The 144,179-nt window shown below is 34.5% G+C and overlaps 5 protein-coding genes and 2 long non-coding RNA genes across 18 annotated transcripts in view; 4 read left to right on the forward strand and 3 right to left on the reverse strand.

Annotated features, from left to right (window-relative positions):
• Window positions 1–3,003: 3,003 nt before the first annotated feature.
• LOC6030973 lies at window positions 3,004–25,910 on the forward strand. Its single transcript, XM_038265881.1, has 3 exons — window positions 3,004–3,728; window positions 24,549–25,163; window positions 25,226–25,910. Exons 1-3 carry the CDS (start codon window positions 3,724–3,726, stop codon window positions 25,575–25,577), a joined length of 972 nt encoding a protein of 323 aa, XP_038121809.1. The 5' UTR covers window positions 3,004–3,723; the 3' UTR covers window positions 25,578–25,910.
• A 1,350-nt stretch (window positions 25,911–27,260) lies between these two features.
• Window positions 27,261–28,407, forward strand: LOC119770842. The gene is made up of 4 exons (XR_005279021.1): window positions 27,261–27,386; window positions 27,456–27,979; window positions 28,059–28,081; window positions 28,142–28,407. It is a non-coding gene; the product is annotated as an uncharacterized LOC119770842 (long non-coding RNA).
• A 4,499-nt stretch (window positions 28,408–32,906) lies between these two features.
• LOC6030969 (probable protein BRICK1-B) lies at window positions 32,907–33,565 on the reverse strand. The gene is made up of 2 exons (XM_001841768.2): window positions 33,325–33,565; window positions 32,907–33,260 (listed from the first exon to the last, which is right to left on the reverse strand). Exons 1-2 carry the CDS (start codon window positions 33,440–33,442, stop codon window positions 33,151–33,153), a joined length of 228 nt encoding a protein of 75 aa, XP_001841820.1. The 5' UTR covers window positions 33,443–33,565; the 3' UTR covers window positions 32,907–33,150.
• A 2,252-nt stretch (window positions 33,566–35,817) lies between these two features.
• Window positions 35,818–37,175, reverse strand: LOC6030968 (protein YIPF1). The gene is made up of 4 exons (XM_038265702.1): window positions 36,920–37,175; window positions 36,665–36,858; window positions 36,243–36,521; window positions 35,818–36,186 (listed from the first exon to the last, which is right to left on the reverse strand). Exons 1-4 carry the CDS (start codon window positions 37,056–37,058, stop codon window positions 35,908–35,910), a joined length of 891 nt encoding a protein of 296 aa, XP_038121630.1. The 5' UTR covers window positions 37,059–37,175; the 3' UTR covers window positions 35,818–35,907.
• A 7,901-nt stretch (window positions 37,176–45,076) lies between these two features.
• Window positions 45,077–109,220, forward strand: LOC6031064. Of its 8 annotated transcripts, none has more exons than XR_005278598.1 (14): window positions 45,077–45,803; window positions 51,681–51,963; window positions 72,081–72,507; window positions 76,298–76,433; window positions 76,511–76,736; window positions 77,004–77,343; window positions 77,414–77,597; window positions 81,826–81,945; window positions 88,581–88,681; window positions 88,984–89,087; window positions 97,920–98,112; window positions 98,280–98,380; window positions 103,478–103,726; window positions 103,791–109,220. XR_005278598.1 is itself a non-coding variant. In XM_038263872.1 (14 exons), exons 4-14 carry the CDS (start codon window positions 72,183–72,185, stop codon window positions 103,634–103,636), a joined length of 1,989 nt encoding a protein of 662 aa, XP_038119800.1. In that variant the 5' UTR covers window positions 45,077–45,415; window positions 45,639–45,803; window positions 51,681–51,963; window positions 72,081–72,182; the 3' UTR covers window positions 103,637–109,220. The 8 variants fall into 8 exon arrangements, 7 of the variants coding, with proteins under 7 accessions (XP_038119800.1, XP_038119803.1, XP_038119804.1 ...); XM_038263872.1 differs by having other exon boundaries at window positions 45,077–45,415; window positions 45,639–45,803; window positions 103,478–109,220; XM_038263874.1 differs by having other exon boundaries at window positions 45,091–45,208; window positions 45,277–45,803; window positions 103,478–109,220.
• On the reverse strand, window positions 83,720–83,990 carry LOC119769960. Its single transcript, XR_005278599.1, has 3 exons — window positions 83,949–83,990; window positions 83,868–83,890; window positions 83,720–83,800 (listed from the first exon to the last, which is right to left on the reverse strand). It is a non-coding gene; the product is annotated as an uncharacterized LOC119769960 (long non-coding RNA).
• Window positions 109,221–131,070: 21,850 nt separating the features above from the next.
• Window positions 131,071–144,179, forward strand: part of LOC6050946 (protein piccolo) — a 55,161-nt gene continuing 42,052 nt past the window's right edge. For all 5 annotated transcript variants that reach the window (XM_038263565.1, XM_038263568.1, XM_038263567.1 and 2 more), the window contains exon 1: window positions 131,071–131,905. The gene's annotated coding sequence lies outside the window, so the exon portion shown is untranslated. The remainder of the gene's footprint in view (window positions 131,906–144,179) is intronic.

Raw genomic sequence — 144,179 nt, forward strand, 5'->3', positions numbered from 1 at the left:
TAGGCTTAAAATGGGCATATTTCCCCTGCTTCGATGCACTTTTTTCCTCGATATTTTCTCTTGCTTGAGGAATCCCTTACAAGGGGCTATGTATTTCATGTACATCAAAAATCTATTTCAGTATATTGTTGCTTTTCAATGGACATTATAACTATCGAAATGAAGCTCTCATAGCTGAGTACCAGGAAATAAACCAAACAAAATCGGAATCGGGTCGAAAAAATACATTAAAATTTGATGTTTTGTAACAATTCTTTCCCCACCTAAACAAAAAATCATCCTTCATGTTATTTAAACCTGTAAATCGAAATCTTTTTATGAACTCACAAATAAAATAGATGATTTCAGTTTTTATTTTTCAATGAAAAAATAAGAGTAGGATTAAGCAATTGTGAAAATTTAGCTTCTAGTAGGAATTATTTGCCAATTTTGTGCCCAGTGAGCCTGTTGTGAAATTGACATTAAAATTGGCTCGCCATGTTAATTTTAAGAGTTTGAATAGCTATTTTTTTATATTTGATTATTTTGAATGTTGAATTATGTTTTTATTAGTTTAATTAAATAACATCAAAATGTCTTACATAGTAATTTTTTTAAATCTCTAGTAAATTTTTGGAAATTAGAAAACATATGTTTTTGCAGTTTGAGTCACCTACAATACAAACAACAGAAGTAATGCCAAAGCTTTGATATGAACTTTTTCTTTACTGCTGTTGTTTTTTATGTTTTACGAGTAATCACCAACATTTTTAGCCAATTTGGTTGTGATATCGTGGCATCCGTTTTTTGAAACTGTTAACTTCAAATAGCATTATCTTTACAATGATGCAACCAATGTTATCAATTTTATTTTGTTAATAGTTTAAACCCTTGACAATTATGCCAGTTACATGTATGTAAGCCCATAATAAAATAACTAAATATAATAAAACTAGTGTAACTTAAAAAATGAGCTGGAAAGTTTACAATAAAAACATTTCATTCTTAAGAAATTTCATTTAAAATATTAAAATATTTCAAAAATTTAAGGCTTGCGCCGCCTTAATTAGTCTATTACAAAAAAAAAATGCAACTCTTTCCTTCAAAAACGCCTCCAACTCTGAAATTTTTTGATTGAAGCAAAATTTAACATTTCCATTGATAATTTTATTTTCTTGCTTTGTTTTAAGTGATTTTTTCAATTTTTGCTTTGATGGATCGAATGTTTTTTTATTGCTTTTCTCACAAAAATGGTTTTCTTCAAAATTTAGATTGTATCTATTTTATAACACTTCTTGATTTGTCTTGCTTTTTGATTTCAATTAAAGTTGAGGGACGTAAACTTGAAAAATATAACAGTAGTTTATGCAACAAGTTGCAAAAAGAGAAATTTTTCAGCACGAGTCGTACATTTATCCAACGAGGTTCACCGAGTTGGATAAATACGAAGAGTGTTGAAAAAATCAAGTTTTGCAACGAGTTCCATACAACATTTTTTGCAATTCCAAAAAACACCCATTAAGTGAAATTTTAAGTTAAATTTTCATGTATTTTGTCAATAAATCGTTTTAATCAAAAATTTTTTGAAAAGTGTTACTTTTCGAAACAAGTGCTGAAAAGTTCAACTTTTCAGCACCCATTTGAGTGCTGAAAAGTAGAACTTTTCAGCATTTATTTTGAAAAGTGTTGCTATTCGATTTTGTTATTTTTGGTACAGAAAAGTAGGCTATTTCGTCGTTCAAGAATGACAGGAAAAGTAAGTAGTTTCACGACGGAATTGCAAAAAATGATATTATTTTAATTCTGATGCATTGAAAATGTATTAAGCTAACAAAAAAGCGATACTTTTATTTAAAATTATTTACAGAAATTTGGCCCGCAAGCTTCATCAAAATTCAAATTGGTCTACCAGTCAAAAACTTTATGTGATATGAAGGTAAGATTTTTATCAAGTATTAATTCTCTTGGATTTAGAGACAAAACGTCTTTTGTTATGATCTGGGCATCCTTTCTTAGAATTCAGGAATGTATGTGTAGTTTGTGTGCCAGATTTTTTAAATATAAAATAATAAAGTATATTTACGAATCCACATTGAAACCCATTATTTGATAGGGAGTTGATATATCTTTCCAAAGATTTATCTGGTTTAAAAAAAAGCGTGATCTTAAAAGAACTCAGATTTTGTTATTCATTCTCTTTCACAATTTGCTAGCTAAATATGTATGGCTAAGTAGAAGCGTGGAAATAAAACAGGTTTAGGGGGGAAAATAATCAAAAATTATTACTCACAAGCAATCCATCGTAATGATTCGTCTCATTCTCATTTATCTCATTCAAACTCAAACTCCACCACGTGACCATCAAAGTAGCTATCTTTTTTCACACCCAATTGCGCTCCCACTCAAAATTCATCACAATCCATTCACGGGAGGTGACAGATTTCAACGTCGGTTCAGCTTCCCATCCAAAAAAAAAAACGCATCAACAATGGCGAATGTTGGCGCGCGCGCATTCGAGTGATGCTTTACGCGCAAATGACCAATTTGATACTTACTTAGCGTACAGAGCGACTACTAATTTAGCTGCGTTTAGTACCGGCGGCGGCTACAGATGAGAATGGTGTTTAAATGCGTTTGAACGGAGGGGGCTTGAGGGTAGGTCGCCCAACGACCTACACCACTGGCGGATGGTTTGAAAAGGGTTTGAGGTTTGTAGTTTTAGCGTTGATTTGTGTTTGTGAAACAGTTGAAATTGTTTATTTATTGAACTTGAACAGGGTTTGAGGACATTTTCAAAACGATTTCCAGATTTTCAAAGAACACAAATAGATGACAAATTTAGGTTCGCTTCATGCCCAATAGTAGCACTTCGGGATGGGGTCTCCTACACACTTGGTATAAAACTAAAAACTACTTAGTCGGGCAGAACATTTGCCTGCTACGATCTGGAGGTTGAAGGGCGTCTTCCCGCGTTTTTTTTTCAGTAGCTTAGTAATTCCGACTTTAGCATCTCCAGCATGCGAGAGTGAATGTCGATTTCAACTTCTTTCTTCTTTTTTGCGAACATTTACTCCAAGATGCAAGTGCCGTGGAAAAGTAGTAGCAGTTGGTGAGGAAAAAACGAGCATGCTTTCGTTTTAATATTATAACGATAATAAAGCATAATTAACGTGCGAGAAACATCATCACGAGGTGGTGTGTGGGGTGTTTGGTTTGGTTTGGTGGGCAAAAGTGGGAAAACCGCGGGCGCGCGCAAAGCCTTAATTTCATGCATCTGCAAAAGTCTCTTTCTCTGTGTGTTTTGTTGTTGGTGCTGCAGCGGCAGCAAAAGTGAACTGAGTTGGGGGGTTGGTTGGCTTGGTTGGCCGGAGCAGAGGCCCAATCCGTCAGTCGGCACCAGACCGTCGTCTCAGCAGTTTGTGGTAACCACAGCGTGGTAAAGACCCCGTAGTCCCCGAGCTGGAAAGTGAACGTGATCGAAAGTGTTTGGATTCGGTTTGAATTGTTGTTCCGGAGAGGAAAAAAAGTGAATTTAATCAGATCAGCTCGCGCGCAAGTGGGATTAGCCTAATCGAATCGAGTGCGGTAATCGAAGGCAGAAGAAAGTGATTTTTATTAGCCTAGAGGAACTGGTGGTGAATTGATAAGCAGCAGCTGGTTCAGGAGGATATCGGAGGAGAAAAAAAAAGTTTGAATTTGCATTTAAGCCGGATCCAGTGCAACAGGACAGCAAACATACTCATCATGCGGTTAGTACTCGTTCATTTATGGCTTTTTGTTAGATTTAATTTGATTGAAATGCAACATGTGAGTGTATCTACTTAATATTCCGTTTAAACGAAGTGACTCATGCACAGCTTCATAGCTACTGGTTTTCTTTTTAACATTTAAAACCCTTCAAAGAATTCAACCTTCGAAAAGTATCAGTAAATGTTTCCATCGTAAATTTCATAATGTAAATAATATTGATATTTTAAATTAACAAAACTTATATTATTTAAATAACATTTTTTTCAAGACTTTGTAAAATTTAAAAAAAATATAGATAATAATTAGAAAGAAATGCCAATGACACTACAAAAGCACTAATATTTCAAAAAATTCTTATTCTGAAATATTTCTTTAATCTTACTGAAAGTTGGGTGGAGAGCCAATTAAATGTATTGCAATGAATAGGCGAATGAAACTAAACTTTAGAGTAAAGCTTGTTGTTTGTGTTCAATGGATACAATGGACACATTTTTGGGTTTTATTGTTTGCAGATCGCGTACTTAGAATATCAAATTAAAAAAATGTCGAGGAGTTAGAAAATAAAATATAAATGCTAAGAAATAACAGCATTGAAAAAAAATCACTAGTTTATGGAATATTAACGGTTTGAAGTTGAACGTCATTTATTTGACACTTAGGTACTTATTTTTACAGTATTTCTTCCATTTTAACAAAGTGAGGAAAATATTTAATTTACTGGAACAATTGATGAGAAATGAAAAAAATATATGATCAAGTTGAATTTTAACTGTTTTCAATTTTATCCATTTAGACTTATTTTCATTTAGAGTTATTTATTTCGAAATTGTTTTTAAAAGTGTAATTTTTCAATGAACAATAAATTTTTCACGAATTTTAAAAGTGACACTTAAAGAATAGCTTTTCTAAATTCCTTTTTTAAACCTTGTTTAGTGGTAATATTTTTTGACATAAAGCCCAATAAAAAATATGTTGAAAAGTTTCATAACTCTCTTCAATATCCACGAGCATCATCACCAAATCATTGAATTTCGTTTAAATTACCCAAAACTCAGAATAAATCTAAAATATTATAGAAAGGACTAATTTCTAAAATCAAAAGCATTATTATGACAAAAAATCAAAGTCAAAGTGTGATTGCAGGGAATTAAAATACACACGGAGAAAAAAGAGTTCCCAAAATCGTGAACAAGCGTTCATGAAAATGGGAACCTCGAACAAAGTGTGCGCCCAATTTTTCCGGGAAAATTATTCTTCAAATCCCGTGAATTCCCGGGATTAAAAGCATTTTTTTTTGTGATTTGGATTTTCAATCATACAAAACAATTAATCAAATTTGTTCAAGATTAAATAAGCAAAAGTAATTAGAAGCTTTAGACTAGAAATGATTAAAAATATTTATTGTGTTTACTAATAACGTTCGAAAAAAAAAGAATGATATTTTTAAATTTTAGATGACTTTAGAATTGGGATTTTTGTTCATAAAATAATTTTCGAATCTGAATAGAGACGATAGCAGCATTAAATTTGGAAATCGATGTACTATTTTTTGTTCTGTTTCTGTTTTAACCTAAATCAACCAAAAATTTGAAAAGACTGTGCATAGAATATAGCTTCAACAGCTGTCCCAATTCGCTGCATTTGTCTTGCTATATGAAATTAACCTTCTTATTTTAAAAAAATATATTGAAGAACATATTGAATTTATTCAATTATAGAATAGAAAATCTTAAAAGAGCTAGGCATGGTATAGGCTAGTATTCATGTGATCAAATTTTCCCCCACCAAATCTGAAATTCAAGACGAAAAGCTGTGGCATTTTTTTTCATTTCGTGAAATCCGAGACAAAATGAAATAAAATCTTGGAATTGGGGAATTCTCAGTTACAAAATATTTCCGGGAATTCTGCCCCGGGAAATTCTGGGTTGGATGCACTGAGAAAATCACATTAAAAATTGCAAAAAGTTACCAGAGAAAATGAAGTCGAAGGGATCATCAAGAAGAGAAGGCGTTGAGCTATAGAGATTTTCGAGAGTAAAAAGAAAGTATCCAAATGTGCACTACCTTCAAGATGTGAAACCTTTAATCAATGGAGGAATATTGAGTTTGAGAAGATCGACAACTAGAGAGTCGATTGTATAATTTTTAAGTTCATTTTTAGAATTCAAAGAGTTGCCAAATCTTTAAACTGCTTAAGGGAAATCCTCGTAAACCAAAACGAAAACATTTAAAATTATTCGGAACTTTTTAACTCTAAATGTTCTGCAAAAGAATCATTTCACTTTACTGCGGAAAACAATGTAATGATACAATACAAGAAAATGCTGATAACTCATCTAACCTCAAATCCAACGTGAGAAACACACCCAAATTATGTCTATTTTTAACCGAATGCATCACTCTTTCCGCGGATAATTTCCACCATTTTTCCCAACCGTCAAAGTGTGCCAAATGCATTTCCGAACGGGGGGCCACACTTTTGTGCAACGCGTAACACATGCGTCGTGGTTGTGTTATGCAGGCGAGCTCAACAATTTCGTCAAATTACCGATCTTATCGCACTCAATTTTTTTTCCTCTGTATTTTCCGGCTACTGCGCGGAAAACCCCCCAAGCAGGCCGTGTGCTTTCAGGAGAGTGCTTTGAACTCGACATCTTCCTCGAGCTTGCTTTGATCCGACACACGACCTCTTCGGTCGGAGTGGCTTGGCGTCGGCTGCTTGCGCAATTTGCAATGCTGTGAAGCTACAACAATATTTTCATTGGCTTTTTGTTGTTGTTGTTCAAGAGTGTGTAAAAACTTGATGTGCAACGTGTGGGGTCGAACGTTGATGCATGGTCTGTTTTACCTCAAATTTTTTGAATATCTATGTTATAAATTAAAGTAGTAAAAAAAAATCACCTCAAAAAAGTCAGTTTTCAAAAAGTCAAGTAACAAGGTACTATAGTAAGTGATTCTCAAACCTAATACACACTTAAATCACGCTGCCAGAGAGTGCTAATTGCCTACCGACGAGCCACGACGTTCGCTGCTTCACCTTCCTCATTCGAGGCCAAATCACTGCAAATCACTTCACCCTTCCCATTATTTGCTGAGGAAAAAAATAAATAAAATAAATAAAAATAAGAGTCGAATTGCAACTGGGCCGTAAACATAATGCTGCCCGCCAACACCGCTTTGGAAAGGGTGTGCTGGGTGGGAAAATGAGCAACCTCTTCTGCAGTAGCAGTAGCTGCAGACTGCAGGCAGGTCGAAGAATCGCTGTTTTGTTTCGTTGAACCGAGAAATGTGTCTGGGAAGGTCATTGCGAATTGGCTCCCAGAGGGCGCCACTACTTCTTAGTACTTGCTTGGCTGGGCGATTAGTGCTGGCTTCGTGTTTTTTTCTACTGCTGCTTCTGATGTACTACCAATGAGGAAGATACACCAAGCTGCTTTTGTGGTGAACAGAGGTAGACGAGCAATTTGCATGAACTGTTCAGCTGTGAGTGTTCGCAAATACTTGAGCGGATTAGGTCCATCTTTTTATTTTTTCAAATATTATAAATACATCATTTACAGACAAAATTGAACAGATGCGGGTAAACTGAGGTTGTTTTATCGTTTTTTGTATCAAAAATATCGTTTTCATAGCATATCGTTTGAATAACTTCACTGAGATTAATATTTCTCAATACACGGATAGAAATCCTGTTAGCAAATCCGGCAATTCTGTGTTTTTGAATTTGACAGCATGGAAATGTTTTCAAAATCGTCAACATTTTTCTCGATTTTGAACAACAATGTTATCGATTTTGGAAACATTTTCATTGAAATCGAAAAAAAATAATGACGATTATGGAAACATTTTTCCATGCTGTCGAATACAAAAACACAAAGTTACCAGATTTGCTTATAGGATTTCTATTCATGTAGAGGAATTTCAGCCGATACCGAGAAATTAACACAATTTTCATTTCTACAAACCGGCATTGCTTAGAATTTGATTATTAGTCGAATGTATACTAGAAGATGTAATCTAGGACACCAAACTGCGACTCGCTGGCCAATTCTGAACTTATTATAGAATCCGGGTAACATTTTTTCTAGAGCACTTAACATGAGGACTTCAATCTTGTAAAGTTCTCCAGAAAAATTGAGAACTTTTGTAAAGGAAAATGATAAAAAATATTAAATTTTATCAAAAGTTTGAAAAACTTACATTGACTTAAAAATTGACCCATCAACCACGTGGACACCTGGATGGGAGGGGAGTTGCGGGGGAGCGAATTCAATAGTTACCAATTAAATAACAAAATGCATTTTGCAATATTTCTTCACCGCCATATTAGATTTAAAAATTCTAAACCGTTCTAGCGTAGCTTAGAGGTCATACTTAAGCTTGACAATCAAAAATAAGATAACGAAAAAAAATCTTTTTCGTTATTCGATTATCCAAAGTGAAATTTATCCGAGGCTTTCGGATAAACGCGTCTGGACTGTACACCAAAGAAACGGTAGAGATACTAAAATTAAATCTGGCAAATGAGAGAAAAAAAAACAATATTATCAATCTAGAATCAATACTATCTATCAAATAGCAGATAGACGGATAAACATTATGTTTGTTATAAACAAATTTGTTAAACAAAAATTAACTAAAATTAACCAAAAATAACGAAATTTCAAATTTCAAGCCAACTTTAAAATGGTCTTTACATTATGACAGGTATGTTACCATCAAAAATGTGCGAAACTTCAATTGAATTTATGAAAATATTTTTTCCCTAAGGTTTCCTATCTTTTTCCGATCTGTGGTCCAAAAATTCAAAACCAGCAAAAAGTCTAAAAGTGCTGTATTTGATTAAAAATACAAAAATAATTGCTATATAATGTATTTTTTGATTCCTCAGATTTTTTGAAGTTATGCAAACGAAAGTTTTGAAAATTCCACTTTCATGCTACTGTCCAGACTCGATTATCCGAAGGCCTCGGGAAAATTTCACTTCGGATAATCGAATCTTCAGATAATCGATTCACGAAAAAAATTGGTCGTTGTCTTGTTTTTGAATGTTAAGCTTGAATATGACCCCAAACATGCTCTGAAGCAATTTAAAGTTCTTAAATCCAAAATAGCGACCAAAATGGCGCGGTTGAAATACTGAAAAAATTATTTGGTATGCTAAAATGCAATCAAAAATTCGAAATGTTTAAAACTAGAAAATAAAAAAAAATTCGATTATTTGAAGTCCCATAAACCTTCGGATAATCGAAACTTCAGATTATCCCTCTGGACTGTAATATTTTTTATTGCTGTTTTAAATCAGGCTCGCGATACTACGGCCAATTGAGTCTTAAAATCACAGCAATAATCCCGTATTTATTGAACAGATTTTTTTTTTCCAAGCTGATCGCAAATATGCTAAAATTTTGTTTTTAAAACATAACAGTTTTCTATAAAATTGAAAAATAAAAACAAATAACTTCATGACATAACGAAATAGAATCCTAAAGCCTCATGTCATTTTTTATAAAAACGATTAAAACCATTACAGATACCTTTTAAATGCAAAAAAATGTGTGTTCCTCTTGGAAAAAGCCTTTTTTGTGATGAAAGGAAGCGAAGTATTTTTTTTTTAAATTGATTTAAAAATCCATTTTAACTAAGGGTCATATTAGTCAAAAAAATAGCTTTATCAATGTGAACAATAATATCAGCAGTTAAATCTTAATTTTAAGACCCAATTGGGTCCTAAAATGAAGCTTAGATTGCTGATATTATTGTTTACAGCGATAAAGCTTTTTTTTCTGAGTGCAATGACCCTTTTACGACCACAAAGAGTTTAAAATGGATTTTTAAATCAATTTTGAAAAATTAACCTCGCGGTCCTTCTTGACAGAAAAGCTCCTACTTGACAGCTCGTTCCAAGGGGACCATAGTTGATCCATCGAAAAAATGTTGTCTTGTCAAAAAAAAATTGCATTAAAATGAAAAAAAGTGATTAGAAATGGTTTTTAATCGTGTTTTTTACCGTTGTATATAAAAATTTACATAGGGCTTTAGTACCCAATTCTCACATTTGAATGCCCTGTTAAAAATAGTGACCAAAACGCGTCGGTTCCGTTTTAGTACAGGACATCTGCCAGCATCTGTCAGCTGCATGTAAAGGTAGTTTGTCTAGTAAAACAAGTTGTCGTGGTTGTTCAAAAAAAGGTTTTCTGTGTAATGTTTGCCTCTGGGTGCAGAATAGTTGTCCGCAAAGCGGCCTCAATTTAGAACTGTCAAAGTGGAACCAATTTACTGTTCGCAAAATAATACCAAAAAGTGGCAAGTATTGTGATCGATCTATAATTTATTTTGTCAGGAATAAAAAAAAGTCGATGGCGTCGAGCTATTAAGGTTTTCGAAGTCAAAACATCTTAAGAACAGGGTTGAAATCGAGATTGGCATGATTCGTTGCTCACATTTCAAAATCGCTATGTCTCATGCAAAACCTATGTTATGACGCTTTTTGAAATGTTAGCGACGAATTATCAATAACTATGAATTTTACCTGCCAAATAATATTGGATAATCTTACTCCGATGTTATTACTGCACATCAAAGATGCATAATCTCGAAACTTCCATTCAGTTGCTCTTCTGATTGACGAAATTCCACCCAATTTTGACATAATTTTTCATCACGTGGAAAACAAAAAAGGCCTCTTTTGGCCGCCCATCGTTTAGTATACGAAGAAAAAAGTGGGACGCACTAAATTTTTCATCGAAAACATCAACATCAACAGATCCAAAATGTTTCAAAACAATTCACTTCAGCAGCAAAAAATGTGTCACGCTTGAGCTTGAACATAGCCTTCTACTTTGTTTATGTTTACAGCTGTAGTGCTGTTGTATTAGTGGGGAGCAGTGGGGATCTTTCGAAAATCACGTGACGCATTCTGTCTTTTCAGCACCCAGGTTTGCCTCTTAGCGCATTTCCTTTCGAAAAAAAAAGTTTAAAAGTAAAAATAACGAGATATATTGAAAAATAAAAATTGATTAGTTGTTTTAAAACTGGAAAGCAACGGACTCCAGAATATAATATTGTAAGGCTTTAGGACCCAAGTTCCAAGACTACTGTTCCGAGAGGAATATTTGAATAGTTCGTTTTTCGAGTGATTTCAAAGTTTTTTTTTCAATAAGAATGGCCAAACGCTTATCAGAGTGAGCTCAAATTTGGAATTTAGCCTAGCGTAGAAATCTCTGCAATCGGGGCCCTCAATTTTGACAATTATTTCGAGGCACTTAACTACAACTACACTTTTTTGAAAATGTTTCTAACAGATCCTGGGGAATTAGATATCTACCGAGAAGATGCTGAATAGTTATAAGTTTGCAACTTTTACCAATCAAACAGTAGATTAGAGGTGTTTGTGTCGCTTCTCTGTTGGATTTCTCCCCTAGCCGAGCGATCTTTGAGGTAGTATAGAAGAATACTCTGAAATGAACCACACTAATGCTTGTAGGTAGTACATTATACTTTCCAATCTGTTTACCTTAAATCAAAGGACAGTCAATTTTGTTTCAAACCAAATCAGTTTATCTCCAGCATTCGCGTAAGAAAGTAGTAAAGAAATGTCTCATACCGCCAAGGAAAACGTCGAGTTGTGTGGAATTTGCCATCAACCGGCCAACGCCGCGAGGGATAAAACCGTCACGTGCAGTGGTTCGCCAGGATGTGGACGGTGCTTCCATACGTTGTGTGCCGATCTGAACCTAACCATGTGGGCCGCGTTGGCTTCGGACGACGGTTTGAAGTGGTTCTGTGCCGAGTGTCGTAGCGATAAGTCTCCCAAACAGGAGTCGGCCGAAGTTACGCTGAAGGACATTATGGCGCGAATTGATCGGCTGGAGGCGAAGGTAGATTCGGGGTTCGCCAAGTGTCACGATCAGTTGAAGGCTAAGATGGACAGACAAAGTGGTGTGGCTGGAAGGATTGAGAGTACACGTCCAGCGGTTGAACCTCGACTACAAAAACACTGCTCCACGATTACACCTCCATCGACAGCGAAAAATGAAAAAAGATCACGTAAAAAGACGACGACACTACCAGATGATCTTTGGGAAAAGGTCTTCCAGAACTTGAGCGTGCATCAACTGTTTCAGGTTCGTTTGACGTGTCGTCTTTGGAATCGGATCGTTGGGACTAGTTCCGTAATGGACAGGATGGAAATTTGTTTTCCTTCTCACACCATCTTACGCAGTGACAGTGGAGAAGTTGGTGCTCTGAAATCAACTCATTATAAACGAATGGTTCTTGATCAAGTGACGATAGTTAAGCCTAGTATTTGGTGGCCGAAAGTTTGTGCAAATCTTCACACCCTAACTGTAACTCAGTGTAGGGTACTATTAGATGAGCTGCTTCAAATGTTGGAGCAAGCGACGAAATTAAAAGAATTAACAGTTTGTATTTATAATCCTTCAGTTTTACCCAATGTAAACTTTCAGCTTAAATCGTTGGAAAAACTAGACCTATGTGGCTTCGCTCATCTAGAAACTTTGGAGTTGTTTAAAAATGTGTGTACAAGATTAAACACACTTAAACTACCTTTTTTTGATAGTTACAACAAAATAAACAACAATGACAAATTGTATGAATCAGCATTGGAATTTATTATGTCTCTCAAAAAAACATTGCAAAATTTGACCGTCCGATGTGGATCGGATGATTTCTGTAAAAAAATAATTTTGTCTACTAATAATACCATTGCACTAAAGCACCTAACTTGTAAATTGCAAAATAACTCACTTGGTGAACAATACTATCTGAAGCAACCATGCATCGAATCCCTACATCTGACTAGCGGTCACAACATTGTAAGTTTTATTTTTTTTAATTGTTTGTATTTCCAGTAAAATATTTTATTTACTTTCAGGCTATGTTGAAAATACTGGGGAAAAAACATCCTTTGTTACAGGAACTTGAATTTAATACGCATTTAAAGTATGAGTCAATTTACACTTCAGATTTTTTTGAGGACTTGCAAGAGCTGCAATATTTAAAAGTCAATGCTTTTGGCAATGATAGAAACGCAGAATTCATGTATTCAAGGCAAGTGCTTTGCAGTTTAGTAAGTCTTGATGTTCAAAAGCATACACTGCATAACAATTGGCTAAAGACCTTTCCAAATCTCAAATTCCTTAGGCTTGAATCTTGCGTAATAGATAGTTGGAACGAGTTTTTTATGCAATGTTCTAATTTGACACATCTTCGCCATTTAGAATTGTCGTATGTCTCAACACGAAAAATTTGCAACGATGACTATTTCCTAAAAATAAATCTAAGTTTAAGAGTGTTGAAACTAATTGACTGCCCCATGTCAAAACATTCTATCATTACGGTGTTTCGCGAATGTTCAAAATTGGAAGAAATTTTCATGAAGAACATGGAGTCAGTCGACGACACTGTTATTATAAAACTTGTGAAACAGTCTGGACGCTGCTTGAGAAAAATCACAATAATTTCGTGCAAAATGACGGAGGCTTCTGTTCAAACCATCATCAAGTTTTGTGATCAGATAGAAAAAATCACAATTCAGGAATGTGGTCAAATAGCGGATACAGTGGTTCAACAGCTAAAGTGTCACAGAAGTGTTCGAGTTGAATACAGGGATTTATTAAATTATTATTACTAACAATAATCAATTCTCAAATTCAATAATTTCAATTCGAAAGAATAGATTAATCTGTTTTGAAATGATTATAAAACAAATATATTTTCATATTATGAGAAATATTGAGAATCCATAAATCAAACAAAATCCGAAAAAACATCCTTATCTTTAAAACTTAAATTAAAGTTAACTTAGGTTACTTGGGATCTTCGATAGCAATTTTACACTCTGTGGCAACACTTAAAACATCGGAGAAATAAATAAAAAAAAACGTTACTTAATCCACCCTTTGGTGGTTGGTGCCTTCCTCACATTTAGAGGGTAATGCTATCCAAAATAGGTACAAAAGGGCGGACCTTTCAGTGTTCTATAAACTCGATTCATTATTCATACTATCAGATTGGGTAGTCAGATAATTCAGGGCACTTAAGTGCTTATAACTTTTGATAGGGTCGTCAGCCCGAGCAGGGGTAAATAACACGGGAATACCAAATTTTGGTATTACTTGGGCAAATAACAGCGACCAAAATGTGCCCTTGGTTGCCCAGTAATAGATGGTAAAATACCATAAAATCATACCAAAATCTTGTAAGTGGAAGGGCACAACAATACCAGACCATGTTATTCCAAGGGTAAAATAATACCACAAAATAAAACCATTTCAATACCAAGTTGAGGTCTTCTGGATTTTTGAACATTGCTTGAGTACCAAAACATGGTATTGCCATGGTTTAATTTTTAGGTATTCCCGCGCCCTTGGAAAATCAGATTTTGGTATTCCTGTGGTCTTCCAAATACATGATTTTAGTATGATTTCATGATATTTTACCATCTATTACTGGGCAACCAAGAGCACATTATGGTCGCTGGTATTTGAACAAGTAATACCAAAATTTGGTATTTTCATACAATTTTTAGTGCAGCAGTTGCAGTTAGTGAGAAAACGGAAATGATCCATATGCAACAGCCAAATCTACTCACCTGATGATTCCATGTTGTTCTTAGTGATATTTTTCACCACATCGAATTCATTTGTCATTGATGAACGGCCTGTGCTTGAAGTTCTTGAAGCTTCTGAAAAATAACAAGATTGAAAAATAACTATTATTAAAAAAAAAATCTGTCGATTGACTCGTTTTTCAAAGTATTTGGTCATCGCGACTTAGAGAAATTTCAAAGATTTAAAAAAAATCTTGGGTATATAAAAAAATGAGAATCAGCTTTAACATTTTTGGGTTTCAAGTCATTTTAGCGCAACATTAATTATCTCGTCAAAATTTATAAAAAAAATTCCCGTAGTTTCAGAGGAATTTGATGAAACACTTCAATACCAAAAGAATACCAAAATGTGCCATCCTGACTTAGAAAATTTTCCACAACTCCAAGTCATTTCTTTAGTAGGTATATCAAAAATATTTAAAATCAAGTTTGAAATTTCCGGTTTTCAATGAAAGCATTCGCTTTGAGACATTATTTTAGCGCAAAATCAATTATTTTGTCAAAATTGTTCAAACTTTTCCCATAGTTTCAGAGGAATTTGATAATATACTGTAATACCAAAAGAATACCAAAATGTGGTGTTCGATCATTGACAAATTCTGCAATTTTGCAATACCAAAACAATACCTTAAATTGGTATGATACCACATTTTTCTCTTGCATAATCCTTAAGACAAATTTTAAAAAGTCCATGAATACCAAAATTTGGTATTGATACCAGAGAAAGGTATTATTACGCATTTCCCTTGTTATTTACCCACGCTCGGGAGATCTTCAATCTTTTAAACTCGTTGAAAAGGTCTTTTAAATACCTTACTAAAAATGACGGGGGTTCTTACAAAAATCACCCTTTTTACAATATTCCGTACTTTTGTAAAATCGTTTTTTAGCATAACTTTTGAAGTACTTAACTTAACTTTATAATTTTCAAATGCGACTTATGGGACCCCAAGACGGATCGAATGTGGGTCTCGGAGTTAAGAATTTCCTTTTTTCGAGTGATTATATAGCCTTTCCTCAGTATGGTGAGGTAGGCAAAACACGAATGAGATTTATAGAATTACTGCAATATTTCTGGTTATGAGCTTAATTGCTCAAAATTTCTCAAAACTTTGTTTTTACAAAACCTTGACAGAATTATTAATATCAACGTCCAAATCAATGAGTAATGATTGCGAAGATTGCTCCCCTGCAAAGCATGGTGCCAGTAATTCTATTAACTGCTTCATTTCCAAATCAAGCAGACAAGCGCAATCTCGTCTCTTGATGCTCATCACTCAGGCCAAAATCAGGTGAGCAAAGTCACGAATCGGTGTCTGGTGCCCGTGAACGAAAGGGTTCGTCGCTTGGGGTCTCGGAGATGAGACAACAACCTGTCCGGGTTTCATGGCTCTCAAATTTGTTCCTATTTTCTTGTTTCTTTTTGACGAGACTATACTTTCCGGTGCGCTTCTTCGTGGGAGATCTGAGCGATCGTCCAAAAGAAGTGACTGTGAAGGTTGATAAATCGGTGTCGTGCGATCTGGAGCAAATTTAGCAGAATTTCAAGTGGTTGCATTCTTAAATATTGCGACATTGAGGTGATAACGTGAGTTTCAATTGTCTCGACGGCTAGCTTACTTGACTTTTCACCTTAAAATCTTCACCAAAAGTGCCCATCATTCTGGCGTGAGTGTGTGGGAAGAGTCGGCAGGTTAGCTTCTCCACCACGTGCAGACCACACTTATCGTAAATCGTAATTATGCTCACCGCAAAACCCCCACAAGCATGAGGGAAGCCAACATTAACGACTTATTTGTTTTTTCTGCACTTGTTCAATTGCCATCAGAAAGTCAAAAAGTTCAAAAGGGTCTCGTAATCGCAGTTTACAACATCTGCTTGCAAGCCATCTCGAAACAGGTTCGGAGCGCTTGGGAGCGCGATCGCAGTTGAAATCTCCTGATGATCGTCAGGAGCAGCAGGCTCTGTAAGTCACTCAGTCAGTGGGCCAACCACCGTTGTAAACGAGCAACCTGTTCGATTTGCTGGCGCGCGGGTAATGAATTGCTTTTGGAGAAAAGTATGGAGCGATGGCGGTGAAAAAGTGGTTTAAGTTGCGTAACTTTTAATGTGCGCGTAAGATCGCGAGAAAAAAAGGAGAAAGATCAGTTGGTGATGACCTGGATTCGTCAGTATTCACTTTTTATCGATAAGATACTAAACTATTAGCAGAAAGGTGTTTGATCTTGCAAAATCTAACACAATCGATTTTTGCATAATTTTCGCAATCTCAATTGACATCGTTTCCTCTCGAAGCCGAGCCTTAAGTTAACCCAACCCAAACTAAATTGCCTTCATTATACACCTTCCTCGCACACACACACACAAGAGCTCAAGAATTCCAACGATTAAGGGCAGTTCCACAATGAATACATTGTTTATTCATACGCAACAACAACAACCACGTGGTTGCGCAATCCTGAACCGTACCAAGCTCACACGACGAGGCCCAATATGCTCCGAAATCCTGAACGTTCTTCGTGCGACGACCGCGTGTGCGACTTTCGATCAGGTGGGAAAGAGGGTTGTTTTAAGTTCACATCTAGAGTAAAGACTTATGTTGATGTTATTGGACTTGCGTCCTCAAAATATTTGATTTAAAAACCAATTTTATAAAAAAAAACTAGTTTCAAACCGGACTCTCAGCTAAACAAATAAACAATTAGCTTCAAAATAGAAAAGTTAAGCCAATAATGAAGCATACAAAATTCCACGAAAAGCTGCATTTAATGCGTGCAAGCTTTAATTATGTATCATTGTAATGCTCCGTTAGTGCACCACCGAAACGACACATTCACTTTCTTTGCGTATACCTTAAAGTCGTCGCCGCCGGCGGCGGTTGGGTTGGCCTGACGGAGGAGCATAAATCTGGAAAAATTTAATCCCGTAATAAACTCTGCCAATTATTATTGACGGGTTGGCTCCACCTCCAACGCGGCGAGAGAAGCATGAAGGATGGTGTGACGGACGCGGCGTAACTGATCTAATTTGAACGTTGAATCGTTTTTTGCATGCTTTTTTGAAGCACTTGCACTTTTTTTTTGATGGGGTAATTTGCTTAATTGCTACATGTTTTCTAAATTTCACACATAAATTGTAATCATTTTTGATTTTGAAATTTTATAAACATTAAATATAATGAAAAAAATCTAAAAATATGTATAATTTAACAGGCTTAATTTTGATTTTTTTGGTCCAACCTCAGAATTTCCCAAACAATCAGGGAAAGTAAAAAATACTGACTGCATTTAAAATTTGCATTTAACATTTTTGTAAAATCGTTTGTAAACTATTCAGAACACACTGTTTGTTGTTTTTTTTTTCCAAGATCATAAAGATAAAAAAAATCTAATATTTGGCACCACGAAAGAAGAGCGGGGAGCATCGAAATATATCGTCAAGAAGTGTAGATCAATATTTTAATTTTATTTTGATTTTATAGGATTTTTATCAATAAAATCGATGGGTTCACGTACATATCTGTCATATTTCTTATAAATATGAGAAAATTGAGAGAATCAAATTAACATTTTGACCTCCAATAAAAAGTGTCCGATCATAGTTTACAAGATTTTTTGCTTTCTCTGAAATTACCCAAAAATCAAATTTCTTATCTTATAGCTTTTTGTAAAAAAGGTATTTATTACCCAATAAGTTTCCGCTATTTTTTCTCAAAGCCGAGCAACAAAAACTTTAAATAAAATGTGTATCAACCTAAACCTAATTTATTTCTGTAAAAAAACGCATAAAATCGAATCCTATGTAGTGCCGAAATATTTTTTTCGAAGTTTTTTATTTTTCCCTTGTTTAGGAGGTTATTTTGAAAAACTTCACTTCTCTTGTTTTATGTTTTTCATGTTTTACTTTTAGTATTTATGATTGCATTTATCTTGTTTAGTTTATGTTTTTTATCTGAAAGTATATCAATGCCTCTGTGCTTTATTGTACTAAGCTTGCTGGTTTTCCTATCTAGTTAGCATATGAGAGCACAGAGGCATCGATATGGCCAATACTACCACCAATACTCCAACCTTTTGTCTATTTAGTTTTTCATAATTTTACAACGACTTATTTTAATATTTTGCATGTTTTTCACATTTTTACTCTAGAATGAAACCATTATCATTTACCTTAAAACGGGGTGAGTTTGATATTTTTGCGATTTTCCGCAAAATGAAGAGTACAATTAAAATACGTACGCAATTGTTTTATAATCATACTGACCGTAATAGAGAAGTGTTCAAAGTATCTCAAAAAGAACCTTTCATAAAATGTTTAAAAGTTTAAAAAGTCACCTAACTATAGTTTAGAAAAAGTCGATGGAAGTCATTATTTTAAACTTCTCAAAGTGTCATGATTTTCTCAATGAACATGATTTTGAATCGGAAACGGAATGCATTTTCGGATTCTTTGGACAATTTTCCACTAGGAGAAGATTACATAAGTTTGTAAATAATAAATAATATGTGTTTTTGAAACACAATTAATAAAAATCTCAAAATTTATAGGCAATTTCAGTTGAACAAATTTCATGTAAAATGTGAAAACTTGTGATTCGTGCTTCGAATTCAGTATAAAATGCAATATAAATCGATAATTTTATAAACAAGACTAGTTTTAAAAAATTTCAGGCAAAATTCCGACTTTTTAACAATTTTACCTAATAATTAACTAAATATAAACATAATTTTTTTTCTTAAAAAATATATCAGGTACTTAAGTGATGGTACATTTAACGTACAAATAAAGTTTGAACATCTTAAATATGATTTTAACAAGTGACCCCGGAATTAAAACTAAGAATTTTCAACGTAACTAAATAAAAAAAAAGTTTTTTTCCAAAATAGTGTATGGACTGTGTAACTTACCCCAGTACAGTAATTGGTTGAAAATTGATTTTTGGTGAATTTTTAGATCGACACCTGTCTAGGGGCTGGGTTGGGTTTTAAGAAAATTGTACGTTTTTTTTTGGAAAACACAAAAAAAACTTTTTTTCAAATAAAAAGCTTAATTTTTAGAAAATCTTTGGTTTAATGGTTTTTCGTTTTTTTTTTTTTGCAAAGTTTCATTTGCAAATGTTTTGAAAAAAAAATATTTTTATTAGGTCAATGATTGCCGTATAACCTTCCTTTAATTTTGAAATTGGTATACATTATTTTTTGTTATTTTTTGACACAATTTATTACTACTGACACATAATGGATCAAGTTTATTTTTTTTTGATAATTTGAATAATGAACATTAGAACACGAAAAAGTTACTTAAATATGGAATTATGGAAACAGCAAATAAAAAAGATACTCATTGGAGTCTGTAGAAAAAAACTAAAACAGATTAAAGATGAATTATGAAAAAAAAAAACAAAAAAATAATGTTATTGAAAGAACAAAAAAATCTCAATATTTTCGAAAAAAAATGGCCCGTAGAGCAATAATCCGACTGTCAACAAACTTACTCAAACCATCGGGATTCAAATTATCGAATTATCAATTAGCGGAATTCAAATTAACGAATCGACTCCTGAAATAGAATGAGAATACGAAACCAGAAGAGTACCTGAAAAAATGCGATGTCGTGGAAAACTTCAGGTTCTTGTTCCAAGTTTGTTTTTGTTTATTTAAAAACTCCAAAGAAATTTTAGAGCTCGCGAATTGCAATTCACTTATGGCAGTGGTATTTCAGAGAAAATATATAATTCTATTCTAAAATATTGAAAAAAAAAACTTGTCTTGCCAAACAATATTTTTATTTATATTAATTCAGTATGTGATAATTTTTTATTGCCACCATGTTGAAATTAAAAAAAAATCGAGGTTCAAACTAAAAGTTATGAAACATTTCCAAAAATGATCCAATTTACCAAATCACCCCAATAAAATCACCCTCACTGCCCACTTGAAAGGAGAAAAATTGCACGAGAAGAAAAAACTTTCACTCGCTAGTTTTTTTTTATTTTGCACACTCTCATTTGCCTCCCCCATCACAGCCTACTTCGATGGGCGCTCGCAGGGCAGCCATGCTGTCGATTGTTTATACCGCGCAATGTGTGGGTGGGTAGGGGTGGAAAAAGGAAGTTAAGCTAACTAGTTTAAAAGATGAAAAAAAAAATACAAAACTAGATCTTGCGGGTTATGTGAACGCTAACTCCGTCTGATGTCCACAGGTTCAATAAAAATCGTACGATCGTTAAAGCTAGATGATGGCCGTAAAAGATGTAAATTCGAAGCACAATGCGGGAGCAGCCGAAAAAAAACCATCGGTGGTGAATGGGCACGGGCCTCATTAGGGTGGTAATGAGGGAGGGATTATCTGATTGATCAGAAACTGGGGTCCATTGTCTGACTGAGTTGATTATGCGTTTATGAAGACGTTGTTAGTAGCACGATGTGGTTCCGGATTCGAGATTCCGGAGGAAGTTTTCGGGGATTGTTCGTGAACGCAACATTTCCGATAATCTTGATGATTGTTTGATCTTGTATGATCAATGACTTCAGTAGACAAAAACAACATTTTTATTTGATTTATTCTGCTGTGATCTTTGAACATTATTAACAGTAGAATAAAATGTCGGATATAATACCTGAAACCAAGGAAACAAATTTCCTTCAAAACACCTATAAATCAAACGTGGATTAAAATATTTGCTTCCGTGCCAATGCTTTTACCAAGGCGATTTATTGATGGCGATGACAGGACACTTCCTTCTACAACCTGCATTTTTCCTTTCAGGAATCAATATATCAATACTTTCAATATCTGAACTGCATTCACTATCACCGACAACAACAACAACAACATAATAAAACTGCAACCGAAACAAGAGAAAAAATAACTCACCACCATTCACGCTAAAATCATTTGATTTTTCCTCTTTCAATCTTCAATGTGCCATAATAAGGCGGAAAACATTTATCATTTCAGGCCCCAACTCGGCTGGCCCCGGTGGTTTCGTTTTGCCCGGCTTTTCCCACTTTATTATTTAATAGCTTTTCCTGCGCTGCAACTCTTGTTTTTCCCCCCTCATTTTGCTGCTGCCGTAATCGAGGTTTCGAATTTCGGTTTTAGTGTCACTGTTCGGACTTGTCGGAAATTTACAACTTGTTGTTTTCCTCCTACTCACACTACTTACGCTGTCATTTTCAAACGAAAAAAAATCGTGTAATTCAGCTGTCCAAACATGTCCGTTTCGTTGATTGAAGTGCGTGCTCGAGAAGTCCAACCCAACCCAGCCCACACTTCACTCATTAGTGAGAGTAGTCGAAACGAAAGTGAAATTAATCCGCGGCTCAAGTTGGCATTCCGCAGGTCTTAGTCCGGTGCGTTTAGGGGGAAAATGATGTTTGAAAAGTGCGCGATTTTTCGCGTAAATTTAATTACCCAGAAGCATGTGTGCGATCGCGTTTGTGTGAATCTTTCTTTCACTCTCGTGGCGGGTTTGGGAAAAATATTTTGCAAATATGCCAGCGAAAGTGAAGGTGTTGAAAGATGAGCTGTCTTCACGGAGTGTTGATGTTAATTGAAATTTTCCCATGTTTAGAGGCAAGCCTCTTCGGTTTTTTTTTGTCATGAAACTTGAGATAATAACTTCCATTAAGATAACTGTCTCAATGGTTCGCACTTTTGTACGGAAGTTGCAAATTAAGTTAATAAGTTAATTAGGATTTGCTCTGATTTTCATCCTCATCAACAAAAACTAGCAAATAAATAAATCAGTATCAAACATTGGTTAAATTCACACTAACTAAATAATAAGGTTAGAATATCTGAGCAATTCTCTACGAAATCAGTCGATTACGACTGATTTCCTATTTTGTGTCATCTCCATACAATTTCGGCAGCTGTCCATACAAAAATGGTACGTAAACATTAAAAAATCTGTAACATTTGTCTTGGTCAAAGTTGTAGGTATGGTTGAGGACTATTCAGAAAATTAGATACAAAGGACAAAAATGCCGTTCTTTTACTTATATTTTTAACAAAACCTCATTTTCCCAATATCTGAATTTTTTCGAGATTTTTTGATATGATTTAAGGGTTAAAAACCCGCAACTTTTGAGCCATAGAGAAGTATGGTCGAAAATGCTGCCGCCAAGCTATGATTTTTTTGAAAAAATAGTGATTTTCTGTAAAAAGGGAAATTTCATTTATAAAATTAGTTTCACCTCATTCTTTTTCATTTAAAATTCAATTTACAATTAAAAAATACTTTACAGTTTAAAGGGTCCCGTTTTCAAGGTTGCAATTTTCGATTTTTTTAAAATATATTTTTAAATAATGATCATGAGTGACCATCTCCGAAAATTTTTATTTTTTAAAGTTAGGAAAATTCAGTTTAGAAAATCTCACCCAAACAACCCTTCATTTTCTAATGTCGATATCTCAGCAGCAAAAAATTGAATATTCGTGATATTTGCCTATCTTTTCAAAAACAATATTTAGAATTTTTTTAAATGAAGACTAACGTTTCAAATGGGCGTAATATAGAATGCTTGACCCCTTTTTCTATTTAATCCTGATTTTTTGTCAATAATGGACCGATTTAAAACAGTTTTCAATTAACAGTCCTACAATCTGATTGTAAAAAACTATGTTGTAAGTTATTTTGTAGTTTTGAAGATACAAAAATGCCTGTAGCAAAAATTTTTGCATCAAGCTGTGGTTAATGTGCTCCGTTAATGTTTAAACTATATGCATAGAAATCCCAAAACAGGATCAAGTATTTTATTTCATTATTATATTTTCAAATATTAGACGTGGAAGTTAATTTTATACTCATTCAGGCTGTAAAAAAACCAAAACGATATTTTTTTCATTCTGTTGCATGAAATAATATAATATTTGAAGATCAAACTTGAAATATTGAAAAGGTTTAAAAGTTATCATTGCAATCTTTCAGAAAGCAAATTTTAAGTTGCACGAAATGTTCAATAACAATAATAGTGTGCAAATATTTGTTACAATTAATGTACCTTGACCCTCACATAAGGAAAAAAAAATAAAGTTTATATAGCCAGCCAAGGTTCCAACATTGCAAAGATTTTAATATAATATAATATACTATACTCTAGTGCAGTTAATTTTGAATCATCAGTCAAATCTTTTTATCGACGCAAAAAACATGATTAAAAACACATTGACGGCATTTTATATTGAAAATTTACAAAAACTCAAATGATTATCAACCCAAGAAAATGCATTTAAAACTACTTTGAGTTCTACTTCTATTGATTTTTTTTTAAATTAAATAAATTTTTGCCCCTTGATTTTCCGAGACAATATTGGAGGATATTGAATATTCAACGGTCTTAGATAACACTGAATTTTTTTTCAGATGCTTTAATTTTCAAGCTTTGTTTTTCTTGAAGCTGTTTCTCAGTAAGATGTTTCTCAGTAAGTAGTTCTCCTGCAACGAATTTTCAAATAAAAAAAATGAAGCTGAAAAATAGCCAGAGTTGCTTTCAATCATAAAATCGATATTTCTTTCAAAATAAAAAAAAATGAAAAAAAAAAAAAAAAACAAACATGTAGCAAAACAACGTGACAACATGTTTGATTAAGATAATTCCATAGCATTTAAACCCATATTGGCAGGGAATGCACTAAAATTCAATTCCGAATAAAAAAATGGTTGCCACTTAATATCTTAAAGTCCCTCAAGATTGTTCCCTTTTAACCCTGACCCCAAACAGGTTCTTGCGACATTAATAAAAAAAAACTGTCTAATTAGTTCCAGTACTTATCATCACAAAAAAAAACCAATTATGAATCTCAAGAAATTTTTAAAGAAACATTTAAAAAACAGATATATTCATCCTCAGAATTTGATGAAATAATATAATGACTTTTTTTAATGTATCTAAATTTCAATTTATTAGTAAAATAATGGAAATAAACCATAATTCTCTAAATTTTCAAAAGTTTCTGAAATTTATGATTTTTTCTAAGATAATTTTCATCGATTAAAAATTAAAACGAATTTTATATTTTTTCTCCTTTTCCTTTTGATTTAAATTTATAATCTTTAAAATCTTTGTTGAATACTACATTTTTTTAAAATAACCATGTCAAAGAAAATTATATTAGACTAACCAGAAAAGTTGCCTCAAACATATAACTAATGTTCTCAATCCCTTCTCCCTTTTCACAGACTCTTCCTGTGCGGTGCCGTGCTCCTGTGTGCGGTCATCGTGTCCGCCCAGCAGCAGCAAAAAGCCCAACAGCCCCAGCAGTTCAGCAATGGCCACACCTCGTCGGAGGAATCTAACCTGAAGGACTCTGCGCCGGCCGCCGCCGGTAATGTCCAGTACCGCGCCCGCCCTTCGTACTCGGCCCAGTACAGCTCCGAGGAGGAGGAGGAAGATCCCCAGCCGCAGGTTTACACCCGCCGCCAGCACCATCCCCAACAGCAGGACAAGAAGAGCAAAAAGGTCGCCTACTCCAGTGAGGAGTTGGAAGTTGAGGAGGAACCCGATCGGCTGTCCCAGCTGTTGGAGAAGTCGGACTTCCACTGCAGTGGCCGAACCACCGGATACTACGCTGATGAGAGCCTCGGATGTGAGGTGTTCCACTACTGCCAGGAGAACCAGAAGCACTCGTGGATCTGCCCGGAGGGTTTCACGTTCCACCAGGTGCACCTGATCTGTATGCCCCCGTCCAGCGATAACATCTGCGATCAGTCGTCTAAGTATCACTTCGTGAACGACTACCTGTACAAGCCGATCAACATGGAAGAGCACATGTCGAAGCCGAACGTGACGCTGAGGTAAGATGTGGTTGACCCTTTGTATGATTTAAGGATATCTTTACGGTTACTTTTACTCGCAGATACTCCGAGCGTTACTACCCGGAGAATTTCTACGTGGACGAGCGTAACTACGACTACGAGCGCCAGCAGCGTGTCCACGAGGACCGCCGTACCCCGGTCCAGCAGACCAAGCAGCAACAGCCCTCGTACCACGTACCCCAGCAGCAGACGATCCGCAAGCAGCCCGTCTACCAGGGACCGACGACGCCCTCCTCGTACCGGATAGTGTCCCCGGCCAGCCCGACCCACCAGAGCGTGTACCGCAGCCCGGAAGAGATCAACATCTCGCTGCAGCAGAGAAGGCCCACCTACACGCCTACTACGCAGCGCTACGAGGAGGAAGACGAGTACGGAAGCTACGAGCGGAAGTAGGCCATGACGATAGGAGCGGTCATGTAATGTGCCGAGAAGGACAGTTTTAGGGTTAGAATTTAATGATTAATGATTCTAGTAGACGTAAGCCACCCCAGGAGCAGCGCAGTTTGAGTTCTTTTGCCATGACACCGAAACTGTCACCTGCTGCTCCATCTGTCAACCTACGATTTTCCCCCCATTTTTCCTCGAGCCTCAACGCACAATTTTCACTACTTTTGCAGTGACTATTTGTTGTAATGTTTTTGTTTATTGTACTCTATCGAACCATCTACTAATACCGTTTTAAATAAAGAACCGTAGTTTATTATTTATTCTTACAAAAAAAAATAACATCCAATTGTTTCATTTGACCTAACAGTTGTGAAAGTCCCTACCGCAATTCAAACACAATGCTGGGAAAAGGCAGCGTTGATCTAGTTGGCGTGACAGAGGCAAGGTCATCGCAGTAGGGTTTGACACGATGCACTTGGTCGGTACAGTGATATTGTTTTGCAAACCTCCCACACCGATTGCGGAACGCTTTGGCAAAGTGAAAGTAAAAGTTGGTGCAGCATTAATGGGGGTGTTTTGCCAAAGGGGGTGACATTGAACGGAGATTTGGTGCAGTTTGAACTAGGTTTTGATCAAGTGACGAATGTGGCTTAATATAAGGTACCTGCTGATTTTTTTAATTCTTGATCGATGTTGTTGGTTAGAAAAAATATTTAGAAATGAAACATTTTGCTAACATCATGTTGTATTACATTCACTTTACATCTTAAATGTTAAAGGTTATCATTTCTAATTTATATTTTGTAAAATAAATTTATCCGTTAAATGTGAATTCATTTCATTTATGTCGAATAACTTTGTCCCAGCACCCTCCAACCTTTTTGCAGTCATTCTGTAAGAAATGAAATAGAAAAAATAGTTAAGAAAATCCGCAATTATTTAATATTTTTAAATAAACAACAACATACACCAATAACAGCAAAGGCACCACCAAACAGAGTCAACAGAGCCAGTGCAGAGTAAACTATATTTTATAGGTATCAACCAAATTATCTCCAAATCGAATTTGCTTTAATCAATTAATTTGCTTTGCTTTACATTTAATTTGAAACGAAATCTACAAAACGAATCGTAATCTGAGTCGAATTTTTGCGATTAAATTAAAATTTGAACCACCACCACAACTTTTCGCTAACGATGGGTGAAGGCGATTGTCCACGCTCCATACAAAAATGTTTTTATTGTGTATGGACAATTGTCCACGAGGGGGTTGAGATTTCCGAAAAAGTGTCCACGTGGTTTGCGAATGTGTGAGAAAATTTTTAAAAATATGTTAAAAGAGTGAATTTTTTTTTTTTCATTGTCCTACAACTTTGGCCAATTTGGTTGATACTGCTCGTTTAGTATAGGAAAAATACACGATTTGAGAGTATTTATTTAGTATTAAAAAGCCACTTTAATTTTAAAAGCTTAAGGTTCCGAAACTAAAATTTGCCTTAAAAAAATCAAAGCCGGATAAAAACTCTTTTTTTGATTTGATAACCGAAATTTGTATCGACTGTATTTAAAAATAAGGCATCAAAAATGAAATGCAAACAGTTAGACTAACCCCATTTCATAATATACAGTAAAGAGATTACTGCTTCATAAATAGCGCTGCATCTCATATCATTTCAGTTTACATTGAGTAGCATACTGATTGCATGATAAAACTTTTCTGTCTCTCTTTCTTGTCGAAAAAAATAGCCTGCAATGTTTAAAATTACCTTTCTAATTATTTCTCTTGTAACTCTAGCCAAATGTTACCCACAGGAAGTAAGTGCAAGTTTCCGTTGCAAATCAAACAAAACATCTAAATTTTACATTATTTTTTTCCAAATCCAGCCCCCACCCGACGAGCAGTACGATTCGTCATCGGACGAGCAACGTGACCTGTTGTTCGTGTCAATCATACGGAAAATTGCTGCAGAAATGCAACAGCAGCAAACGTCGACAGCGATGACGCCGGCAGTGGAGTCGACTTCCCACCACCAGCGGCTGGACTGTGGCCGGGTGCCCACGTGTGGCTCGATTTGCTGCAAAGGGGGTGTATTTCCGTGAAGTGAAACAAAATTCAGCAGGGGAAATTTGAAAATGTGAGAAATAAACGTTTAGTTAAGCTTTTGTAGTAAACAAAACTCAAATGTGTAAATAGGGCAGTGCATGCAATCATGCATTTTAAAATTTTAATCAATTATTATAAGATTGTTTAAATAGACGATGGTGAGATTCCAAACAATCATTCGGAAACTTGTAGTTTTAACCTACAGATTTAAAAAATCTTTAACAAAATGAGCAAACTTGTTTTTCTAGTTTACTGTGCAGCAGTTTTACTAGCAATGATTGGTGCAGCTCACGCTTATTCCGAGGTATGTACTGAAACCACCCAATTCTAGCATTCTAGAAATGATCTCTTTTCAATGATATTTTTTTGCAATCAAATTTTAGATGGTTTGTGATGTTGCACCATGGTAAGTTTAACCCCAAGGCAAACGGATAACAATTCAAGTGTTAATTTTTCCCCGTTTCAGTCCTAGGCCAAATCCGTGCTGTTGAAATTTATATAATCCATCAAGGTGAAATTGAATAAATATTTTAAAAATGAACAGATTCAAATAAGAATTCTTATTGTTAAATTGGCTAATCGAATGCAACTAAAAATAAGTAAATTCAAGGAGTTTTTGTCAAATTTTTAATAAATTAGGCACAGTGTAAAGCGGAAGTTTGTATGCAAATATTGATCATTTATTTATTTTAATAAATACGAATAAAAACTGGATGATTTCACATAAACAAACTCCTTCTCGTTTTTTGTCAAACAAAATTTTGCAGTATCAAATTACCTCCAAAAAAGCATTTTTTTGAAAAATAATTGATTACAATTAGCATAAGATACAGATAGCATTATTATCTCAAAAGAAATACAAATTCATATGAGACTTCGGGAAAGTATACAAATTTTCATCAAATTTCTTCTGTGTCTTGTATCAAGGCTTAGGGTTATTTGCTGTAGTTTAATACAGATCATTTGGTAAATATGACACATTTTTTGTTTAACATAAAATCTGTTTTTCAACTAATTTTTGATCTTTAAGGGGTTACATACAAGCAGTGTTGCGTTCCTCACGCGCTCACGCGCTCATGAGCGCTCACTTTTCGCTCATTCGTGAGGAGGAGCGCTGCGCGAGCTAGCTCACGTTTACCCGCGCTCACGTTTGCTCCGATTTTTTCAGCTCGCGTTTGCTCCACGCTCGCGCTCGCGCTCATATTTCGCTCACGGAGCGCTCATTTCGGACGTATCGCTAATCATTTAACGTTTTTGAGAAAGTTTTTTTTTTTTAATTCTAGATGGATTTTTTGCGTAAGGTGCAGTAGGGCTGTGGAAATATGACTTTGTGAACAAATTTTATGATATATGAATTGGAATAGCTTATTTTCATCAATCATGTTTTTAAATAAAGGCCTTACTGTAGCAGAGAGGGGCGGAGGGGTATAGACGCCTAAATAAAAGGGCCTGTTAACCTTAGAGTAGGAGTAGGAATCTCGTAATCGAGAACGCCAAGGCAATGCTGTAGAGCGAATGATTTGATTTTTTTTGAAACCTTAGAAAAACTTACAAAACAATGAATGGATTCAAGAGGATTTATGCTTTGGTAAGTTCGATTCAAGGTTAAATGCTTAGTTGATTAAAATATAACATTAAACTGTTTTTATGTACCTAATCAGTGTTTTGACTACATTTCCAGATTGCGGGTCAGAATGAGCTACCATTAAAAAAAATAATTCCGTTTATTAAATCTTTCAGTGATTCAGTGATTAGAAACGGCTAATCATTTCTATAAGGTTAGTCTTTATTTGGCAAACATTTTAGAAAAAAGGGTAACATTTTTGAAACAGTTCTATTTTTAAATATATGCCTCAAAATTCCTAAGGGTTGATATAACCCTTTTGACTCAAATCAAATAAATTATCAATATTTTTCACCACGAAAAGGTTGGCTCTTCTTCCAACAAGTATATATTCAATTACAAGTTATTTATGATTTTTTGAACATGGATGATTGTAACTGTTTAAAAGATTATTTAAAAATAATTAAAATATACATAAATTGTCAATATTTTTGTACATAACAACAATACAATATGGTCCAATATGGATTTGATTTGTGAACAAACAGTGCATCTCTTCACGTAAATGAGGTTTACATTATGAATTTAGTTTTTTGTTCCTTGTTCGAAAAATGTCTAGATTTTAAATAGAACGTAAATTTCGGTTCACTGATCAAATCCGTTTCATTGCCTACTTTTGTTTGTTCGACCACTTTCTTGTTTGTTTTTGCTGCCTGTGCTCAGATAGTTCTAGAAACTTTGTTTCAAACAGGCAGATGAATCAACAGGAAAAAACAACTACCTACTTTGGCTCACCGGCTCACGTGAGCGCAAAACGCTCCGGTGAGCGTGAGCGAGCACGAGCTACCTGATAAAAACTCATGCTCCAGCTGGAGCGAGCAAGCTTTCCGTGAGCGCTCGCTCATTCGCAACCCTGCATACAAGTAGAAAATCAAAAAATTTCATATTACAGAAAATTTATTAAATCCACTAAGATGATGATTTCAAACGCTCCTGAATGTTTCATGATGGTATTTCATGACTAAACTGAGTACGAGACGATTTAAGCTCAAAGTTTTGCCATGCGTAAAGCGAAGTGTCAAACTTTGTGAGCGTTTTTCTCTAAACACCGATTTGATTTACGGTGTCACGATATCTCGAGATGAGATGGACAAAATTGGCTGAAATTTCGGGTGAAGACTCTTAAAATTTTGGATTTTGGTGAAGACTCGTTAAACCGGTCCCGTGTGCATGACGAAGCCCGATTTTGAAATTTTGCTTTAAAAAAATACAAAAATCAAAACTAATGATAATATGAAAAAAATAAAAAATAGTTTTAACTTTCTTGAAAATAAACATTTTGAAAATCGGCCTTCGTCATGTACACGGGACCGGTTTAACGAGTCTTCACCAAAATCCAAAATTTTGAGCCGATTTGGTCAAAGCAGTGTTGAGATATCGTGGCAACCGTATTCTTAAACTGCAGACTTCAAATAACTATATTTCGGCGAAGAAAAAACCAAATGTGTTCAAATTTATTTCATTAATAGATGAAAGTGTATATTGTAATGCCCAGAAAACAGATTTGAAAAAAGTTTAAGCGTAAGTTCAAACCATCTTCTGAAATTTATGTCGATTTACATGTATGTAACCCCTTAAAAAGCATTGGATAGAAGAACTCTTAAAATTTTAGAAAATTTTAGGGTTAGAAGTTTTACTTGTTGTATGTGACATTGCCATTAAAATAGTCATTTTTAGGGGTCCACTATGGCTGTGTTTTTTACAAACATTTCATATATTTTAAGTAAAAAGAAGTATTCAGTAATTTTTGTTGTGTCCCAGACTATGACTCTACGCATTTTTTTACAATTTAAAAAATGATGGTGCCATTCTATAGCAGAACATGTGAAAAACAAGCAAAAAATTGTAAAAGTCACTGTAAAAACGTGAAGAAATTAGATAGGCAAAATGAATTAGGTGGTAGAATAGGCCAAATACTACAAAAAAAAAACAAACATAAACCAAACAAGATAAATGCAAATGAATATTATAAAAATAAAACAAGCAATACATAAAACAAAAGATGTAAAGTTTTTCATAAAACAAAAGTTGCTCAAAATGACCTCCTGAACACGGGAAAAATAACAAATTTCGAAAAAAAAATTGGCAGTAGAGGGTTAAAACGTTTATTGGCAATGATGAACAGGTATACATTTATTGAAGGACTCTCACATAGATTTCCAGAATTCTTTAAAGGGATTTCCTTCATTTATGGACCTTTTCAAATATAACTCAAGATTTCATGGGTACTATAATAACTAACATCTGATAAAGAAAGTTTACGGATAACTTCATATGAAGAGTACACAAAATATACAAATTCTAACTGTTGTATTAGTTTATTTGAATCTTTTTTAAAACAAACTGTAAAATCTCGGAAACAAAAAAAACAATAGAGTAGCAATCGACAACTCTGGAATTTTTTGTAAGTCAAAAAAAAAACAAAATGATCAAAATTTAATTTTGATTTATTTGACCTTTAACAAAAAAAGACTCTCAAACGGTGGATTGTTGTTTAATTAATAATACCAAAATTATAATTCTGTTTCCAGCATATGACAGTTTAAATATTTAAGAAGTTTTCCGGTAAATTTCGGAAAAATGAAAAACTGTGAGGCGGTGCGAAAAAAAATAAATGATCGAATGTGGATGAAATTCGATGATTTTAGAGAAGGTCGATTATAAGCGGTGAGTCACTTGAATTGAAAAATTGAAAATGAAAAATGATCCTTAATAATTCAACCGGAAAACACCGGTTAAGTGGTAGGAATTATGTATGAAATCAATTAGAATCGGAACACAAATTATTAACAGCCTTCAACAAGAAAATCGATCACAATTTTATTGGTTAAGCTGTATAAAAAGCACATATTGTTCGTGTCAACTTTTTTTAAGTTTCGATTTTTAAATAACACTAACCAATTCAATTCACAATGTTAAAAATTTATATTTTTTTATTTGCAATTTTGACAGTAGCGCTGTGTTCTCCACTTGTGGTAAATTTTATGATATATTGAAGACAAAATGAATCTCAATTCGCTGCTTTTCAGCTGGATGAATTTCCTGAAATGATGACAGAAGATAAGAGAGCCAAACCAAACTGTGGCAGTGGAGCCGTGTGTGGCAAACGTTGCTGTAAAGGTGGTTCTTTTCCATTCCCACCGAGACCCAAGACGTAAATCGTAACACTTTTGAAAACACACTTTTTTAAGGTGAAGTTGTTGATCATTTTCGAAGAAAATTGATCATCACTGTAAAATTCTCTGTATTGAATTCTATTCAACGAATTTTTGCACCAAAATGAATAAGCATGTGCCTTCTTGAAGCCACTGAAAGAATTTTCGGTCTAAATCAAATGTGTTTCAAAATTTATATAATTTTGTGGTACAATCATTGACGTCCTAGTTCGCAATCATTGATTAATGACGATTTCCATAACTTTGCAAGGAATAAGATAATCGTAACCAAAAAGAATCAGCATATGTAGGGCACTTACCTATTCTAAACAACTTGTAGGAGGAATTTAGTCAAAATATTGATAGCGATGCAAAATGTATATCTTTGAACGAAAAATCATGTCAATGATGGAAGTCTTCAGGTTAAGAAGATAATAAAAATACCAAGTGCATTTCCTTGCCTAAAGCTGTGATTGTATCTTTCTTTTTATTCCTGAAATTATTGTAATTACATTTGTTTAAATTACAACTTACGCATAGTCCTACAAGCTAACAGAGTAGTAGAAAGGTGTGTTTGCGGAATCTTACACGCCCCTGGAAATCCAAACATTTGGAAGACACCCGGCCATCCACCGCGGTGTGACCGTGTCGTCAATTAGAGCTACTCGCCAAGGTCCCTCCTCCCTTCCCAATTCATTATTGCAGCGTTTCGCCCTTGGTCACGCAAGCCTCCAGATAGTCGATCCGCCGTTCCAGAGTGGTGAGCTTTTCGTTCAGCACAGCAAGCCGCGACCGACAGCTCATGTCTGAAAGGGAGTAACCGCATAGAAAAGAAAGAACGACATCGCAGTAGGCCACAGGTACACTAACCGAACGAGTTGAGGAAGTCGGTGATTCGTTTGATGCTCGCCGTTATGACCTCGATGTACTCCCGGTTGGCCCAGTCCTGGTGGATCTGCTTCTGGATTGCTTCCCGGTGGGCGTCCATCGTGGCGAGCTGCAGTTTTTTCGGATATTTCGGGGTCAAATATACAAAACAAATTCTAGGGACGAGCCTTTCTAATTGGTTTTCTTATGGTTTTTATTTGCTGGTGCAAACGTCAGGTTGTATTTATTTTGACGTTTGAGAGATGTCACAAATACATGCACGTGCGTGCACTTGCACAAATTGACTCTTGTAGTTGGCAATGATTTAGCAAAACTTTTGGAAATTTTCACTTTTAAAGCAATATTGATGTGTTTTTATTATAAATGCATGGTTTTATCCAATCCAATGATAAAATAGTTGATAAACATACCAATTAAAACAAAAATAATTGTTATTCAGAACAGTAATTTAAAGTGTAAATGTGAAGGAGTGTACAAGGACGGCGCTGTCATCTAGATCTGAAAATGTGCAACACTGCCACCTATAGTTCATAGTGCAAACTATAAAAACAGAGGTTCCCAATTGAGGTTTTGCAGCGCGACTGTGTTTCAAATGTAGGTGGCGCCAAAATGAGGTTACTTGCCAAAAATCGTATTCCTTTCTGCTAGATTGAAGAACAAAATCGCTTATTTCTCATGATTCCCTGCATCAATCTTAATGAAACTAGTTGCAAAAGACGAGAAAAATTATTTGCTTTAAAATAATGAACATCAACTTTTGGGCGCGCAAAAATTTGTGACCTTTTTCTTTAAAAAACATGTTTTGGAACACGAAAAAATTAGTTTCCCTGTATATATCAAGGAAATAAACAGTTGTGTAGTAGACAACAGATGTGTTAACGTATATTCAACAATTTTTATTGATTTTTGACAGACTTTCTTGCCAAATAGTCCAAATTACTATCTTTTCTAAATTTACAGTTTTCTCATAGAAAAATCAAACAAATATTGGAAAGTTATACACCAAATTGTTGGAAATAATTTTTCTCATCCGAATCCGGCTTAAGTTTTATAAAAATGTTGATTATGAAGGAAAAAACACATTTTTTCAAAAAATCATAGGTTTACGCTATTTGTTCATAGGTGGCGACACGTGTCTTTTAGCTTTGCTGCAAATTCTCTATCTGAATAATTCTGAGAATTGAGGTTTTGCAGCACGACTGTGTTTCAAATGTAGGTGGCGCCAAAATGAGGTTACTTGCCAAAAATCGCATTCCTTTCTGCTGGATTGAAGAACAAAATCGCTTATTTCTCATGATTTCCTGCATCAATCATAATGAAACTGGTTGCAAAAGACGAGAAAAATTTTTTGCTTTAAAATAATGAACATCAATTTTTGGGCGCGCAATAATGTGTGACCTTTTTCTTTAAAAAACATGTTTTGGAACAAGAAAAAATTAGTTTCCCCGTATATATCGATGAAATATACAGTTATATAGTTGATAACAGATGTGTTTACGTATATTCAACAATTTTTATTGATTTTTGACAGACTTTCTTGCCTAATAGTCCAAATTACTATCTTTTTATAAATTTACAGTTTTTTCATAGAAACATCACACAAATTTTGGAAAGTTGTACACCAAATTGTTGGAAATAATTTTTCTCATCCGAATCCAGCATAAGTTTTGTAAAAATGTTGATTATGGAGGAAAAAACAAATTTTTCAAAAAAAATCATAGGTTTAAGCTATTTGTTCATAGGTGGCAACATGTGTCTTTTAGCTTTGCTGCAAATCCTCTATAAAAATATTGAGGTTTTGCAGCGCGACTGTGTTTCAAATGTAGGTGGCGCCAAAATGAGGTTACTTGCCCAAAATCGTATTCCTTTCTGCTGGATTGAAGAACAAAATCGCTTATTTCTCATGATTCCCTGCATCAATCTTAATGAAACTGGTTGCAAAAGACGAGAAAAAATTTTTGCTTTAAAATAATGAACATCAATTTTTGGGCGCGCAAAATTTGTCAACTTTTTCTTCAAAAACATGTTTCAGAACACGAAAAATTAGTTTCCCCATATATATCAAAGAAATAAACAGTTACATAGTTGATAACAGATGTGTTAACGTATATTCAACAATTTTTATTGATTTTGAAAGACTTTGTTGCCAAATAGTTCAAATAACTATCTTTTACTAAATTTATAATTTTCTCATAGAAAAATCAAACAAGTAGTGGAAAGTTGTACACCAAATTGTTGGAAATAATTTTTCTCATCCGAATCAAGCATAAGTTTTATAAAAATATTGATTTTGAAGGTAAAAACACATTTTTTCGAAAAATCATAGGTTTACGCTATTTGTTCATAGGTGGCGACATGTGTCTTTTAGCTTTGCTGCAAATTCTCTATATGTAATAATTTTTTAAAACATAAATATTGGTCAATTTACCTCCACTTAAAAATATTTCTTAATAAGAAACTAATTAAAACTAATTATTTTCATGTTGTTATTCACGTTTATTAAACTACATTACAATATTTCACAGTCAAATGACAAGTTTAAGAGTGCGCTCAGCTAAAAACCTTCTAATTGGTGGCATTTTTATGCGCCAAAACGGCGGCGACCGTCGTTTTGACCTGCTCGTGGATTCCGGCCGCTTTGGAGTCCTCCACTGTGGCCGCCGTTCCCGAATGGTGGAAAAACATCAGCATCAGGGCCAGGGCCAGCACCAGATGCATGCCGGCAACGGCAACCTGAATCAGGAAGGAGAATTTCGACTGCTTGATGGCCGGTAGCAGGACGCAGACCAGGGCCCAAGCGGGTAGGAATCCGGTGATCATTAGAAGGTACTGGAAAACGGAAATCTGGAAGGTAAAACAATTTAGGTTGACGCCTACAATGTGTAACTTGAGGAAGTCACCTGAATGGTCCACAAAATGGACACCGGAATGTAGATGGCCAGCGAGTATCCGTACAGGCAGACCAGCGAGAGCAAACTCGGAGTGTACGGAGACTCGTCCAGATCGGTTGGCCGATCGAACCACTTGAGCAGCGCCCAAATCGCCAACGGCATTAAACTAGTATACAGTACGATGATCGTGGCCGCCACCGACACCAGATGAAAGTTGTACCGCCAGTGATGGTCACCAGCGTTCTGCAGATAACTAGCCATATTGCCCGAAATCGCAATCGTAAAAATCTAAAAGCAAAACAAATCATTCACGGTCACCTTCTACATTGTTTTCTTTGATTGTAGCAATGCAAGCAACGCTAAAGGTAACATATTGTCAACAACATCTGTCAATCAAAAGGTTGCTGCGATTGCTAAAGATTAATCTTTACCAAAGTTATCACGATCCAAATTGGACCGTACAAATCGGGACTAGTCCCGATGTTCAGCTGCAAATAGTCCGTCGGTGCCCTCTTGGGAATAATTGAGTTGACAACCCGTTCCACCACGGTCATCGTGTCTACATCGAAAAATGTTTGATAATACTCAAAGCTAAAAAAGGTCGAACTCTTCGTGGTTGCCCCCTCTAAAATCATGAATTATTTGTTAAAAATCTGTATTTATGAATTATTTAAAATGTTTCAAACCTTCCGGAGGCGTCTCGGTCTCCCGCACCGGGGAAACCTTCTTCGGTGAATCAATGTTCAGCTGGGCGCTGGTCGAGTTGCCCTCCTGTATCAGCGGGAACTCCTTGAAGGACAGCAGATCGTCCACCGAGGGTTCCATCCCGAAAGCTCGATTGCTGCTAAAAAATCACAAAAAGATATTTCGGCTCTACGCAAAGCGACACGTAAATCAATCGGACGAGAAAATTTTGTTTTGTTTTCATGCAGCTCGGTTTGACAGTTCATCGTTTGACAACTTCGTCAGCTCGTGGCGTTTGTTTATGATGGAAGCCCATGGGCATGCGCGATGTGGAAAATCCACTGGGCACTTTAGAAGTGGCTTTTGAATAGACAGTTTTTCAATTTGCTGAAGAATTATGATGCATGTTTTTCTTCTTTAACAGATTGATTAAGCTTGCGAAGCTTTTTTTTTTTTTTATTTTTGAAATCTTGAAAAAAAATTAAACTGTAAATAACTTCGGCCAATAGAATACTCCCTGAAATACAGTGGACTCTCACGTTGTCGATATTGAAGGGACTGTCGAGAACGGGAGTTATCAAATTATAGAACGAAAAACCAAGGGACTGAAAATTTTAAAGACAGCAGGAGCAATATTGATATCGAGAAGATCGACAGCCAGATTGTCGACTGTATTATTAAATAAATTAATTTTGAAAAGCTGGTAGTACCAGCAATTTCTGGAAACCAATTCAATTTGTAGTTGGCGTGTAATATTTTTCTCTGTAACGGTTATTTTTCATTGAATTTTATGCAAAATAATCTTCCCCAGATGACAGTTTTTCTATTGCAAAAAAATCATAAAATAAAAAACTGATTCAGATATAACTCAAAAACTATATATTGTGTTTACACACTAAGATTTGTTTACCGAATTCGGTAAATCGAATTTTCAATTGCCAACAATTTGGTAAACTGAAAACTACCGAATTCGGTAAAAAAATCTAGGAGTGTATTTTTTCCGTTTTGAATAAAAAATAATTGCAGATTTTTGGTTAAATAATAAAAAAAATCATTACAATTATCTCATAAAGTGGTCTCTATAACAAAGGACTATTGAAATGTTCAAAAAATAGTTCCACAGGACCAGAATTTAAAATTTATCGACTTTAAAACTTTCTACACACTTAGATTTTTTTACTGAATTCGGTAGTTGAAAAATCGGTTAAGTAAAGATCGATAAACCCTTTTGTCAAAATGAACCAAATTTTACCGAATTTCGGTAGTACGATGAACAACAATGAACTTTATTACCTAATTTCGGTAAGTTTTACCAAATTCGGTAATTTCAATTTACCGAACTGTGTAAACTATATGATCAAGCTTTTGCAAGATTCTTACAACTTATGGCTTTCGCAACAAGTTGGTGGTTTTCATCTTACTATGGCCGTTACAAATATTTTGAAAGTTTTAAGGAGGGATGAGGAGGGGGGGGGGGGGGCTTCGTCTTTTAAAAATGCTCCAACAATCATGACATAACAAAATAATTTAAAAAGCTTTAACTTGCCATCAAAATTAAAGAATCATCAACTAAATCTAAATTACATTTTTTGCCTTGTTTTTCTTTTTTTCTGTTTGTTCAAACTTATTTGAAAATACTGAAGTTCAACTTGCCAATCGCTAACAAATGTTATTGTTAACAATAAGGCCATTTCAAATATTTTTGAACCTTTATTTTTTTAAAGCATTATTTGTAAACACTATAGATTCTATAAAGGAATAATTGAAATATACTATGATAAAAATCATTTAAAATGTTGAAACCATTCAATATTTATATTTTTTCACCTTCCGCAAAGTTGTTAGATTTTTAACAAACTTCACCCTCTTCGATTTTTTTTTGCTGTTCAAGTATTGTTTTGAACCGCATTTTTTTAGTAAAACATAATAATTTTCTAAAAATAGTTTTGCAAAATAAGTTGCTTAAATAGCGAAAATCGACGAATTGGATGCAATTAGGACTGTATCCTTAACCTGCGAATCATATATGAGAATTTCCCCTCACTAGTAAAAAAGCTGTACTTTATTTCAATTTCCCAAAAGTACTTAGACCTATTTAAAAATAATAATAAAAAATAAACTTAAGGGGTAAATGTTTGTCAAAATCGAATTTGCGTCAAAAAAATAAAAAATCGGAACTTGATTTTTCACTCATATTTTCTTAAAAGTCCTCCAACAACTTTGCCGAAGATACCAAATCGATCCGAAAATCTTTTCTCAAGATACGGGTACCGTCATCAGTGGTGACATTGGGTCAGTATTTTTGTATGACCCAAACTCACCCCCCAGACCCAATGCCACCCCTGATGACGGTATCGATTGTTCTCATGGCACCTTTGTATGGACAGATCTCAAGTTTGTACACCCAGAACTGGGCATCGGCATACGATAAAGAGCACGATTCGGTAACCAATGATACAAAATGGCTTTGATGGACGAAGTTTATTCTACATAAAAAAATACAAAACTAAAAATAGCAAATAAAAAGGTATCGTTCGAATTTGAACTTGATTTTTTGTATCGAGTTTGATCCCAAACACGTGGCACCTCCTCAACTTCCACTTTCAAATAACCTCCCAAAACATCGCCCTTCCATTCAACCCGGAACGGCCAACAACAGCCTGTTAGATTCCGATCAGCTGGAAACGGCGAAACTTTTAGCAAATGCGCACACTTTCTGAGCATAACACAGCGGCCGATCCTGGTCCAGAGAGAGAGAGGATGCACACAGCAAAAGTGGGGCCAACAAGTGTGCGAGTGTGTGTGTGTGTGTGTGTGCGGGTCTTTATCCCCCTTATCAGGCCAGACACGGCGGCGTTATCCTCTCCGGACACTGTTTCGGTGAGGTCCTCGTTCGTCGTTCGTCGGTTGTTTTTGGCACTGCTCCAGGATTCCGAACGGAGGGTCGGACGATGGTGCTTAATTTTGATTTTATATTCACTTTATACTTAAAAACGAGAACGTTTGCACAGAATAATTAGTATTCAATTTAAAAGTGCATTGATTGAATAATCTTTCCATAAATTTCTCCTAACTCAAAACTAATAAAAAATACTTGTTTCAAAAATAACTGTTATTTCACTCTTTTGAATTGTTAGTTGTTATTTAAAAAAAAATCAAATCAAATTATTCGCTCTAAAGCATTGCCTTGGCGTTCTCGATTATGAGATTCCTACTCGAAACTAGGTGTCCGAAGGCTTGGTTGTTGAGGCAATTGCAAACCTCTTTTTACATCTAAGCTTCCATCTACCTTAGAATTCGAACTGACGACCTTTGGATTGTTAGTCCAACTGCCTACCAGCGATTCCATCGAGGCAGGACCCAGGGAGACGACTCCTACACCTGGACTGAGCTAACGACCTAACCTCTAGGTTAGACTGGGGCCAACATTTACTTCCCTGTCAGACGGAAGGCGTGATCAGACAAATCTCGTCTCAAAATTTGCCACCGGGACCTTCTGGAATCAAACCCAGGCCGACTGGGTAAGAGGCAACCACGCTTACCCCTACACCACGGTACCGGTTGTTATTTATAATATTCAAATTTTTGAAATAGAAAACTGGAACTATTTTTACCAAGATATCGCCGAGTGAAAAATAAGGGCTGATATTGGGTAATATGGTAATATGCATTTTTATAATTTTTAAGAGCAGGTACAATTTTTAAATTTAAAAGAAAAAATCGATAAATTGTACAAAAAAAATAGATATAACTAGAAAAAAGTGCACTTCAACAATTCACTCAATTTTTTTTTCGATTGAAAATCAAATGAATTTTTTGTCAGGTGTTTATCAACATTAAATAAATCTAAAAGAGTAAAATTTGTCAAAATCGAGTGTTTGTGGTTAAAAGTGATCAAAAATCTGGAAAGTTTCAATCTTAACCTACAACTTTGACGAAGATATCAAAATCGACAAGAAAAATCTCTTCTCAAGGTATGGATTTTCGAACAATTTCATTTTTGTATGGAAGCTCTCAACTTTATATTAAGATTGGAATGAAAAAAATCTATGATGAAATTGGATTATTTGACATAAGGAATTGATGGACAAAGTTTTATCCAAATAAAAATATAGTAAAAGTCGATTTGCTAAAACATAGAGAATTGCTCAATCGGTGCATTAAAAAAATCATCATAATAATAACACACGAATAATTGATTTCAAAATTTGATCACCATATAATAAATATGTTGAGCAGTTCTCTCAGATTTCGGTCATTCGATTTTTTTTTTGTGTTTTTTTATCCGACTGAAACTTTTTTGGTGCTTTCGCTATGCCCTAAGAAGCCATTTTGCATCATTAGTTTGTCCATATAACTTTCCATACAAATTTGGCAGCTGTCCATATGTCCAATGATGTATGAAAATTCGAAAATCTGTATCTTTTGAAGGAATATTTTGATCGATTTGGTGTCGTGGGCAAAGTTGTATGGATACGGACTACACTGAAAAAAAAATTGTTGATTTTTTATTTAACTTTTTGTCACTAATACTTTATTTGCAAAAACAAACTATTTTTAATATTTTCCATTTTTTGATATATTTTAGAAGATATCAAATGCCAACTTTTCAGAAATTTCCAGGTTGTGCAAAAATTTTTTGAACGAATTGAATTTTTGAATCAATTCTGACTTTTTCAAAAAATCGAAATATTCGTCGCAAAAATTTTTCAACTTCATTTTTCGATGAAAAATCAAATTTGCAATCAAAAAGAACTTAAGTGAAATTTTGATAACGTGCACCGTTTTTAAGTTAAAGCCATTCATAGGTAACTTTTTTGAAAATAGTCACAGTTTTTTTCCTTTCCGAAATAGTAGTTTATGCAACAAGTTGCAAAAAGAGGATTTTTTCAGCACGAGTCGTAGGGTAGAGTAGTCATCAATGAGACACGGGGAACAATGATAAAATGGCTCTCACAAGTCGTAGTTTCAACCAATCAGGCTCATATTTGGGGGAAAGGTGTGTCTACTAGATATACGTCTGCCATTATAGTGGCTTTGGTTATGGACGCTTCCTTGAAAAGTTATTCATAAATGTTTGATTCTGGGGTGTAAAAGTAAATTATGGACAAAAATTACTTTTTCGCTCGTAGGCTGCCATTAACACTAAAACTAATATTTCTTCAAATTTCTTTCGACGTTCCATAGGGATTAAGTTGGGCTACAATGTCCTTTCATTAGGTTTGGCCAAAATTTAGAATATACCCAGTATCCAGGACTGTCTCATTGTTCCCCACTCATTTCAGCTCATGGGTAACAATGAGACACTTTGATTTTTCTTCATTAAACTTTTCAATATCTATGGAAATCTTTCAAAACATGAATTAAAAGTGATTTTTGGCATATTTATAGAGTTTTAACTTCATTTAACCAAAAATACAAAGTTATTTGGTATAAATATACGAATTTTACAAAATTTAAATACTTTTTAGTATAACTTTTGTTAATTAAAGTTTCATGTTGGCAAAATTGTTCTAAAATGTTCAAGGCAAGTTACCTGCAATGGAACAATTAAAAAAACATGATGTTTTACTAGAATAATTTTGATTTTCGTATTGTGTCTCATTGTTCCCCAGCTGTCTCATTGTTCCTGCCAAGTGCGTCTACAATGAGACAGTTGAATATTTCAGGCTGTAGATGTCGGATCGATCTCATATGTTGGTCAATGTTAGAACACATTAAAAGAAAGAAAATGTAACAAAAAGCTCATTAAAACATGCTGATGAAAAAATTAGAAAAATCATTGAAAGTTGAAAACTAAAAATGTCTCATTGATGACTACCCTACCCTACATTTATCCAACGAGGTTTACCGAGTTGGAAAAATACGAAGAGTGCTGAAAAAAGCAAGTTTTACAACGAGTTCCATACAACATTTTTTGCAATTCCAAAAAACACACACTAAGTGAAATTTTATGTCAAATTTTCATATATTTTGTCAATAAATCGTTTAAATCAAAAAAATGTTGAAAAGTGTTACTTTTCGAAACAAGTGCTAAAAAGTTCAACTTTTCAGCACCCATTTGAGTGCTGAAAAGTATAACTTTTCAGCATTTGTTTTGAAAAGTGTTGCTATTCGATTCTGTTATTTTTGGTACAGAAAAGTAGGCTATTTCGTCGTTCAAGAATGACAGGAAAAGTAAATAGTTTCACGACGGAATTGCAAAAAAAATATTTTCACAATTTTGAAACCAAGTCTAATATTTTAAAAGTACGTTGTATTGAATATTTGGCCCTTTTGTAATGTTAGTCTTGATTTAAAATTTTTGAAAATATTGTTTTCGAAAAGATCGGAAAATTTTACGAATGTTTCATATTTTAACATTGTAAATCGGACTATTAGTTGCTGAGATATCGACATTAGAAAATGACATCAACTTTCCTGTTTTTAAACCAACCTGGCAATGTCTCAGCAACTAAGGGTCGTATCAACAAAGTTCATAATAGCAAAATATAGAGTATTTTCCCAGCTAATCAAAAATATTTTTTTCAATAGTGGGCAAAAATGCGCACTAATTTATAAAAAATAAAAAAATGCGACTATTTTCAAAAAAGTCACCTAAAAATGGCCTTAACTTGAAAACGGTGCCTTTTATTAAAATTTCACTACAGTACTTTTTAATTGTAATTTTGGTTTTACATCGAAAAATGAAATTGAAAAATTTTTGCGACCAATACTGGATATTTCTGAAAAGTTGGCATTTTTATCTAAATCATATCAAAAAATAAATAAATAAAAAAGTGTTTTTTTTTTTCAAATCAAGTTTTAGTGAAAAAAAGTTAAATAAAAAATCATCAAATAATTTTTACCATGTATCATTTTTTTCAGTGTAGACCGTATCCATACCTACAACTTTGCCGAAGACACCAAATGGATCAAAAAATTCCTTCAAAAGATACAGATTTTTGAATTTTCATACATCATTTTTGTATGGCCAGCTGCCAAATTTGTATGAAAAATTATATGGACAAACTAATGATGCAAAATGGCTTCTTTGGGCATACCGAAGGCACCAAAAAAGTTTCAGTCGGATTAAAAAATACATAAAAAATCGAATGACCGAAATCTGAGAGAACTGCTCACAGGAAAAAATACGTTATTTTAGTTAACTTTTCGTCACAAAAATCCAATTTCCCAAAATTTGTAATGTTTTAATCCTTGAAATTTTTTGATATATTTTAAGGAACAAAAATCCGTTACTTTTGAACCTCAATTTTGCCACCGAATTTTTTTAATAGTTTTTTTTTTCAGAAAAAAAATAAATATACTCTTAACAACAATTTTTATTTTAACGTTTGATGATAAATTGCGTCGTTGTCAAAGTTAGATTTTTTTCTAAAATATCAACAATTAAAAAATGATATTTTCAGAAATGGCTTTATCTTGTAAATTGCTTACCTTCTGATCATTCCCGTTAAAATATTTCCCAATCACAAATTTTACTTTACATAAATAATTAAAGTAAAAAATTAGTAAAATTTAATTTTTTTTAATACTTTCAAGAAATTATAGCTTGCCAGCAAATTTGTGCCCGTATTTCTCTATGGCTCAAAAGTTGCGGGTTTTTGTCCCCTAAAACATATTAAAATATCAAAAAATTAGAAAATCGAATTTTGAGAGATAGATTTTTAGTAAAAATAAGGAAATTATAAAATCAGCAAACCAATTTTTCATAATTTTACAACTTTGCCGAAGTCACCAAATCGATCAGGAAACTCTTCTAAAAGATACAGAAAACTGCCAAAATTTTTTGGGTGAACCAACGACATGAATTTTATAAGCTTCTTTGGCTATAGCAATGGCTGATCCTTATTAATACAAATAATATCCATTTCCGGTTTTGGTGGTGAATTGCTCTCCTTTTAAAAGCTTTTTGTTTTTGGTATTTAAAATATACTATAAATTTAGTTTAATCATTTATTAATAATTGTTAGAAAACCCGAAATTCCCATCATTCTCTCACCTCTCCATCGTCGGACCCCTCCTTTCCACGTTATCCTGGTGGGATGCCAGGGCCGACAACGACCCGAAGATCCCAATCTCCCGACGACGACGACGACAAAGTCTCGGGACCAGGACCAGACTGGAGCTGCTGACTGGCTGGCCACTGCCAGGTTCTTCTATCCTTCGTTCACCGCCGAGACGCACAGACACGAAAATCAGGATTCTAAAATTTGTCGAACCTTTTTTTGGGGGGCAGCTTTAGTGTGCAACAGCTTTTTTGGCTAGTGTTGGACACCCCACTTGAAAGTGTGCGAGCTTTTGAACAAAACAAAAAAGTGTTGTGTAATTTGAAGTGCTTTTTTTCATTTTTCCGAAGGGGATGCTGCATCGGGATTAACCTCAATTTCCGGAAATGTGAGCCCTCTTGGAAGTTTCGAGCGGAAAAAAAGAAACAAGAGTGAACAAAAAAGAGGAAGAAATTAAAAACAGGAAGAGAACAAGAGCGCAAAGTTAGTGTGAGTGTGCAATCCCGGATCCATCAATCTATAATCGTCGTCGTCGTCGTCGTCGTTCAAGTTGTAGTCGTTGAAGTTGTGTTTTGAAGTGTGCTTTTCCTCTCATTGCTGCTGCCCCGGCTTCAGTTTTGCTCAACTTGTGTGTGATGTTCTCTCTCCTGCCTGGATTTCCCCTGTGGGATGTGGATGTTGCTTACCTGGTTTGACTGACTGACTCTTCCAGGCTTGCTGCGTTCACCAAAGTGGAAAACTTTCGCACCAAGAAACCTTGAAATTTGCCAAACGATGCAAATTGCTACGGGTTGAAAGTGTGTGTGTGTTTGCACAAAAAAGTGAGTTTCTGCGGAAAATTGGCAAACTTTGGTACTTTTTATTTGTCTCTGCAACGGTGAGTTCACTTTGTGTGTGGTTTTGTCTGTGTGTGTGTGTGTGTTTGTGTACAAAGGTCCAATTTCCTCGCCGGAAGGAAGCGTGGGGACCAGAGGGGAGCCTCCCCCGCAACGATTATGCCTCATTTTTGTGTGTACATCAGGGAAAAGGATGATTATGGTGGGGGGTGGCAGGGGTTAGGGTGATAAGGGATCAAATTTCTTGGAAGTGCTGTGTTTCTTGAACATATGACTCTAAATTTAGGGACATTAAGGAAAGAAGATGTTATTTTCTTAAATTTGTTAGGAGTTGTGCAATTGAAATGGTACCTGTTTCTAAATAAGTCAAAGCTGTCACAAGTTCTCAAATGATTGGTTTTTCAGATAATACAAAAAATGTCAACTGTTGAATTATTCATTCTTATTTGCTAAAGAGATTCTTTTGTATTGAGCATTTTATTGAAGTCTAATCAAACTGCAACTCCTAACCACGTGGCAATTAACTTTAATTTACTGTACAGAAAAAAGAAAAAGCAAAACTGCCTAACAATTCTTAATCCTCCTACAAAACCTTTTTACCATAGATTCAAGAAATGTTTGAAATATTTTTATAACAACTCTCTTTTATTCCACCGCGATTCGTGAATTTGACTTTTTGACAATTCTTCCAATTTTACTAATTTGCATTTTTTTTTAAATACAAAAATTATTTTAAAACCACTGTAATGTATCGTTTCTCAACTGTAAAACCTAGTTTTACATGCCATTAGAAGATATTCTTATTAAATCAGCGTAGCCAAGAACGGGTATATTTTCATGCAGAATATATTTTTTATTTTACTATTTCGTGTTTTTTGAAACTTTGAGAGTTGTTGTTAACCCTGTACAACCCAGCCCCGCATTTAGATGGGCTTCGATTTTAAAAATCACCAAAATTTTTTCAACCAATTTTTGATCTTTAAAAGGCATTGGAAAGAAGAACTCTTAAAATTTTAGAAAATTTATGGGGTTTTACTTGTTTAATGTGACTTTTTCCAATGATTTTTAAAATGTCATTTTTTTGGGGGTCAACTTTGGCTAACATTTCCTATATTTTAAGTGAAAAGAAGTATGCAGTAATTTTTCTAGTGTCCCAGACTATGCCTCTACGCATTTATTTACAATTTAAATAATGATGGTGCCATTTCACAACCAAAGATGTGATAAACAAGCAAAAAAATGAAAAAGTGGCTATAAAAACATGAAAAAAATAAATAGGTAAAATGTAATGATATGAGGTGATAGAATAGGCCAACTACTACCAAAAACGAACATAAATTAAAGAATACTAAAAAAGAAACCAGAACAACATAAAACAAGAGAAGTAAAGTTTTTTGTAGAACAAAAGTTGCTCAAAATGAACTCCTGAACAAGGGAAAAATAAAAATTGACAAAAAAAACTTGGGCAGTAGAGGTTTAAGAATGATTTGAAGTTTTACCAAGTTGTAGATTTTTTTATAATCATTACATTTATATAATTGTAAAAAAAGGCAAATATCAATAAATTCAAAAAGTATCTCGTAACTTTATCGATTCAGACCGCTCATTTTTTTTTAATTTGACATTTATGTACTTTGAAAAAGATTTGCAACGGCCTTATTATTGGGAACTTAAAAGGGGAGACAAAAACTTGAAATGAAACAGAGCGTCCAATTTCCCGTTTCGTGAAAAAAAAAATCCAGAGAATTAACGTAGAAAAAATATTTCCCGTTTCTTGAGAAATTTACAAATTACCCGGAAATTTTAGAAATTCAGGCAGAAGTATACATATTCTTAACTTTTTGAAACCAATTTATTTAAAATCTTATGAAAAAAAAAAAAGATAATTGTAGAAACTCAACGTAATTTGTTCAATTCAATGTACTGTTCAGTTCATATAGAATTAATCAAATGATCAGAAAAAAAAATATCTCTGATAATATAAAAAAAAACAAAATTTAGATTTTTACGTTTATGGTAATCGAATGAGAAGAAAATAAGATTGGTATCATAAAATATTTCCAATAGGTTTGTGCAAGAAGAATTACTTCAATTCGCATAATAAAAAAAATCAAGAAACACTGGTGCAAAAATGGATGTTAGAAGGTCAAAGGTGCATACCAACCAGAGCTATTGCACCCAGATTTTTGTTACAGAAATTTTAGTTTCTTCAAAACTACGGGAACTATCGATATTATTTTGTATTCCATAAAGATTTACAACAAAATTTAACAATTTTCAAAAATTCAAAAGATTTTTAAATCATCTCAAACATGCTAAAAATGATTCTAAATGCAGGGGAATGCTTTAAAAATTAATTTCAGTAAATTCCACACTTTGAAGTTTTTTGAAAAAATATGTTTTTTTGCCCCCTGATTTTCAGGCCAACTTTGAAGGGAGGAAGACAATAACTTTACAAAAAATTTGTACCAGCCTAAGATAAATTGGATAAGTTTTCAGAAGTTTTTGAACCGATAACTAAACGAATATTAGATCATTAAGTTCAACGTTTTGTGAACAGTTTTTTATTCTTTAAATATTTTTTATTTAAGGATAAAAGGTCTAAAGAACAATAATGAAATTTAAATACATTTCATCAGCAAATAAAAATTTCATAGAGTTGAGTTTTCGTTAAATTTATATTTATTAGAATAAGAGAATATAAGAGAATCAAACAATATTTCCATATCATCCATGCTTTAATTTGTAATAACTGTTTGTTAGATTTTTTTAATTTATTTGCGGTTGAATTTTATTGAAAAATTCAATTAAACTTTTTTCAGCCTTTTCAGCATCTGTATTCAAAAAACTGAAAATAACACAGTAAAATGCATCTCTGATTTGCAATAATATTTATAAATGGAAATTTGGCATCGAATTCTAATAAAAAAAATCTTGATTTCGTCCATATCCGAGACAAATTATTTATGCTGTTAAGGTTAAACTAAAGTAAACATTAATAAAATAAATGGCTGATATACGTCTGTTTAGTTTTAGTTTTATGTAGCTCGAACCGCTTATTGGTTTGTATTTTTTAAATGAAATAATGGTTTTAAATTAGATGAATAGAGGTTTTAAAAAACCAATCCATATAAATATCATTGCACATCGTTTTGCCACTTTGCCCCTTGATCAATGAAGCTCAAATCAGGGCATCATTTGATGTATTTGATTTTGATTTCGATGTTTTGCAGGAAGATTCACACAGAGCTCAACTTGATGTTTAGAACTTTGAGAGATTTTGTTTTGATTAGCGACATTTTCGGCAAAATGGTATCAAATACAAAATATTTGTTTGAAACACAACCATATTCAGAATCTTAGTTATAAAAATTAAATAAAAGTCTTAGTCATTTTTCATTAATTTCATTTCCAGAAGTTTAAACGTTTTATAAAGAAAACTTGTTCATTATTTTACTAGCAAACTTGACATGAAGACCGGATGCCACATTAATTTCTAAACCTTCTCGCGAGCCGCAGTTTTGCGACCACTGTTTTACATGCATTCATACTTTTAATTGATCTTCACACTTATTTTAACGAATAAAACCACTGTAATTTTGTAAAAAAAATATTGAAAAAATATTGATCAGATCCAAGATCAGAAAACTTTTCAATGAATTTAAAATTTCCCGGGATTTCCCCGTAGATTTGTTACCCTGGCAAATTGGACGCTCTAAAATTAAATCAGCAATGGTACATCTACACAGAAAAAAAAAGTTGAGTTTTGGAATGTTGAAAAATTGGTAGGTTGAATATAACCTCTTTTTTGAGTAATATTAAATGAAAAAAATGTTAAAAAATGTGAACCTGATGAATATTCATCAAAAACTGATAACGATTCATCATTTTCTGGGGTAAAATTGATTTTTTTTTTGCCACAAAATCTTTCACCATTTCCCGATGAATATTACCATCATTTTTTTCTGTGTAACAACAAATCATTGATAAGATGAAATCTGCAATAACCAGAATAGGTTATTGTTACACAACGTGCTTAAAAAATATTAACGTCAAGAAAACGTTTTTGAATATCTAGAAAAGCTTATTGATATGCATTAAATGATTGTTTGAAATTAAATAATTTGTTGCAATCTGGTTACATATAGGTGAAATATGACCATTTTAAGCCTAATAAGCGGTCGTGTTTGAATGATGCTAGATAATCTGGATTGTTCCTTGAAATTCACTAAAACCAAGTACACCGACGAGTAGAGCAACTTTCTGTGAACATTTCTGTTTATTTTCACTTTTATTAAAAGTTATGCTATTCCTTTTACAAGCATTTAAAAAAAATATTTTAAAAATTGGGCAACGCCCATTTTTCTATTTTCAGCTTAGTTCTTTTTTTTTCTTCCAGCGCTCTTTTGGGTCTGCTTAGTGCTGTCAAAATTGATGAAATTTTAAGCGAACACTCACGAAAAGTATCATTTATAAAGAAAATTTCCTGGCATCACTGGCTCACTCCAACAGGCACTGCACCAGCATGTTGGTGGTGTTGGTGGCCAACCTTTGTTCTTTATTTGCCTTCGCTTCTCGCTCGGTTTTCTTCAGCCATCGATTGGAATGGGTCGGCAAAAGTCAAGCGTCAAAAGACTTGGCGCGTTTGTTTTTTTGATGGTGCTTGCTAATTATTTACATTTTTCGGGATTATTTTTCAAGTGAGTAACTAACTAATGTGCAAAAGAACATGTTGCCGGTAGTTGGAAGCAATTTTATATCTTAAGCGCATTGAAATTGTTAGCGCAAGTGAAAAGATATTGATGGCGACTTTCGTTAAGCAGTTAACCTTTCATCTTGCGTGTGAATGTGTGTGCCACCAAAATGATGAGAAATGGTCTCGCAAAATAGAAATTATGATCAAAAGTGCATTAAATTTGATCCTTTTGGCCAGTAAATGGCATGAATTTGCGGGCTTACTAGAGGCGGTGCCGTTGCTGGTAAGTTTATATCCTAAATAGTATTTTTGGAGCTTTAATCGAGCATCAAACTCTCCATATGACGAAGATAGGTGTTTGATTAGAAAGGGTATATTTCCCCTAATTCATATTTCAAGCAGATTCCTTCTTTTATGGATAACAAATTCGCTATTTTTATGACATTCTCAAAACTATCACCCTAGCAACATTAGTCGCAGTTCCCCCGAAAAAAAAGTCATCATGATCCTTTATCCAGCCACAACGCGTTTCACGAGCACAAAAAGTGCAAAAATAGCTCCTCGTCGTCGTCCTCGCGGTTCGGTTCGTTACTCGCTCTCTCACTCGGCCTCTCTCAACTTCAATTGCTCTCGTAGCCCTCTAAAGCACCCGAATATCGCACATTCTTTCCCAACTTTTCCTCGTTTGCTTTTTCATCGTTCACCTTTTTTTGGTCGACAATTAGATTACCTGTGCGAGCCAAGCTCCATTGCGTGGGGGAGTTTTTTTTATGAAAACCAGGGAATGGAGGGAAAATTGGGGTGGGAGGGGGGACTTTTGTTGTGTTGTCAAAGGATACGGAAAATCAAAGCCAACGGTAACAGGCTAGCACACAAACGAACAAACACACATACGTAGACTTACCCTGAAAGTGAGTGAATAGTGAACAATAGCACAAATCCCGGCTACGAGCACACGGCAGAGCGCTGACGGAAGACGTCGAACGTTCACGAAAACGGTTCTGCCATGCACACTCACATAAAGAAAACATAATGTTCTTTGTGAAATCACGACGACCTCTCTCGGTTTCTAACCGCCTCGTTGAAGTCCTTGTTTTGGTGGTTCCACTTGGAGGGCAGCTTTCCATGCCATTTTGCAAAATAAACATTTTTGAATTTTTAACAGTTAGAAAATTTCTTTGCCCAAGTTGAGTTGATTGTATTTTTAACAACTCTTTGCAAGCTTTGCAATTTTCCCTGGAATCACCCTAACAAAAAAAAAACGGAATCAGCCCGTGAAGAACCGCTGAGGAGTTCGAGAGGAGGAGCAAGGGCTATCGCATTTTCGTCATGAAAAGAAAATCCCCAGATAAAAATTGATAGAATCCGAAAAGGAGATTAAACACCTCGCCACTTCCACGTCTTTGGTCCTCCCCAGGGGCCAGCGAGCAAACTTTCCCGGACCAGACAGAGACAGAGACAGTGGCAGTCGACTTTGTCACCGAGCAAGCAACATCCAGAAACAGGTGAGGAGTTTGTGACACACATGTGGTTTGCACGCACGCACGCACGCACGCAATCGTGATCTGATAGTTGAATGAAGGCTTAAGGGGACGGTGCCGGTGCTGCTTGTGATGCCTTCTGCTGGCCGGTGGTGGTGGATTTTGGGGATTTCGGAGATTTTCGGGGGTCGTCGTCACGCACATATATTTAAATCAACAAAATGGCCTGGAGGAAATTAAAGGATTTGGCAGGTTTTTGCTCGGTGATGCGATTTTGCTGTTTTCGTGGGGTGAACTGGGAGGTGCGATTCCGGACGACGTGTCTACGCAGAAAGTTAGATTAGTTTTTGGACAAGGTCAACGGTTATGGATGTTGAGCTGCGTTCTTGATATTTGAGAGGCCATTACCAATTTTTAGTGATAATTTAATAAATTGAATACTGATCACAACTATACTTATAATTTCATAAGTACATCATAATAACATGGAAAAATGATGCCTTAATCAAAGTACAACTAAAAATAGAAATGACGAAAATGTAAATTTTGACAGCAACTGACAACACCTTTAAAATATAGGGATCAATTTCCCGGATTTCCAAAGCTCCTGGGAAACGAAAACTTTTCTAATCTAATCTAAACTAAACAGACCCTAGCGCAGCCAATCTTTCGAAGGGATCCTGGAGAGTGCCTTAGGTTAGATGACGCCTATCACTCTTCTTGTCATTTATTAACATTTGCAGTGCGCCATTGCATCGGAATGCATTGAAACATCACAAGTGTTAAAGCGGCCAGGCCTACTGCGTAAAGCCGTATCGCAGAGATGATTCGTAATTGGGTTGAGTTTGAGCACTGAGTGTTCGAACAACAACACAATTCTGAATCGACAGGGGAGGAAGAAGCGTGGGGACACACCACCATACGCTCCGAGATTTGGTTGTATTCGTTGGGAGCACCATGCTAAGAAGGTTTTGGTACTCCGGGACCCTCTGGGATGGGACATTGTATTTCCACGAATGCCCTGGACACTATTTGCCGTGGTTATAGCGCCACAACTCGCTCTCTGTAACAGTATTCCTAATTCCAGTCTTAGCTCACCAAGTCGTCATGGCCTAGTGGTTAGCATTTTTGCTTACCAATCCAAAGGACGAGGGATCGAACCCCGCCTCGAGTGACTTTGATTTTTCGTTCATATTCATCATTTCAATTTTATGTGTTCTTAACTTTCTCGTTGGGAGCAGATGGGCATCGAACCCAGAACCATTCGCTTACAAAGCGAACACCGTAACCAGTCAGCCACGGCCGCTCCTTATACCTGAGAAACGAAAACTTTTCTACAAAAATTCCGAAATTTTTCAGGCATGATTCCAATCTTTTTTTTCGAAAAAGTTCGACTAGGGTTTTTTTTTAAATCGATAAAATGTCAAAGGACAGGTGAATTTTGGCATGTTGAAGATTTGGTTGGTTGAATAGTACAGTCACCCCTCATATTCGGAACACTTTACAGATCGGCCAATGTTCAACAAATCATGGAAAATAGTCTTGAAAGGCAGGTTTTTGTTTAAAGAGTACTACTTTTACTAGTAAAATAACAAGAGAATGTCCAAATAAAGGTCCTAAAAATTGAAGGGTCGACAGAAAAGTGGCATATGGCATCCTATTGACAAGTTACCACAAAAGTGTTCCGAATTTGTGGGTGTTCCGGATATGTGGGATGACTGACCTGTGTTTTGAGCAATTTAACAATATAATGTGTAAAATGGTGAAATTTTATGACATAAGATATGTCACTATTTCCAGTTGTAATATTACTTTAATATTATTCATTTTTATACTGTGTACTTTAACTTAGGCTGAGAATGATTTTCTCATAATGTTTTAAATACATAACTGCTGTTAAGGTGACGACTTTCATCTATTCCATAAATAAAAGCCATAAAATTTGATTCGCTGAAAATATTTTGTCAAAACCCTCTAATTTTGGAAGGTTGAATATTACCTCTTTTATGATGTAATTTTACCTTAATTTAGGCCAGTGTTTCTCAACCGGTAAGGAATTTCCTGAGGAAGAATTTGGCCATTCTTGGGGAGGAATGACGATGCAATAAAAATTATTGCGTTTTTATAAAAAAAAATCTTTATCTGTACTTTTTTGAATCTTTAAAGCTCACAATTTATTTGAATATAGTTATGTAATTTCTTTCATTAGATACACCAGCCAGCAAGTTTTATTTTCTTAGATTTCATCTTTGTTGGTGTTTAACAAAAGCTAAAATTCAAAAATGTTTGTCGAAAAAAATGAAAATTCCCTGAAAGTGAGCTGAATCAATCCTTAAAATAAAAAAATAAATTTATGATAATATTTTATTATTTTTGTTAGTTTTTACATTCACCCAAAACTCTGAGTCGAGAGAAACGTTGCCTCAAAATTTATTGAGAGCTCAGCGCCGAAATCGAGAGATTAATGCTACCAACTAACACCACCATGAATAATGAGTTCATTCGTTTATTGATACAAAAATCTCCAACAAGTGTCATACATCGACATCTGGGCACCAAGATGTGGTGGCCGAGGCAGTTAAGTCATTGCGTTAGTATGTCAAAGGTCTCTGGTTCGGTTCCCGTTGTCGACACTTTTGGTTTTTTTGTTTCGACGGATGAACTTTTTTTGCAAATGAACCCCGAGCTGTGTTCTCTGTGTCCGTAAATGGTACCACTATTCTCTCGTCTCGAGGCAATTATTCTCCCGGACTAGCGCTGCCCAGTTTTGAGTGTTCTTTTAAGCATGAGCAGTTTTTGAATAGTGGGTTTCCTCAATCAATTTCTGTGAATTTTCACATTATTTGAAACTTGAGCTGAAGTTCAATATTTTGATGTAGTTTTCAAAAATAAGTTGTAAATATTAATTTTTAATTTTTATTTTTATTAAATTCAAGCTAGTTTTCATATTCTTTTAAAATGAAGCAGTTTTTAAAAATTAAAACAATAATATTTTTTGTGTGTTTTAAGTAATTTTATGCAAACTAAATTCAGGGAGAGGTTTTGCGTTGATTCGAATTTAGTCAGAATATTATTTACATTCATTTCCGGGAGTTTTTGCAACATTTGAGCAAAGTTCTATTACTTTAATGTATTATCGAGTTTCAAATAATATTTTTTTGTAAAAGTGAATTGCCACCTCTTTTTTCCTTCAAAAAAAAATTAGTCAAGATTACTTTTTATGATTGATAAAAAATAAAACATCAAGAGTTTACGTTTGCTACATAAATATTTTTCGTGAGGTTTTGCATTCCATTAAAAATGTTAATGAAAAATCGTATGCCAAATGCTTAAATTTTTAAATTGTTGCGAGTGGAGAAAAAATGTTATCTTGTGAAACAAATAAATCTTTCTGCAAACATTAATGCCAAAATTATGACATTTGTGCAATGATATAAAAAAGTTGAATATTAAAGGGGGGAATGAAGTTCTAAAATTCAGTCAAGGGGGGGATGGATCGATAAAGGTTGAGAAACACTGATTGAGACTGAAAAAATGACATTACACCAGAAAAGAGGTAAAATTACACATTTTAAGAGGTAAAATTATACATTATCAGAGGTAGCATTACACCTTTTTTCTGACATAAAAGAAGTACCCCTTCCCAGATGTAATATTACCATGATTTTTTTTCTGTGTATAAATGAATCTAATTTTATCAAACATTTTTTCAAGAATTCTTAAAATAAGTTTTTTCCGCTCAGAGTTTTTTCTTCTTTTGAGTTAAGGTAGAAAAGTTCTCACTTCTAGCTAAAAATACTACTGCATGATTTATAAATTTTGATCCCATTTTTAAAAACAAGTAAAAGCAGTTCTTTAGTTGTGTTTAAGCAAAATGGGAGGGGAGGGGTTCATTTTCGTTTTTTTTATTGACGGAATTTGTTTGACCTAAAGACTTAAAAAAATCTGAGGACATTTATTTGGGCCATTCCAAATTTTATTTAACGCTTCAATTTCCCCATTTATCAATTTTCTACAAAATCAGGGTGAAAAAGGCTGCAAACTGAGCAAATTTCAGTCAATAACTTGATTAATTGATTTAATTAAACATACAGTCAATTAATTTATTAAATTATTAATGAGAGGTTTTTCAGGCGGCGGTTGGTTATCTTTTTTGAAGTGAAGAGTTATTTTTTGTATTTTTATTCAAATAAGGCCGTTGCAAATATTTTGAAAGACTTATCCCCCCCCCCCCCCCTCCTGAAAAATAAGGGGACAACAAAATATTTTTCCAAAAAACATCAAAATTTTCATGAAAAATGAAGACTAATCAACTAAAAACAATTTAAAATGTATTTTTCTGCATTCATACTAACATTTAGCATTTTTGGGGTTGTTTAAAAATGTTTTGAATTTTTATGAAATTCCAATGTACAGCACGGCAAAAATTTAATTTTTGGCAAAAAATAAAAATTTCGTCAAATTTGGATATTTTGAAAACTAATGATGGCAAAACAAATGGACAGGTGTATAATGCATTTTTAAACACTTTTTGCATAAAAATGTTAAAAACATAGCTCATTATTTAAATTTTTATTCTTTTTTTTATTTTTGGCAAAATTGATCATTGGATTTACAAATCCTCAAGTATTTTCATGCATAACACTATTCGATACAATGCTATCCCTGAATATAATTTTGCAACATGATCTGGCAGTAGAATTTCTTATGAAAATATTTCAATCACGGTTTCATTGCCTTTTCCCATCGATTACCTCACTTTCAATGGAAATTTAATATTCTCTGAATAGAAAAGCCCAGCATCACGTCACGTTGCTGTTGTGGCTACGGTGGATTGTATCCATTTCAAGGTCCTCCTCATTCCCTGGGACATCCCCCCCTCCAACAAAAATGTATTATATTACTTCCTCCTCCGCTTGTGCTCCCCCAATCCCGCCAAAATTTTCCCCCAATAAATCCCTCGGCCCACCAAAAAACGTGCTGTCAATAAATTGTAAATCCATCCAACGTGTCAAACCAGGGCCCAAAAAGGAAGGTTCCTCTTTTTTGTGTGGCCCAGCTTCCGATGCCGGAAAATCAAAATTAGAACACCGGGGAAAATCCACCACGCGTCAACCAGCTGCGAGATGATGATGATGAAAAGTGACCTGGGGAAAATAAAAGATAACGTTATCAATCAAATCACGCCGCCGGACTAAAGCCCTCGCCGTAATGAAGATCGCAACGACTTCTGAGAGCAGAGGACACGACCTTTTGGCCAGAACAAGACAATAAAAAGCTGACCGAGAGATAAATGTTCCGTGCCACCACCATCACTGCTGACTGGCTGGTGGCCATGGTGATGACGTCGATGCTGCTGCTGCTGCTGGAGGCTGCGGCTTTTCATCTCCGAAATGTTTTGCTACTTTCGGGGGAAAGCTGGGAGTGATTCTCCTAAAAGAAGTGGGTGCTTTTTGCTTTATTTTTTTTTTTTTGGAAATAAAACTAATTATCCACAGCCGGAAATTAAACCAAATTAATCAATCGTTAAATAAAAATGGTCAATGTTGAGAAACATGAATACATGACCAATTTCCCTGAAAGAAAAGTTCAACAAGCTCTAGGAAAACATCTAAAAAATCACAAAGCTAAAAGCACCGAAAATCAGACGCTCAGATTTAACATTTATTGCGATGAGAGATTATCAAAATTGCCATGGGTTATTTTTACAAGCAAAATCCTGCTTTCCTACCATTCCTACCAATCGGAATGAAAGGTCGACCACTTTTTGAGTTGGGATTTTGGTTCCACAAATCCGCGCTCTTCTGACTGACGTGTGCCATTGTTGAGGAAGGGGGTTTGAATTTGTTTAGAATTTTCCAGCCAGATGGCTTCGGGGGAGGGAAGGCCGGCAAGCACGGAAGGCGCCGAAAATAATTAGCCCAAGGCTTGGGGGAAAAGCTACCCAACGAGCACGGTTGGGTCTGCCGTAATTTGGGTACATGGTGAAAAAGGAGGACCGAAAAAAGGGTCTACCTTTCAATGGGTTGGCTTTTTTGAAATCTGAGGGGTTTAATTGACTTGTGGAAGAACGATTTGAATTGGAGTGAAAGGGATTTGACGGTAGATGGTTCAATTTCGGAAAGTGAGGAATTTTAAAGTATCTTCAGTCAATGCTTTAAAGTCAATCTCTTGCTTGCCACACGTCTTTCAACCAAATATTATATCCTTAAATAACAAATTTGTCGATATTTTATGTCTTCGTGTTATAATCATCGAAGACATTTATGCAGTATTTAAAAATAAAACTTCAAATTTAGAAAACATTCGTCTTACTATAATGCCATATTATGGCGGAATGCGCTATATACAAACGTCATTTTCTCGATTTTGATTTCATGGAAAACTCTAATAGTCCTAGAACCTCCCTGAGGCTATCCAAGATTTCCCGGAAAAAAATATTTCCCGTTTCCCTGGAAATTTGTGAAAGGGTCGTTTCGTTTGGTAGATTCAATACTTATGAGCAATTCTCTGAGATTTCGGTCATTCGATTTTTTTTGTATTTTTTTAATCCGACTGAAACTTTTTTGGTGCCTTTGGTATGCCCAAAGAAGCCAATTTGCATCATTAGTTCGTTCATATAATTTTCCATACAAATTTGGCAGCTGTCCATACAAAAATGATATGTAAAAATTCAAAAATCGGTATCTTTTGAAGGATTTTTTAGGTATGGATATAAACTACACTAAAAAAAAATTATACTCGGTAAAAAAATTGCTGATTTTTAATTTCATTTTTTGACACTAAAACTTGATTTGCAAAAAAACACTATTTTTTTTTTAATTCTTTGATATGTTTTAGAGGACATCAAATGACAACTTTTCAGAAATTTCCAGGATGGGCAAAAAATCTTTGAGCGAGTGATGATTTTTTGAATCAATACAGATTTTTTTTTAATTCTAAATATAGGTCGCAAAAATTTTTCAACTTTATTTTTCGATGTATATTTGAATTTGCAATCAAAATGTACTTTATTGAAATTTTGATAAAGTTCATCGTTTTCAAGATATAACCATTTTTATGTAACTTTTTTGAAAATAGTTGCAGTTTTTCATTTTTTTAAATTAGTGCCCATGTTTGCCCACCTTTGAAAAAAATATTTTTGAAAAGCTGAGAAAATTTTCTATATTTTGCTTTGTTGAACTTTGTTGATACGACCCTTAGTTGCTGAGATATTGCCATGCAAAGGTTTAAAAACAGTAAAATTGATGTTTTCCAAGTCTCACCCAAACAACCCACTATTTGGGTAATTCTCCGCCAACTCACACAGCAGTTGTCCCGACCCCTCTTCGATTTGCGTGAAACTTTGTCCTAAGGGGTAGCTTTTGTCCCTGATCACGAATCCGAGGTCCGTTTTTTGATATCTCGTGACGGAGGGGCGGTACGACCCCTTCCATTTTTGAACATGTGAAAAAAGAGGTGTTTTTCAATAATTTGCAGCCTGAAACGGTGATGAGATAGAAATTTGGTGTCAAAGGGACTTTTGTGTAAAATTAGACGCCCGATTTGATGGCGTACTCAGAATTCCGAATAAACGTATTTTCATCGAAAAAACACTAAAAAGTTTTAAAAATTCTCCCATTTTCCGTTACTCGACTGTAAAAAATTTTGGAACATGTCATTTTATGGGAAATTTAATGTACTTTTTGAATCTACATTGTCCCAGAAGGGTCATTTTTTCATTTTGAACAAAATTTTTCATTTTAAAATTTCGTGTTTTTTCTAACTTTGCAGGGTTATTTTTTAGAGTGTAACAATGTTCTACAAAGTTGTAGAGCAGACAATTACAAAAATTTTGATATATAGACATAAGGGGTTTACTTATAAACATCACGAGTTATCGCGATTTTACGAAACAAAGTTTTGAAAAAGTTGGTCGTCATCGATCATGGCCGTTCATGGTCACCCGCGACAGACACGGACGACGAAACAAAGAGAAACGCAAAAAGTAACCAACCAATTTCGCTCAAAATTTGCACAGATGCTTAAAATAACCCAATAAACCGTTTTCCGCTTGTGGAGCAGGGGGTCATTTTTTCTGGGCACCCTAATATTGAAGTATGAAACATTCGTGAAATTTTCCGATCTTTTCAAAAACAATATTTTCAAAATATTTAAATCAAGACTAACATTCCAAAAGGTCGTAATATTGAATGTTTGGCCCGTTTGAAATGTTAGTCTTGATTTTAAATTTTGGAAAAAAAAATTTTTCGGAAACATCGGAAAATTTTACGAATGTTTCATGTTTTAACATTGAAAATCTAACCATTAGTTGCAGAGATATCGACAATAGAAAATGGTGGGTTGTTTTGACTAAGAAAACTTCAATTTTTGTGTTTCTTTTTCTTAATGCGACTGTATCTCAGCAACCCGAGGTCCAATCTCTAATGTCTCTTGGACAATTTATAGCAAATTTTCTGAACTTTTCAAAAAAAATATTTTTAGAAATGGTCACTCATGGTCACTATTTTTAAAAATCGACAAACTGCAAATATTTCACTAAAATCCAACTTTCGGTGGCTATTTTTTGAAAACAGAGCCATTTATCAAAAAATCTGTAAAGTACTTTTCGATTGTAAATTCAATTTTACATTAAAAATTTACGTCAAATAAGTTTTTCCATGCAATTCCGATTTTTCCAAAAATCACTATTTTTTCAAAAAATCATAACTCGGCGGCAGATTTTTTGACCATGTTTCTCTATGGCTCAAAAGTTGCGGGTTTTTGTCTCCTAAAACATATCAAAAAATCTCGAAAATCAAAAATAAATTTTGGGAAATTGTTTTTTTGTGAAAAAAAAATGATAAAAAAATCTGCAATGTTTTTTCCGTGTACCTATTTTTTCTCAAAAGGCGTCAACAATATCTACAACTTTGCCAAAGACACCAAATTGGTCTGAAAAATCATGCAAAAGTTACAGCTGTTTGAATATTCACGTACCATTTTTGTATGGACAGCAGTCAAAATTGTATGGAGACTTGTATGGGTGAACCAATGACACAAAATAGCTTATTTGGTCATAGGGAAGGCCCCCACAAAGCCAAATAAAAAAATACAAAATATAAAAATGGTCGAAATTGGCCAATTTCGTAGAGAGTTGCTCTAATGATTTATTTATGTTTTGAACGAATTGAAAGCCAGTCATAAAATCACTCAAAAAATAAACATTTTAATACGAGCTCTTCGACCCATCTTCACGTATACATATCGACTCAGAATCAACAACTGAACAAACGCCTGTGTGTGTGTTTGGATGTGGATGTGTGCACTGAAAAATTCTTACTCAATTATGTCAGCTCTGGCTGAACCGATTTTAATCGTTTTGGTCTAATTCGATCCTTCCCTAAGTCCATATTGAAAATGAAGAAGTTTAGTAAAGTGAAAAAAAAAACACTTTGAGGAAAGTTCGGAAGATCGTAAAGAGGGTGGTATTTGCAATAAAGTCATGTTATACATTTTTAGAAAAAAGTCCTTTCCAACGAGCCCACAACATAAAAAAAACTACCAAAAGTTATGAGCACAGTGTTATTTATACACTTTCCGGGGATCGGATCACAGATATTTCGATAAAAGCTATTTTTATTTTACCAAAGACAAAAGTATGTTATTGTGAGGAAGGCATCAACCATCCTACGGAGGATTAAGTAACGTTTTTTTTTACAAGCGGTTAAGTTATCAATTGACCTCCATACTAATTTTGATCATTTAAGTTGCTAGTTTGAACAATTTTGTTTCGATAAATTTCAAGTTTCCCTATAGTTTATATTAATTTAAAAAAAACGTAACAAAATCTAAATTCAAATGATTTTCTGCACCACCCTTGTCGCACCTTACTCCAACGTGCCATAAGCCACTGCAGCACTTGGAGCTTGTCTTGCCAGCTCAAACCGACAATCAATTACCTTGGCGGCACTGGGTTGTAATTGGATCCGGAATCCACTGACCGGAAGGACTAGGAAGGGTAAGAAAAAAAGCTAGTTCCACACCAAACCGAAGCAAAACGGCACAAAAACATCCTGCAACCTATCAACTGGGGGGGGGGGAGGGAAATCGAGGTGTGGTTGTATTTGTGCATGTCATTTTTACACACTCACACATTTACATCAGAATCAGCTCAGCAGCAACAACTCAGCCGTGGGATAATTAATTGTGTTCGTTAAGCCAGGTGGAAGTGGAAATCCATCTGGTTGAGGGGGAAGACACGTTTCCTCCCCTCGGGACGGACATTGTTTTCCCATTTTCTGCCAGTTTAGTGAGAAAATGAGCCGTGATAAGTATAATCACTAGGTTTGGTCAGGCTGACCTCAAAAAAAAAAATGGGAATAAAACTTTGATTACTTTTGCGCCAAATATGCACACTATACTAAAAAAAAAATGTTAAAAGGTCAAAATAAAAATTTAATTGCGTTTGCCACAAATTATCACAACATTATTGCCGACATAAAAAAGTTTTATCACAAACTTCGATCGTTCCATCCAATTTCCGGCAAACTGTTTTGATGTCCTCTGGGGTGTGTTCACACGAAAAGTCCAAAGTCATCGTGGTGGCAAATCCGCCGGAGATTTGTTTGCTTTTCCAGAAATCGGACTTTCAGGCCTGGCCGGTCCAACAGGTGGTTTGCAGGGGAGGCGAATCATTTTGTTTTCGGTTAAAGTTCAAGTTCAGTTGTTTCTGGTGAACCGGATGTCGCGTCCTTCGGCGAAAAAGTTGCCGCAAACATCGGGCTGGGACTTTTCTATGGTGAGAAAGTAATTTGAAAAGTTTGGGCTCTGTTTGCTTTGCTCCTAATTATTGTCAACAGTTGAACTTGGAGAATAGCTGGAAGGTTTTATAGTGAAAGAACTTGAATTAATTTAAAATAAAAATAAATATACTAGCCTATTGCTACCTTCTTCTAGGAATTTGAATATCACATTAAAGTTATTTCAAGCAAAATAAAAACAAACAATACAACTTATATTTCTAAAAATACCCATCAATGTTTAAACGAAGAACAATCGCCATAATTCATGATTTTCCACGCCCGGGGTTCATGCTCAAATATTTGCTCCAATAATCTTCCTTTTATCAAATCAAAGCCATTCGCAAGGCCATCCCCCGGGGTCGTCCCAGTCGCAAACGCTGCGCTGATTGTTCCACCCTCATTTTATATTCCACCGCCGGCGGAAGATCAGAGAGTTTTGCCAACCAGGCAGCAGTGCACGGATGGTCGGCTGGTTCTGAATGATGGACGGTGTTCACGACTAGGGTCTTTGCAGGCTTCTGGTTAAGTAAATCTCTGGGAAATTGGTTTTCTCATTTTAATGATTTGAAATTAAAAGTTTGAAACATTAAATTTAAACTAGGTTAAATAAAATAGGTCCATTTTTCGATATCTCGTGACAGAAGGGCGGTACCATCTATATCTATCATATCGATATCTATCAAGACACGTTTACATTTGAGCAAATCTCTACGAAATCGTTTTTTTTTTAGAATTTTAATTTTTGTATTTTTTAATCCGACTGAAACATTTTTGGTGCCTTCGGTTTGCCCAAAGAAGCCATTTTGCATCATTAGTTTGTCCATTTAATTTTCCATACAAATTTGGCAGCTGTCCATACAAAAATGATATGTATAAATTCAAAAATCTGTTTCTTTTGAAAGAATTTTTTGATCGATTTGGTGTTTTCGGCAAAGTTGTAGGTATGGATATGGACTACACTGGAAAAAATGATACAAGGTAAAAAAATTGGTGATTTTTTATTTAACTTTTTGTCACTAAAACCTGATTTGCAAAAAAACACTATTTTTTCATTTTTTGATATGTTTTAGAGGACATCAAATGCCAACTTTTCAGAAATTTGCTGGTTATGCAAAAAATCATTGACCGAGTTATGATTTTTTTTAATCAATACTGATTTTTATAAAAAAGCGAAATATTGGTCGCACAAATTTTTCAACTTCATTTTTCGATGTAAAATCGCCTTTTCAATCAAAAAGTACTTTCAAAAATGTTTAAAGTACACCGTTTTCAAGTTATAGCCAGTTTTAGGTGACTTTTATTGAAAAACGTTACTTAATCCACTCTTAGGTGGTTGTTGCCTTCCTCACATTTAAAGGGTAAAACTATCCAAAGTAGATACAAAGGGCGAACCTTTCAGAGTTCTATCAACTTGATTTATTATTTATACCATCAAATTCAGTAGTTAGTCATAATTCAGGGCTCTTAAGTGCTTATAACTTTTGATAGGGTGGTCAGATCTTCAATCTTTTGAGCTCGTTGGAAAGGTCTTTTGATTACCTCTCCAACGATAGATCGCATGATAGATCCGGACAACGTTTTCATCAAATTATCTAAGATCCGGCTTCTGAAAAGTTCATAAATAACATTTAAGTGCTTATAACTTTTGATAGGGTTGTCAGGTCTGCAATCTGTTGAACTCGTTGGAAAGGTCTTTTAACTACCTATCCAACGACAAGTCGCATTATAGATCCGGACAACGTTTTCATCAAATTATCTAAGATCCAGCCTCTCAAAAGGTCATAAATAACACTTAAGTGCCTATAACTTTTGATAGGGTTGTCAGATCTGCAATCTGTTGAACTCGTTGGAAAGGTCTTTCGAATACCTTTTTAATAATGTATAACATGACGGGGTTTCCTACAAGAACCACCCTTTTTACAATCTTCCGGACTTTTGTTAAAATGAGTTCAATTTGTTGGGTGGTGACGCGCGGTCAATTATGTGGCATTGTGTGTGAAAAGAAAAGAATTTTATTTCGTGTTTCATCCTGGTTGGCTTGCCCACAAGCAGAAAAAATCAGTTCAATTTGTTGGGTGGTGACGCGCGGTCAATTGTGTGGCATTGTGTGTGAAAAGAAAAGAATTTTATTTCGTGTTTCATCCTGGTTGGCTTGCTCAAGTCCTTCCTACATCATCGTTGATCGGGAGGCACGACGTCGTGTGAATTGTTGCATTAAAATAAGTTTAAGTATTACTGTAAATGACTGTAAAAAAGACCTTCCTATATCATCAATGTCGTCTGGGTAATCGTGATGAAAAATTACATTTATTCAGTGTTTAAATACCTGTGCGCGAGTGTTTTGGTGTGCTAATTAGAAAGACCTTCCCATAGCATCGTTGCTCGGAAGGCTCGCCGACGGGTTTGTGATGAAAGTCCTCCCCATAGCATCGTAGCTCGGGAGGCATCGAAAAGCCAATACCTTATCCTACTAACCCAAAAAAAAAAATCACGTGATGCTTGAAGGAGATGCTGTGGATTCAACGGTCTCAAGCGGTATCAACAAGTATATAGAGCAATTCTCTACGAAATCGGTCTTTTTTCTTCAATTTTAATTTATGTATTTTTTAATCCGACTGAAACTTTTTTGGTGCCTTCGGTATGCCCAAAGAAGCCATTTTGCATCATTAGTTTGTCCATAAAATTTTCCATACAAATTTGGCAGCTGTCCATACAAAAATAATGTATGAAAATTCAAAAATCTGTATCTTTTGAAGGAATTTTTTGATCGATTTGGTGTCTTCGGCAAAGTTGTAGGTATGGATACGGACTACACTGAAAAAAAATGATACACTGTAAAAAATTTGGTGATTTTTTATTTAACTTTATCACTAAAACTTGATTTGCAAAAAACACTATTTTTAATTTTTTTATTTTTGATATGTTTTAGAGGACATAAAATGCCAATTTTCAGAAATTTCAGGTTGTGCAAAATCTTTGACCGAGTTATGAATTTTTAATCAATACTGATTTTTCAAAAATCGAAAAATTGGTCGCAAAAATTTTGAACTTTATTTTTCGATGTAAAATCAAATTTGCAATCAAAAAGTACTTTAGTAAAATTTTGATAAAGTGCACCGTTTTCAAGTTATAGCCATTTTAGGGTAACTTTTTTGAAAATAATCGCAGTTTTTAATTTTTTAAAATTAGTGCACATGTTTGCACACTTTTGAAAAAAATATTTTTGAAAAACTGAGAAAATTCTCTATATTTTGCTTCTTGGGACTTTGTTGATACGACCTTTAGTTGCTGAGATATTGCAATGCAAAGGTTTAAAAACAGGAAAATTGATGTTTTCTAAGTCTCACCCTAACAACCCACCATTTTTCAATGTCGATATCTCAGCAAGTAATGGTCCGATTTTCAATGTTGAAATATGAAACATTTGTGAAATTTTCCGATCTTTTCGAAAACAATATTTTCAAAATTTTCAAATCAAGACTAACATTTCAAAAGGGCCAAACATTCAATATTACGCCCTTTACAAATGTTAGTCTTGGTTTAAAAATTTTGAAAATATTATTTTCGAAAAGATCGGAAAATTTCACAAATGTTTCATATATTAACATTGAAAATCGGACCATTACTTCCTGAGATATCGATGATAAAAAATGGAGGGTTGTTTGGGTGAGACTTGGAAAACATCAATTTTCCTGTTTTTAAACCTTTGCATTGCAATATCTCAGCAACTAAAGGTCGTATCAACAAAGTCCCAAGAAGCAAAATATAGAGAATTTTCTCAGCTTTTCAAAAATATTTTTTCCAAAAGTGTGCAAACATGTGCACTTATTTAAAAAAATGAAAAACTGCGATTATTTTCAAAAAAGTTACCTAAAAATGGCTATAACTTGAAAACGGTGCACTTTATCAAAATTTTACTAAAGTACTTTTTGATTGCAAATTTGATTTTACATTGAAAAATGAAGTCCAAAGTTTTTTGCGACCAATTTTTCGATTTTTTGAAAAAATTAGTATTGATTAAAAAATTCATAACTCGGTCAAAGATTTTTTGCACAACCTGGAAATTTCTGAAAAGTTGGCATTTTATGTCCTCTAAAACATATCAAACAATAAAAAAAAATAAAAATAGTGTTTTTTGCAAATCAAGTTTTAGTGATAAAAAGTTAAATAAAAAAATCACCAATTTTTTTTACAGTGTATCATTTTTTTTTCAGTGTAGTCTGTATCCATACCTACAACTTTGCCGAAGACACCAAATCGATCAAAAGATTCCTTCAAAAGATACAGATTTTTGAATTTTCACACATCATTTTTGTATGGACAGCTGCCAAATTTGTATGGAAAATTTTATGGACAAACTAATGATGCAAAATGGCTTCTTTGGGCATACCGAAGGCACCAAAAAAGTTTCAGTCGGATTAAAAAATACAAAAAAAATCGAATGACCGAAATCCTAGAGAACTGCTCTATAGCGAAAAACTATGTATTTGATGAGTCTGCAACTTCAACTATCGGAGTAACATTCCTCCCTTTTGTTGAACTGCAGGCTTCTTGGGAGGGCGCCGGTATTGACTAATAAAGTCGGGGTCTTCAGGGGTTAAACAGTGAACGGATGGTTGGCTCCCACTGATCATTTTTGATTCATTGTTTAACTTCAGCTGATCTGTCAATAACGGAGTAGCAGCTCATTGGCAGTCAACCATGCTCATGCTCATGCTCATGCTCTTCCGGACTTTTGTTAAAATCGTTTTTTAGCATAACTTTTGAAGTACTTAACTAAATATTATAATTTTCAATAGCGACTTGTGGGACCCCAAGACGGATCGAATGAGACCAAAACGGTCTGAATCGGTTAAGCCAGTGCCGAGATAATCGAGCGAGAATTTTTTGATCAACATCCCACCACACACACAGACATTTGCTCAGAATTTGATTCTGAGTCGATATGTATACATGAAGGTGGGTCTAGGAGGTCAAATTAAGAATTTCGTTTTCCGAGTGATTTTATAGCCTTTCCTCAGTAAGGTGAGGAAGCCAAAAAGTCGCCGATATTCATTTTTTAAATTAGGTGCCCATGTTTGCCCACACTCGGATTTTTTTTTTTGCAGCAAATTTTCTATTTTCGTAAAATTGTGTGATCTTTTCGAAAACGTTTTTATTTAATCAAGACTAACATTTCTGAAGGGCCAAACATTCAATATTACGCCCTTTTGAAATGTTATTCTTGATTTATGAAACGTTAAAATGTTGTTTTCGAAAATAATGGAAAATTTCACGAATGTTTCACATTTTAACATTGAAAATCGGACCATTAGTTGCTGAGTTATCGACATTAGAAAATGGAGAGCTGATTGGCGTCTTTCAATTACAAAAATTTTGGTACCCAGACATGTATAGGTCATCGCTGAAATTTTCAAGTAATCGCAGTTTTAGTGAAAAAACACGGCGTGTTTTCTAGAACAACCTTATCAGGAAAAAATAGTCATCGCCACTTTCAAATGGGTCTTATAGGAAATTTTCTCAGCTTTCCAATGCGTCTAAAAGCGAAATGTTTCATCGGGAAATTTCGGAGATATCTCTATTTTAAGTTTTTTGGTTTTAAATTCCTTTATTATTTATTGGAAACTTTAAACTAACAGTTCAGAAAACTTATCAAATGATGAGTTTCATGAGTCATTTACTCACATTTGCACATTTGATGAGTAAGACAAGAAACAACTTTGTAGAAGGTTGCAAACCGCTAAACATTTTGAAAATTATGTTTTGTCTACGTTTTTGAATTTATGGGATTTATTCAGAAATTAAAATCATAAAACAGTGTAACAATGTTTTTTTTACAAGAATTATTTAATAATTACAAATTTTTGTGTACAAATATCACGTGTCTACTCTGATTTAGCGTGTTCAACCGAAACTTTGGCAGGTTTGGTATTTTTGAATTTTATTGAATAAATTTGATATTTTCTTAAGCAAACATTAACCAGGAACATAAATACAAATATGATTTGAAATCGAAAATTCTACATATTACTGTAGCAAGCTTTAAAAGTCATATTTCCATTAGTATAAAATAAAGATAAAATTTTATTAAATGTTTTCTGTAGAAAATGCACTTAAAAGTAGCAATAAAACTCGAGTCTTCCAATTCAGAATTTTGAAAACACCGTCACAAACATTTATTTTTGTTTGAACAAAAATTAAATAGTATTTTGACAAAAAAAAATCTAACAGAAACTTTCTTTCCAAACTATTTGAACAAAAATCAAGACATATATATTTTTTAAGATGAGATTGAAGATGAGAGTCTTATAAACTTCTAAAATATTGCTAATTCCTTTATCATTTAATTAAAAAAAAAACTGAAGCAATCATTTCATACTAATGAAAAGTATTTCTCCTAAAGCTAGCAACTGTAATTTGCAGTATAATTTCGAGTATAAAACATGTTTTTTATCCATGCAACTAGTTAGTGTTTGATTAAGGAAATGTGATATTTATTCATAAAAATATAGTAATTCCCTATCGATCTCGAACCTGTAGAAATTTCGGTTGTATCAGCTAATTCCTAGCTGAATCAGAGCAGGCCGGTGTTATTAGTACACAACAATTATGTAATAATCTATTTGTTCTTGTAAAAATAATATTTCAACACGTTTTTATTATTTTTATTATTTGAATAAATCCCATATATTCAAAAAATCGGTTAAAACCTAATTTTGAAAACTTTTAGCAGTTTGCAACCTTCTACAAAGTTGTTTCTTGTCTTATTTTGCACATTTTGGTCAGTAAAATACACATGAAACACTTCATTTGACAAGTTTCCTGGATTGTTATTTAAAAGTTTCCAATAAATGATCAAGGATTTTAAAAGAAAAAAATTAAAATTGAGATATCTCAGAAATTTCCCGATGAAACATTTCGCTCTTAGAAGCATTGGAAAGCTGAGAAAATTTCCTATAAGACACTTTTGAAAGTAGTGATGACTATTTTTTCTCCTTAAGGTTGCCCAGAAAACACGCCGTGAAAAAGTTAATTTTTACCCGTTTTCGTCATTTTGCCGTTTTTGCGCGCGGCGCGTCCAAAACCCCAGTTTTTATGTTAAAAAAAATTATATCTCCGAAACGTGTTAATGGATATTTGCAATTTTTTATATGTTGTGTATAATATTACAAGGAATCCGGAATTTTTTTTTCAGACATGGGCTCTTTTGTCTTGAGACCTTGAAATCGGCAAAAGAAATTTTCATAGGACCTTTTCAAATATTCAGCTATTTTTTTGGACCCCAACATAATTTTCCATAAAAGCCAAACTAATAACCTTTCTTTTGAATTATGGCGCTCCATAATTGGTTCAGCCGTTCCGGAGATATGATTTTTTGAAAAATGTGGCTTTTGCGAAAATCGACGAAAAACGCAGTTTTATGGACCACCCTATTTCGGATAGGACCACCCTAATCGCCAAACAAAAAAATACGGGTCTAATTATTTGGGCCAAAGAACCCCCACTCCAAATTTGAGCCAAATTGGAGCACTTTTGATTTTGAGACTTCCGGTTTGACGTGGAATGGCTGTGTGCACTAATTTAAAAAAAATAATAACTGCGACTTTTTTCAAAAAAACTTACTTAAAAATGGCAATAACTTGAAAACGGTGCACTTTATCATTTCTTTTTTAAAGTACTTTTTGACTTAAAATTCGATTTTACATCGACAAATGAAATAAAAAAAAAATGTGCTACCAACATTTCGATTTGTTTTTAAAAATCAGTATTGATTCAAAAATTCAAAGGTCAAAGGTTTTTTGAAAATTCTGCAAATTTCTGAAAAGTTGGCATATGCACGGAGAAAAAAGAGTTCCCAAAATCGTGAACAAGCGTTCATGAAAATGAGAACCTCGAACAAAGTGTTCAAATCCTAGGTACGATTTTGAAAAACGTACCATGAAATTTGAACATTTTGTTCGTGGTTCTCATTTTCATGAACGCTTGTTCACGATTTTGGGAACTCTTTTTTCTTCGTGTGATGTCCTAAAAAAGAGTGTTTTTTTTTGCAAATCAAGTTTTAGTAACAAAAAGTAAATTAAAAATCACAAAAAAAATCCGTGAATGATTTTTTTCAGTGTTGTCCTTATCCATACGTACATCTTTGCCAAAGACACCAAATCGATAAAAAAAATCCTTCTAAAGGTACAGATTTTCGAATCTTCTTATATCATTTTGTATGGACAGCTTCCAAATTTATATGGATTTCTCAGGCAACCCTGCATGTTTTTAACTTGAATTTAGACAAGTCCACAATGAGATTTATTTAACAAAGATTCTTTTCAAACATATTTATAAAAAATTTCATGATAAAAAAACGATACGCTGAATTTAAACTTATGATTATAGAAATAAAAAAACCCGGAACGAACAATTTTGTAAATTATGGATTTAGCAACAGTTTCAAAACCATTATTGGAAAAAATGCCTCCAAAAAAGTGTCGAGTTAGAAAAGTATAGAATTATAGACAAATTATTGCAACGTGTGTGTCTTACCACCCGGAATTTCAAACTTTAACCAACCTTTCGCCCTCCCAGAGAACCACTTTTCTATCCGCACAGCGTCACCGACCGACCGCGGTGGCTGGTGACACAATCCGAGTGGCAAAAACCTCACCGTTTCCCTGCGGGGGTGGACCGCGCTCAAAAGCTTCAAGAGTAAAACAAATTTCCCACTTGTGGACCTGATTTCCTTTCAGTGTTCACTTTGCATAATTAACAGGGCTCGCTTTCTCGCACTCACTCTCTCTCTCTCTCTCTGTGCGAGTTTTTCCCTCCGTGTCATGGCTGACTTTTACTATTTCTCCTTGACATCTTGGCGTCGTTCGGGAATTCTGACCAATTTTCATCTTCTTCTGACGAGGACGAGCTTCGAAGGATGGAAATATGGAACGCGCAAAATTGGCATTAATTAGAATTTAATTAAAATTAATGTCGCTTGGTATTAAATTTACAGCGTGGCGGTGTCTTCGTTTTACATCGAATTTACAAGAGAAAATCGGAGAAGGTCCTGTCGAACAGGAGTCTGGGTCAGGATTAGGGTTTTATCAATTTCTCGTTTGTTGACAAAAGTGTAAACTTGGCCGTGGTCGTTATCGTCATCCTAAAGTCGTTACTCTCCCTCCCGAAGGGGCGATATTTTTAGGTTGCGGTGAATTGATTTACTAATCCGTCAAAAGGAGGGAAGTTCATTATTTTATAATGCAGCCTGGCGTCGATTTTAATGAGCAACCTGATGCTCAAATACATGGCTCCTCTTTGTGAATCTCTTTTGAAGACAAATTTTAAGAGCAATATTTTTTTCTACTTTCTTTTCAGACTCCCATCAATCACGTGCCAAAAATCATGTAAAAGCCAAGTAAAAGATTGAAAATCTCAACCCAACCAAAATCCAATCACCGACCTAAACCAAGCCACACGATGGAGGACTCCCGGGGAACGCGCTCGCGCAAGGACCTCAAAAAGACCCACGCCGACTCGTGGCCCAGCCGGACGTCGCTGCCGGCCAGTCCGAAAATCATCAAGACCACCGAGGACGACAACGATGTGTTCGAGTTCAGCCACCAGTTTATCAGCCGCCGGAAGCAGTCCTCGTCGGCGTCGTCCCACACGACGACCTCGGTGACCACGCCGACGGGAGGGGCGACCGGGTCGTCCTGCACCGGGGCATCCGGGACGACGGGAGAGGGTGACGGTGACGGCGGGGTGCAGTACGAGTATGGGGCGATTAGTCCGCGGTTTGAACGTACGTTGAACATTTGGGATCATTCAAGTGTTTGCGTTATTTGAACTTTTTGAGTTATTAGAGTTGTTGCAAATGGAAAAGGGCATGTTTTGGATTGTTTCAAAATTAGGGTGGTTTTCGAAAAGGGTGATTTTGAAAAATCTAACTTTTCAGGAATTTTTTTGGGAATTTTTTCGTCAGGGCAAAGTTTTAGAGAAAAGTGAGGCACTGTTAGAGCTCTGTAAATCAAACATTTTTATTTTTGGACAGCTATTTTAAACTAGATGCAAATTAAAAAATCAAATATCTCGAAAAGGTGCAGGCCAGGTTGCATTCGAAAGAGGAGTTCTAGCGCTATAAACGCTAAAAAAAAATCCCAGGGGTATTTTTCTTTAAACTCAAGATATCTTTAATTAAGTTTAATTTTCAAGGGAAAAGTGTATGAGACCACAATAACAAAATTCTAAAATTGTTCAATTATATGTTTTTCCTAGAGGGATGTTAACGGCAGCCATCTTGAAGGTAAACATTGATATCGCGCGCAAACTGCGCACAGTAGAAACAAAAATATTTTTTTATTTATCTTTTTTTTTAACATAAATTCTGAATTACTGTAGTAAAAGTCAAATTACACAGTAGTCAAGTAAAACGTAAAAGTACAACTTCTAATGAAGTCATCGGCCAGATGTGTTCCTAATGATCCCAATTTTAGTAGTTTGTATGTCAAAAACAAACACTACATTTTAAACGTAAATTGCGGTAAAATTAAACTTCAAAAAATAACCAGTTTCGTTTCATTTTTATGCATGCAATTTTTTACAGTGCGCAGTTGCTTTGTTATGGCTCCGTAATGAACAGCTGTTCTTTTGATCTGGCTTTGTTTTGGTGCAGTAAATGAAAGCTCTCTTTTGTTCTGGATTTATTTTGGTGCCGTAATTGGCAGCTTGTGATGGCTGCGGTCGAGCTGCCTGAACTGAGATATGGATGTCGCCCCCTGATTTTGTCCATGTTATTTTGCCTGCTGAATCAGAATCTGCCCTAAAAATTGACTCCAAAATCATTCAAAAAATTTGATTCCGAGATGGCGGCCAAAATGGTGGAGACACATATTGATTTTTTTTCTTTAAATTTAAAAGGCAATCAAATAATCAATTTTTTTAAGGTCATGATTCGATTTTTCGATGTCCTATACAAACCTTAGGAAACTTTGGATAAACAGGCTTCGGATAATCGAGTCTTAACTGTAGCTATTTTTGGTTATATGTTGGACTTACATGATAGTTAGAAACCCAAAATATGACCAAAAATCGATATTTCGACACTTAAGCTAAAGTCAGATCAACTTTTTTTTAATGTGCATCATTAAATCATCCATACAGGTCTTAGGCTGACTGTCGTCCGCATCTAAAAATTAATGACAAAATGTGAAATACCTAAATACCGTATTATTTTTGCAAAACATATAAATATATATATTTAACAGACATTAAGAGACAATTATAAAATCAAGAAAAGCATTTCCATGGAATTATAACGTATGTTTCCTTTTAATATAATAGTGATGTGGAAATTTGTTAACAAAACCATTAAACGGTAATAAAAATAAAATTTGGCATTTTGGACCTTTTAAAAAAACTCCAGAAATGAAATACCGTCAGTGGGGGTGACTATGGCTCAAAATACGATGTACCCCTCGTAATTTCTTAATACAAAAAATAATTAAATAGCATCGAAAATCTTTTAACGTGAAATTGTTCTTAAAAAGTTTACTAACATTTTCCCAAAATATGGTTGAATTTGATGAACTCTACCTAAATGCAAATCATTTAGAGGAGATGACATTGGGTCAAATGAAACTAAATGATGCTTAAGTAAAAAGATATGATAAAAACAAGTCATTCAATAGTGCTTCTAGTTCGAGGGAATCGTATTGACATGCTACATTGCAGATTTTCAAACAATTGGGTTATTTTCGAGATATTCCAACAGAAATATTTTAAAGTGGATTTTTCGAAAGATAAATTTTGGCCAAAAAATACCTTCAAATTTAGACAGCTGCTAAAAGTAACAGGATTTGTTCTAGGAACAAGATTTTTTCAGCTAAGTCAGCATAAGATGTCCCCTACACAACCCTTTTAACAGAATTTAGTTTAATTTAGAAGAACCTGAGAAATGGTCAAATCCGTTTAACCCAAGCTCACTCCCAGACCCAATGTTACCCACACTGACGGTAGTGAAAATCAATATTTGCTGACAAAATCTTACCTTAAAATTGAACGCTTTTTTCTTAACATTCAAAAAATTATTATTTTTTTCTATCAGATGCAATATATAAGCAACCATCAGGCCAATCTTTATTGTTTTCGAATGATAGGAATATGACAGAAATAGAACGATCTTTTCAGGTGTTTTTTTGTAGGGGCGGTCAAGCGTGAATCGCTACAGGAAGAAAGGGTTTCTTTTCTTTTTTAAGACCGATGCAAATATTTAAAAAAGTTTTTGTCCCTCGGCCCTGGCCGAGGTCAAGGGGAGGGGCAAAAAATAAAAAAATATAAAAATTTAAATAACAAGCCATAATCTTCACATTTAAATGAAAAAAGTGTTTTAAAATGCATTTTACACTAGTTCAGTTGTTTTGCAATCATTAGTTTTCAAAAAATCTAAGATCTGACAAAAACAAAAATTGTATCGAAAAAAAAGATTTTGCATCGAAAATTTTCAAATAATTGATTTTTTGATAAACCCAAACATGCTAAAAATGATTTTAAACGCAGGAGAATGTATTTTAATTTGATTTCAGCTGGTTGCCCTTGAATTTTCATTGAAATTTTGAAGTTTATTTTAAAATTTTTTTTCCCCCTGATTTTTCGGGCCAATTTTGAAGGGGGTGACAAAACTTTTAAAAATATTTGTACCAGCCTAATTGTCTTGAAAAATATACAGAAATATAAATAAAATTCAAAATTGTGTTTTTTGTACTTGAATTTGTTTGTTTTTGTTTTAATTTTTGTGTTGAATACAAAATATAAACGTTAATTTAAGAGCATTGCCAATTTTGTTTTCGAATTCTTCTTACCTATGACTACAACCATGCAGATGACAGCAAACCGATCTGGAAAAATCTCAAGATACTCCTCAAATCAGTTTGCCAAATTTTTTGGCAAAATTTGAGACATTTAAAAAAAAATACGAGTGTTCATCAATAGCAAAATTCCAAAGAATAGCTCATGATTATATTTTTTTCGAATAGTTGAGATTTTTTTAATTATCTTTTTTAAAGTTGGGAAAGTGGACTCTAAAATGCTGTGATTTAGCCATACAAAGATCTGAATTTGAAACAAAATATGTTTTTCGGCCGATTTAAAACCTCTACAAAATTTTTGAACTATCTAAAAAAAATCACCAAGATATTAAATTTGATCCTAACAAAAGCAATGAGACGTCTGCATATGGAAAAAATCAAATATTTAGGATTTAAAGTTTTCTCGGATAGCTGCATTTAAAAAAAAATATTATGCGAGGGCTAGGCCTTCGACTTAAATTTAACATTTGTTTATAAACTATATGGATATTTACATGAATCGATTTTTAGCAACTCCTATAAAATCGAAAAAAAAAATCTTCAAAGGTTGCTCTGGACCCACGCCAAAATATTTCAACGCTCCCCGCAAAATCTGGGGAAAGAGCCCTTCTTCCAAGGTACCAAATATCAGACTTATCGATTTTTTTTGTATGCATTCATTGTCCTTCTAAATAGGCGTTTTTATCCAAACTGGTGGTATTTTAATTATGTATAATTTGATTTCACCAGGAAAACGCTTCGAGTACTGTTACCCAACCGTGTCCAAGGAGGACTTTTCCAACAGTATATCCCTCGACAATCACGACATCGATCGCAAAAAGAAACGCATTTATCCCAGCAAAACGCCGGAAAATTCTCTCGAAAAGTAAGATCCGCCCCTTCATCCGTCCTCCGGTTTTTTTTATGTCTGCTCAAATATTTTCCTACTTTGCCTCTTCCCAGTGAACCATTATTCCTGGACGGTTCCGGTGGGGCAGCCAGCTGTAGCTCGCCGGGGGCGGTCACAGTGTCCACCTCGGTCACCGGCACCGGGACGGCCACCACGACCACGGCACCCGTGCCGCACAGTTCAAGGGCAAAGTCACCGGTGGTGGGGGGTCGTTCACCGCGGCACTCGCGCCGCCAGCTCAACAGCGAGATCAACATCACGTCCAATCCAGGCTACCAGGTGAGTTGGTTCTGGGGTGGGGGAGGTGATTGATTTACAACTACCGGAGATTGGTACCGTGGAGTGGAGTTATTTTGTATGTGTCATTAGAAAAAATATTTTTTTTTTGTGGAATATTTTTAGAATTTTGTAACAATTGTTGCATATTTGTTATTATTTTCATTTCATTGAAACATTTCAAAAGTTGATCTGGTTTACGGTACATACAAAGCCTCTCTTACACACTCTGGAGCACGTGTTATTGACAATCACTTCCCGAAATCACAGGTCCTCCGCAATTCCCATTCGACGTTGGACCGCACCTGCTCGGACAGCGTGGTGTCACTGCACTATCACAAATCGACCAGTGACCTGACCCAGACCACGGCCGAAATGTCCGGAGGCGGTGGCAGTGGAGTCGGCCCCGGTTCCGGCGCACGGAAGGGACGCCGACGAAGCAGCCACAAAGGCCTGGCCCTGCTGGCCAGCCGGAAGGGGTCACGTGATTCGGTCAAAAGTGGGGCCTCCAACACGTCCGTGTTCTCGAACGAGGACGTCGGTCCGCTTGCGTTCCAGTCGTCGGCCCGGGGACGCCAACGGAGGACATCAAACTTTCTCGAGCTGCCAAGTGAGAATTAGATTGCGCGTTCATCAAGCTTCAAAAAATTAATCACCGTTCCTCCCCAAAAAAAAAACAGTTCCGGATCACGCGAGGCCCCGTGTGTGCTCGTTGCCGGAGCGGCCGTACAACCCGCGCCAGAGTGACGACCTGTACCGGCTGAGGCACTTTTCGATCAGCAAGGGAACCGTGGTCAACTGTGGCGATTCGATTATATCGCGACGTTCGAAGAGTAATACCAGCGTCAATTCCACGGCTAGTCGGTGAGTATTTATTAGACAACAAATTTCAAAAATTCAGAACGTTAAAAACAAATTCAAACATGGCATTTTAGTTACTTTAATTAAAAAAACAAAATCAACCCACCAAGAGTATACAAAGTACACAAATGAAATAAGAATCCTTTCAAATTTTTACTGTTTTTACTAAGAATATACTTTGTAAAGATGTAGTAGGGTTCAAAGTTTAAATATTCAAAATTGATCACAAAATACCATATTTTTTCGAACGAACTCATTTTTTTATAATTTACTATAACGAAGTGAAATATTGTATGCATTTTCACTTTATTATTATTTTTTTTTTTTTGAAAAAAAACTAAAATTTCCTCAAAATACCGTATTATTCAAAAATATTCAAATTTTCAAAATATGCAACGGTATTTTGTCAAAAATTTAGTGAAAAAGTCTAATAATGTGATAATGTATAACAAATGTATGACGACCCCCGGGTATTTTGTAGGCTCTGTTGCAAGTTTCTGCTCATTTCTAAGCGTCCGAAGGTTATGTGTGGTGAGTCACCCAAAACCTCTTTTACGCATGTGGCAAACCATGCAAATTTGTTTTTTTTTTTATAAAATACGGCATTTTGAGAAAATTTTAGTTTTTTTACAAAAAAAACCCTAATGAAGTGTAAATGCATACAAAACTTAGCTTCGCTTGATATCCATATTGCAAATAACAAAAACAAATAAGGCAACGAAAAATTTATTTTTGTGATTCGATTATCCGAAGCGAAATTTGGCCAAGGCCTTCGGATAATCGAGTCTGGACTAAATGGGTATTAAAGGATCAGGAACTTATGAAAGACATCGACAGTGAAAATGCTTTAAAAAACTTCATAGAAATAAGTTTTCTCGAAAAAATTAACAAGTCTTTTTTGGTAACAAATCAAGCAAATTTTATAGAAAATAGGGGAAAGTGGGGCAAGTGTAACAAGCTAAAGAAAATGCTCGATAAAACCCATTAAAAAGTTAAAAAATCTGTCGGATTTTATTATAATCATCTTATTCTAGGTCTTGACTAAAACTTTGTTAGAACAAGTTTTGAAAAAATCCTGTTTTTTAATGTAAAAAAATGATTTTCAAATTTTTGATTTTCAGTACGTTCTACTCAACTAGTGGGGCAAGACGAACAACCCGTTGGGGCAAGAGGAACAATGCATGAAAAAACATGTTAATTTGCTAACAAATGAACTGTTATCACTTAGATCCATCAGATTAGAATATATTTGAAAGGTTTCTTGCATTTTTAAATTTAAATAATAATATTTTACTAAAAATTTCATCGTTTTTACGAAAAAATATAACTTAGATGATAAATAGTAAATTTTCATAATATCTCCATATTTTGTCTGGACAATTTTTTTTAACAATTGTTTATTAGTTTTTAAGTACTTTCATGTATTTATTTCCCAATAAAACATGTTGTTGCAGCAATTCGTATTTTTTCTATACTAAAAATCCAAATGGTACACTTGCCCCACCTGAACAAGATTTTTTATAAGCTCTCAACAAAAATAACCAAAAGTTAAATCATACTTTGTAATAGGTGCATGTCATTGGTTGGGACACTACTGATCTAGGAAAAATAGCACTTTGGTAAAATGAGCCTTAAAACAAACCCTAAGCCTTATTTTGTACTTTCCAAATATTATTAGAAAACAAAGGTTTTGAACAAAACTTTATTAAATCTTATGCCCCGTGGCGTTTACGTCGTTTTGGCGGTTATGTGGTAGTAGAATCAGCTAATTGCATTGCTAGCAACAATTCCTCATACTGGAAATAATCAAAATTGTAAAAATTACGGCCGTACGAGCGATTGTTCCTCTTGCCCCATATGGTCGTCTTGCCCCACCTTCCCTTACTCAACATTTTCACAAGTCTCAAGTTAATTCAAATGTCTCATACAGTTTTTCAAACTATGTATGTTTCAAAAGATTTTATGTCTTTGCAATGTCAGTATTTAATGATTGAGGAAATTTCCAGATAAATCCATTGTTATAATATCAAACAACATCAAAATAAACTATATGTAGTACTCCTGAATTCTACCAGGCTATAAGAATTACGAAATTGTGAATTTATTATTTACTTCAAAAGTTATGCTAAAAAAACGTAAAATCGCTAATCTGTCGAAGATTGTAAAAAGGGTGCCGCCATGCTATACATTTTTAGAAAGATATTTAAAAGACCTTTCCAACGCGTTCAAAAGATTGAAGATCTGACAAACCCATCAAAAGTTATGAGCACTTAAGTGTTATTTATACACTTTTTTAGGCCGGATCTCAAATATTTTGATGAAAAAGTTGTCCAAATCTATCCGACCCATCGTTGGATAGGTATTCAAAAGACCTTTACAACAAGCCCAAAAGATTAAAGATCTGACAACCCTATCAAAAACTATAAGTACTTTAATGTATATAATAAACTTTTTTTGAGGCTGGATCTCAGATATTTTGATAAAAATATGCGAGGAAGGCACCAACCACCTAAAGGTGGATCAAGTAAAGTTTTTTAAAATAAATTTACAACAACATATCATACAATACAATGTAAATGGACCAATGTTGATGAGTAATTAAAGAGTCTATCCTTCTCACGTAAGTTGATGTTTACGTTAGAAACGAGCAGGACAGACAATTACATTGTTTTGCTAGATTTGATCAACTATGCTCCCCTTGGAACTAGCTGTCAAGTAAGATGCTTTCTGTCAAGAAGGGTCGCGGAGTTAGTTCTTGATAATTTAATTAAAATCCATTTCAAATCATTTGTGGTCGCACAAAGGTTCATTTTTCACAGAAAAAAAAAATCTTTTTCGTTGTGAACAATAATATCGTCAATTTAAGCTTAATTTTAGGACCCGATCGAATGTGACATATTGATAAACGAATTGAAAAAAGTAAAATTTAAGTCTTAAAAAAATACCTATGCATTTTATTAAACTACGGTCTAGAAGAGGCGTTGGATAATAAATAGAAAGTCAGAAAAAAATTATAAAAATATTTTTGTGTTTTTCATATAAAAAAAAAGTTAGTTTTTGATTTTTGTATTTTTTAAAAAAGCTTAATTCAAAAATTGGACTTCATCATGCACACGGGATACATCTTGAGAGTCTTCACCTCAAATTTCAGCCAATTTGGTCCATCCCATCTCGAGATATCTTGGCACCCGTAAATCAACTCGGGGTTTAGAGAAAAACGCCAACAAAGTTTGACAACCCGCCTTGTGCATGGCAATTTTTTTCACTTAAATCGTCTCTTACTCAGTTTAATCATAAAATATTTTCATGAAACTTTCAGGAGTGATTAATAAACATCTTTTGAGTGGATTTATCAAATATCCTGTAATATAAAATTTTGTGATTTTCTACATGTTTGTAATCCCTTAAACCTTGATGAAAAGTGTATTTATAAAAACGGGTTTAACGAGTTCTGGAAATATTTATTACCGTCATCAGGGGTAACATTGGGTCTGAGGGATGAGATTAGGTCATACAGAAATGCAGAAATTTGTATGACCCAAACTCACCCCTGATGACGGTACACGAAATGAAAATGAGCCTATTCACGTGCCATTGCTATGTTAATTAAAAATTGAATTCGAAATAAAGCTTTACAAAAAATAAATACAAATTGAAATACAATACCTGTATATTTCCAGAATAACATCGACAGTAATTTATTATGCTTCGGATACATCAATATTCGTTTTTTTTAACCACAACATTTTCACACAATTCCATCCATTTCCCACCGGAAATCACAACTTTTCCCCTAAATTCAAGCCTGATAATGCCTGAGAGCGTCAAACGATGCGATCAGCCATAACTCAAAACGCCTCCCCTCCTCGCGAACACACCAAAGACTGATTATTACATAATTAATTAAATTTCTTGGAAAAAGGAACATCATCATCACTCGCGGTGAAAATGCTGAATGAGTACAGGCATCATAATTATCATCAGGCATCAGTCGAATGAGCACCACCACTTGGCAGCTCATTTATTTGATTAACCTTTTCAACTTCAACGTTCGCAACTGTTTCAATTATGATGCTTCCCCTGGCAAGTGAGATGCTGCTTCAATTTCACCCCTTTTTTTCGAAAAATGCCACGGCGGCGCGTTGGCTGGTTTGGCACTGATGATGATTCAATGTAAATACCTCAACTTTTTATGCTCTTTTTTTCTTTTTGTTCTCTTTTCAAATTCCAGCGCCAGCGAACGTTCCCCCTTCGACGGATCCTGCTGCGGGGGAGGATACGCCACGGTGGACTCACTCCCGTCCTCGCCGGTTGGGGGCGACGAGGAAGACAGCGAACCCATCCCGACCAGGTAAGCCGATACTACTCAGCCCAGCCAAGCAGCAGCAGCTCCTTTTTGAAACATGCGAAACCACTTCAAACGGGAGGAATCTCGGTTTGGAGTGAGGTTTGCTTTTTCGAGGGGATTGATCTGGCGGTGGAGTTGCCTGGTACTTCACCGAAACAAGTATCCACTATGAAATTGTGTTGAACTATTTATTCTTGCTTTTTCCTGCCCTCAATGTTTTAAATATAATGAAATTTAAATTATTTATAAAAACAATTCGACATCAGATTGTCGAAGCATGCATAATAATTTTAAACTGTTACAAATTAAAGGATCAAATTGAGTAGATTTTCTAAACACAATTTTCACTTAAGCCAATTTCTAACAGCATAATTCCTACATTTATACGGCAATTATTCACGAAAACATTTTTTCGGTTCCTTGGCCGAAATAATTAGACCTGTATTTTTATGTTTGGTCATTAGAGTGAAAAATGATCATTTTCGTCGGTTTTTGCAAAAACCCTATTTTTTTCCAAAAAAAATCATAACTCCGCACCATTTCAACCGATTTTAGCTGTCTTAAGCGCAAACGAAAGGGTAAAAGTTTCAATTACGAAAATTTTGGTACCCAAATATGTGCAGGTCAACGCTGAAATGTTTAAGATTCCGCAGTTTTAGTGAAAAAAAAATTGTTTTTGTCGATTTCGTAATTTTCCCGTTTTTGCGCGTGTCGCGTCGACAAACCAAAGTTTTATTTTCAAAAAATCGTATCTCGGAATACAGCAATTCCCCACGAAAACAGCATGGTTCGAAAAAAAAGTTCCCCGATCGGGCTCAAAAATTTTCTTGGGGTTTCTGGCCGAAATGATTCGACCCGTATTTTTTGTTTGGCCATTAGGGTGACCTAAGCCTTGTTAGGGTGGTCCGAAAATGGCAATTTTCGTCGATTTTCGCCAAAATCACTTTTTTTCAAAAAATCATATCTCCGCGCCATTTCATCCGATTTTAGCTGACCTAGACGCAAAAGAAAGGTGATTAGTTTGGATATTTGGGGAAAATAGTAAGAAGTTTCAAAAATCACGCTTAACATTTGAAAAGGTCGTAAGAAAACTTAAAATGTTGATTCGAAGGTCTTGGGACCAAAGGGCCTATGTCTGAAAATATTTTTATAGAATTCCTCGGAAAATTTCACATAATATATCAAAAAATAGTGAAGTTATGTTTTCAATACTCTGCGGTACGATTTTTTGAAAATAAAAACTGGGGGTTTTGACGCGCCGAAATGGAAAAATGACGAAAACAGGAAAAAATCATTTTTTTTCACTAAAACTGCGATAATTTGAAAATTTTAGCGATGACCTATACTGCCCATGATCGCATAAATGTCCCATATGCATTTTCATCACTTTTGAGTTATTGATGCAGTTTTGTTCAAAATCGTGTGCTCTTTCAAAAGAGCCTATAACATCCAGTACTTTATTCTAGAAATCAAGAGGAAATCCGGTTTTTTCGTGAAAACTTAACACGTAGCCTTATGTGTGGGACAAACTTCCCTTGCGTTTTTCTCAGCTTGCTGTTTTTGCATATGGGACATTTAAGCGATCCTGGGCAGTATACATGTTAGGGTACCAAAATTTTCGTAAAAAAAATACGCAACTTCAAAAGTCAACAAGTTTTATTTATTTTTACGATTCCGATTTCCAAGAACACTTTTGTCAACGAAATTTTGAAACCATGGCTTGTATTTTACCTCATTATTATTTTTTTTTTTTTTCGTTGACTCGAGGAATAAGAACTTAAAAAAATATTTGCATCGGTTTAAACGGAATAAAATATTCGTAACATATTGTTAGCCTTTCCTTTCCACATAATTGCGACTGAAAACGAAACAAATTTATATACTTAAACAATCAGTAAACTGAAATTTTCGTTGCGTTTGACTACCTTTGTGTGCTCTCACAGGGGTCCTGAAATTCAAAAATAAATGAAATTTATTGCAGTCTCATAATCAGAAGTTTTACCAACCAGTCCTAAAGCGGCACTGAAAAGAGCCAGCAAAACTGCCAACGCGCAAACTAATATTGCTGACTGATTCATTTCAAGGAAATTCCTTCTAATAGATGCTGAACCATTTTGCCACCACTATTTATAAGGCTTAGAGAACGTCGTATGTTTTTTTTATCAGATCAATTTTCTAGTTCTTCAAGGTGGTTAAGCAATTTATTACAACGATTAAGAGCATATAACGTGAGCAAAAGAGGTTGAAAAGTTGTATATGCACAGTAATCCTCGATATTTGCAGAAATATTTTAAAATAGATGGAATTAGTTAGATTTTTTGAAAATTTCCATTAAATTTATCAAATTTCTCAATTCCGGGTTGACTTTGATAGTCATATTATTTTCTTTTTAAGATCAGATATAAAGTGTTCAAATGTTAGTTTTCAGTTAAACGTTTTTATTTAGTTAGCTAAATTTATAAACCTTTTAACATAAGTTATATAAATTTTAGGCAAGATTGTTAAAAAATCACAATTTTCCAATAATTCTTCAGCATGTTTTGTTTATACTATTATCAATTCCTATTGCATTTAAAATTGAAATCGAAGCCGTATCAAAATTATTCACATTTTATCTGAAATTTCTAGAGTTTTTTTAAAGGTCCCACAGTCTTGCCCCGGTTGTGCACGCCTTGGTAATTGCACTGCCCCGGTTTCGATTCGTACAGCTGCCTCGGTTAAGCACGGCCCAGCGCTTATTTGAAGCACAGAGCTTATGGGAATTTGGCTCCATGGGAGACATTGGCTATAATTCTATGAAAATCATCCTGAAGTTTGGAAAAAAATATATGTTATAGTTATCCATTGTAGTTATAATTACATGAAAATTTTCACTAAAGAAGTATTATTCCAATGTTTTGAAAACGCAATGTTTCTCAAAAAATAGTCAAAATAATTGTTTTTGCAATATGGGTATCAAATGATCGAGATATTTTCATACATTTCGAAAATAATAAACAAATTTTTTGAAGGCTTGCCAACATATCAGAAAACTTCGTTTTTTTCGGAAAAGTACTCAAAATTTCAGTTTTTTTGCAATGTGGGGATTGGGATTTTTCATACATTTCGAAAGTTATCACACAAATATTTGAAAATATTAAAAAAAAATTACAAAACAAAGCATTATCGAAAAAAATACTACAAATTTTTGTATTTGTAACATGGATATCAATGATCGGGATTTTTCAAACATTTTTTTAAATATTGAACAAATTTTTGAAGCCTTGTGGCGTGTAAAACCACGTATTTTCGAAAAAATACTTGAAATTTCAGTTTTTTTACAATGTGGGTGTCAAATGTTCGGATTTTTTTTTTGTATATTTCAAAAGTGGTAATACAAATTTATGAAAATATTCAATTTTTTTACAAAACTATTTTCTGAAATTTTCTCGAAAATACCAAGCTTTGTGAAAAAAATCAATATTTGCAAAAAATGGTGTTGTGAATGGAATGTATGGAAAATCCCGATCATTTGATAGCCATATTGTAAATTGCTGTAATTTTAAGATTTTTTTCTGAAAATAAGTAGTTTTATGATTTTTTAGGTATTTTAAAAAGTTTGTGTTATTTTTTTTATTAATGAAATAGTTCATTTCTGAAAATTTGACTCATATTCTAATCAGATCTAATCTAAATTAGATTTCAGATCATTTGACCCATATTGAAAAAAAAACTGAAAAACTGAAAATTTTTAGAATGGGTGACATTGGGTCTGGGGGGTGAGATTGGGTCATACAATTTTTTGCATTTTTTTGCATGACCCAATCTCACCCCCAGAGAAATGTATGAAAAATTCCGACCATTTGATACCCCTATGGTAAAATACTAAAATTTTGAGTACTATTTCGAAAATACGTAGTTTTGTGAAATTGATTGGTGCGCTGGAAGTGGGGACGCGAAGTCGTGATTATTCAGGTTAATTTTTTTGTGTGTTTTGTGCCGCTGTTCATATGGGGTGAGTGCATAATTTGTAAAGGGAGCGCGTGGTCGTAAAAAATATTCGGAGTGAAAAGTGATTTTTTTTGTGTGCCTTTTGTCGTGAATTGTGTGTGTTGCTTGCGGGCGGTGGGGCTTGACAGAGTCGATCGATTTTGTGTGCTTTTGTAAACATAATTAATTGTTTTGTGATTTTCAAAGCCCTTTCTATATCAACGTTGATCGGAAGGCACGGCGTCGGGTGAATTGTGTTTAAATTTTTCGAATAAGGTTTTATTTGTTTGCGGTGAAAAAGCCATTTCTATATAATGATCGAAAGACGCACTGACAATTTGGATCGTTGAGTGAATAGTGGAGCAAAATAACTGTGTGTGAGTGATTTTGTGTGTTAACCATAAAGACCTTCCCATAGTATCGTTGCTCGGAAGGCTCGCCGACGGGTCTGTTATGAAAGTCTTCCCCATAGCGTCATAGCTCGGGAGGCATCGAAAAGCCAATACCTTATCCTACTAACCCAAAAAAATATTAATCACGTGATGCTTGAAGGAGATGCTGTGGATTCAACGGTCTCAAGCGATATCAACAAGTATATAGCGAAAAACTATGTGCTTGATGAGTCTGCAACTTCAACTATCGGACTAACATTCCTCCCTTTCGTTGAACTGCAGGCTTCTTGGGAGGGCGCCGGTATTGACTAATAAAGTCGGGGTCTTCAGGGGTTAAACAGTGAACGGATGGTTGGCTCCCACTGATCATTTTTGATTCATTGTTTAACTTGAGCTGATCTGTCAATAACGGAGTAGCAGCTCATTGGCAGTCAACCATGCTCATGCTCATGCTCAATACGTAGTTTTGTGAAATTTTTAAAGTATTTTCAAAAAAATGTATTATTATTTTCGAAATGTATGAAAATATCCCAATCATTTCATACCCATATTTAAAAAAAAAAATAATGAGTATTATTTCGAAAAACGTACTAGTACTAGTATTTAAAATAATTTTACTTCCAAAATGTATGTAAAAAATACGAATTATTGTGGAAATGTAATAATAGTAGGGGAGAGTGGGGAGACTTGATCCCCGGGGAGACTTGATCCCAAGCCTGTATCTCGTCAGCATGTGGGTAAAACAATTAGCTTTGTTCTAGAAAGTTGTGCGAAATTGACTAAAACTCATTGTAGAAAACAAAGAAAAAAATTAAAAAATGTTTAGATTGAGTTACACACATTTTTCTAAGAAGTGCTGCAAAAAACTTCCAAGAGATCTTTTTTCTTTGTTTTGATAAGTATAGAAAACACTCAAAAATTATTCAAAAAAATATTTTTTATACATGAATTGTTTGATAAACATATCAACTCCAAAACCCTTACGCATTTGACGTTAAATTTATCGTCATACTATTTTTACAATCAATTGTTTAAAAAAGTGCGTTTAGGGAGATTTGATCCCAGCATTTTTACAGTCACTGGAATCAGCCTCAAGATTAAATAATTTGGCTGGGTTTTCGTACATAGTTTCCTTTAGTATAGTTGTACATAACTAACTGCAGTTTGAACCATTTTTCAAAAGTTTTGTAAACAAAAATTACCAGCTTTTGTAAACATGCTCAATTTTGGTCTAAAAAAGAAAATTTTAAGTTTTTAAATATTTTACATGCTAAACTTGTTATATGTTGAACACAAACGTACAGGTTTAATGTGAAATTGCTGTATCTTATAGAAAATTGAAAGTTTGGATGAATAAGAAACATTTTGCTTAAGATTTCTTCAAAATGTTGAAAGGGGGATCAAATTACCCCCAACATTTTGAAAATGCCGGTTTAAAAAAAAATTTTTAAAACGCTTGGCATTATTCGAAGAGTTTATCTGATTGAATACCCTTATCAGCCAAACATAGTTGAATGTTTAAGATTTCAATTCATGCAAAAAGATCATAGTATTGTGAGAAATTGTCAGAGTTATGTGCGATACAAAAAAAGGGGATCAAGTCTCCCCACTCTCCCCTAATAATTGATAGCTGATATCAAGTTCGGATGATTTTTCATAGAATTATAGCCTGTGCTTCTGTTATGTACGCCTCGGTTTTGCATCCCCCATATGCGGTGCTAAACCGAGGCTATCTTTTGGGAATACTATCAGAAACAAACATACACTAAACAAGATGAATGCAAATTAAAGTACTAAAAAGGAAACAAGAAAAACATAAAACAAGAGAAAAAAGTTTTTTGCAGAAAAAGATTTGCTCAAAACTCCAAAACACGAGAAAAATTTAAAAAAAATCGAAAAAATTGGACGGGTTAAGATTATATTACTTTCGATATAAATTTTCAATAGACTAAATTAAAAATATGATCTGCTTTTTTTCATTTCCGACACAGCGTTGTGAAATCCTTTGCTTGTTGAAATGCAAAACAGTAAATATCAACTGTTCTTGAAAAGTTTTCCTTCAAGTACTTTTCCCAACAAGAGGCAAGAAGAAAGTTAAGCTCTTTTCATCTCTCGATTGCGTACCAACTCCAGAAGCAAGCATCTTCGATGCAATCCAAGCTCCGCCGTCGTCGTCGTCGTCCTCGAGAAACCTTTCGCTCTCTGTTTATCCGCATCCTTATCCTTTGCTCGTTAACCTGCTTCTTTTTCATCTTTCTTTTTGTCCCCTTGCCACAGGTACCGCGTGGTGATGCTGGGCGATTCTGGCGTCGGCAAAACGGCGCTCGTGTCGCAGTTCATGACGTCCGAGTACATGCACACATACGACGCCAGTCTTGGTAAGAGCAAACAAATTACTTCGATATGGAATCGATCCGCCGCTGGTACACACTCACGATAACGTGAGATTGGTCGATTTTAGAGTAAATTAATTAGTCCGTTGTGAATTGACCAGAGAGAGAGAGAGTGAAAAATAGGTCGCGCCAAAAGCAAACATTTCAGCTAACAAACTACAAATGAAGAAAAAAGAGTAGAAAACAGTGTGATAAGTGATAAAGCAAACAACTCTTCTTTCTTTTCTTCTCTCTTTTTTTGCGTGTCTGCTCTCCAATTTGCAACTCTCACACACACTGATGGGTGGATGGTGGAGAAGACGACGAGTTTGGCGAAAAGACCGTTAGCGTCCTGCTGGATGGCGAAGAGTCCGAGATGATATTCATCGATCACCCGAACGTCGAGATGAGTGTGAGTATTGATTGAGTACATTCTTCGGGCGGGGAAATATCCGCCACATTGCGTTTATGCGTTACGCAGATTTGACGGGCCGGGTTGTGGTGTTTGTAGACCGAGGCCCGGGGGAGCTAATAATGTTTGGATGGTTTGGCAACTTGAGTGATGGTTCAGTTCGCTAATGTTGCTGCTATTTGCTGTTGCCGGCACAAATTGGGAATATTAACTCCCGAGAACAGCAATCAGTCATTACATTTGGCAAACAGCTTGGTACATTTGCACATCAGTACCTCAATAATCTAATTTGAGTAATCTCCTGAAAAATGCAATCAAACCGAACAATCTTATTTTATATTTTGGCTTCGAGGAAGCATTGTAGAGCTTTGGTATCAAAGGAACTTAACTGCTGATCATTGAAAATAGGCTATTATCCACATTAGTCAAAATCGAGTTTAGTATTAGCTGCTGATGCAAAAAAAACAAAGGGCTAACTTCCCATTCTTTCTTATGGATGAAGATTTCGTTACGGATACTAGATTTCGTTACGGATTTTTCTCGAAATATGTACTTGATTTAGCAAAATAGCCGATTTTTCAATAATAAGGAGTTTAGATCAGTATAAAATGATACGTTTTTTGATTATGTAGATACTAGTAAAAGTAAATAAAAACTTTTTTTGGCAGTATTTCAGAAGACACCAAATTTCTATCTCTTGATCTTTTAATTCTATAGCATTCAAAATAAAAAGTGCTACACAGTAAACCAAAATATAAATTTTTGGAGGATCGAAAATTTGGTTGGTTGAAACGCAAAACCTATCACCACTCCCGGATATTACCATTTTTTACGGTGTTTTCCATTTTTTTATTTTGTTTGCAGTTTTGGTGTATATTTGGTCAACATTGGAGCATTGATAACACTGACCAACAAAAAATTACTTAAATGACTGCCAAGCTCAAATCGAGGGGCACACGTGCTCTTTGATCTAAAAAAAATCATTTAAACAGGGCCAAACAACTTTGAACTCACAATTCCGTCAAAAATTTGAAGTTTTATGAAAACTTATTTTTTCTGCCTCCTGATTTTTTGAACCGATTTAGAAGGGGGTGACATAAACTTTTAAAAATATTCGCAACGGCCTAATATACTAAAATTAATAAATGAATTCAAAGAATATTTTTGAAGCTGCCCAGGTAAGAAATCAATAATTAATTTTGCAAAAATCGAAAACAATATCTACACTGGAAAAAACGATACACGGTAAAAAAAATTGGTGATTTTTTTTACTTTTTGTCACTAAAACTTGATTTGTAATAAAAAACTTTTTTTTTATTTTTTGATATGTTTAAGAGAACATTAAATGCCAACTTTTCAAAAATTTCCAGGTTGTGCAAAAAATCTTCGACAGAGATATGAATTTTTGAATCAATACAGATTTTTTTCAAAAAATCGAAATATTGGTCGCAAAAAAAGTCAACATCATTTTTCGATGTAAAATCAAATTTGCAATCAAAAAGTACTTTATTGAAATGTTGATAAAGTGCACCTAGAGCGTCCAATTTTCCGTCCCGGGAAAAAAATTCCCGGGAATTCCCGGGATTTCCCGGAAAAAAATATTTCCCATTTCCCGGGAAATTTGTAAATTTCCCGGGAATTCCCGAAATACAAGCGAAAGTATACATTTTCCTACCTTTTTGGCATCAATGTTTGGAAATTATACAAAATATAATTATGAGAGAATTTAATTCATTTCAACCTTCATATTCATATTGAACTTATTAGCTTTTCTGTAAATTATATGTCAAGGCTTAATTCAGATAATATTAATTTATTCATTATTTAGGAATATTGTTTGCTTATATGTTGGGTAACAAAAATTACGCTATTATGGATTGAACATAAACTATTTTATTTTCGACAACCTATTACAACGACTTTTTTGTTATATCATTCATATATATTCACCTCTTCCGGTCAGTATTTAAAAAAAACTTCATCATCCCGGTACGAGAATCGAACTCACGACCTTTGGATTGAAAACCCAGCACGCCGCTAGTCAAAACCCATCCCCTACCGGTCAGTATTCCCAGTGAGTAGAATTACTCTTTGAAGGGATCTGACTTTGCCGAGCCAGACATGAATCGAACCCATCACCTTCCGCTTACAAGGCGAAACCCGTAACCTCACGGCCACGGAAGCTCGGCAGTATTAAAATTCAGATTTGTTTGACATTTTTGTTTATTGGTTGAAAATTGAATTGATATAATTAAATTATTCAAAAAGAGTTGTTCAATAAGAATTTGTTTAAAAGTATTCGAGAAATTACTGTATGTTTTTACTAAATTTATAAAGCACCCCAAGTACCTAACTTCAGGAGTTTGGAAGAGTACTTGAAAAGAATTTTATCCTACCGCGGTCCAAACTGCTATGCTGTAACTGTCTTGAAGAGCTCTTGTAGAACTCCTGGGAAAAAATGTTACTTGGGACGTGAGCAACCAAAAGCATTAGAGGGTTAAATATAAATAAAATATTGTTTTATTCCAACCACTTTAACACTATGAAAATTTTTTTAAGCTAATTAATTAATTAGGCCATATAACCATATAACTTAAATTAAACCATAATTGAAACCATGAAAAATGATTAAAAACAACTTCGTATCATATGAAATTTACCCGAAGAATGCAACCATATTTTAAAAACTAACTTAATCCACATATGTGGTTGGAGCCTTCCTCACTTATTACCAACAATGACTGATATGATGGAATTGTACAAAAATTTCATCTATTTTTTAGATCCGGAATGAAAAAGTACATAAATATCACTTAAGTGGCCATACCTCGAGACAGGGTTGCCAGATCATCAATACTTTGGACTCGTTGGAAAGATCTTTTGATAACCTAACCAACGATGGGTTGGATGGTGAATCCGGACATAGTTTACATACATTTAAGTGAGATCCGGCTTCAAAAAAGTACATAAATGTCACTTAAGTGGCCATATCTCGAGACAGGGTTGCCAGATCGTCAATGTTTTGGACTCGTTGGAAAGATCTTTTGATAACCTAGCCAACGATGGGTCGGATGGTGGATCCGGACATAGTTTACATACATTTAAATGAGATCCTGCTTCCAAAAAGTACATCAATATCACTTAAGTGGCCATATCTCAAGACAGGGTTGCCAGATCATCAATGTTTTGGACTCGTTGGAAAGATCTTTTGATAACCTAACCAACGATGGGTCGGATGGTGGATCCGGACATAGTTTACATACATTTAAGTCAGATCCAGATATATGTCAAAACACATTTTTATGCATAACTTTTGAACTACTTATCGAAACTTCAATCTGTATAAAACTCGATCTATGGGACCCTAAACCAAGTCGAATGCAACAAGTTCGGGTCAAATCGGTTCAGCCAGTGCCGAGAAACATGAGCTAGTTTGTTGGTCACATACATACATACACACACACATACACACACATACACACACACATACACACACACATACACACAGACATTTGTTCAGTTTTCGATTCTGAGTCGATATGTATACATGAAGGTGGGTCTACGACGTTTTTATACAAAGTTCATTTTTAGAGCAGGATTATAGCCTTACCTCAGTGAGGAAGGCAAAACATGCTCCAAATATTTTATAACCTTGAATTGTGACTTCATGAAATAGTGTTTCAAGTTGAATAGCGCTAGAAATTACATTTTAAAGGCAAATTCAATGGTAATCTATTTATTCAAAAGTTGAAAATACTTGTTCTGGAATAAGTTATTTGTCATGAAAAACTATATTTTTGATGATCAATTTTCCTCAATAATGATCACTGCTTCACCTTAAAACTTGAGGAAATACTTCTGTTGTTGCTAATATTTTCAAGGACTGCCCTTTTAAAAGAACAAAGAATGAGAAAATTCACATAAATCTTCTTTTCAAAAAGTGAAGTACAGCTTTTATTTCCTACCATTTCTAAAAGACAAATTGTAGAGTAAAATTTATCATCTAAATAGGGTAAGTTATTTATACTGAAAAAAATCCACTTCTTCTTTCAAACTTAATACGTTCCTTCTTTGACCATGTAACATTTAACCCAATTGATTACCTCATTCTCAACAACACCAACAAAAACCGCATGCCATGTAATCCACCTTCCCCGCAACAACCCGACAACCAAAATCCTGCGGAATCAGATAACCACCCATCGAAATGAAGCTCACACAAAACAGCATCCCGAAGCTTTCAAAACTGGCAGATTCTTTACCCGGGCCCGAGCTCCAAAAGAAAACCGCAAAGCTCACCAAGTTTTGGAATTCGATTTTGTTTATTTACATTTCCAATTACGTTCAATTCGCTTTGGCGCGGCAAAATGCTTTCGAAAGCACCTTTTTTTCAATTCACCCTCTCCCACCTCAGATTTTTCCCCCAACAAGAAAGGGGGGGTGGGGTGGCGCTTTGTACGCATATATTGATATCGACGAGCGTTGGGTTGATGCTTTTGTGTGGCCTCTCGTGGACGCGTGGCGTGGTGGCATGTGCGCCCGTCACAGATCTTTGCGGGCCATTGCCGAACAGCAGCTTACTCTCACCGGAAAAGGGTGGAAAATTGTGCAAATTTGATGTGAAATTTAAGTATTATAGCGAGAACAAATCTAATTATTCAATGAGCATACATAAAAAAATGGCTTTAACTAAAAAAACGTTACTAAATCCACCCTTAGGTGGTTGGTGCCTTCCTCACATTTAGAGGAAAATGCTATCGAAAATAGATACAAAAAGGTGGACCTTTCAAAGTTCTACCAATTTAACTCATTATTCATACCATCAGATAGGGTGTCAGATCTTCAATGTTTTGGACGCGTTAGAATCGTCTTTTGAATACCTTTCAGAAAATGAATAACATCCCGAGCAGACGGAAATAACTTGGGAATAACATTTTTTGATATTTGAAAATACCAGGCCAATAACATTTTTAGTTATTTATAACAAGATATGTTATTCGTCGTTATGATTTTTTTGTTATTGGATTGTTATTGTAATAACAGACTAATAACATTTTCAGTTATTTTTCGAACAAAACTTTGTTATTATTTTTTGTTATTTTAACAACTAATCCGATCACCTCAATAACAATTGGAGATATTGCTCCATAACAAAAAATGTTATTCCCAAGTTGTTTAAGCTTCCAACCAATATCAGACCAATAACACATTTTGTTATGATTATTAAATTCTTGTGCAAAAATGGATTTTGCAAGAGTATTCCATAACAAAATTTGTTATTTTCACAGTATTTGTTATTGAAATGGCATGAAATTAGTTATTACCGCTTGTTCTGGATGACCGGATTTCTTACAAAAACCACCCTTTTATAATCTTCCGGACTTTTGTTAAAATCGTTTTTTCAGCATAACTTTTGAAGTTCTTAACTAAACTTTAAAATTTTCAATAGAGACTTATGGGACCCCAAGACGGATCAAATGAGATCAAAATGGTCTAAATCGGTTAAGTCAGTGCCGAGATAATCCAGTGCACATTTTTTTGATCAACATCCCACCACACACACAGACATTTGCGCTGATTTTGATACATGAAGGTGGGTCTAGGAGGTCAAATTGTATAGCCTTTCCTCAGTGAGGTGAGGAAGGCAAAAATTACACATTTACTTCATCAAAATTATATCAGTTAGATTTTTAAAGAAGCAAAGTTTTTCAAAATTACACCACTTGACAGTTGATCTCGTCCGACATACGAATTCCAAAACTGTTTGCCTTTGCTGGCGTAGGCTTTTCCGCTTTGGCTGCGGCAGATTTTCTGGGAAAAGCGAGGCAAATCTGCATCGGCATTCGCTTTTCTGGGGTAGGGAGAAAAAGGGGTTGTTGGGGGGTGGTTTGAGCTGACACACTTAACCGTGGTATTGTGGCTTTTACGTGCTCAAACATTCCGGCCCACGTGCATGTGTGATTGTGTGTGCCTTATCGGGTATCGAGTTATTATTTGCGCACACACAAACTATCTGTCACCCTTGGATTGGCATGTGTTGTTGTTCACACCACCGACACCCACGCACGCACACACGCACAGTCAACGTATTGGATTGAGCTGTGTTAATTGGAAAATTGAGCTCTTCGTCGCAGATTAGATGGCACGACGACGACACGTTTCGGAGGCACGTGTGGTGGGCTTGGTGGGTGGGTTGGCAAACCGCCTCGAAAAGCCTTTAATTACAGGGAGGTGATGCTGAGTGATTTTATCCCGGTAGGTGTATTGATCGACAGGTGGGTCGTTCTGTGTGTGGTTGTGCAGTGGAAGTGGTAATTAAAATACTAATTTTTGTAGTTGATTCAGTGGGATTGTGGTTAACCACAAAAACTGATACAACATCATCGTGGCATTTATGATTAAGTTGGTTTCAGATTTGTGTCCAACGAGGTTATAACGTCATGATTCGAAATCCGTACCTTTAGTAGAGATAACTTTTGTTCCTGATCACTAGGGTTAGTGAAATTTCACGATTTCGCGGACAGCGTGAAATCCGTGAAATTTTATGTTTGTGTGAAATTGTAACATTTTTTTCAAAATGATTAATATGACTCAAAAGGAATAAACATAATCTTATGAACTACTGTGGAATTAAGTGAGTTAATACCCTTGTTCAATAACTAACATAAGATTAGTGATTTTGACGACTTCGTGTACGGCTTAAAATTCGTGAAATTTATCGATGTTCACTAATTATGTTTTTTTTTTTCAAAATAACAACAAAATAAATTTTTTATGCATACAGAATATTTTAGTAAATTGTATTAGTTTTCAATTGAAAAGCTTGATTTGAACCATTTGAAGAATTATTAAGATTTTTCAATGTTTTTAGAAACTTACCAAGTTTAGTAATATTTTCATTCGCTGTAATAACAATTTTACTGCTATTTTATTTGAATGGTATAGTTTCAAAAGAAATTTAAAGAGTCACGCTTTGTTTTATTCAAAATAAAATTAAAGCCTTGAAATCAACTTTTAAAAACAGTTTTTTTCTGAATTCTGTTTATTTCATATTTGATTATTTGGGTGAACAATTCCCGTGAAAGTTTAAAAAAATACGACTTTTTTGTTTTCATTTTGAATAATAATTTTGATTTCTTTGCAAATTATATAATTTTTTACTTTTGATTTAAAATATGCAATTTGAAAAGGGAGATAAAAACCTTTAAAAAAAATGTTAATGTTATAAATGTCGCAAAAAATTCAAATTATTTCACTATTTGCTGGACAAGATTGTAAAATTTTGATATGAAATTCAATAAAATGAAGCAAATCAGTGAAAGCTTTTTACTTTATGAGTCGAATATTAAAAAAAAGTTCAAAAATGAGAATACGCATGCCCTACATTTTATTTCAAAATATATATAGAGCCCATCCATAAACTAGTTGGAATCTTTTTTTGAAAATTAGGAGAATATTTTTTGTGTCACGGTCAAATTTATGAAAGATTTTTTTTGTTTTTTGAAGAATAATATATAATGAAGCATGAAAAGTTGTTTCTGTGATTCAAACATAAGATTTTCAGAGTTATTTTAAAAAAAATTCACGTTCCGCGAAATTTGCGTGAAATATGCTGTTTTAAAATTGAGGTCGCCGTGAAATTTGCAGTTTTTGAGCGTGAAAAATCACTAAGCCTACTGATCACAAATCCGAGATCCATTTTTGATATCTCGTGACGGAGGGGCGGTACTAGTGCGTCCATCCCAGGAGATCCCGGGGCAAAATTCCAGGGATTTTTTTCCAAAACTAGGAATTCCTGAATCCCGGGATTTTCTATAATTTGTCCCTGGAATTCCCGAAATTAAAGAAAAAGCCAAATTTTGGCCTCAAATTCAAATTTGGTTGTGCAAATAGAAGACAAGTAGAATGTTTAGTATTCCATAAGAATTATAAAGCATTAAAATTTGTATTCGGCATATATCTGGAGCTTTGTTTTAAAGGTCCAATAAACAAAATTTTAAAGTTTTGCTTTAGTTTTGCATACTTTTCAATATCTCTGACTCAAGGCGGTTTTAAAAAGGCCCCTTAAAAAAACTCTTGATATCAACATTAATTTGGCTTATTAGGGAAAATGATTAACATTTAATGTTACAGACTCGCAAATGCTTTGTGTTTTAAATAAATTTTTTTTGATTGGAGAGATTTGAGCTTTGTGTTTTAAATAATTTCTATTTGATTGTGGCATTCTATGAAAATGATTTTCTGAAGAAATAAAAAAAAACGGATCCGTGTCTTATTAGTTGAGGATTCCGTCTCTCAAGCAGAAAATTCAGGGTTGAGAGAGGTAACAGGTTAGCATTTTATAAAAGTTAGCTCTTATAAAAGGCTTAACAAACTATGTATTATAGCTGCTTCCTACATATGCCAAATGTTATTTTTGAAGAATAAAAATCTTGCAACCTTAAAATCTACTAAAGTTAGATAATATTTTTATAAATAACAATAGGTATTCGCAATTTAATTAAGTGTCTTGTTATTAATTGATTCATTCAACTAAAATTCGTAATCAAATAACAACTTTCTAACTTGTAAAACTGTTTCAACAAATCATTCCAAGTATTCAGCTCACTCCAAACTAGGCCAACCGTAACAAACAATCCTCCGCTCAGTACTACTCCACGCTGAATATCCTAAATTCCCTTTCTAACGGCGTAAGATAAGCCAGTTTGACCGTCTTGGTCGCCTCCGTGGGGGAAACTCAAAATCCGGCTCCTAATCCGGCCATGGCAACTCTATTATTCACTACCAACCAACATACAACATAAATATATATATATTTCCCTCTTTGACCAGGTGGAGAACTCGTTATCAACATATGAACCTCATTGCTGCGTGGTCGTCTACTCGATCGTGGACCGCAACACGTTCCGCGTCACCGAGGAGATCCTCAACTATCTGTGGTCGGAGAACTACACCAAGGAGAAGGCGGTCATCATCGCGGCCAACAAGTCCGACCTGGCCCGGTCCCGGGCAATCAGCACTTCGGGTAAGAAGAGTCTGTCCGAAATGTATAATGTTGTACCACTGAGCGCGCATACTTAAGTAGTCTGTTGTACAAGCTTAAGCTAAGCCAAGATTCAAGATTTGTGACGGCTCTGTTTTACGTCTTCTTCTTCTTCTTCTTCCCGTCCCGTTAATGTGTCAATTGCGCAGAGGGGAAACAGTTAGCCACCTCGCGGGAGGCGAAATTCATCGAAACGTCCAGCGGAATCCAGCACAACGTGGACGAACTGCTCGTGGGTGTGCTGAAACAGGTGAGGTGCTGCTGCAAATGCAGATTGACTTAGATATGCGCAAATGTTGAACTGCTGCCTGGACGGACGTACGGACGGAGTAAAGCCGGAGCAATTGCTCTACTTTTTTATCTTGCTGTGAAATGTACGTGTACGTACATGCATGCGGGGAGGAGATAATCAGTTTGGGTGTTCCAATGTGGTCGAAAAAGTGGCAATTTTCCAATAAACGTGACCATTGAGCAGGTTGAAAGCGTTTAACTTGGAAACTGCGCAGGACGGGTTTCTCCAGTGTTGGAACATGTTGAGGTTAATCATTAGATTTTCTTATTATTAAAATACTTATAACTTGATTAAATTGATAAGCTAACTTTAAAATATTATTTACCTAAGTCCGCCATCATCCATCGAGATTTCATAAATTTTATCGAAATCTATTGACAGCAATTAAGGCCGATGCAAATATTTAAAAAAGTTTTTGTCCCTCGGCCCTGACCAAGGTCAAGGGGGGGGGGGCAAAAAAATATAAAAATATAAAAATTTAAATAAAAAGCCATAGTTTTCACATTTAAATGAAAAAAGTGTTTTAAAATGCATTTTACACTAGTTCAGTTGTTTTGCAATCATTAGTTTTCAAAAAATTTAAGATCTTACAAAAACAAAAATTGTATCAAAAAAAAAGATTTTGCATCGAAAATTTTCTAAAAATCTTAAGATTTTTTAATAAACCCAAACATGTTAAAAATGATTTTAAACACAGGAGAATGTATTTTAATTTGATTTCAGCTGGTTGCACTTGTATTTTCAAAGTTGAAATTTAAAACTACGTATTTTTTTGTATTAATTTTAAGAAACTTGAAAATGCATTTTTTGTGCTAAATATAGGATTGGGTCAAAATCATGTACCGGAGACAGAATTTAAAAAAAATGATTTTTGGGTTTCTAAATCTTTGTCAAACATTTTTTTTAAATCTGATTTACAGTCCAGACTCGATTATCTTAAGTAACATTTTAGGCTTTATCAAAGCTGTCACAACCGCTATAAAACCTATCAGTCAAAACCAACATTGAAACTTCATAGTCGTAGCATACTCCCCAGAACCTCGATAAACCCCGCTTAAAACCCAAAGGGACCTTAAAAAAAAGGTTGTTACGGCCGATTTATAAAACCCACATAGGAGCTCAAGGCTTTACAACTGAATCCTAACAACCTCCTTAAACCTTTATAAAATCTTTATTAAAACCTTGTTAGGAGTTAGGATAAAATGACATTTCATACGTCTCCATGCGTCTTATGACAAAATATAAGTCTTCGTCTTGCCAAATTAAATAATGGAGATGGTTGTCAAAAATTGCGATGATGATATGATAGATATTGGAGGTTATAAAAATAATTTTAAAGCTTATTACTCGCAATTGGTGGCTCAAATTCAGCTTTAGTTCAAATTTTATCGATAAATGTTGGGAAGATAGAGCCAAAAAAAATTAACTTGCTTTACCAAAAATATTTCTCCTGCAATCACAGTTTTTAATGAATTTTTTTTCGCAAAAAAAAATGTTTAAATTATTTTTGAACTCCTATGGCTCTGCTAACGATGTCAGAAATGTATCATCGATTCGTCGAATTTTAAACAAATTTATGCTTTTTTTCATTTTTTTCTGCCAAAGTGGCGGTTAATCATATTTAATCAAACCACGCGTTTAGCTCCATAACTAATCATTTCTATTTGGCTGCGTTAAATGCTCTTTTAGGAGCTTATGGTTTTAAGTGAGCTTTCTGCATGCCATGCACTTGTCAGCTACAACACCCTTGGTTTTAAAGAAGCATGCGATAAAAACGTTGGGCATGGCATCTGGTTTTCAAGCCTTCATTAAAACTTTCATAAAACCTTATTGAAAGCCAGTTGGCTTTCATTTTAACCAGATTTTATGTCCAAGACTTAAAACCTTGTTACAACCTATTAATTAGTTCTCGCTTATTGGTTACGGTGAATGCCCAAATAAAACTATTAAGCAATCAAGATGCTACCATAAGACCTTAATAAAACTAGGTGGTGGCTAGTTGGTTTAATTTTTTTTTTTTTTTTTTCGTTGTCTAATTTTCGATTCTCGAACTTGAGTATGACCTCTAAACTACTCTAAAGTGATTTAGAAATTTTAAATTAAAGATGGCGGATAATATGGCGATGATTAAGTATTGAAAAATGCTTTTTATTATTTAATAGGCAGTCAACTGTTAAAATTTCACTAAAATGGGGTCGCAGAACTCTAACTTAATGTTGAAAAAGTGAAAAAGAAAAAAAGAAAAAATGTTCGCGGTTCGATTATCCGAAGTCCCATACAAAGCTTCGGATAATCGAGTCTGGACTGTATATGCAAAACCAAATTTGCAATTTCAAAATTGCACCTTTCCTAGTTATAGTCATTAAAAGCTGATTTTCGAAAAATATTACATTTTTTGAAATTTGAATAAAACATGAAGGGAAATCACCCTGCAACAATATGTTTGAATGTCTAGGAAAATAACATACAATTATCATATTTTGACTTTATTGATCGGACTGCTGGTTGTTGAATTTTGTGAAAAATGCGTTTGTTTCAAAGTCAACTTATTGCCCTGAATCTTTAATTAGCAATATCGCGCAAACTATTCGTTCGATTTACAATGTTCAATATGAAACCTTTGTAAATTTGTCTGCTCTTTAAAAAAATAGAATTTTGAAACATAAAACAGAAACCCAACATTTTAAAACGACAAAATTAGTTATTTTAGCCCATTCTAAAAAATTCTCCTCAAGTTAATGAGAGTTCACTTCAGTTTTATTTTGGATATTTTGAAAATCGAAATGATAGTTTCCAAGACAAATTGAAGGATAATTAGATGGCACAGAGAAAAACTGACTTTGAACAATATTTTAGCTTGAAGAGGCTGTATCTCAATATCCAGCAGTCAAGATCAACAAAGTCAAAAATAGTTGTATGAAGTTCTCAGCTTTAAAAAAAATTGTTTCGCATTAAAGCATTTTCTTCAAAGCCATTTTTTTAATTTCAAAATATTGAACATTCAAAAAGAAATACCTTAAACTTTAAAACGGTGCTCCAATTTTTCGAGGTTCTAAAAATCCCAAGAAACAGAAATTTTACAACGAATTTCATTTTTTTCCTGATTATTCTGATCCTGGCACTAATTTAATTTTAATTAAATTAATTTAACTCAATTGAATATTTGATAACATTGAATATATGGCCCTAATAAAATGTAAGTCTTGATTCCAAAATTCATCATTGACAATTTGTACGTACATTACTTGCTGAGATATTAGCTTTAGAAAATTAGTATCACAAATTTATTTTTTTTCTGCTTGTTTTTTATTTCCCTTTATCTTAGCAACTAGATGTCCAATATCCAATATTTCTGAGATAAAATTTTAGGAAATTTTATGCAATTTTTGAAAAAAAATATTTTTAGAAGTTGTCACTCGAAGACACTGTTTTTAAAAAAAATATTGCAAATTTCTGATTGAAATCAATCTTTAAGTGGTTATATCTCGGAAATGGGACATTTTATAAAAATATCTGCTAAATTCCTTTCAATTGCAAATTCGATTTAGCATTTAAAACTGTAGTTAAAAAATAATGTGGATAACATTTTTTTTCAGCAAATCGTAACTTGGTTGCAAAAATTTTGCCTAATTTTCTCAATGGCTAAAGAAACAAATAAAAAATATGAATTTTCAAAAAGTGATTTTTGTGGAAAAGTTTAAAAAAATACGTCAAAATACATGTGTCGTGTACCATTTTTTTGAATTGTCCTAATCAGTACCTGCAACTTTGCTGAAAACACTTTTTTTTTAAATTCCTTCAAAAGAATCTGATTTTGATTTGGTGTCTTCGGCAAAGTTGTAGGTTTTGATAAGGCTGGTACAAATATTTTTAAAAGTTTTTGTCACCCCCCCCCCCCCCCTTCAAAATTGGGCCGAAAAATCAGGGGGCAAAAAAAATATTTCTACAATAAACTTCAAAATTTCAATGAAAATTCAAGTGCAACCAACTGAAATCAAATTAAAATACATTCTCCTGCGTTTAAAATCATTTTTAGTATGTTTGGGTTTTAAAAAACCTTAAGATTTTTAGAAAATTTTCGATGCAAAATCTTTTTTTTCGATAAAATTTTTGTTTTTGTCAGATCTTAGATTTTTTGAAAACTAATGATTGCAAAACAACTGAACTAGTGTAAAATGCATTTTAGAACACTTTTTTCATTTAAATGTAAAGACTATGGCTTGTTATTTAAATTTTTATATTTTTTTATTTTTTTGCCCCCCCCTTGACCTCGACCAGGGCCGAGGGACAAAAACTTTTTTAAATATTTGCATTGGCCTAAGGACTTTTCAGAAAAAATGATACACGGAAAAAACAATGAACGATTTCCTTTTTTTTTTACGCAAAGGGTTGAATTTCTTTAAATAAGTTTTTTATTTTTTTTATTGAATTAAGCATTAGGCTGAAACAAATTTTATCTCAAGTTTTAAACATCATAATAAAATACAAAATCATATTTGCAATCTTTGCCCAGTTACAGGCATTTTAGGTGAAATTGTTCAATCTGTGAAATTTTCTGCTCTTAAAAATATCTTGAAATTTTGAACTAAGCCTAATATGTTGAAAACAAATGTTTTGTCATAAAGAATACTCTTGTTTTTTAAATGATAAATAAAAATATTATAAACTGAAAATTTCAGAATAGTTTCATTTTCTAACATTAAAATTCGGACCAATAGTTTCCGAATTTTTGAGAGTTAAAAATGTGAGGGCTTATTTGATGACACTTTTAATAAAATTCAAATATTAGGCTGGTACAAATTATATTTGCATTGTGTTTTCCATAAAAAAAAAACATTTTTAATTGCAAACTTGATTAAAAGTGTAATTTTTATTTTATTTTGTTTGACATTTTTCCCTCAAAATAGCAAATTTCCACCATCCTGAACTCTGACGCAAAAGATACGATTGGATTTGTTTTTTTTCCCTCGTGTACCATCTTTTTAAAGAGATTATCATAATTAACAATTCAAAAAATAATCTAACATATTCTTATCCAATTTCACCCCCTCTCAGATCCGCCTCAAGGAGCAGCGCGAGAAGCGCGCCAGCGCCACCAACCTGCGCAACTCGCGCACCCAGATGTCGCTGCACATCGCCAAAGAGATCCTGCACAAGATCTGCCTCACCGACATCACCAAGTCGAAGAGCTGTGAAAACCTGCACGTGCTGTAAATCGAATTTATGCTCCCAAAGAAATTCCGAATTCACTCTTCCGAACTTTGCCATATCATGAAAAACGCGCTCAGAGTTGAGATTTCAAAAGTAAGAAAAATATTGCCGAAATCAAACAGGTATAAACCACATTAAGAGGTTTTTCCATTTGCAGAGAAGAGAGTTTTTAGTGAACGTGTAAACCTAGTTAGATTCACTTCAAATCAAACCACTTGAGCACAAAAAAAAGCTCACACACGTGGGGTGGGGAAGTGGGAAAAAGCCGTAAACCTACATAACCTAATATCATCGCCACACGAGACGAAGACGGCGAAGAAGCGCGCGAACGTAAGTACGAGTCGTAAATCGAGTAGAAAACGTTTAACGTGCAGGGGTTTTAGCGCAAAAAAAGAAAAAAAAAAGAGATGAGATTTATTCGCATCAACCACACTTCTAAGTAAAAAACGAAAGGCCCACAAATTATATTACCCTTCCTAGTCGTAAAATTTGCAAAGAAGCCCCGGGTGAAATCTAATTAGTCAGTAATAACACGGTTTGTTAAATTTTCGAACACTCCGAATTAATTGATCGAGATAAAGTTTATCTCCGAACAATGATCAAAATCTTTGACATGTAAAATTATATTAATTTAAACCAAACAAAACATGTTTTGACAAATTAACAAGCCGTGTTCTTACTACCTCAACATCACTTTGCTCGGGGTTAAACGTGCTCAAAACATGCAGGAAAGACCTGTGCCAAACTTGACCCCTCAGACTGAACCTGGCGTGTACGCACACACACACTCTTATTTGTCCTCTTCGGTTCCGAACCGGTGGACGACCCCCCCCCTCCTCCCATGTGACTCTCCCACCACCCCCGCCAAGTTCCCTGGCGAAACAAAACCTGTTGCTGACGGCGGTGGCCTTTTTGGTGTGTGTTGCTAAAGTTGTTGTTGCTGTTGCCGTTTGTTGAGTGTTGTTGATAGGACCCGGACCGCGCCGCGTCTTGTACATATGTTTGTGTTCCCTTGACATTCACCTTTCTTCGATGATGCTCGATTGAAAAAACCCGCGCGGGGCCACTTTCGAGTGCGTGGCCATGTGTGTCGCTCGATGCCCTCAAGGGATCGAGGGCGGGGAGGGTTGTTTGGCAAGTTTCACTTGAGAGGAGCAAGGCTTTTTTTGGATCGAAATCAGCTAAACAACAATCCCTGTTCCCTTTGAGAACGGCAAATTCACTCACCAAACTAGCTTAGATTAGGCACTGCTCCCGAGATATCGCATACGCATTATTGGAAGAAACGCTTCCCACCGATTAATATTGCAAGTTAATGACAACTCAAACGCTTTTAACTGTTTTCTCTAGTAATTATGTGCTCTTTCAGTTGCGTGTGATGAGTAGCTAATAATAACAATAAGTATTATAAGTGCAGCTGGAAATGTTTGCCAAACGTTATACATAAGTTGGCTATTATAAAAGAATATATATATCCTATTGATAGCACTGTTGATTCTAAAAAAGGAAATGGCGATAAATAATTGCGCATATATAAATATATTTAAATTACGTATTATGTAAGACTGGAGACAATGAACCCATAAATCAAAAAGGGGAAACAGACAAAAATGCAGACAGCAGTAGGCGACGACGACGCGACGCGACGAAACTTAACCTTAATCGGCCTACTACTAGTAGTGGATGTTTTCAATGTTGTTTTAAGGAGGTGTTACACTGCATCATGTTTTGTTTTGACAGATTAGCAGCTTGAAGCTCATAACTTTTTATCATTTTTTTAATGATTTTTTTCGTACCGTAAACTGGGTTGACTTCTATACAAGTTTAGATTTGCTAAAAAAATCAAATTATTCGCTCTAAAGAGGTTTGATTGTTGAGGCAATTGCAAACCTCTTTTTACACCTACGCTTCAATCCACCCCGGAATTGGAACTGACGACCTTTGGATTGTTAGTCCAACTGTCTACCAGCGACTCTACCGAGGCACCCAGGGAGACAACTCCTACACCTGGATTGAGCTATCGACCTAACCTCTAGGATAGACCGGGGCCAACATTTACTTCCCCGTCCGATGGAAGGCGCGATTAGACAAATCTCGTCTCAAAATTTGCCACCGCGACCTTCTGGGATCGAACCCAGGCCGACTGGGTGAGAGGCAACCACGTATCTTATCTTTTGAAGACATTCTTCTTATCGATTTGGGGTCTTTGCCAAAGTTTCCCAAAATCCATATTTTTTTAATTTAGATTTTTAATGATATCCCAAATTTTGAGCCAAAGATAAGTTCGATCATATATAAGTTTTTTTGAAAAAAAAAAATTTTAGTCATAAAATTTCAACTCCTGTTCTTTACATCAAATTTTGGAGTTGTAAGATATTAAAAAAAAATATTTTGAAAATTGTTAAATCGAGACTAACATTACAAAGGTGCGTAATATTGATTATTTGGCCTTTTTAAAAATGTGAGTCTCAATTTCAAAATTTTTAAGAATATTTTTTTCGAAAAACTCATCAAACTTAACAAATGTTAAAATTTTTAACAATGAAAATCGAATCATTAGTTGCCTAACAAAATTTTGACTAAAATTTCTATTTTGTCCATTTTTTTTTTCAAAATTGCATAGCTCGGTGGCACAATTTGGTTCAAAAGTTGCGGTTTTTGTCCAGTAAAACATAGCAAAAAGTTTCAAAAATTTAAACATACGGGTCATGGGAAATGTTTTTATTATAAGGTTAATAGTAAAATCAGCAAAAACAATTGATTCCGTGTACCTGTTTTATCGAAATAGTCATCATCAATACCGACAATTTTGCAGAAGACACCAAAAAATTCGATCAGAAATCTGAAAAAGTTAGAAGTTCTACAATAAAACCGCAAATAAGATTTTAAAGCTTGTGTACCTTCAAACTCGCTCAAAAAATTAAGGAATAAAACTTAAGAATTAAACATATTTCATTGATAAAAAATATAACTTAAAAACTCTTGCACTCAACATTGGTTTTTAATTTAAAATTTTGTACTTGTTTAATATTTGTACTTGTTGACATGCAAAACAATTTAATTTTTTTTATGAAGTGGAATAACAGTAATCATGTTTTAAGTATTTTGTAAAAATATTACCTTTGAAAATTTGTGACATTTAATGTTTCAACATTTTCAACGAGGAACTGAAGCAAAAAAACGAAATAAAAACTTTACTCGCGTTAAGGCTGCACGCAACCAAGAGAGTTGATGTTTTCTTAGTTCAAAATTGAAAACATTACAAAATATTCTGTATATTTATAAAGCGTGTCAAAAGTTTGATATTGTTTAAATTTAATTAGAAAACGTTGCTCGATGTTTTAGATCATTTTTGACGATTTCAGGCAGTACAATTTAAATGGGTTAAACCATTACACTATGCTTCGTTTTATGCCATTTATATTGTTTCGCTTGATTTGCAATAATCCTTTGGGTTAGAAATGACTTACACTGAAATAAAAAAATAGTACCAAATTCCTTAATTCTAGGAATTTTGCCTCTTTTCCTTATTTAGTAATCGGATTTTTTTGATTACTTAATAAGGAAAGGAGACAAAATTCCTAGAATTTAGGAATTTGGTAGTCTTATTTTTTTTTCAGTGTAAATTTAAAGCTCTTAATATTGGGCAAAGTTAAAAAAGTAGAAAATTCAAAAATGGAATTTGATCGATTTGGTGTCTTCTACAGAATTGTTGTGAAACAAAACGTATTTTTTGTGAACATAATATCCAATTTTTGAACCATATTGTTTAAAACCGATATTGAAAATGGATTTTTTTTAAATATGTTTAAAAAAACATAAAAAATAAGTTGTAACAAAATATTTGTGATTAAAACGTACTTTTGATCATTTTGGAAAAAAATTAAATGTTTTTCAAGTAATTGCCGTTTAGCATTTAATTATTTGGCACTTTTCAAGTGTTTGTAAGTTCAAATATTTGAAAGTATTTTTTGCAAAAAGATTAAAATTAAAAGGCACTTGATTTTATAAAAAAAAACCCTATTTTTGGCATTGAAACCGGATCAACAGTTTAATTGATATCAACGTTCCATATATAAATGAGTTGAATTGGTTACAATTAGAAAACCAGAGGTCGGCTCAACAAATGATCATAAACTTAATTGATTAAAAATTTAGAAATTATTGGTAGACTTTTAAATTTAAAAAAAATCCAAATTTTGCAAAAGAACTTTTGATTCCAAATTTCTACATTCAAAAAATATTGGTTTTCTCTATTATATATTCCTATTCCTTCTAAAACGCACTTCATAAAAAAACAATCCAAATTTGGTTAAAATATACCCCTCATAAACTACAACCCAAAAGTTGGCATTTCGAGTCCACAAAACATATTCAAAAATATATGTAAGCTGCAAAAAAGTTTTCCAAAATCGATATTATGTGATGAATAGTTGATAAAAAAAATTGGGATATTTTTAAAACTGAAAACTTGCGTTGCCTAGTCTTCAAACAAAGTTTCATGCAGTGAAATACCTCCTGTAAGTAGATTTGCCTGCTTGCGAAACTAAATTTCGGCAACGATTCTATCAATTCTAAACGCATAACTAGCCGGTCTTATCGTTGCTGTAATAGCAAATTCACTCAGAAATCGTTATGCCAATCTTTTGGTAAAAAAGGCAGCTTTATCTGTACAGTAGCACAAATGGCCATTAGAAAGAGAGAGAAGAAGAAGAAAAACACTCACAAAAGCTTTAAGTGGAATTTAACAAAAATGATGTCCAAACAGCAGTGGTCACTTGAGATTCTAAAGGGAACAAAACAAGAACAATACGCGAGGGGGAAGAAGGATGCTGATGTTATCTTCGCAAGTGGAGAAAGAAACTAGAAAGGAGAGGCAGGGAAATCTTAAACAATTGTGTCACAGATTAAAAGTTATACAAAAAAAGTGTACTAACAAAAAAGTTCATGTATTTAATCAATTATATTAAGCATATAAACGAGAAAAATAGTTTCAAATGACCTAAATCTATATTAGCAAGGGCAGCAAGAATAAAGAAAATTGCTCTGTCAATTAAATCCTGGAAATGACTGTCTATTTTTCAAGAAGCACAAAACATCAGTCGGAGCTTGGTCTGAAAGTCTGTATCAAAATATCAAAGTTTAACTATGACTTACAAAAATAAAACACGCAAACAACTGTTGGACAGCATCAAGAGGCAAACTTTGTCTTTAATGGATCAGTGTGCTTGTTACCAAGTAGCGGTAGAGTGTTGTAGTAGTGAAATGCAGAACTGTAGATGATAGGCTTAAGCAACTGATTACGGTGAAGATTGAATAACCAGAAATCAAAATCTTTCACTAGCTGTCCATTATTGGCATAAAGACATACACATCTTCCTAGTTATTTTTATACAACTATTTTTATGTATACAAAACTCAAATATAATATCTATTGAAATATATCAACAAAGAGAAGAAAAAAACACACTTATTATATCAATAATTATAAGCTAAGCAAGAGAAGAAAAAGGAAGAAGAAATATTATAAAACTGTTTCTATACACATGCTAAACACACACAAAAATTCACTTAAACAGAAAAAAAACACTCACACACAAAAAAAGAAGTATTCGAATAAACGATATGTAATTCGGCAGCCAAAAAAACAACAACAAACAAGGCCCTCAATTTCCTTCTCACACTTCCCGGCTATGATGGAATCGACGGCGACGCGATTGGGTCCGATATGCCATGCCTATAATTATGATGCAAAACGGCGCCCCAAATACGACTTCCATTGAATTGTGGAATCTCTGTTTTGCTACTTTGGTAAGAGGTGAAGGGTTATGAAATGCGTGGATAAAGCTCTATCGGGTGAATTAGGGACTGATGAAGAAGGGGTTATGTTAGAAATTGTTATTTAAGTGTTTCATAATTTATTTTGTTCAGTAAATCAATACTTTTTAATCACTTGTGTCTTAAACTAAGGATATTAAAAATGTAATTTGTATTTGCCTTTTATTATCATCTGATGCATTGAAAATGAGAATGTAGAGAGATTTGCGGAAACAATGAACTTGCTTATAGAATATCAAAACATTGCAGACTCGACTATCTGAAGTACGATTATTCGAATATTTGTCCAGTCATGCTCCGGTTTTGCACTGCCTCAGTTATAATTCGTTCAGCTGCCTCGGTCAAGCACAACCCAGTGCATAAGTTAAGCACAGAGCTTATGGGATTTCTGCTATATGGGTGACATTTTCAATAATCCAATGAAAAATCATCCAAACTTCAAAAAACAATAATGTTCTGGAATGGGGATGTTATCAACACTCCAATGCAATTATAAATGACATGAAAAGTTTCACAAAAATATGAATTTTTCCAGTAGTTTGAAAATGCAATGTTTTTCGAAAAAAATCAAAAAATTATTGATTCTGCTGTACGGGTATCTAATTATCGTGATTTTTTCATACACTCCGAATGTTATAACCAACATTTTTTGAAAATACTCAAAATTTTCACAAAACTACGTATTTTCGGAAAAATACTCCAGATTTCAGTTTTTTACAATATAGGTATCAAATTATCGGGATTTTTTCATGCATTTCAAAAGTGAAAAAAACATATTTGTGAAAATACTCAAAATTTTCTCAAAACTACTTATTTTATGAAAAATACTCAAATTTACAGTTTTTTACAATATGGGTATAAAATTATCCGGATTCCGGGAATCGGGATAACACATATTTGTGAAAATACTCAAAATTTTCACAAAACTACGTATTTTCTGAAACTAAAAATATGAAAATTTAAATAACAAGCCATATGTTGAAAACATTTGCATGAAAAAAGTGTTTTAATATGCATTTTAACTAGTTCAGTTGTTTTGCAATCATTAGTTTAAAAAAATCTTTTTGCGATAAGGCTGGAACAAATTTTATTTAAAGTTTTTGTCCGCTCCCTCTTCAATGTTGGCCCGAAAAATCAGGGGACAAAAAAATAATTTTTCAACAAACTTCAATATTTTTATCAAAATTTAACTGCAATTAGTTAAAATCAAATTAAAATGAATTCCCCTGCGTTAAGAATCATTTTTAGAATGTTTGGGTTGATTTAAAATACTTTTGAATTTTTGAAAATTTTCGATGTCTACTATCGCTTAAGTTTTTTTTTCGCTAAAATTTTTGTTTTCGTCAAATTTTACATTTTTTGAAAACTTTGATTGCAAAACAACTGAACTAGTGTAAAATACATTTTAAAACACTTTTTCCATGCAAATGTTCAAACTATGGCATGTTATTTTAATATTTATATTTTTTTATTTTTTTGCCCCCCCCCCCCTCGAATCCGGCCAGAGCCGAGAGACAAAAACTTTTAAAAATATTTGCATTGGCCTAATAAACATCGAAAATTTTCAAAAAAATCTAAAGAAATGCATTATACATTAATTTCAACTGAATTTTGAAATATTGAAGTTTTTTGAAAAAATATTTCGAAAAAATTTTCGACACAACATTGAAGGCCCCCCCTCCCCCAAACTTCAAATAAAATTTGTACCACTCTTATAATACTAAAAATAAAAGTTTTTTTATACAAAATGTATCAAATGATCGGGATTTTTGCATACATTTCGAAAGGAGTTACACAATTTTTTGAAAGCACTCGAAATTTTCACAAAACTACGAATTTTCGAAAAAAATACTAAAAATTTCAGTTTTTTTTTTCAAACATAAATCCCATTAAATAAACACTGAAATTCAGAGTATTTTTATCATTTTTTGTCATCCATATCTATAAAAAAAAATTAACATACACAAAACATTCATAGAGCGTGTATGTTAAAAAAATATAAATATGTATGAACAATTCCCAATTATTTTATACCTATTTAGAAAAAAAACAAAAATTTTAGCTTATTTTTTGACCTTATTTTTTATGTAAAAAATTATGTAAATTTGCAATCGAAAAGTACTTTACAATTTTTTTTATTAAGTGCACCGTTATCAAAATAAAGCCATTCAAAGCAAAATTTTGTCAAAAAAAAATCTGTTTTTTTATTTTTTAAATACTGTCCATGGTTGTCCATTCCAGAAAATATTTTATTTTTAATTTCGGAAAATTTGCTTCAAAATTGTCTAAGAGACATTGAAGATTGGACCTCTGGTTGCTGAGATACATCGGGTAAAAGAAAAAGCAACAGGAAAATTGTGTTTTTTAGTCTCACCTCACCCAAACAACCCTCCATTTCCTAATGTCGATATCTCAGCAACTGATGGTCTGATTTTCAATGTTAAATTATGAATTTTCCGATCTTTTCGAAAACAATATTTTGCTTGATTTTTTTTTTATCAAGACTAACATGCCAAAAGGGCCAAACATTCAATATTACGCCCTTTAAAAAAAAAGTTAAGTAATTTTGAACAAAAAAAATTGCTGAACATTTTTAAATAAAGTTCTTGAAAAAAATGTCAATGTTCAACTTTTTTTATCGAGCCTAAGGCTGGCACAAATATTTTTGAAAGTTTTTGTCGCCCCCCCCACCCCCACCCCCTTCAGAATTGGCCCGAAAAATCAGGGGGCAAAACAATATTTTTACAATAAACTTCAAAATTTCAATGAAAATTCAAGTGCAACCAACTGAAATCAAATTAAAATAAATTTTCCTGCGTTTAAAATCATTTTTAGTATGTTTGAGTTTATTAAAAAATCTTAAGATTTTTTGAAAATTTTCGATGAAAAATCTTTTTTTCGATACAATTTTTGTTCTTGTCAGATCTTGGATTTTTTTAAACTAATGATTGCAAAACAACTGAACTAGTGTAAAATGCATTTTTAAACACTTTTTTCATTTAAATGTGAAGACTATGGTTTGTTATTTAAATTTTCATATTTTTTTATTTCGAGTAACAGAAATGGTAGATCTTAAAAAAATTGTGTTTTTTTCGATGAAAAATACGTTTTTTTAGAAATTCTGAGTACGCCATCAAATCGGGCGTCTAATTTTACATAATAGCCCCTTGGACACCAAATTTCTATCTCATCACTCGTTTCAGGCTCTTTTTTCGCATGTTCAAAAATGAAAGGGGTCATATCGCCCCTCCGTCACGAGATATAGAAAAATGGATTCGTGATCAGGGACAGAAGTTACCCCTTAGGACAAAGTTTCACGAAAATCGAAGAGGGGTCGGGGCAACTTTTCCCGATTTAGTGTGAGTTGGTAAAGAAATACCCCTATACTTTTTTTATCATAACACGGCCTTCGACCCCATTCCTCTCCCCCATCTGCGTTACGTAATGAAATAACGCTCCCTTAGCTTGTGAAATTTGACTTACATTAAGTCGCTGAACTCGTGTTTAATGCTAAGAATAAGAAAAAAACAAGATTTTTTTCGTGATCCAATTCAAATCAAACTTTAAATAAAAATTGCATTATTTTTCATCACTGGTTGAGCTGTCTTCGATCAAATCACAAGCGAATGCTGTGTTTTTTTGTGAATAACCAAATAAAATCTTTCCTTTTCCACCTGCTCAGAAATTGTTTGTTTTCATCATTAAGATGTTCAAAATTTATTCTAAAAGACAATCATCTCATCTTTCACCATTCAAAACTACTATTACTAATCATTCTGGAATTCAAAGACATTGTCACACCGGCCTAACCCACCCGCATCATCTTCGGCACAGGTGAACGACGCACACTCGCACATTCTGTTGGCTTTGTTCATTGTTGATTCAAATCACGCAAACGGTGACCTACATCGGAACTCAATTATAATGGAACACATCGCACTGACTACCTCGCACCACCATCACCATCGGCGAAACGATAATGTGCGAAATATCACAGCCTGCTGCTCTGTAGTGAGTGTTGGCAGTTTGAGTTTAGGCCGAAAATTGCGTCACCTTTCTTTCTTTCGCCTATTTTCTGAGAGAAAGAAGAAAGAAAAGCAGGCCGGGTTTTATCGTTTGTTTTTTAAGGTCGTAAGTATGTTGTTGTTTTTTTTTTAAGAGGTGTAATGTACCTAGGCCAACTCGGCTATGGAAAGTGTGAGGCCTAAAAGCCTACTGCGATCGTTTTCACGAGTATGTTTTGCATAAAATACCTCAATTTTAGAGAAAACTTGTGTTACACATACACACGATGACCACCCGCTGTGTTCCCTTTTGAAAATTGCTGATTGATAAATTGCGCGAAATTAAACCAAAGAAAAGCGAAATTGATTTAATTTTCCCTTTTTCGCGGCTACTGAACAATCAACAACAACAACAAAAGGTAAGAAAACAGAACCACAATCAAAAAAACACAAACAATAGCCCACCTCTCTCACACACGTGCTCAACCGGCCTTTTTTTTTAGTTTAAATTTATCGTAATCGAAATCGGAAGTCGGTTATAAAATCAAGAAAATCGAAAGTGGTAAGTTTCCGAGAGTGCTGGCGTAGTAGGCCTTGGGCACGTCTTTCGTGGTTGTGTAGGCCCAAAATCGATCCGACATGGCGATATAATCAAGCGGAACGATTTTGTCTGTGTTTTGTTGCCTCCTCTTTTATAGTGCATAAGTTTGGCGTTGATGAAATTTCCTGTTGCTCCGAGTCAGAGTCAGATCACTTTTCACCTTTGCTGTCGTCCGGGTTGGGAAAGCCTTTAAATGGTGTTTTGTGTGTGTGTGTGTGCTTTATGGTTTCGAAGCATCATCTTCTGGCGGGTCTGATTGGAAAATCAGGAAATTGCCGAGTGACCTTCAGGCGAGGGTTAAAGACCTTTTTGGTTGGATTTAATCACGTATAAATGTAGCATTTTTGAAAGGAAATTGTGTGGAGAAATCATTATACAATCATGTATACCGTAAACTGGGGTCAATCGGGACACATGGGGCGAATTGGGACAGCAGTTTTAACCATGTTGGAACACAATATTTTGATTTTTCTGGTTGGTTTCGGTTATGTGTACATCCATTTCCAAATTTAAAGCCATTAAATGCTCTAAACACTGGTGTCCCAATTCAGATTGTAGTCCCGATTCGCCTCAGATGACGGAAATCGAGTAAATTGTTTAATCAACCTATTCAATATTTTAGGAGCTGTTCATGTATAAAATAATGATAAGACTTGCCGAAATGAAACAATTCTCTTTATACAAAATTTATAATTGCTTTTTTTTAATAAATTGTGAAAACTTGACAAAATAATGAGAAAATGAGCATGAGCAGCATGAGCATGAGCATGGTTGACTGCCAATGAGCTGCTACTCCGTTATTGACAGATCAGCTGAAGTTACACAATGAACCAACAGATGAATAGTGGGAGCTAATCATCCTCACTGTATAACCCCTGAAGATCTCTGCTTTAAGTCAATACCGGCGCCCCCCCAAGGAGATGCAGTTCAACAAAGGTAGGAATGTTAGTCCGATAGTTGAAGTTGCAGACTCATCAGACACAGAGTTTGTCGCTCTATACCTGTTGACACCGCATGAGACCGTTGAATCCACAGCATCTCCTTCAAGCATCACGGGAAGTGGGGGGAATTGTGTTAGTAGGGGAAGGAAAGGGAAGGTCAGGATTCATCTTGGTAGATGATATGACCAGAATGTGAACTGTGAACCATAATCGTTGCCTTCTGAGCTACGACGCTATGAGAAGGACTTATCATTCGCGTATTTTTTTACTTTTTACCGCCGGCGTGCCATCCGAGCAACGATGCTTTGGGATGGGCTTTCAACACGAAATGAAATTTGAATTAACGCATTATTCGGTAACGTACAATTTAAAATAGATCCGTCGTCGTGCCATCCGAGCCACGATGCTAAGGGATGGGCTTTCAAAACAAAATTAAATTTTTAGCAACGTATTATTCGTTATCATGTAAACCTCAAATAGTGCTGATACACCGAACTGTTTCAATCGATTTAATGAAATTCTTCGCGCATGACTTCTTTGCAACAAACTTCCCCACGAATTTACCCAGTCCGGACCGCGAACAACCGGCTCAACAACAGAAAGAAAATATATACACGACGACGCGAAGCCTTCTATCAATAAATTCAAGCATCTTCTTTCACTTTCTCGCGGATTCTCGCGCGTCGATTCTTCAACCGATCCCCCCGACGAACACCACGCGACTCAAAACTTGACAAAATAATGAGAAAATGGTCATGTTTAAAACTGCAAAACTAACAGAAAGTAATTAACGAAATCTTTTTTTTCAAATTAAACTACTCATGTGAAAATTAGGAACGAAACGCTGGAAAAATATCCTTAAAAAAATCAAAAAATCAAATTATTCGCTCTACAGCATTGCCTTGACGTTCTCCATTGCGAGATTCCTACTCGAAACTACACAGCAAAAAATCCGATGGTAAAATCGCATGCAAAAGCATTCACATCACCTTCGTCAAAATAAACACTTAATATTACACACTGCATGTACAATTTTTGCAAACACAAAAAAAAAGTTGCAACCGACGGGTTTCAAACCCAGCACCAACAGTAAGGATTGGCGCCTTAGCCCACTCGGCCATCAGACCGATGAAAATCTGTAAGGATAAACGCATATATCAGCTTGACATTTTGGTCAAGTAGGTTTCCCATACTGATGGGCTACATATTTCAGGGCGTAAAATTACATAAAATTACATAAAATAATGCAATATTTATTTTACACCCAACACTTTTACACGCAGCTGGATTACTACTTTTTTAGCTGTGTAGGTGTCCGAAGGCTTGATTGTTGCAAACCACTTTTTACACCTTACACAGAAAAAAATGATGATAATATTCATCAGGAAATGGTGACAGATTTTGTGGCAAAATAAATGATAAATTTTACCCCAGAAAATGATGAATTTTCATCAGTTTTTGATGAATATTCATCAGGTTCACATTTTTACACATTTTTTATGTAATAGTACACAAATAAAGAGGTAATATTCAACCTACCAAATTTTCAACATTCCAAAATTCAACTTTTTTTTCTGTGTAGCTTCCATCACCCCCCGGGATTCGAACTGTCGATTGGTAGTCCAACTGCCGACAAGCGTTTCCACCGAGACAGGACCCAGGTAGACAACTGCTACACCTGGACTGAGCTAACGATTCTACACTTTTATAATGTAATTTAAAGATGAAATTTAATTTTAAAAAACAATTGCTGTTTCCATCAAAATAATTCCAAAGCAACACAGAAAAAAAGTTGAATTATGGAATGTTGAAAATTTGGTAGGTTGAATATTCCTTATTATTTGAGTAAAAAACGAAACTATTGGCACTACGCCCCCCGGGGCATGGCCTTCCTCTAACGTGGGATTTCTGCTCCAGCGCCTCTGACGAGACAGGAGAAACCGGGACCGACGTTTTACTTCACCATCCGATAGAAGCTCAGTGGATAAGGCGGGAATCGAACCCGCGTCTCATAGCATCATCGGGATCGGCAGCCGAAGCCGCTACCCCTGCGCCACGAGACCCACTATTATTTGAGTAATATTACATAAAAAATGTGTAAAAATGTGAACCTGATGAATATTCATCAAAAACTGATGAATATTCATCAATTCCTGATATAATATTACACATTTTTTTCGACACAAAATCTGTCACCATTTCCTGATGAATATTAACATCATTTTTTTTGCTGTGCATGTTAGAAAATTATGAATTTCTTTTGCAAGATAGGCCGATTTCGACCATTTATGTTTTTTTTTTTATATTTTTGTTTAATTGGTTCACCCATACAAGTATCCATACATTTTGAGCTGTCCATGCAATAAATTTATTCTTAAATATTCGGTACAGTCATCAGGGGTGACATTGGGTCAGGGGGGTGAGATTGGGTCATACAAAAATGCTGAAATTTTTGTGACCCAATCTCATCCCCAGTCTCAATGGCACCCCTGATGACGGTACGTAAAAATTTGAAAATCTGTAACTCTTGAAAGAATTTTCTGATCGATTTGGTGTCTTCGGTAAAATACAAGAATAAAAGCGATTTTTATTTTTTTTTTCGGACAAAAATTCAATTTCCCAAAATCCGCATTTTTTAGTTTTTGGTTTTTATTGATATATTTTAGGGGAAAAAAACAGCAACACACGGAGAAAAAAGAGTTCCCAAAATCGTGAACAAGCGTTCATGAAAATGGGAACCACGAACAAAGTGTTCAAATTTCATGGTACGTTTTTCAAAATCGTACCATGGGATTTGAACACTTTGTTCGAGGTTCCCATTTTCATGAACAATTGTTCACGATTTTGGGAACTCTTTTTTCTCCGTGCACTTTTGATCCATAGAGAAATATGTGGAGTTTTTTTTTAAAAGGTCCAATAAACCAAATTTTCAGTTTTTGCTTTTTGGGTGTTTTTTAATACCCCTGACTCAAGGCGGTTTCAAAAACACCCAAAAAGCAAAAATTGAAAATTTGGTTTATTGGACCTTTTCCAAAAAAACTCCAGATATGTACAACAAGTTTGCCACCAAACTATTTTTTTAAATGTTTATTTTTGGGATAAAAAATTAAACTTCAGGTGAAATAAGGAGCGGCCGTGGCTGACTGGTTACGGTGTTAGCTTTGTAAGCGAATGGTCCTGGGTTCGATTCCCATCTGCTCCCAACGAGAAAGTAAAGGAAATATAAATCTTGAAGCTCTAAACATGAACGAAAAATCAAAGTCGCTCGAAATGGGGTTCGATCCCCCGTCCTTTGGATTGGTAAGCAAAAATGCTAACAACTAGGCCATCGCGACTTGATGAACTAAAACTGGAATTAGAAATACTGTTACTATCAACTATTTACGCGCTGGGTCCTTGTCCATTTGACAAGGGTTCGGAAGTTCTAAGTAACATTTGAACCCGATTGGTGCAAACGTTCTTCAGGGCGGGGCTTGTCGATAAAGCTGAAGTACCTCGCGCTCGGCTAGCCAGTGTAGAAATGGGTCACCGAAGCTTGGCAGAGCTAACACCTTCCAAATGCCTATGCGAGTTATTTGCATGTAGGGGAAGAGGGGGTAATATGCACCCCCGGTGCAAAAGGCACCCCCTGCTTTTCTCAGTATTTCGAAGAAATTTTCCGGGAAAAAATCATAGAAATTGGAAGCTTAACATTGCTAAACCATGCTGGACAAATTTGAGCATTGCAGTATAAATATTTGCAAAACTTTAAAATGTTGTGTTTTCATCTTATTTTCATTGAACTTTCATTATGATTTTTGGACAATATAAACGCATTTATTGATACTGTAAGTGTTGAGGTATATAGTTTTTGCCATAATCTTCATTATTCTGTAGATAGATGAGTCCAAAAACATCAAAAAAGGCATTTTTAATTAAATTTTTCTGCAAAAAGCGTGGTCGGGGCAAAATGCACCGCTGTGAAGCTCCTTTGTAAAAACAGCGGTGTCATCTAGTGGTGACTAGTGAAAACTGCTTTTACCCGTTGCATTTTGCCCCATGTTGTGGTGCATTTTGCCCCGTTGTTGTAGTGCATTTTGCCCCAATTTTGCGGTGCATATTGCCCCGCATGGTTGTTTGAAATGAATCAAAAATGTTTTTAGAAATTTGATATTTTCGAAAAATTTTGAGATTTTTTAAAACTTTTTCACATGGATGACGAAGAATAAAAGTTGTTTTAGAACATCGAACAAAATTCTTCCAAAATAATGCTGTAATGTTTGAGAAATCACAGTTTTCCTTAGAGGGTGCATATTACCCCCTCTCCCCCTATACAATGTTGATCTAAAAATACATGGAAACAACTCAATTTGTAAGAAGTGGCCGCATGGTACCGTTTGGTTGGTTGCACACACACACACAAATTGAAACTTCAGGTGAAGACACTTTTTCTATTTCAGTTTTTTTATTAAAATCAAATTTGCCATCGAAAAGTATTTTACAATTTTTTTTGATAAAGTGCACCGTTTTCAAGGCATATTGGAAGTTTAATTTAACTAAAAAAACGGTTTTTTGATTATTTCAATGAGTGAGCATTCCTGAAAAATTTTAGTCAAAAAGTTCGGTTGCTTAAGAGATATTGGAGATTGGACCTCTGCTTGCTGAACTAAAGCGAATAAAGAAAAAAAAACAAGCATATTGAAGTTTTTAAAAGTTTTTGTACCGTTTTGTATACACAGCTTCCAAAATTGTCTGGAGGCTTCACACAAAATGGCTTCTTAGATCAAAGGGAAAGCATCCCACAAAGTTTTAACCTAAACAAAGAATATAAATAAAATCCATTTCTGGTTTTGGTGGTGAATTGTTCAATACATAAAAAAACATTATAAAACAAATGGCTTCTGTATAAAAATATATTTTCCTTAAATTAATACAATTTAAAAAAAAGTTTTTTTACCAATATTTTACCTTCGGTCTCACAATATTTACTTATTTTCCATTCACAGGGAATCATACACTAGAAATGCCCAAGAATCATGTGCAATTTGAATTGTTGGTCGGTGTCTTCCGACTATGATTTTCATTATTTTGCTTGATTTTTATATAAACTTAAAGGGAGACACACCAGCGTATTTTTTTTGCTAAAGAAAATTATGTTCAAAATTTTTATTTTTTTCAAGATTGCACAGTTTTTTGCAAAAGACCGATTTCTCGGCTCCTTTTCACAAAATTCTCAAGGTTTTTTCAGCCTTGTTAAATAGAAGAAGAAACCCGCCAATGTTCTTCTCCTGAAATAAAAAAGAGGTGACGGGACATCATTGTAAAAGTGGACTATTAAAAGGCACACCAAAACAATCGCTACAGTTTTGTCATTTTGATTTTTATAAACTTTTGCTGTTCTAAACATTATCACAAATTGAAAAACAAATCTTATGCTCCTTGAACTGAACAAATTGTTTGCGTGATTTACGAAAAGACTTCTATCCCATTCAATGGCTTGAAGACCATATTTGGTCAATATTTTTGGCGTTTGAGGTGAGAAAACACATTAAAAGGACATTGAAATTATTGAATCATAGTAAAAATGAAATCCTTTATTTAAAAAATCACATTAAATATTGAACAAAATGTCATTTTGGTGTAGCTTCGCTAAGAATCGATCAAAAAGCAAACTAAACAATTTAGTAATCCTGAACAAATCAATGTTTTTCTGTTTCGCAATAAATTGAAAAACTCAGAAAATCTATTTAAATCTTGTTCTTAATTGCCAAATTTAAAATAATCTCAGCTCATTAGCATCCACTGAAAAGCGTTCTCACATTAGCAAAAAATTCTATAATTGTTCACTTGAAACTAGGTTGAACAGCTCTCCACGCGCAAACCCGCGAAATAGTTCTCACAGGTTTCGATTAATTGGAAGAATTTCCCCATCAAAACAGTTTTCCCTTCTTCCTACACACTTTCGGTTAAGAATTTTCTCCCCCCCCCCCCCCTTTCATCCCCTCATTTCCAAAACAATCGCGGCATCCTCCCCCGGCCAGCGATTTACTGTTGTATGTGCTAATAGTTGGCATAACCGTTTTTTTTTGTACTCTTTCGATCTCCGAGAGAGTGAGAGGTGTGAGGTGTGAGATCCGACCTGCTGAAACTGAGGCTGGCTGGCGCGTGAAATCAAAGACCAGGTGATTAACCGTTGCCGCGCTGCATTGAATGATGAATGATGAGGGATGATTATGATGACGATTTAATGATGCCGTGGCCATGTTTGCGATCGAATTGGACGTTTATTTTTCATATAAGGTGCATGTGTGTATGTGTTCTCCACCCCACGAGTGCGTTTGGATTTTGTTGATTTTCGCAGCAATTTTTCCCGTCAGTTTTGTTTTCCAGAAACAACCTAAACAATCGTGTTTCGTTTTTGTAGTGTATTATTATGTAATCTCTAGTAGCTTTATACGAAATAAATGAACAAATCATTCAATTTAATTTTTTTGTTAATTTAAATTTTTTGTTAAAAGTGTTTTTATTTTTTGTATTTTTTTATTTGGCTCAAACTTTGTGGGGGCCTTCCCTATGACCAAAGAAGCTTTTTTTGTGTCATTGGTACACCCATACAATCTCAGCAACTAATGATCCGATTTTCAATGTTAAAACATGAAACATTCGTGAAATTTTCCGATCTTTTTGAAAAAACTTTTTTGAAAGAAATTAAATCAAGACTAGCATTTTAAATGGGCGTAATATTCAATGTTTGGCCTTTTTCAAATGCTAGTCTGGATTTAAAAAATTTCAAAATATTTTTTTCAAAGAGATCGGAAAATTTCACGAATGTGTCATGTTTTTAGATTGAAAATCGGACCATTAGTTGCTGAGATATCGACATTAGAAAATGGTGGGTTGTTTAGGTGAGACTTAGAAAACATCAATTTTCGTGTTTCTTTTTCTTAAAGCGGTTGTATCTCAGCAACCCGAGGTCCTATCTTCAATGTCTCTTATACAATTTTATAGCTTATTTTCTGAACTTTTCAAAAAAAATATTTTTAGAAATGGTCACTTATGCTCACTATTTTAAAAAATAAAAAAACTGCAAATATCTCACTAAAATCAAACTTTCGGTGGCTATATCTTGAAAACAGAAGCCTTTATCAAAAAATCTGTAAAGTACTTTTCGATTGGAAATTCAATTTTAACATTAAAAAATTAAGTCATTAAATTTCGATTTTTTCAAAAATCACTATTTTTTCAAAAATTCATAACTCGGTGGCAGATTTTTCGACCATGTTTCTCTATGGCTCAAAACTTGCGGGTTTTTGTCCCCTAAAACATATAAAAAAATCTCGAAAATAAAAATTAAGTATTTTGGAAAATTGTTTTTTTGTAAAACAAAAGTTGATTAAAATATCTGCATATTTTTCCGTGTACTTATTTTTTCCTCAATAGTCCTCAACAATACCTACAACTTTGCCGAAGACACCAAATTGATCAGAAAATTCACTCAAAAGTTATAGCTGTTTGAATATTTACGTACCATTTTTGTATGGACAGCAGCCAAAATTGTAATGAGACTTGTACGGGTGAACCGAAGACACAAAAAAGCTTCTTTGGTCATAGGGAAGGCTTCCACAAAGTTTGAGCCACATCAAAAAATCAATATTAAATCTAGTAGAGAATTGCTCTGGTTCGATTTCCTTAATCGATATCGGTTACGACATATCTGTCCTTTTTGATGAATTTAAATGCAAAAAAGGTGTTAACCCTAAGGTTATTGTATTAAACTATCTTCAAAATCTCAAATTAGAAAAAAATCACTCTAAAAAACCAAACAATTGCACTTTAGCAAAAGCATTACGCGGCCTGTAGGTTCAGCTAGCAGCCCTATGTGCATAAGGAAACGAAACCAAACAGCTTTGCCTATGCAATTGTTTCACTTTTGTCGTTAATCATTACATCACAATGCCACTAAACGACTTGGTGTGTGTCTTTTTTTTTTTTTTTTTCAAACAACAAAGTCATTGGGCGAAAAAAAACTAGCTGCACGTGGAATGAGTGTTTGCATGTTTCGACTCCGTAGCATTTTTTCAACTTTTTTTTTGTTGCTGAAGAATCTAACCTTAAGGCCTTAAGGGGAGGGCTAAATTCGTTCGTAACGTGTGCCCCGTACGAACAATCCAACAATTCCCCCCGGCGGGAGGTCCATAACCGACCCAGCAACGACAACAACAGCTCCACGATGTGTATAATACCAATGCCCAGCGGAGCTAATTGGAATTTAATATGTACTATTATTGTCACTTTCGCTTATTTCTCTCTCCGGCAGCATCGTCATCGTCGACTTTTGTGGAGTCTCGGTTGCGTTGCGTTTCCAAGCCCCGATGAATCACTGCATCTTCTTCCTTTACGCGCACAGTCTTAAGTCTCTGAAGTTGAGCTGCTGAGCCCTGACGAATCCAGCACCGGCGGCGGCTGAGATGATCCAGCAAGATACGGATTTTAGCGCTGTTTGCTAATAGCTCATTCGATCGATCGACCCAGCTGATGTAAGGGCTTTTTTGCTGTAACGTAAGACGTGCGATTGAGATCATTTGATGCTGCGAGGTTTTGAGTCGGGAAGAAGATCTATTTTTTCGAGGTGGTCGTGGACCAGTGCGAAATTCGAAAAGTGCAACGTGGATAGTGGGTGAATTATACATTAGTAGACTTTGGAAAAAATGCTCTTGCTCTAAAGTAACTTGAGCATTAATAGATTACACCAGAAAAACGGAACAATTAAAAATCATCATTTTTCTGAACGATTTTGTGTCTTCAGGAAACCTGTAAGCTATGATTGGGACTATTCAAAAGAAAGGCTATTTTTTATTTTCAAAATTTGTTTAGAATTTAAAGGGGACCGAAATAGTAGTTTATGCAACAAGTTGCAAAAAGAAGATTTTATCAGCACGTGTCGTACATTTATCCAACGAGGTTCACCGAGGTTCACAAGTGCTGAAAAAATCAAGGTTTGCAACGAGTTCCATACAACATTTTTTGCATTTCTGAAAAACACACATTGAGTGAAATTATAAGTCGAATGTTCATGTATTTTGTCAATAAATCGTTTGAATCAAAAAATGTTGAAAAGTATTACTTTTAAAAACTAGTGCTGAAAAGTTCAACTTTTCAGCATCCATTTCAGTGCTGAAAAGTAGAACTTTTCAGCATTTGTTTTGAAATGTGTTTCTATTCGATTCTGTTATTTTTGGTACAGAAAAGTAGGCTATTTCGTCGTTCAAGAATGACAGAAAAAGTGAGTAGTTTCACGACGGAATTGCAAAAAAGAATTTTTTGGGCATGATTTTAAGATGGTGCAAAGTGTAATAGGAGAGTTATGATTTTTTCAAATATCAAACGTAACATCAGCATAACCCAATTCTGATACAAACATATAGTACATTTTCGTTGTCGGCTAGCGTGTATATAAATGTATTGAACGTACCGTCCCATTTAATTTAATACTTCATTTTCGGATTTACCATCAAAATGATATTATTATTTTTTTCGAAAAACACTTTTTCATAACGTATTTTTTAATTAAAACCCTTGAAAAAATATGTTCAAAAGGCTGAGCAAATATCCTACCATTGCCTTTAATACTAAGTTGATTGGACTAAGTCTAAACTTTCCAAAAAGAGTTTCTTCTTAATGTAACCTGTAAATAAAAAGCAGTTGTGCTTTTCTGCCTTTTTAAATCAATGATCTTTGTTTTTATTAGAAAAGTTGATCCCTTTGGCATTTTTTATGTTTTTTTTAACATTTAAATTTTAAAGTCCAAAAATTTCAAAGAAACAGTGGGTATTTTTATCAGAAAACTCGACAAATTTCCTACAAGTTTGTCTTTGACCACTTTGTGATACAATGCAACGCCAATATTTAAATAAATCGACTTTTTTTACTATTTCATGAAATGATATTCTCGAGTTCAATTGGCTTAATAAATACGAAAATGACTTATATGAGCCTAGGCTGATATGTTTCCAAAGTTTCATTGTTTCATTGTTTTCTTTTTCAAAGTTTAATTGTATCATTTATAATCATGAAAGGAGAAAATATATATTTAATTGATTTCAATACTTATTTCATTTTTCGAAAGTATATTCTTTGTAATCGTGTCTTAAGTATGTAATAAGTTTTAATTTAATTTTATTTTTTAAATAATTTTTTTCATTATTCGGAATTTCGAGTGGTACTCTTTTTATAAGCCGATTCCACGTCAAACAGGAAGTCTCGAAATCAAAAGGTCATCGATTTGGCTCAAATTTGGCATGGAAGTTCCTTGGGCAAAATAATAAGACCCGTTTTTTTTTTTTTTTGTTTGGCGATTATGATGTTCCTATCCGAAATAGGGTGATCCAAAAAATTGAGTTTTTTGATGACTTTCGAAAAAAACACATTTTTTAAAAATCATATCTCTGGAACGGCTGAACCTACTTTAGAGCGAGATTGAGATTCTAAACGAGGAAAAAAATCAACAAAATGCAATTTTGCCTTCCTCACTGAGGTAAGGCTATAATCCTGCTCTAAAAATGAACTTTTTATTAAAAGCTCGAAGACCCACCTTCATATATACATATCGAATCAGAATCGAAAACTGAACAAATGTCTGTGTGTGTGTATGTGTGTGTGTGTGTATGTATGTATGTGTTCAAAAATCTTGCCAAGTTTTCTCAGCACTGGCTGAACCGATTTTGATCGAACCAGTTGCATTCGACTTGGTTTAGGGTCCCATACATCGCTATTGAATTGTTTGAAGTTTCGATAAGTAGTTCAAAAGTTATGTATAAAAATGTGTTTTCACATATATCCGGATCTCAATTATATGCATGTAAACGATGTACGGATCCATCATCCAACCCATCATTGGTTAGGTAATCAAGAGACCTTTCCAACAAGTCCACAACATCGAAGATCTGGTAACCCTGTCTCGAGTTATGATCACTTAAGTGGTATTTATGTACTTTTTTGAAGCCGGATCTCACTTAAATGTATGTAAACGATGTCCGGAACCATCATCCGACCAATCATTGGTTAGGTAATCGAGAGACCTTTCCAACGAGTCCACAACATTGAAGATCTGGCAACCCTGTCTCGAGTTATGACCACTTAAGTGATATTTATGTACTTTTTTGAAGCCGGATCTCACTTAAATGCATGTAAACGATGTCCGGATCCATCATCCGACCCATCATTGGTTAGGTAATCGAGAGACCTTTCCAAAGAGTCCACATAATTGAAAATCTGGCAACCCTGTCTCGAGTTATGACCACTTAAGTGATATTTATGTACTTTTTTTAAGCCGGATCTCACTTAAATGCATGTAAACGATGTCCGGATCCATCATCCGACCCATCATTGGTTAGGTAATCGAGAGACTTTTCCAAAGAGTCAACATAATTGAAGATCTGGCAACCCTGTCTCGAGTTATGACCACTTAAGTTATATCTGTGTACTTATTTTTCTGGACCTAAAAAAATAGCTGGAATATGTGTCCAAACCAATATTACCCATTGTTGGTATAAAGTGAGGAAGGCATCAACCACATAGGTGGATTAAGTTAGTTTTTCAATATTTTATCGCCACCAATCTGGCCGCCATCTTGGATTTAAAAATTCTTAACCACTTTAGCAAAGTTTATGTTTGTTAACAAAAAAATAAGAAAACGAAAAAATCTGTTTCGATTATCCGAAGTGACATTTTTCCAAGGCCTTGCGGGGTGTCATGTCATATCCATAAAATTTCTTATGAGACTCTAAACTGCCCATAATTGAAAATTCGGCTATTATGCCACATCAAGTATTCCGAGAAAAACGTGTTTTAGTGTTTGTGACAAAATCTCCGTCAAGGCAATTTCCCATAAGAGTGGCATATTAGCCGTTTAGTTTTTCACATCGGCAGCCAAGTCTAAGCACTATTTCAGTAAAATTCAAGTTCCAGAAGATGCGCTGGAACATCCTCTACCACCTGGTGCAACTATCTCGTTTTTGCCAAAAGTTGATATTAGCCGTTTTTCAATGGTGGGCAGTAAATTACATATTATCCTCCTACAAAATATTTCCGGACCAAATTTACCACATTTCTAGTTTTGTTTGTTTGTTTTTTTTTTTTTTTTGCTGCGAATTATTGTTTTGCGGTACTGCACTTTGGAATTTTAAGAATATTCTAATTCTCGGGTGAGTTTTCTAAAACCCGTAAGAGCCACCGTCACCTCCGGCACAAATTTTCCTTTTTCTTCAAATTGGAACAAGGTATTATTTATCTTAAGTTTAGGGCGATTGAAGGACGTGTAGATGACAATCTCAAGCATTTTTGAATTAGATTTTTCGTAAGTAGGTCGAATACCAATGCAAAAAGGGCTTTGCTTGCCAGTGGCTCTTTCGTCTTTTTGAAAACTAATCCGAGAATGTGATTAAATCGAACCCAAACATGCTAAATATGGTTGGGCTGGTTTTTACATAGTAAGAATGTTCTTAAAATTGTAATGTGCGGTACCGCAAACAAAAACAAACTCCAAACAAATGTCAAAGAATGCTAGAAACCTAGTAAATTTGATTTGGAAACTATAAAAAACTATTTTTAAAGGCAAAAAAAATAATTTTAAATTAATTTCAGTTAATAAAACTTTTATATCCATTAAAATTTTAAAGTTTTAAATAAAATATAATTTGCGCCTTATTTTTCTGCAAACGACACGATTTTTGAAAAATATGTGTAATTACTTTCGTACTCAAAAACAGCAGAAGGTCACCCCCCTGAGTTTTTACAATAGTGTGAAATTTCTTCTAAGGAACCCTACAAAAATCCCCGAAATGAAGATATATCGTCAGTTGAAATATAATTTTATGTAAACAAACAAAATAGTAGTTTATGCAACAAGTTGCAAAAGGAAGATTTTTTCAGCACGAGTCGTACATTTATCGAACGAGGTTTACCGAGTAAATTTACCGTTCAAAACAAAAAAATATTGAAAAATATTACTTTTCAAAACAAGTATTGAAAAGTTCAACTTTTTAGCACCCATATCAGTGCTGAAAAGTTCTACTTTGCAGCACTGGTATTGAAAGGTATTAACTTTCCATTCTGGTATTTTTGGTAGGGAAAAGTAGGCCGTTTCGTTTCTCTAAAAGGACAGGAAAAGTTGACAGTTTTACAGCGGAATTGCAAAAAAAGTAGTTTTTAGAACATGTTACAGCCATTCCACGTCAAACAGGAAGTCTCCAAATCAAAAGTGCTCCGATTTGGCTCAAATTTGGAATGGGGGTTCTTTGGCCCAAATAATTAGACCCCTATTGTTTTGTTTGGCGATTAGGGTGGTCCTATCCGAAATAGGGTGATCCAAAAAATTGCGTTTTCCGTCGATTTTCGCAAAAACCACATTTTTCAAAAAATCATATCTCCGGAACGGCTGAACCAATTTTGGAGCGCCACAATTCGAAAGAAAGGTTATTAGTTGGGCTTGGGAAAAATATGTTGAGGTCAAAAAAAACTAGCTGAATATTTGAAAAGGTCATATGAACATTTCATTTGCCGATTTCAAGGTCTCGGGACCAAAGAGCCTATGTCTGAAAATATTTTTCCCTGATTCCTTGTAATATTTTACATAACATATAAAAAAATTGCGAATATCCATTAACACGTTTCGGAGATATGATTTTTTGAACATAAAAACTGGGGTTTTCGACGCGCCGCGCGCAAATTTGATTTGGAGACTTCCTGTTTGACGTGGAATGGCTGTATAAGTTTGTTAAAATCGCGCAATAAAGATACAGATAACCACTATTGATTTGCTCCGAATACTTGCTAAAATAGTGCAAATCAAAATAATTAACATTACAATACATTTTTTGCAATTTCAAAAAATGTCACATTTCCATTTGTTTAGTCAATTCACCGTTTGAATCAAAAAATAATTAAAAAATATTAATTTTCGATATAACTTTCAGCACCCAAATCAGTTCTTAAAATTTAAGACTTTTCAACCATTGAATAGAAAAGTATTCCTATTCGATTCTTTTATTTTTGGTACAGATAAATATACCTTTCAGTAGTTCGAAAATGACAGAAATAGCTATTTTTAAGGGGCTGTTGTTTGAATAACACTTATTTTAAAGTCATTTTTGATCCTGATAAGTATTGTAATTTTGCCCACAACACCACAGAAAATTCAATCTCATTTGAAATATTCCATATTTATTACATTTTCATTTTGTTTGACCTGTCTATGCGGCCTATTATAAATTTCTTATTAAATAATTAACCAAACATCTACAAAAAATGTGGTTTTCAATCAAAGGTTTCATAAAAAAAATGCAAAATTAAAAACATATGCTAATTGATGTTGTTGTTAACTTTTGCCTTCCTCACTGAGGTACGGCTATAATGCTGCTCTAAAATTGAACTTTTTATTTAAAACTCGAAAACCCACCTTGACATATCGACTCAGAATCGAAAACTGAAGAAATGTCTGTGTGTATGTGTGTGTATGTGTGTGTGTATGTGTGTGTGTATGTGTGTGTGTATGTGTGTGTATGTGACCAATAATATCACGCAGTTTTCTCAGCACTGGCTGAACCGATTTTGACCAAACCAGTCGCATTCGACTTGGTTTAGGGTCCCATAAGGTGCTATTGAATTGTTTGAAGTTTCGATAAGTAGTTCAAAAGTTATGTATAAAAATGTGTTTTCGCATATTTTCGGAAGTTGAATAAATGGCAGTAAACTGAACCAAACATCATCATCCGACCCATCGTTGGTTAGGTAATTGAAGCTCCTTTCCAACGAGTCTAGAACATTGAAGATCTGGCAACCCTGTCTCGAGCTATGACCACTTAAGTGACATTTATTTACTTTTTTGTAGCCGGATCTCACTTAAATGTATGTAAACTATGTCCGGATCCATCATCCGACCCATCGTTGGTTAGGTAATCGAAAGACATTTCCAACGAGTCTAGAACATTGAAGATCTGGCAACCCTGTCTCGAGTTCTGACCACTTAAGTGATATTTATGTACTTTTTTTGTAGCCGGATCTCACTTAAATGTATGTAAACAATGTCCGGATCCATCATCCGACCCATCATTGGTAAGGTAATTGAAAGGTCTTTCCAATGAGTTCAAAACATTGAAATTCTGGGAACCCTGTCTCGAGTTATGACCACTTAAGTGATATTTATGTACTTTTTTGTAGCCGGATCTCACTTAAATGTATGTAAACAATGTCCGGATCCACCATCCAACCCATCGTTGGTAAGGTAATCGAAAGACCTTTCCAACGTGTCTAAAACATTGAAGATCTAGCAACCCTGTCTCAAGCTATGACCACTTAAGATGCCACTTATGAGCCCTTGAGTGATATGTGTGTGTTTTTTTTTGTATTCCGGAGCTTAACGAAATCAGACGAAATTCGTGTCCAAACCCATCATATCACATATCACATATCACATATTGTTGCAAAAGAGTGAGGAAGGCATCAACCACATAGGTGGATTAAGTTAGTTTTTTTTATTATTAGTAGCTGTAATAAAATAAATAATTAAAGTTAAATCTGTTTTATTTCAAACGCACACATTATTACTAATCAGTTTCACCGGTCAAAGCCCCGCTCCAAATACCAATCATCAATCCAAATGTTATCGTTCCACCACACACGCCCTCGACGCTGCCCTCGGAATGTGTCCAACCATGTCAACCTGCAGCCATCAATACTCCCAACGAGCCTCATTAAACCAAGCAAAGCCTCCTCCTCCTCCTCCTCCCAGAAAGATCGATCAATTGTTGACGATCCCTGAACAACAACAACAACAACAACAATTCCTAAATATACTGCCCATCGACGAGCCTGTGCCGATCCCACTGTGTGAAGCAAAGTGTGTGGTGCTGGCCAAAAAGCCATTCACAGAAGAAGAAAGCATAACCACCTCTTTCTCTTTACCTTTTACTACCACAACACACGATCACGATCACGAAGTCGGTTCGTTTCTTTTCGCCAAGTCGCCGTCCGAGGTCGGTGCTTCTTCCACGACGACGGCGGCTCAAGTCAGTGTGCTTTTGCCCGTCGGAGAAATCGGATCTGCCAGTTGGAGTTGCTGCCGGTCGCCATTCCCAAGCCGGTTGTCGTCGGATCGTAGTGTGCGTTGCTTTCCCGCGAGCGATCGCAGCCGAACAGGCGTGGAATGAAGGAACAGTAAATAAATTCCTGTAAATTTACAAACGCACACTGCAAAACGCTCGCCGTGTGATCGTGAAAGAGGAAAATATTTTCACCTGAAGTTGCCGAAGAGAGTTGGATGGTTGGTGTAAAAAGTCGTCGGCGAAAAGAGAAAGATGAGCGGAACAAGATCGCCGACGTAAGTCGGTGACGAAGCATATACGTGTCAGGTTGAAGTGAAAACATCATCTCAATAAAGAAGAAAAGTGTGAAAATCAAGTGCGGAAAATCCGGGAAGAAATCAACACCGGGGAAATCTTCTAAGTGAAAACGAGAGGAAAAGCAAACGATCGCGATCGCGATCAAGAGTGAGAGTGAGAATTGATGCTGCCACCGCGGTGAATGTTTTGTGGTTGTATTTATGCAAATTAGGGAGTTTTATTCCCTTCCCACCCCGACATCGGCTAGTTTCCCAACATTGTGGTGACCGAAAGTGAAAGAAACATAACACAAACGACAGCAGAGAAGAAAAGAGAGGAAAAAAAGAAGCAGAAGGGATGCTGAGAAGAGAACGCGAGAGATCACCGACGACGACGACGATCTTGAAGTAAAAGTGAAACTCGAGTGAAGGAATTTTCGAGTTGAGACGAAGTCGTAATAGCAGCAACAACAACAAAAAGCTCAAAGAGGAGAGCGCAAAGAAGGAGCTTTTTTGGAGTTAGGAAGAGAACAGGTACGGCGCGCAGCTTGCTCAAATGAAAACGAAGCAAATTTATGATTATTTATAGGTCAGAAAACGTGCCGGAGCCAAGTGCCAGTGCGCATTTATCATTATTGTGAAAACGAGCTTTTTATCGCCATGATTGTGGCGAGGTTGTTCATTTGAGGGAAGCTCTAGCGCTGAAGGAGTTGCGCAGCAGAGAGTGCAGCGTGAAAAAAAAACCTACGGAACGACTTCAAAAAGCTCGAGTCCGAAGTGTGAAGCATACTTGTGGCACATTTGTTGTGTTTACAGTGGTCTCGGTATTGTGAGACATGTAATAGGGAAAAACTATAGCTATCAATCTTTGGGAGGTTGAGGAATTGTAAAATTTTTATGAGTTAAAATGGAAAATCTGTCAGTTGTCCAAAAAATCCCTTTCTTAATATAGTTGCTTTTTTGTATTTCTAAAAAAATTAAAAAATGTGTAGTATATACTTTAACAAGTATACGTAGTATGTATAAAATAGCATTGAATTCAATATTTATGATATATCACTTATAATTCATTAGTCAAAATAACTCCGAATTCTGTTTTTTCAACCCTGTAATCAAATTATCAATTTGAGATCTATGGGGTTTTGATCAAAAGGTCCTTTTTGTGAAAAAAAAAATCAGGGGACAAAAATATTTTTTTTCAAGATACTTCAAAAATAAAAATAAAAATTTTAGTGCATAATTGCTTAAATCAATTGAAAATTCATTATTCCCTTATGTATATAATCATTTTTAGGATGTTTGGGTTTATTCGAAAATCCATTGATTTTTTTTTTGAAAATTGTCGATGTGCGGTAACACAATTGTAGTTTTACAACAGGTTGCAAAGAGAGGATTTTTTCAGCACGAGTCGTACATTTATCCAACGAGGTTCACCGAAAAACACCCTATTAACAGAATTATAGGACAAATGTCCATGCGTTGAGTCAATGAATCGTATAATAAAAAAAATGTTGAAAAGTACAACTTTTCCAAACAAGTAACATTTTAGCATCCATTTCAGTGCCGAAAAGTAAAACTTTTCAGCATTTGTTTTGAAAAGGGTTACTATTCGATTCTGTTGTTTTTGGTAAATAAAAGTAGGCTGTTTCGTCGTTCGAGAATGAGGTTTTTTGCAACTCCGCTGTAAAACTGTCAACTTTTGCTGTCCTTTTGGAGAAACGAAACGGCCTACTTTTCCCTACCAAAAATAACAGAAAAGAAAATTAATACCTTTCAATATCAGTGGTGAAAAGTTCTAATTTTTTAGCATTGAAATTAGTACTAAAAAGTTGAACTTTTCAACACTAGTATTGAAAAGTAACATTTGCAATATTTTTGTTGTTTTGAACGGTGAATTTACATAACACCTGGATGATAGACATACAATTTCATCCAAAAAGCGTTTTTCGGGATTTCAAAAAATGTTGTAAGCAACTCGTTGCAAAACATGTAAACCTCGTTGGATAAATGTACAACTCGCGCTGAAAAATTCTGCTTTTTGCAACTTGTTCATTAACTACTATTTTGTAATTTGTTGCAGTTGTGGTTGATAGGTTTATAAAACAATTCATGCATATCAATTATAACATTCGATAAATTTTAATTGTTTTCTGCACATGAAAAAAAACAAAGAAAAATAAGGAGCAATTCTCTACAAAACCGGCCGATTTCGACCATTTTTATTTTTTGTATTTTTTGATTTGGCTCAAACTTTGTGGGGGCCTTCCCTATGACCAAAAAAGCCATTTTGCATCATTAGTTTGTCCATATAAATTTCCATACAAATTTGGCAGCTGTTCATACAAAAATGGTACGTAAATATTCGAAAATCTGTAACTTTTGAAGGAATTTTTTGATCAATTTGGTGTCTTCGGCAAAGTTGTAGGTATTGTTAAGGACTATTTAGAAAAAAATAGGTACACGGAAAAAAAATTCCCGATTTTTTTATTAACTTTTTTTTCACAAAAACTCAAATTCCCAAAATACGTATTTTTTGATTTTCGAGATTTTTTGATATGTTATAGGGACAAAAATCCGCAACTTTTGAGCTATAGAGAAACATGGTCAAAAAATCTGCCGCCGAGTTATGATTTTTTGAAAAACTGGTGATTTTTGGAAAAAATCTAAATTTCACACATAATTTTTTTTGACCTCATTTTTTAATGCAAAATTGAATTTGCAATCGAAAAGTACTTTACAGATTTTTTGATAAAGGGCTCCGTTTTCAAGATATAGCCACCGAAAGTTTGATTTTAGCGAAATATTTGCAGTTTTCAATTTTTAAAAATAGTGACCATGAGTGACCATTTCTAAAAATATATTTTTAAAAGTTCAGAAAATTTGCTATAAAATTGTCTAAGAGACATTGAAGATTGGACCTCTGGTTGCTGAGATACAGCGGCTTAAAAGAAACACGAAAATTGAAGTTTTCTAAGTCTCACCCAAACAGCCCACCATTTTCTAATGACGATATCTCAGCAATTAATGGTCCGATTTTCAATGTTAATACATGAAACATTCGTGAAATTTTCCGATCTTTTCGAAAAAAATATTTTGAAAAAAATTAAATCAAGACTAACATTTTCAAAGGGCCAAACTTTGAATTTTATGCCCATTAAAAATGTTAGTCTTGATTTAAAAATATTCAAAATATTTTTTTCGAAAAGATCGGAAAATTTCACGAATGTTTCATGTATTAACATTGAAAATCGGACCATTAATTGCTGAGATATCGTCATTAGAAAATGGTGGGCTGTTTGGGTGAGACTTAGAAAACTTCAATTTTCGTGTTTCTTTTCTTTAAGCCGCTGTATCTCAGCAACCAGAGGTCCAATCTTCAATGTCTCTTAGACAATTTTATAGCAAATTTTCTGAACTTTTCAAAAAATATTTTAAAAATGGTCACTCATTGTCACTATTTTTAAAAATCGAAAACTGCAAATATTTCGCTGAAATCAAACTTTCGGCTATATGAAAACGGAGCCCTTTATCAAAAATCTGTAAAGTTCTTTTCGATTGCAAATTCAATTTTGCATTAAAAATGAGGTCAAAAATTTTATGTATGAAATTTCGATTTTTCCAAAATCACCAGTTTCAAAATCATAACTCGGCGGCAGATTTTTGACCATGTTTCTCTATAGCTCAAAAGTTGCGGATTATTGTCCCTAAAACATATCAAAAATCTCGAAAATCAAAAAATACGTATTTTGGGAATTTGAGTTTTTAAAAAAGTTAATAAAAAATCGGGAACCTATTTTTTCTAAATAGTCCTTAACAATACCTACAACTTTGCCGAAGACACCAAATTGATCAAAAAATTCCTTCAAAAGTTACAGATTTTCGAATATTTACGTACCATTTTTGTATGAACAGCTGCCAAATTTGTATGGAAATTTATATGGACAAACTAATGATGCAAAATGGCTACTTTGGACATAGGGAAGGCCCCCACAAAGTTTGAGCCAAATCAAAAAATACAAATAAAATCCATTTCCGGTTTTGGTAGAGAATTGCTCTAAGGTGTCTTGGAAGTTTTCTGCAATACTTTCTAGTAAACTTAATTCGATGTTTTTATTTATCTTTGCATTCTACAGTTTTTCTAATCCCCCCAATTATTGAAAAAAAAATCCGTTCTATGATAGTGATAGTTCAAAAAAAATAAAATTTTATTACAGTCGAATCCCTGGTTGTCAATATCCAAGGGACCATCGAGGAAGAGGATCATCAGTTTACAGAACGATGCAAAATGAAGACTCGATTGAAATTATGTTTTTCTTGGTACCCAGCTATGGGAGAGAATCATGGCAACGTTCAGCAAACAAAAACAAACTAATGTCAAACACCCTTCAAAGCTTCGTTTCGCAAAGAAAAATGTCTATGCAAGCCATGAGATAGTGGCAATATTGACAACCGGAAGAGATTTTTAAAGCAAACGGAATCCAAGGGACCGTCGAGGAAGAGATTCTTCAAGCAAGAGAAAATATCGAGAAATAAAGCCAATCGAAGTATGCAGTTTGAAGAGACTGAAGAATTTATCGATATATGGAGCAATATTGATATCGAGAAGATCGACAGCCAGAGAGTCGACTGTACAACAAAAAAAAATTAATTTTCAATCAAATTTTAGAAAAAAAAACTCAATTATCCGAAGGTTAATACGGGACTTCAGAAACTCGAATCGAGATTATTTTTTTCAATTTTTATTCTTTCTTTTAACATCAAATACGAATTTCGCAACCCCATTTTAGTCAAATCGTCAAATGAAAGGGTTGATTGCCTTAAAAAATACTAAATGCATAATTGTTGTTGATGAATGTTTGACCTTCAAAAAAAAAATTGATATATATTTAAAAATCTTATTTTTATTAAAAATAATATTATCTTGAGTAATAACATACTAATTTATGTTATGGAAGAAAAACGAGACCAAAACTATCAAATTAATTTGAGCGAAGACAAAATCGGGAATATTCCGTGAGTTTCTTTTAAGCAACCTATAAACTATTGTCTTTCATATGTTAATAGGACCTTATAAAAAAAAAACTCTGGATTTGAAGAAATTGTTGCCAAAAACGAGATGGCACTGAATTAATGAAAATAGGAAAAATATGTGTTTTCCTTTAATTTAACGTTTTTTTCCTGACATCCTCAAAAACACGAAATTTTGTAAAAAGTTTAAAACACCTTTATTTGAAAATCGTCAATAAACGTTATACATTGTGTTATAAATAGTTTACAATGAAGTATACAAGATATTTTTTTTTTCAATAAAAAAAAAGTTTAAGCATTTTTTTGCTCTCTTATTATTTTGAGAAACTTTAAAGGGGGTGGGGAAGCTTTGTGACTAATTGAAAAATCACAAAATTAAAAAAATATCTAAAACTTACTAGAACATGATGACTGACACTTGAAAAATATCGATTTGAAAATCAATTTCACACAAAAAATTAAGTCAATTATTTCGCCTCTATAATGAGATTCTGAAAAAATCACTTGAGGTCCGTGTGAGAGTTCCGAGTCGGGATTTGAGAGAAGCGTAACGTAAATTAATTATTTCAAAAATCATAACAAGTTTTCATCACCAGAAAAAAAGTTTTTTTATATATATTAAAACATCGATAAATAGTTTATATTGCTCATCTCTTTTGTACTAAGTTCCCCTATTTTTTTGCTAAACATTTACAGCAACATCTCTGTCGAAGACATCAAATCGTTCTGAAAATTATTTCTCAGGATTAAGAAATTTTTTATGACACCCCTTAAATTTGTGTGGACCCAACAGAAAAATACGAGTTATCATCGTTAACCGCAGTCTCAAATAATTGTTGCTCTATTTTTATAATAACTTTGGGCTTGTTATGAAGTGGGGCGACATTAACAAAATATCTGTAAATTCACAAAAGTCTTTAACTCCTAAAATTTTACCCCGAATATTTTTTATGTGTCTATTTAATTTCTGTTTTTAAAAATAATTATTTTTTACCAAGTTAGGCCGTTGCAAATATTTTTCAAAGTTTATGTCGCCTTCCCCCCTCCCCCCTTTAAAAATTGGTCCGAAAAATGAAAAAAATATTTTTTCAAAGATCATCAAAATTTTAATGAAAATAGAAGTCAAATCAACTTAAAACAATCTAAAACGCATTTTTCTGCATTTATAATCATATTTAGAATGTTTGGGCTGGATTAAAAGTATTTTGAATTTTTCATGAAATTCCAATGAACAGCACCGCAAAAAATAAATTTTCGTCAATACTCAGGTATTTTGGAGACTAATGATTGCAAAACAACTAGGCAAGTGTAAAATGCATTTTTAAACACTTTGTTCATTGAGATGTTGAAACCATGGCTCCTAAATTCAATTTTTAAACTTTTTTTTTGTTATCACACAATTTAAATCCCCCTCCAAAGTCACAAAACAAAACCATGACTGTACCACATCCACAACTGCACTCAAACCCATACCCGGTCTGGTACCGTAATCTCGCGAGCAAGCGAAAGCAAAAACAGTAAGGCACATTTTCCACCAGCCGAGGCCCGCCTGACCGTGGCCATGGCCCAAGTCCAGCTCAGTGGCCAGTTATCACTTTATCGTTTTGACCACGACCACTCTTCTTCTTCGTCGTCGTTTTTCGTCATCACCTACCGTCATCTTCCATCCAGCGAGGAGAGCCGTTTTCTATGCCAGTCAAAAAACCCAACCGCGAAAAATTGCAAACCAGCATCACCGGGCTCAGAGACTCTTGCTGTAACCAGCTGGAGATTGCGCCACCTCGCTGGGGGTGATGACGATTACCACCATGCCACGCCACGCCACGCCAAGACCGTCAGGTTATCCGAAAATGTCGAAAAGTGAAAGGCCTCTTCTTCTGTTGGAGCAGCACTTTTTTTTCAACCATGTGATGTGTCGATGTTCAACAAAAGAAAAAAAAAATGGGGAAAATTATGAAGAATGGTCGAGGCTCGAGAACCACGTGGAGGCCATTTTCCATCATTCAAAAAAACAAAAGAGTAACAAATGGACCGTTGATTGATATGCAAATTTTTGGGACCGTTTTCAACTCGGTGAGAATCGATCGATGATAAATCTAACGGGTTTGAGCGAATCATTGCCGAGGTGGTTGATTTATTTGCGAGTTTCCAGAGTTTGGTCACGTTTTGCAAATGATGAGTAATGGTGATTTGTTTTGATTGCCGTTTCTTGTGATTTGCATAATTTGGAAACAATTTTTTCAACTGTTTATGCTAACGATTTCAGTTTCAATTATATTTGATAACAGAACGTAACAAATTAAAACATAAACGGATTTTTTTTTATATATTTTGATTTCGTTATAGTTTGCCACAAATAATTTAAAAAATTTATGTTAACAAAATCAGTTGTGTTAAACATTAAAAGTTGAGATTCAAATAATTAAATAGCCTAACATATAAAGCATTGGTAACAAAAATCACAAACAAAAACCAAAACAATGATTACTCAACCCTGTAGGCAACTTCCACAATCAAAATTCATTCAATTGTGCGTGACAAACCATTGCTCGCATCATCGTCACCGTTAAATTGTTCGTCACACACACACGTCATTCAGGTATTAACTCATCGATGTGTGCAAGTGGGAAACATTTTGGCAGCCCCCAACCCATTGACACAGCCATTCGCGTAGGAGCAATTAAACCGTCACAATGAAAGAGCAACTGACACTCACACCCCAAAAATGAAAATAAAAAACAGAATAGGTGTACGAAACGTGAGCCACGTGACATTGTGCGCGTTGGCTTATGGTTGTGTAACGAAATTCGGCTGAAAATAACCATTTGACAGCGACAGGCAGAAAGGGCAACAACAATAGTCATCGCAGCAAGCTGGGAAGTTCCCAATTAGGATTGATTTTTGTTTTGTTCATGTGCGGATGTGCAAAATGTGGGCCAATTGTGATGAAAATAAGCTTTTTGGTAGTGCGAATTAAGAAATTTTAATGATGGGTTGACTTGCAACATTGTTAGTCCTGAGGAAAATAAACTGTGTCAAAGATTACTTAAAATTTGAAAACTATTCAGAAGAGTCGTTTATTGAATATCAAATACTGTCACAATGTTAATAGTCAATTTATAATTTATATTGAAATTACTGTACTTCAGCAACGAAAAGATTGAAAGGTAAGGCAATGCCAATTTCATTTCATCATTTGATAACAAAAATTGTACTAGCCTGATAATAATGTAGTAAAATTTCGAGTTTTCAATCACTCTTCAAAAATTATGGATTTAAGAAAAGTGATTCATACCAACATTTTTTTTATTTTCTCAAAATACGATTTTTTGAGAATTCTATTAAGTTATTGAAAGTAAAATAAAAATGAATGGATAAATTTGTATAATTTAATTTTTTTTCTCTGTTCTGTTTCTAGTTGTTTCTAGTAGTTGTTGTATACGCCAATTTTACTCATCATGATGTATGTATACATTGAGAATTGATAGAAGTCAAATTAAATACTGTTTGAATGTTGATTTGAGGTTTTGGGACCAAATCAAGACTGGGCAATATGTTATTGCATTATTTCGATTTAATTCTTAAGGGGACGTCCATTAGGCCTCATCCATAAAGTACGTCACGTTCTGAGGGAAGAGGGGGGTTTTGAGAAAGCGTGACGTTGCGTGTTAAAAGCATAGGGAAATCGTGACAAAGGGGGGTGGAGTAAATTTTGGCTGATTTTAATGTGACGTACTTAATGGATGACACCTTATCCACATCCACGTAGACACTTTTTTGAAAATTCTAGACCCACCCACCTCCCTTGCTGACAATTGTTCATGCAAAAAATGTGTTTATGGAGCATAGACAATCGCTAAGGGAGCGTTCTTTTATTACGTAACGCGAAAAATCGGATTTTTCGACCCCCCCCCCCCCCCCCCCTCGTAAAAAAATTTCCATACAAATTTAAAAAATTTTGTATCGAGCGTAACACGGCCTCCGACCCCCCCTCCCCCCGTCTGCGTTACGTAATAAAAGAACGCTCCCTCATACCTCCCCCCCCTCCCTTAAAGTATCCACGTGGACAATGCATTACGGGATCCACTCAGCTATCAAAATAGCTGGCACAAAAAATAAAGCCAGCTTTGATCGCTTTGATCGAGCAATGTATACATTAGGGTGGTCCAAATCCGGACTTTTTTGGGGCTACCCCCTGAAATCAAAGATTGACCCATCACTAGGCTAAATTCCAAATTTGAGCTCATTCTGACCACGGGAACCCCTCCCTCCAATCGCTTAAAGTTTGTATGGGAAAAATCGTCAAAATGTATGGAGAAAAGCAACTGTTTTACTTTTTTACCTGTGGAAGGCACCATAGTTATCCGATTCTTACCATTTCTCAAATGTAGAACCTTCATTAAATTTAGAACAACTTTCCCGAAGACACCATATTTTTAGGATTTTTTCCCGCGAAGTTATTAGCGCCCAAAACTGACCATTTTTGCGCAGCCAGCTGTAGGGGCTACCTAACAACGATGTTTATTTCCAATTCGTACACACGTGCTCTCTCTCAGGTTCAAATGCTCTCACGAGCTTGCTTGCCTGCCTGCCTGCCTGTTTGCCTACAAGCGCGCGCTCTGTTTCTCTGCTTGGACTTTTGTCGTCGTCGTCGTTTTCGTTTGCCGTCCGTTGCGCTGCGTTCCTGGCATGTTTATTATAATTTTCAACTTAAATAGCAGGTTTGATTTATTTATCAGAGCGTGTGAGAGAGAATAAAAATTTCGATGAATTAGTTCATCCATGGTCGTCATTCATCCACGGTCATCTTTTATCATTGAGTAAATTTTTAAATAGGGATAACGTAATTTAATTTTTTTTTTTAAATTCAGGTAAACGACAAAAAATTTAAGAAAAGTTGCAATATTTGTTGAAGGTGGTCGAGGAACACAAAAAGAAATTTCTAGACAGCACAAAAAGTGATAATTTTATAGATTATGAATGAAAATTTGCAGCAATAATTGTAAAATTGCCTTGACTTGTAATAAAGTATATTTTTGTTAACTTAAAGTAACATGATTTGTATTACCTGTTTTTTAAAATAATTAAATTATTATCATGATTATTTAGCATATACGAACAACTGCTTGTAATGCTTGAAAAACCAAACTAACCCTGTTAACCTGACATTTGCTGTAATTTTTTTAATGAGCCTAAGTTTTCTTTTCTTAAATTTTTTTTCCGTTCATTTTGACGTAATTTAAGAATTTATTTGCTAAATATATCTCAAAACAAACCTGCTATTTAAGTTGAAAATTATAATAAACATGCCAGGAACGCAGCGCAACGGACGGCAAACGAAAACGACGACGACGACAAAAGTCCAAGCAGAGAAACAGAGCGCGCGCTTGTAGGTAAACAGGCAGGCAGGCAGGCAAGCAAGCTCGTGAGAGCATTTGAACCTGAGAGAGAGCACGTGTGTGTACGAATTGGAAATAAACATCGTTGTTAGGTAGCCCCTTACAGCTGGCTGCGCAAAAATGGTCAGTTTTGGGCGCTAATAACTTCGCGGGAAAAAATCCTAAAAATATGGTGTCTTCGGGAAAGTTGTTCTAAATTTAATGAAGGTTCTACATTTGAGAAATGGTAAGAATCGGATAACTATGGTGCCTTCCACAGGTAAAAAAGTAAAACAGTTGCTTTTCTCCATACATTTTGACGATTTTTCCCATACAAACTTTAAGCGATTGGAGGGAGGGGTTCCCGTGGTCAGAATGAGCTCAAATTTGGAATTTAGCCTAGTGATGGGTCAATCTTTGATTTCAGGGGGTAGCCCCAAAAAAGTCCGGATTTGGACCACCCTAGTATACATACATCATTGGGCAGGAAAAGTAGTGATTTTTAATTGCTATTTTTTCGGCCAAATGATGTTTGTGGTTTAAAATCGTAGAGAATAGGAAAAAACAAGAAATTTTGTAGGGGCCACATTTTTATTGTACTTTTTAACAGTTTCTACAGAGCAGAACTCAAATTAGTCATTTTGAATTGAAAAGATGAACAAAAACAGAAAATCGTGTCTACAGCAAAATCATCTCAATGATGTATCGCCGTAAAACGGCAGTGTATTATTGAATCAACTACTTAAACCGAAACTGTTAAAATAACATTTCTCAGCCCTTATTTTATTAAATACGCAATTTTTCGCATTTTTTGTGATGTTTGTTGTCGATTCATTTTATCTGCAATTGCTATAGTTTTTTTTTGTTAAAATAATTTCTAATAATGCATTTCTTGCTAATTAGATTTTTTTAAACAATATTTGTAAAGATATTTCGAGTTTAAATCTAATCCATTGCAAATATTGCACTCTGACTTGTTTTATCGAAGCAAAAAAAAATGTGAATGATTATTGCACAAAAATACAAAAAAATGAATTTCTCAAGTTTTTAGGTAAATCATGACACAAAGTAAACAAGAGTTTGTCATCATTTTAAAATGAAAAAAAAATGAGAATGATTACTAGAAAAAAAACATTACTTAATCCACCTTTAAGTGGTTGGTGCCTTCCTTGCATATTTTTATCAAAATATCTGAGATCCGGCCTCAAAAAAAGTTTATTAAAAACACTAAAGTACTTATAACTTTTGATAGGGTTGTCAGATCTTCAATTGAACGCTTTGGAAAGGTCTTTCAAATACCTTTCTAACAATATATAGCATGACGGGTTTTCTTACAAAAACGACCCTTTTATATAATATTTCAAACTGTAGGCAAATTGTTTTTTTAGCATAACTTTTGAAGTACATTTCTAAACTTCATAATATTAACTAGGGTCTTGCGGGACTCCAAGACAAATCGAATGAGACCACAACGGTCCAATTCGGTCCAGCCAGTCCGGAGATAATTTTGTGCATATTTTTCGGTGCACCGACTCACATCCAGACACACGCACAGATATTTGTTCAATATTTGATTCTGAGTCGATAGGTATACGTGAAGGTGGGTCTACGAGGTCAAATAAAGAAGATCATTTTTCGAGTGATTTTATAGCCTTTCCTCATTGAGGTGAGGAAGGCAAAAATACAAAATGTGTTTCTCATTTTTTTCTGTCAATCTTTCACATAAAACAAGTTAAACATGTTCCACAATCATAAGAGATCTTTTTTTAACGAGAAGACTTCTATCATTGTCATGATTTTTCCTTTAAAGATATAAATTTTGCGTCTCTTTCAATATTTTGACGAAATTCCTTCAACAAGTTGTGACACATGCTGATTTCTTTTGGTAACGATTATCCCATTCCTTGTTAAGTTATGGAAATCGTCATTAATCAACGATTGCCAACTAGGACGTCAATAACTATGCCACAAAATTATATAAATTTTGAAGCACAATTAATTTAGATCAAAAGTTCCTTCAGTGGTTTCAAGATGGCAACAACCGGGACATGCTGATTCTTTTTGGTGCCGAAATTCGTTAAATTGAATTTAATACAGAATATTTTATAGTGATGATCAATTTTCTTCGAAAATGATCAACGGCTTCACCTTAAATGTTTTCATACAAAATTGGAATCATAACAATAAATCCCCCCACAAAATCAGAGGGCAAAAAAAGGTATTACTTAGTCTTAAAAAATAAATTATCTTGAAAAAACCATTAAAATCGATTTAAACTAAACAGAATGAATTGTGAAAGATTTATTTTTTTCCATTTATGATCAAGTGGGTTCCCTTATTTTTGAGGCTTTTTTCAAATTTATATCGGATTGGATAAAAACGTGCATTTAAAACAAGTATTT

The sequence above is a fragment of the Culex quinquefasciatus genome, chromosome 3, assembly GCF_015732765.1.
Source record: "Culex quinquefasciatus strain JHB chromosome 3, VPISU_Cqui_1.0_pri_paternal, whole genome shotgun sequence".
NCBI classification, from domain to species: Eukaryota; Metazoa; Arthropoda; class Insecta; order Diptera; family Culicidae; genus Culex; species Culex quinquefasciatus.

Excerpts from the sequence above, each read along its gene's own strand:
- LOC6030973 (XM_038265881.1), top strand. Across the intron at positions 25,164-25,225 it reads AAGCCGAACGTGACGCTGAG|ATACTCCGAGCGTTACTACC; the intron begins GTAAGATGTGGT and ends TTTTACTCGCAG.
- LOC6030969 (XM_001841768.2), bottom strand. The coding sequence starts at position 33,442 with ATGGACGCCCACCGGGAAGCAATCCAGAAGCAGATCCACCAGGACTGG. Across the intron at positions 33,261-33,324 it reads CGACTTCCTCAACTCGTTCG|ACATGAGCTGTCGGTCGCGG; the intron begins GTTAGTGTACCT and ends ACTCCCTTTCAG.
- LOC6030968 (XM_038265702.1), bottom strand. The coding sequence starts at position 37,058 with ATGGAACCCTCGGTGGACGATCTGCTGTCCTTCAAGGAGTTCCCGCTG. Across the intron at positions 36,859-36,919 it reads GACCGAGACGCCTCCGGAAG|AGGGGGCAACCACGAAGAGT; the intron begins GTTTGAAACATT and ends TCATGATTTTAG. Across the intron at positions 36,522-36,664 it reads TTTGGATCGTGATAACTTTG|ATTTTTACGATTGCGATTTC; the intron begins GTAAAGATTAAT and ends TTTTGCTTTTAG.
- LOC6031064 (XM_038263870.1), top strand. The coding sequence starts at position 72,183 with ATGGAGGACTCCCGGGGAACGCGCTCGCGCAAGGACCTCAAAAAGACC. Across the intron at positions 81,946-88,580 it reads AGCGAACCCATCCCGACCAG|GTACCGCGTGGTGATGCTGG; the intron begins GTAAGCCGATAC and ends CCCTTGCCACAG. Across the intron at positions 98,381-103,477 it reads TCGTGGGTGTGCTGAAACAG|ATCCGCCTCAAGGAGCAGCG; the intron begins GTGAGGTGCTGC and ends ACCCCCTCTCAG.